Here is a 144,179-nt window from a genome sequence, read left to right on the forward strand (position 1 = left end):
TTCCGTCCTCACTTTGTGTGGCACATAGATGGACCCTTTCCAAAACTCTGGGAGTAAGCTGCTCTACAAATAAAAGCACTTCACGACGCCAGCCCGAACGGTTCTGGGGGCATGGATCGCTTGCACCGCAATAGACGTCAATAGTAACGATAATGCCGTGCGCCTTCCCTGCCCGCTTGTGCCGTTTGCTGCTGTAGCGGTAAAAGGATTAAACGAAGCTCTGCGAAGTCAATGCAGTATAGGAATCGCGAAGGAATTGGTGAAACGCAACTGTGCCAAGTAGCAAGGTCAGTTGTTGGGCGAGTTGGTGACGATGTTCCATATCTACAGTGCGATAAACGGGACAAGAGAACACAATAACGACAAACACAGCGCTGTGTTTGTCGTTATTGTGTTCTCTTGTCCCGTTTATCACGCTGTAGATATGGGCCAAGTAGCAGCAGCTCGCACGTTTGGAACACAATTCATGAGCGTCCCCTAACTTGTCCCTCTAGGATGGGCTGCAACGATATGGTAATTTGTTATTTCTTGTGCAGGTTTCGGGCTTTTCAAGGGATAGAAGTTTCGATAGGTCACGTTTCGATGTCGCGTCAGAAAACGATATAACACCCGCGTAAAGATACCTGAAACGATCAAGCATGAGACGGCAAAAGGAAGATTTTGAGAGAAGATTTTATAATTTCTATATAGGATGAAAAATATAGTAAATTGGTTCCGAAATAACCGTGTCGAAATTTTTAAAGCAGTTTGAGTGAAGTTAGCGAGGGAATCCGCAAAGTGCAAAGATTTAGCGCCGAGCACTGGTTTAAGAGTCACTATCCTACGTTGGCCGATAAGGAGAGAGGAACCTCGGTACAGAAAGAGTGAGCACTAATCGTACGAAGGAAACCTCTATACAAATCATCCCCCCCTCCTTGCCCGTACTTAGGATTCGACCGGCGGAAAAGTATACGTCACGTAAAGTGAAGTATACGTACGGAAGCAACTTGCTAGCAGAGCTCCCTGTAGATTGATGGTGCGAACCCAGACCTGAGCAGATGCAGATTTAAGCGTGAAATTCTGCATGGTATGAGCGTCATCGACCGGTTTCATTAACTTGAACTGCGTGAACGAACATGAGATCGCTCCCCGCTATAACTTCGTTCTCACCTGCGGATTCGTCTTTAGCTGTGTCGACACCCTCGTCTTGCGGAACGATGACACTGGGGTTGCACATCTTGTCACGTTTACCACCCCAGTTTCTTGTGCGCGCATTATAAATCTAGCGCACCCATTTTCTGAGGCAGTTTTGTTGCAGTTATAAAATAGTGGATACACGCTGTAGAAGTTTTTCTCCTCATTTCCGACGCCCTTTAACTATAGTCCTCAATATGTCCTGTGACGATACGTTGCCGTCGTCACGGCGCCTGTGTGCACCAATCGAAGCGACTAATGAACGATCTATAGCGCTTTGTGCTGCCGGAAAATCATGAGATAAGATTTCACGGGGAGAAAATTTCTCTTTTTTCCCCGAATTTCTCTGCCAAGTAAATTTAAGGCTCCGCGAGACAGAAAAAAAAAAAAAGAAAAAAAAAGCTTCGGTAGGTTTTGTGGCGCATTAGGAGCTTCTTAGAGAGAAAGCCCCACAGGAGCATTTCACATCTGATAAGAGACGCAAGTCGCCTGGAACGGCGTTTCGCATACATGGTCCCCCGGGTTACGACCAGATTTAAGCGCAGTCCTGTAATTTTTTTTTTTTTTTCATATATTGTACTGAACTTCAGGCCGACATAAAGCTGAAGACATCCATGCGCTTAAATATTATGTTCGCGGTGAAGAATGGTTGCAAGAACTTGAGAAACAGCCAGTGGGTGTTATAGCCCCGTTTGATAGCAGCCCGTTTATATTTCTTTCACGAAGTTAAATGAAATGTTTCGAACCAAAATTGGCTGTTGTGGATTTGTATCTCGTTTTCGTCTCAGCCAGCACCGGGATGCGGACGTTCCATCGCACGCAGCAGACTGAATATCGATAGCGCAGGGCCATTCACTTAGGCCAATGTGCCAGTGAGTTTGAGACCTCTCGTAGAGATTATAGATACGAAACGATGCCCCGTGTGTATTTAAGAACGAACCAGCCAGCGACTGCATCCCTATTACCTCCTCATCCAAGTGAAGTCAACAACTTTTAATTTCGCTATAATACTCTGTAGTTGGAGACGCTTTTTCCATGAAAGGAAACTGGCGCCGCTTTCTCCTTGCCTGCATTCTTCCTGTGGCGAATTAAAAATCGATCGACTCAACCGATTAACAATGCTGGGGCTGTGCGTGCGTGTCTGGTCTGCTCTCGCGCACGAATATCGTCGCCTTGCTCCCACTACATATCGCAGGTTTAATGCGCGACAAGGCTTAACACGTGTTCACGGGGCGTTAGGCGCGTTTTGTGGCTCGTACATTACCGCGGCATCCGACCACGGTACCGCCACGCAGCAATATCCGCAAACCGAACCGGGGGTCAGGGCTCGTCGCGCGCTTCGTTTTATTGGTAGGCGTGAAAATGGAGCCACGCGCTGCGGTGAGCTGCTGGCCTAATGAACGTGCGCCGGTCGTTTCCGACTAGAGGCGCAGAATGCGCCGGAGACTGCGCGGTCGTTAGCGTGTGATGAGCTGACAGCCGATTTGCGCGAACCGATAATCACGGGGAGCAAAACTCGCTCACGGAGCACTCTTGCTCCTCCGGCCGCGCGAGATGAGGAAGAGGGAAGTGGGGAAAAAAGAGGCAGATCGGAAGAGTAGACGTACAGGACTCGGTATGAGAAGGAGCGGCGTTAATGCGCACTTTGTACGTGGCGGTGCCTAATGACGCCGATAACATCCCACCGAGCAATCTGGCGCGCTCGATGACTTTCTGGTGATGTGTGCGGCGAGATTTTGAGTGAGCGTTCCGTGTGCGTCCGCGGGCGAGCACCTCTGCGTAACGCGGCCGGAGCGGAAGCGCCCCGGATGACCGCGTCGCGACGTCGCCTAATCAGAGACGCCGCCTGAGTGGAGCTCGGCTCTCCGGACTCACTTCCGTGCGAGCGATAAAAATAAGAGGATGGATAAATAACAACGCAGCAGCTGACGTCACCCGAGCAGCTCGCAACCTGCGTTATACGTCCGAATAACGAGAAAGAGATAAAGAGAGAGAAAAAAAAAGATGATGCTGCTTTTAATAAAGCCGGGATATCGGGAACACAATGTTGAACGGCTGCATATCAGTGCAGACTTGGCATAAATGTATAGCTGTGAACGCAATAAGACTGCGCATATTTTCGTCTGCGCCCATTGAAATGCGCATTTTGATCGTATATATATTGCCGCAATATGAATGGAAAGGAAACGACGTGTCTCGTTATTGTTTTTCTAGATTAGTCTTTTAGTGGATGAACAATCCATTGCTAATAATAAATCGCGGCGTGCGGTGTAATCTACCGAGCAGTAGGCAACAGTTCTTGATGAAAAATGCGAGGCGATCTGTCGTGGTGCTTCTGTCTGACAAGCAAAAAAGTAAAGACAATAGAAAAGCCGTAAGAATCATCAGCGGTAAAATGACGAGGACGGATACATATTGTCGCCGTTTTAACCTTACTAGAGAATTGCAACCGTAATTAAGCCGCCCCATTGTGACTTCAACATGCCAGTTTTTGTTTTTATCTCCCGACTAATTAATTACTACGGCCCTAAGGTAGAGTACCACACAGTAAGGAAATGCTGGACAGCATCTGCAAGCGTTCCCACAGCTCAGCGTGCTCCATTTATATAGATTCGCACAGACCTGAGCCGCCCAACAAAGGTTAATGTTTTTTCTTTATTTTTATTTTTTTTTTTAATAGGCACGCGGTTCTGTTCGTATTGAGCCGAATGCAAATTTAGAGTTTCCGAATCCTTCAATTCACGTCTTGTATCCCCGTCTGGGCTTCTTGAAGAACAGCGTCGCATAATTTTAATCTTCGACGTCAGAATCAGCCTCATCCTACTCGTAAAACGTTTTAGATATATTCTGACTGCTCTATCTTTTTTTTTTTTCTGGCAGTATCGTTTCAGTGCTGGTTTATCTTCTGCACATATAGATGTGTAAGAACATTTTCCACTCTCAGGTTGACTTCCGCCTATAGGGTGCCATTTATGCAGGTAACAAGGGAAGGCATACTGTTCTTTCTTCACCTGTTATGTGTCCTGCATTTCACAGGCACTGTCTGTCAAAAAGCTTTACAAAAGCTAGTGGATGATAGCGGCAGCAGAATTGAGGAAGTCTATTGTTTTGTGCTACGAATAGACAACAAGCTTTAAGTAAATTCGCAATGACCTTTCTTCTGATCTCACAACGTATGGCGGACGTGAACAGACTTATACCGGGTGATGTTCTATCACCGTTTACAGATATTTATTTCGAAAATCGGCGGAAAGGTACGTCAGTTTGGTCTGTGCATGTGTGTTGCACAACGAGGAGGACATCATGTGTGCGATAAAAGATTAATTATTACGAGAATAAATAACCAGAATGAACAAATCGACTGTTTTAGTATGACGCACTTTGATGCTGTACAGCTGAAGGTCGTCGACGCAAAAAGTGAGTCCGCTCTTAAAATTTTCTAATCGGCAACGTGGTGGGATACCAAACGTCCAAAATGCACACTTTGAAAGCTTGTTGAGTGGGCTTCCTGCAATGCATATGCATAAAATGTCTTTGTTGGTATTTCTTATGCATATAATACACATTATGTTAGTGTGTTTGATGTTGTAGAAAAAGTTATGATTCTGACGACATTATTACGTGCAGTAAAGCAATTTTAAGGAAATAAAATGTGGGAAAGCTAATTAAATAAGCTTTCAAACTCCCGTCTATAACGTTCGATTTTGAACTACACTGCTGACTAAGAAAAATTTCAAAACTGTGCTCACCTTCGATGTTTACGACTGTCAATTTTGCAATATAATATTGTTCATGAAAATAAAAATAAAAGTGGGTTATTTAATTAATTTAATTAACAGCCTAATCATCATCATCATCAGCCTGACTATACCCACTGCAGGGCGAAGGCCTCTCCCATATTTCCACAATTAACCCGGTTCGGTGCTAACTGCATCCACTTGACCCCTGCGAACTTCTTAACCTCATCCGACCACCTAATTTTCTGCTGCCCCCTGCTACGCTTTCCTTCCCTTGGAATCCAGTTTGTAACTCTAAGCGACCATCGGTTATTCTTTCCTCAAACTACATGTTCTGCCCATGCCCATTTCGTCTTCTTGATTTCCACTAGAATTTCAGTAACTTGAGTTATTTCTCTGACCCACTCTGCACGCTTCCTATCTCCTAATGTTACCCCTACCATTTTTCGTTCCATAGCCCTCTGCGTTATCGTAGAACCCTCTTGGTTATCCTCCCAGTTTAAACCCCATAGGTGAGTACAGGTAAGATGCAACCGTTGTATACTTTCCTCTTGAGCGATACCGGTAAGCTGGTAGTCATAATCTGCGAGTGCTTGAGTGCTTGCCAAATACGCTCCATCCCAATCTTATTCTTCTTGTTATTTCCTTTTCATGGTCCGGATCTCCGGTTACTATACTTGTCCTAAATAGACATATTCGCCTACTACTTACACTGCTTCGCTACTTAACGTAAACTGCTGCTCCTTCCCAAGGCTCTTGATCATTACCTTAGTCTCCTGCATATTGATTTTCAAGCCTACCTTTCTACTTTTCCTGTCTAGGCCACCAATCATTCTTTGCAGTTCATCTCCTGAGTTACTTAGCAAGGCAATGTCATCAGCAAATCGCAGATTACTGAGGTATTCTCAATCTACCCTTATCCTTAACTGCTCCCATTCCAAGTCTCTGAATACTTCCTCTAAGCAAGCTGTGAATAGTACTGGGGAGATCGTGTCTCCTTGCCTAACACCTTTCTTTATGGGAATTTTGTTACTTTCTTTATGCAGAACTATGGTTGCTGTGCAGCCACTATATATATCTTCCAGCAATTTCACGTACGGCTCGTCTGCCCCCTGATTTCGCAATGCCTGCATCACTGCCGAGGTTTCTACTCAGTCAAATGCTTTTTCGTAATCAATGAATGCTATGTATAAGGGCTGGTTATATTCCGAGCATTTTTCTATCACCTGGTTGATGGTATGGATATGATCGATAGAGTACCGTTTCCGAAAACCTGCTTGATCCTTTGCTTGATTGCAGTCTAAGGTTGTCCTGATTCTATTAGCGATTACATTAGTAAATACCTTATACGTAATAGACAGTAAGCTAGTTGGTCTGTAATATTTAAGGTCCTTAGCGTCCCTTTTGTTATGAATGAGGATAATTTTTGCGTTCTTCTATGATTCCAGTACCGTCGATAACACCCAGGCACTGCGTATACAGGGTGGCCAGCGTTTTTGGAACGACATCCCCTCCGTCCTTCATCAAATCTATAGTTATCTGATCCTCTCCAGCTGCTTTCCCTCTTTTCATAGTTTCTATTGCTTTCTTAACCTCGTCATTCGTCAATGCTGGAATGTCTGACTGTTTTTCCCTACCGCCAATCTCATTGCGGTCCTGACTACTTTGGCTACTGTAGAGATCAGTATAGAACTCCTCAGCTACTTTGACTATCTTGTCCATATTCGTGATGACGTTGCTCGCCTTGTCCCTTAGCGCATATATCTGATTTTTGCCTATGCCCAATTTCTTCTTCACAGTTTTAAGGCTTCCCTCGTTCTTTACAGCATGCTCAGTTTTCTCCATGTTATACATCTTTATATCGGCCACTTTGCGCTTATTGATTAACTTTGATATCTCTGCCAATTCTATCTGGTCTGTTCGATTGGAAGCTTTCACACTCTGACGTTTCTTAATATAATCTTTCGTCTCTTTAGACAGCTTACCGGTATCCTCTCCAACTATACTATCCGACCGCCTACTTCTACAGCACACTCAGTAATGACATCTCTGAAATTATTATTTATTTATTCTAGGGTAATGCCGCCATCCTCAGTTAGAGCTGAATATCTATTCCGTAGCGAGATCATGAACTCTTCTACCCTCCCCCTCACCGCTAATTCGTTGATGTACTTCTTTCTTACTAATCTGTTGCGTTCCTTCTTCAGATTTAGACTAATTCGAGACCTCACCATCCTATGGTCACTGCATCGCACTTTCCCGGTTACCTCTACATCTTGCATAATGGCGGGTATTGAACACAGTATGAAATGAATTTCATTTTTAGTCTCCCGTTAGGACTTTTTCATGTCCATTTCCGGTTCTTCCGTTTGCTAAAGAAAGTATTCATTATTCATAAGTTATTGCGTTCTGAAAACTCAACTAGTAACTCCCCCCCGCCCCCCCCCCCCCCCCTGCTTTTCCTAGAACCAATGCCATAGTCACCTACTACCAGGTCTCCTGGTTGCTTTTTCCCTACCAGAGCGTTATGCGTCCAGGATTTAACCACGAGTATATTTCCGAAATCATTATATTGTATAACACTGACGGTAAGACGTGATGTTGGGCTAGTCGGTTAATGGTTATAACAAAACAGAACTGAGCGAAGGCACCGGGACAAGAAGGCACGAATACACACACACAAAGCGCAGACTCTTGACTGGCATGTTGACAGAGCAACAAGGGACAAACGGCAACCACCTATGTCAACCTCATTGCTCTGTCAACATGCCAGTAAAGATTCTGCGCTTTGTGTGTGTGTATTCGTGCCTCCTTGTCCCGTTGCCTTTGCGCAGTTCTGTTTTGTTATAACCATGAACCGACTAGCCCAACATCACGTCTTACTGGATTACATTTCTTCTACTCTGGGCCTACCACTACCACTCCTCCTATCCACAAGGTACAAACGGCAACCACCTATTTCAACCTCATTGCTCTGTCAACATGCCAGTAAAGATTCTGCGCTTTGTGTGTGTGTATTCGTGCCTTCTTGTCCCGTTGCCTTCGCGCAGTTCTGTTTTGTTATAACCATGAACCGACTAGCCCAACATCACGTCTTACTGGATTACATTTCTTCTACTCTGGGCTCTACCACTACCACTCCTATCAACAAGGTACAAACGGCAACCACCTATGTCAACCTCATTGCTCTGTCAACATGCCAGTCAAGAGTCTGCGCTTTGTGGGTGTGTATTCGTGCCTTCTTGTCCCGTTGCCTTCGCGCAGTTCTGTTTTGTTATAACACTGACGGCCCTTCGGGCCGGTACAAAACTCTCCTTCATGAATTTAGTCATCCATTTTAAGTGACATAAAAGCGTAACGTTTGCCTTGCGCGAAGGAAGCGAGCAATCGAGAGCGCCTATCCTGAGTATTTGTTTCTACTTCAGCTCACTTGACCAGCTCCGCTTTTTGACAACGCACATCATTTTCTATCAAGTGCCTCTCGAATCAGCGTTTAAATGATCCTTGTTTTGTCGAACCGCATGCTTTCATCTCACGAACAAAAAGAAGAAAGGAAAAATGAGGATAAATAAAGGAATAACGTCGACGCGGTATATTTTAGTTAACTGGCGGCGAATGAGGGAAGAGAGAAAATGGGGGAAATTAATAAAAGCCATGCACATGCCTCAAGGAGAGCGAAACACGAAGTAGAGACGGCCGTGAAATGGTTTATTTACTAGGCGATAATGAGCAAAGTGAACAAGCAACAAGCAGCCTGCCGACGCCGACAGCAGCGCTTCTCGGTACAGTTACACAGTCCAAAAAGGTCGCTCCACGCGCGTAACGCACCCTCGGCGGTCCCTGCCGCCCCAGATGTGGGAAGCACGCGGCACAAAAAGGAACACGCCGCCGGCAGAGCCACGAGGCGGACCCGACCATTACATTCGCAGCGGGGCATCAGCCCGGGGCCCCGGCGCCCCATTGCACGGCAGGCGGCACAAAGACGCCCGACGAAGACGCTGCACCGCTGGAGCTTCCGACGGCGTGGCCCTTCGCGAAGGCAGCACAGGAACGCACGCCCGTGTGATCGCGACGTTCTCGCGGCGCCGGAAGGCTTCCGCGCTGTGGCCCCGTGTTCGCCATCACCGCGCCGACATTTCCATCCAGACCTCCTGCTGCTGCCTCGGCATGATTCTCACCTTGGCCTCTGCCTGCCGCTGCTCGTCTTTTATTTCGCTCTTCCCCTATGCCGCGCTGCTCCTTCTCATCTCTTTCTCTATTTGGCTACTTCGGCAGAAAGGTATTTGCAGCATGCGGAGCTTGCAGAGCACACTTTACAACCTGCATACATTTGTGGCTGTATATGTCGTTTGGAAAAGATGTCTTTTTTTTTATTTTTACTACTTAACGTTTGAAAGGAACTGAAATTTTGCAGTGTGTCGTGCGCATGGTTGATGCAGAAGCTACATGTTTCTTGGTATTTGTTAACTTGTGCGCAGAGTTTGCAACCAGCCGCGTTCTGGGTCTGACACCGGGAACAAGGTCACATCCATCGCTTAGTGACGCAATTATTTTTTTTGCCAATTCCTTTTGTCGCTTCACTCGGACATGTTACTTGACGTGCTAGCGTCAAGTAGTGCTGACAAGTAGCATTGCCACATGCATTAAAAAGCTGCAACCTATAAATGATTAAACCGTAGGAATTATTTTGCCTCTCGTCCCTCCTGGAAAACAACTGACATAATATAGACCGGTGTCCGCTGATGTTGGAATTCCGAAGTCGTCATCTTGGCATCAGTTTAGCAGAGGGCGAATAATGGCGGAAAGAGAACTTAGAATGATGTCTGGGTGACATCCGCCTCCCAACCAAGGAGGCTCTTATCCATGATATCATAACTGATGCGTATGCACTTGCTGCTGTGTACTGTGGAGCGGCGCTGTGCGCGCCATCCTCGGTTAAGGCCTGTTTTCATTGACCTCGTCGAACCGTTTTCAAGGAACGTCCATTTGTCAGATTACTGCCAATTACACTGTACCTGAGCCTCTCGCAGGACGAGGTATCCGGTAATTAGGAGGCATAGCGTCTCAGTGTAGTTACGCAAGTCGATTTACTCTCACCAAACTCTCCTTTGTAATCACCCCGCCGCAATAGCGCAGTGGTTAAGACGATCGACTGTTGTGTCCAAGGATGCGGGATCGAACCCTGGCCGCGGCTGCAGCTTTTCGATGGATGCGGAAAGAAAGGCGCACACGTGCTGTGAAATGTCAGAGCATGTTAAAGAGCCGCATGTTGTCGAGATTTCTGAAGCCCTCCACTACGGCGTCTCTCATAATCTGAGTAGCTTTGGGACGTTAAAACTCCATAAACCAAACCATCTCTGTAAATCAGGCAAACTCACCACGGCCAGGCGCTTATTTCTCAGTGCACGTGTGTGGGTGTGGTCTGCTCATGTCCTTTATCTCCTATTTCATGATTCTGTCTCTTCTCCGACCTATAGCAAACGAAATTCTGTGTTATATTTCAACATCTCTTAAATTTAAGAGCTGTTTCTATCACGGTAGCTCTCCTTCATTTCTACTTTCACTGCAGAAGAACTTGCGTTATATTTCATTCTTTCTATTTCCAGGTTTGGTATTTTGCTTTGATGCGGGATAACGCCACTGCAACGAATACGTAGAAAATCGTGGTATTGCAAAAAAAAAAAAAAAAAAGAAAGAAAAGAAACCTTAGCGCAGTCGAAAATTTGCCATATTTGCAGTTTTTCGGACAAACAAGATTATTAACGCGGAATACGCGTAGGCGTTCAAACAACACTGCAGTTATAAAAGAGCTCTAAAATGCACCTTATATGTTTACCAAAATATATAGTTTAACAAAAGCAAAAAAAAGAAAAAAAAAGGCCTCTCGTAAGCTACGGCGTCTGTTATAAATCTTCATTGGCCCCATCATTACAAACGTATTGCAGTACATGATGTTATATATAACCGAAATACTAAACCGCTTTAAAACAGAACCAATTGATACTGCCCTAATATCACACAGAAACATTACTGAACTGTTCAAGTGTAGATTGTCTGCCACTATCACTAGACAAAGTAAGGGTGTAATATAATTTTGGAGATCCACTTCTCGCATTTCTGACGAGGTACACTTAATTTCTTCCCGACATTTTTTCTCTGTATGTAGTTCTTAGTACAATTAATAAAGATTCTTTTTGTATTAATATTGACCCATGCGATAGGAGATGACCGAGAAGTGAGTTGTGCACGTGCTCGCTTGACGGGTCATTGTAGTTCTAGGTCCCCGATTACGTCTCGTGTAACGGCTCGATGCTCAATTTTCCGACCAACCTCTCTGCCTTTCCATCCAATCCATCTTTTCGTAACAATATTGAAATTTTTCGTACGTGAGAGCTAATTGGTTACTGGAGTTCATCAAGCCGAAAAGACGCGGCTTGTTCTCCAGAGTTGCCCCTTAAACTGTACTGTGCATACGAAAAGAATTTTGATTGATTGATTGATTGATTGATTGATTGATTGATTCAATGGCTGATCTGTAAAAAATGCTCGCTAACGAAAATTTTAAACCCGATAATCTGCAGGAAGCACTCACGGCCCTCAGTTTGCTACATAAGTTGACCAAAAATCACTGTTGAGTTCACTAGGAAATAATATATAAACGTTCGAAACGCTTCATCTCTTCTAAAAACTTCTTAGTTTAACAGTTTTGGAACTATTAGCTATAACTGAACCGGTTAGTACTGCATGAAATACTGAAAATCCGCATCCCTTCAATTTATCTTTTATAAAAGCCCAGACACCCGTCAGAACTAATACGTCACCAGTGCGAGGCTTTTGTAGTGATGATAAATTTGCATTGTCCATATAGAATTCCTTATTAGCATGTGTATACCCTGAACATTTAGATAGCGTTTAAGGTACCTTTTCAGGTGCTCGTTTCAATATACGATTTGCATGCGCTGCATAAACAGATGGCATTGCTGGTTAAAAATAGCTTACGACATCACGAACACAGACCTTATTTGACCGATCAGTTCATTCTATTTCAGAACTGAGCTTAAGAAATGCTTTCAGTCATCTACCAAGCACGCACACGCTGCTCAGTATGTAGATAAAAATTTATAATTATCCGAGGAAAGAATTAGGCCCTGAACGTCTTCACGTTTATGCGCTTTCATTAGGACCCGAAGACGTCGCGATGTCGTCGCTTCTCCCAGTCTTCCGCGCCATTTCGATGAGAAGGTAAAAAAAAAAAAAATTATTCATTTGTAGTAGACAAAACTTTCATTTTTAAGGTCATAAAGGACCGACATAATCAAGCGGCTCCGGAATCTATATAAGGATTCCGTTATCGTGAAGAGTTTCTTTATCGCAACAAACTAGTCGCGCTAAACGTCAAAGCAACCAGAGACTAAAACTTTGCCTGCTACTGAGCGTTATAAAGGAAAAAACTGATTGCGCTCGCCGTGGGTAATTATAACGAGTGCCGCCTGGGGGCAAACATTTTAACTGCGTATGTTTTCTTTACGCAGCATGCGGAGAAATCAATGTCCACGAGAAATCGTTTGTTTCAGAAAAATGCGGTATTAAACTTGCGCTTCGAAATTTCACGGTGCAGCCTTGTCCCGAGTGCTTAATAAGTTCGCTAATTAATCTTACTCAATCTATTGATTAATCGACACGCAGAGTGATGAATGCGAAAGGCGCACCAATGCGCCAGAATGATTTTGCAAAAATAGAAACTAGCTTAAGCTGACTTCTACTTTTTGTCCTGCTTTTGCTGCGGATTTCCCCTGTCTGTTGTGTGGTACGTCGTCTACCTGTCCCACCTTGAACCCAATTCAGGGCGCTTTTCCCATAAACGAGTATTACAGAAGCATTTTCGGTTTTGGCGTTCTCTCTGCAAGTAGATGGGCACACTTTTTTTTTTCTTAAAATATGTTCGTCTTACTTTCTCTATGCACTAAGCGCAGACTGTGCTTAAAGTGTCACAATTGATTATTGCAGTGTATTTTGTAATAAACTGAACTTTTTCTAATTTTAACGCGATGATTATCTTGGATAAAGCGTTATGTTCTCGGTAATTTAATTATTTCTTTTAAAGTAATGGATGACTTGTAATCTGCTGCATTATTGTTTTTTTTTCCTAGAAATGGAGCTGTGACCAATAGTACAACTTAAAGAATATGGACTAAGCGCGGAGTGTTTTGGCGTTAGAGAAACAACAGTCGAGCTGCGCTAAATCCGGAACTATAAAAAATGTCCGCACATCTGCCAAGCTCCGTGTTGCGCACTACGCGATTAGCATTTAACCTAATTTAACCCCGACGGCACAGCGAAACACCTTGCTTAGTGAGTGCAGGCTTGGTCTTCCACATAAAACGAAAAACGCCGAGCTTTGCATAATTTAGAAGTGGTGCGCAACTTCGTATGGTGGAGCAACTTACTGCCCCCTGCGCGTGCATCGATATACTTTTCCGTGCCACACTCATGTGTCCGCAAGAAAATGTGTAAAAAAATGCCAAAGAAAACTCGGAAAGACAACCGCAGGTGAAATTCTCAACACGTGTTTTGCTCGAGAGACTGCTTCAAGAAGTTACTAGTATCATTCAATAGACAGTTTTAGAATGGTGGCGCCACCTGGAAGCAGCGAATAAAACCAACAAAAGCTAGTGCCTATTGTCGCTATGATCTTGTAAAAAGCGTTGTTTCTTCTTCTCCCACCTCTAAATTTTTTTGTTGGGCTGTCACACCCAAGAATTTTCGATGCTGGATTTTTTCAACCAATTTTGTTACCAGATGATTGAAGGTTTATCAACAATTTTAAAGTTTGCAACTGGGACATAGTTATTCAGTGACCGTGGGCATCGCCACAATCAGTTAACACCAGATTTTTAGCCAACTTGGACAGCCTTTCTTCGATAAATGGACAATATGGGAGTTGAATGACTGGAAATATTAAAAAGTTGTGATGTGCTGCAACACACTATAGATAAAGCAGACCGCACCAATGCATTCTCGCCCATGTGTACTAGCGCAACAATAATAAAAACTATATAGAAATAAAGTGAAAAATAATCAATTACTTTTGCAATGTTTAAAGCTATTATATATTACTTGTAAATGACCCCTGAAGAGAGATATATTCAATAAAATTTTGATCATTTATTTGCTTTTGTAATGTGTAACAATTCGCAATTTCGTTGAGATGCCTTCTCTGCATCAATGGTCATAATGCAGTGAAGAAACCTTTAAGTGCAAAAAGAGCAAAAAAAAGTATGAATTATTTTTCAAAATTCTGCGCTGTGTACGCTGTGCGGCGTAAATCGCCAACCCCGCGAAAGCTGCGAGCTATATTCTGTGCGTGAAAATTATTCGCGGTTGTTTGAGGCTGCGCTTGTTATTTTACTACCCGTTATAAGCTGCACACGCAGCACGTGGAGCACAGGTATCGTTGATTTTCGCGGTTTACGCAGCATAATTTAACCTGACGTTTTTGCTGTGCTCACAACATACCGCTATGTGCAACGCGAAGCGTGCCGCAGTTATACACCCTTCTTAATTGCGAATTTTCCATATGGGATATTCAATGCGTCGTGTTTTCTTTTATCACTGTGTTGTTTTCGCAGTAGCCCGAATAGTAAATCCCTTCCGCGTCCGCTTTGCGTGCTGCGAATCCTACTGCTTGCAACAGCTGCTATAACGCCTCTCTCACCTCTACCTTGCTCCGAGCACCGACTCGTCGCCGACATATATTCTCATCGCAGGCGGAGGTGTACATGAAGACGGTTACGTAGCTCGCCCATCGGTACGCGTCGTCATCTGTCCGTGAGCAGTGCCAGCGCCATCCATCGGACCATGTATAAAATGGGGCGAAGTCAGGAGCCAATCTTTTCTGAGGGACGATGAAGATACAGCTCCCGTGATACTGACCTGCGCAATAGTTGTTATCCTTAAGAGTCCTTCAAAAATAGCTACAGGGTAGATTGGCGAGCTGTCAGCTGTTCCACGGCTGCAAAACCCACGCCATTGTGGCGCAGTGGTTAGGGCACTCTTATTACTGTGCCCAAGAATGCGGGTTCGAATCCCAGCCATGGTGACCACTTTAATATAGAGGTGAAAAGCAAGGTGTCCTTGTGCTGCGCGATGTAATTGCACGTTAAAGAACCCCAGGTGGCCGAAATTTCCGGAGTCCTCCACAACGGTGTCTCTCATAGCCTGAGTCACTTTGGGACGTTAAACCCTACAAACCAAGCCGAAACCACAGCTGCAAAATTGCAGTAAGCTATTGTTCATGTGAACGGTGACGAGCATCTTATTAACTGATTCGAACAACGGCATTCTAGTTTAGAGAATCAGAAAGACATATCTGCGTTGAGCTCGCCCATGAAAAAAAAACAAAAAAAAAAACTAACAAATACACGCAATTTTACTGGCAAATGGGCGCCTCATTAGGAACTTGATGAAAGGAGAAGCAGAACTAAGGCTTCATTAAACTGCTTGCCAAAAGTCATTTGGCGCAGCGAATTTTACACGCGGAAGTTATAAGATTAGCACCGGAAAACAATTGGACGAATAATCCACTAGAATTATCGCAGAAGAGGCAGATTCGACCAGCGCTATTCTCAGCGAAGGTCGAGAAGGTCCTTGTAATAATTCGGAAATATGTTTAGGCTTCTTCTGGTGCTCATAGTGAAACTAAACGTGCATACGGCACGCGGGAACGGCGAAAAAAAAAATAATAACAGCAGTTGAAATTGCCAACGTCACGAAATGCCCTAGGAACAAAACCTGGTCGACATGAAATTAATGTGCCCAAGGCTAAGGTCGCGCATATTCGTATGGAGGGCTGTAATCGTGATGGTCGCGACTATTCTTATTTTCGCGCACTTATTGAGTTAAAGGGACACTAAAGACAGCCAAAGATGGTATGAAAATCTAATAAACTACATTTGGTGACACTGTCGCCGCATATCCGGCAGCAAAAAATCGAATAATTGCTGAGATATTGCGATAAGAAGTTGAGGTTTTTTCTTGTTCCCGCCGGTCGAATTCAAACTGTGGCCTCCAACTACGTAGTTAGAGTTGAGTGACGCACACTATGACGTAAGCGGAGACTCCGTGATGGCTAGCCAGCCGGCGCGGCCCGCGGCGTCGCATCCCTCAAGGGCCAACTTGGCAACAGCGTACTCGCAATGACGGCCTCAGCCGAAATAAATAAAACGATGAAGAGAGTAATTTACCGAGCGATGGGCCCATAAAGGAAGAAAAAAGACATAGAGGGCTTGTAATGCACAATACTGTACATGTTTCTCAAGCTTTTGCGCTCCTTCTTGCACTGTGTATAAACAAACCGAGCCCTCGGTCATCGCAACGCTTCCTGACATGTTTACATACAAATAAGATTTAGTTACCAGCAAAATAGTGTCCTCGCTGCTGCGCTTGTCAGTTTTGAAGCTTCGTCGCACTTTTTTCCTTCAAGGTTTGTGCTACAGCTCCGTGTTCAGCGAAAATTACGTCCACGGTAGCAGAACATGACCGAAGTGCCGCGCCACTACATTTGCCAGCGCTGTGAAATTCCACAAGTTAAAATGGATCCATTGCACAATATAGTGCGCATAGGCATCCAGAGCATTAGCTGCAAGACGTGAGAGCAGGCAGCATGCGCCGATGATGAAGAAGTAGTATTTTTAGACCGGCAGCAGAAACACTTTATTGTAAATGGGGCAGTGACATAAAAACTAAAAATATTTCCGAGGGTCTTATGCCGCGGCATAGCCGAGCGGTTAGCGCCGAACGTAACGGCGCAAGCAGTAGCGAGTTCGAGTCTTACCGCTACTTGCGGTTTTTTTTTTTTTTTTACAAATCAATTTTTTTTTAACCCTTTGTAATGTATTTCTGGTGCTTCGTTATTTTTAGTTTTTACTTTCTACCCGAGGCCCTTTTTTTCGCCGGGCGACGAGCGCAATATATCGACGCTCTCCTTGGTATGAGCGGCAAGTATGCCCCTTTTGTTTACGACGCCTGCAAATAGCACGTTGAAGGTCTTGTTGACGCAGTATATGTTGGTTAGATGTGCCATGATTTAGTGAACAATTGAATGATAATGCGTTTTTCCTTCGGTACTTAGCATATGTATGCTTTTCGTGGCGTACGTAGCTGCAGTCAAACGGTCAGGCCGCAGTCGAAGCGGCAACGGCGGCGATATGTTGGCGCAGAAGTCTGAACGAAGGAGTGTGTCGGCGGTAGCGGATTTCGCTCGTTCGTGCCTCCGAATGCTCAAATGGGAACCATCAAGGCGCATCTACTTCTCCAAGCTCGTAATCAGGCGCTGCAGGTTCAAACAAACTATCCGAGTGCGCACGAAATGCCTGAGCCGAAACATAACCAAAACTGAAGTGGGCGCCTGTGGCGCCTCCAAGTATATTTTTGTATTTGCCTTGCAACGTTTACGTTGTCTTTTCGCCGTCGTTTACGTATGATAAAAGCGTGTTATCGTGTTTGAGAAAAAATGTACTACCGCATTCAAACATTCAACGTAATTCGAATTTGTCAGCCTCCGGGATCCCTAGCGCGTCACGTGATTTGTAGTTGCGAGCCTCGGCCGTTTGGCTGTGGGGGCGATACCTGTATTTCTGTTATTCTTCTTTACTACCTTATAACAGCTCTGTTTTCAGTAAGAGTGGTCTTTTTTTAATCAGGAACTGGCATTCTGTCGATGCAAACCCACTTCCTTTCTCTCTTTAGTGTCCCTTTAATACTTCCAAGAATTCATTGCACGCGCTCAGAAAGCACTTTGCGTCATCTCTTAGCATCTACTAGCCTGAACGTATCTGTGGACGCCAAGGCCAGATGTAAGCATGAAGCGTGTACCACAAATCGGCTAACGCTTATCTTCGGCGCCGTGCTGGTCGAATTAATCTAATCAAGATCATAAACGATAAAAGCGCGAAACTTGATTGATTTATGTAATTTTACGTTGAAATATTTTGGTGTGCAAAGCGAAACCAGTTTCGGATAGCACAAGTAGTAACTAATAGTTCTCTTCGTTCTATGAGACGCGTGAAACCAGATAAATCTCTTGGTGTTGGCACAGTAGTAGGAGTTTATGTGGCACGGAGTCATGCTTCTGGACATACCTTGGGATGTCAAAAAAAACATTTGAATTTCAAGCCCGTGAAACGGGTCGTGCCACAAGAGCTTGCACCAGTCGTCTACTGACGCAATAGGAAAAAAAAAAAAGAAACGAAAAGTAAAATAAGACCTACTGAAGCCCCAGCTTATCCAGCAAACCGGGTCAAGCGGTAAAACCTGGAGAAAACGAGATGACAATGTGTTGCGGCACCGAAAAAAAAAAAAAAAAAAAAAGAAAACAAGGAAATGTGGGAAAGAAAAAAAATAAAAGGTCAACACTGTTTCGGAGCACCCGACTGTGGGAGCGTCTGCTGCGCTCGATGGACCATTAGGGAAGGCGGAGGCGGAGTGCGCTTGGGAGGAAGGGAGGAGATGAGCACTGTCCCTGCGCTGCCGGACTGCACAACGTGCAGTGGTGCACGCTCGTTGCGGGACGAACAAAGGCGGCGCCACGTACAGCGCCGACAGAAAAAACGCGTGGGGAGAGAAATCCCCCGAAGCAAAAGCACGCAGGGCCTCCCCCCCACACACACACTACTGGCGGTGCAAGATCGGCAGTAGGTAGCGTGGGAAGAGAAAACAAGGCGAACACGTCAGGGGGCCATTCGGGGGCCAGATGGAGGGAAGACGGGAAAGCACGCGACGAGCTTCCGCGCAACCCCCGGCAAGCCAGAAGGCAGGCAAGAAAACAATAGTAATAAAAAGGAACGAAGGGGCCACAAGTAGTAGAAAGGAGGAAAAGTGAGAAAGAAATACTAAAGGAATTGAAGTAGCGGAAACGCCGCGGTGCGGCGTCAAGGTAGAAGGGCGCGAGCTACGAACGAAAACCAGTGGGGGATCAGAGCCGGGGTTTGAGCCCCGAATATTCGAAACTCGGGATGGGTAGATCGAAGTGTCGGGACGAGGGATATCGGGAGCTTCGGCGAGATGAATGGAGGCCCAGATACAATGGGACACAAGCTCGGTGGAGAGAGAAAGACCGTGGCCCTCTTTCGCGCCCGCTCGAGTCTTCTTCCGTGGCACGTCTTTTCTGATTTCTCCTCCGTCGTTGGTCGATGTTCTATTTCTCTGCAGCTGCTATCTCAGACCGTGGTCGGTCTTTCCGCAATCCGGCGTCGTGCCACCGGTTTTGTTTTTCGTTTTTTTCTTGTTTGTTTGTTTGTTTTTTTCTTCAGACAGACAGCGGAGACTAGTGAAGGAAGCCGCTTCCGCGTGCATTACGCGAGCCAGTCGCCTCCTTCAGTGGGCGCTGCCAGGAGAAGCCCAGATTTCACCTAGGACGCCACGTGCTGCCGTTCACCGCACGCCGTCGAGAACGCACGCAAGAGACGGAAGGTGACGGGCAGAGAGCTTGTTGAGAAAGACCACGTGAAAGGAAGGGGAAGCCCGCGATACAGCGGCAGGTGGTAAATTGGGCACGAAAAGCGATGCATCTCTTTTTGCTGCTTGTGCGCGACTTTATATCTTTCCATGAAGACGTCGTGACTCGCGTGGTCTCATTCCTAAACACACGGGGCAGTTCACACCAACCGGAGGCAGTTTGCCCTGTTTCAGCATGGTTCGAGCGAGTATGGCAATGCTAGCGAGAGCCTCTTTCTGCCGCTCGCTCCGCAGGAGGTGTACCTCAGCAGCAAAGAGGGCGACGCGTTGGGTCCCGCTATCTCGGCACGAGGCAGCCTCGGGATGAATGCTGCCGGCGCACCGCCGCCGGCACGTCTAGCGCTGAGCCCGGGATCGGGCGGCGGGGTGGCGCACGAGAAATGGGGCGGAGGGCGCGCGATTGAAGCGGCGCGAGATTGGCCGCGATTTGTCTTTCGTCCGGGAAATCCGCGCGGAATGAAGGCGCGGGCACCGCGAATGCCGTTGAAGCGCCTGCGACCCTGCCGGCTTACCGGCGGTGCCCAGATGCGCCTATACCGAGGTGCTCTTGGGGACAACGACGGGGTGAAATGGTGACACCTTGCGATGCCACCCTCACGTGCTGCTTCGCTGTTTGCAGTGAGGTGCGCTGCAATTCTCTCTTCCCTTCAACGAAATATGCGTTTGCACATTTTAGCACAGGATGGTGCTACTACTCTCGCTATGAGTACTATCGTGATTGCAATACTGGAGCAGTCGCAGCAACTGCAATAGTAACGTTGTTATAATTATTATTTATTTGCTTATCTATTTCCACCAAAAAATACCTTACAACCAAAGCAGGCCGGTCTAAGTCCATAGTTAGCTTGCATGACCGATCGTGCCTTAGCTACCTAACACAAAGAGTGATGAAGTACACAAGTAATACATGAGCAATAAAAAAACCATCGACGAACAAAAAAAAAAAATTAAAAGAAATGTGAAAGAACATGATAAAATGCGTAGGCCCAGTCAAAACATGACAAATATTGACGCTAAAATTTTCTCATGTGCAAGCGGTAATTTCACATTTTGTAGTAATTCTTTCAGAGTGCCTTTAGATGCAGAAAAAAATCTCCACTGATTTTCTGAAAACACCTCAGACATAAGCACAGCGCATGGTCTCACCATATCGAGTGGCCGAACGTGGCAAACACAACGAACATGTTTTTTCAGGTGGCGTGTGACGGTGTTTTCTTGTTTAGGTGCAAAATTAATATATATATATATATATTTCACGATAAGTTTTAATGAGAAGAGTTTTAATATTGGGCAGGCCAATTTTGCGAAAGACATTTCCAGATGCTAACCCTTGGAAATTGTAGGTAATACTTTTAAGAATATGTTTCACAATGGTATCGCTTCAGCATCTCCAACCATGCGAACAGTAGCCAACCATAGTAATACCATACCTCAAAACACTGTTAGCGAATGCGTGCCCAATTATTTTCTACAGAGAGAGGGGTATAAATATTGTAGTATATTCAACGACTACCATGCAACTGAGCTCAATTTCCAGCTGACATAAGTGATGTTGCTAGCGTAAGTTGGTGCTCCAAGAAAGGTGCTCCAAGATACATAATCGACGAATTCAATAGGCGAACATTTACAAGAAAAGCACTTTAACTTACCAAAGTAAATGGGCAATAATAATAATAATAATAATAATAATAATAATAATAATAATAATAATAATAATAATAATAATAATAATAATAATAATAATAATAATAATAATAATAATAATAATAATAATAATAATAATAATAATAATAATAGGTAATCAGTGTGAGACAAGCGATCCATGTGGGCTTTTTTACGACATTGCAATCTTCAGTAGCTTAAAAGTGTACGCCGCCTAAAGGTTAAAAAAACTGTCAAAAAAGAGGCAACATCCCACGAGCATGAGGCCGAGTACTCTTAGCACTTGCGCAGTGTGCCCAGTGTTTTTTCTTTTTCTTTTTTTTTCATTCTGGTTCAAAGGTGGCTTTTGGTTCAATATGGGAGGCGGGAGGGGGCTGGGATTGACATACAGTAGTTCTATGTCTTTTTTTCCTTAAAAACAATTAAGCTCAGTATAGATTTTCTGTGTAAAATGTCTCGCCCGAGTTGGAGCAGTTGTCCATTCCTCTATAATTCCACCCCCTGCTCTCGTTTATTTATCAATAAATTAAGACAAATTCGCTACTTCTGAACATCGCGGCTCCTGAAAACAAGTCTAGATCGCATTAAAGAGATATAGACCGTTTACAGCGAGTAGTTCAACTCTTCCCTAACAGGTGGCGCCACTAGGACGGCCGTCATTGCTGGCCTTCGGAACGCATCGGCGCGCAGTGCTAAACTGCTGCTGTGTATCTTGTGTAAGAATACCAGCTGACTTTTAAACAGCGCTGCTTTGATGCAGGTGTCATCTGTATTATCGAAGTATTCTGCGAGGAAGTAGAGCTAATGGCCCTATTGTTTATTGGCGGAATAACAGAAGACGATAAGGTGCACATTATGGCCTAGGCAACCGTTTTTCTGGGAGATGTATCACGAGTTAATGTTCCTTTCTGGGACAAGAAAGCGCCTGTGAATTGAAGAGAATGGCTATACCTCACGCCCCAGCTCGTTCTAGCACCGGCAGTAGCCATGGCAATGCGAGAACGACCCTGACGTGCGTTTTCTCAGGAATTGGATATTGAGTCTTTGCACTGCTGCCGAGTTTTTTTCGCAGGGAGAGGTACCTTGACGTTGCTATTAATGTCTATGCAGTTATACGAATTGATTGCGCAGAGAAGGAAAGTTAGTGTGGGCATGTAAGTGAATCTGTTTACTTTAATTAGGTACTATTTCCTAGGATATGCGGGATCGAATCTCGGCCTCGGCGGCTGCTTTTCGCTGGAGCCAAAAATCCAGGCGCCCGTGTTTTGTGCGATATCAGTGCACATTAAAGAACCCCAAGGGGATGGAAATTTCCGCAGTCCTCCACTCATAGCCTGAGTCGCTTTGGGACGGAACACCGCACAAACAAAACCAAACTTTAATTAGACATGTACTGCTGAAATACATGTAATAACTGCTGCTTTTATGAAACTAATGCACGGGCCAATGATGAAATTTACCATAAGATTTTTTTATATCCCCGCTTGCTTGGGCTGCGTACCGTGCGTTCTGAATTCCGGTGCAGTTTCCAGTCGCCTTCGCCCGAGCGCAGGTAAACGCCGCTGAGCGCCTGATGCGGCCTTCAAGCAGCGTAATAGCTTTTTGAAGCCAGGACGTTTACAGGAGATAAAATTATATCTTATCAATTGTCGGGGATTACACGCGCGTCCATATCGAGCAGTAAGTATTGTGCACAATGTTAAATGAACATTCATAATGCGTCTCAGCCAGCACAGTCTGAGCATGCGTTCGCCCTTTGCGCAAGAAAATTAAAAAAAAAATAAAGTTTGAGGGAATAATCAGTTTTTAATCTATTCAGTTTTACAGAAAGTCACGTTTTCCACAAAGGGCACTAGAGAGGGAATTGATAAAAAAAAAAAAAAAAAAAAAAAAAAGAAAGAGTCGACGGCTGATGGGTTTGTCGAAACGTTCTAGCCAATGCAGACATTTAGGAGGACGCAATAAATGAACTACGTGGTTAAATTAAACATCTTTTAGCACCTACACATACTATAGCCATTCACATGAAGTTTATTGCCTGTCTACCAGCTCGTTGTCCCCAGCGATAGCGGGTACGCCGCACCGTGCAGCCGAGTACTATCGCGCCGAAAGCCGTCAAACCAGAAGGCCCGAAGGCCAGCGATGGCGGAAGGGTCACATGATCAAATATGGCAGCGCCCATGCGCTCGCGCTGTAAAGGGTCTATACTACGTGGCGGTGATGGTGGTGGTGACTATGGTTTATTTTTTGGGGTGGGGATACTGGTCACGTCTTATGTTAGCCATCTTTGTGGCATCACTCTTGGTGACCAGGGGGAAGGGGAAGTTGGAATTAGGGGAAGGTAGGGGAGGGGGTAACTACGTGCCGGTATCACTACACTGAGCGCTTCCAGTGTCACTACACTGAGCGCTTCCACACGTTTTCTACAGAATAAAGTTCTTTTCTCTCTCTGGCAGGCCTTTACAAAGCAGCAGCAGACGCGCTAGCAACTCCTAATGTATGCCCTATTATGCCCCCATTCTTATTACAGATTTGCCTTCAATGAAATTAACAAGGATACAAAAAAAAAAAAAAAAAACATGGTCCGCGCAAATGTTTCAGGGGTACAATTCTCATGTTCTTCTGCACGTTCGCGAGCACAACTTATTGCCTTCAAGAGCGGTGCACAATCGCTTTGCACAAAGCTAGCGAACATTTCGTGTCCACAACAAACGCTAAGCCCTGTCGGGGGTAGTCTTGCTAGAATGAAAAAAAAAAAAAAAAACCGTTCCTTGTTGTCAACATTCTTGCCGGCTGTTTTTATAGGTGTGTAGTTTTTCTATTTACCTGAGAAGTTTCAAACTTTGCTAAGCAGTAACAAGGCAGTGTGCCAACAAGTATTGGAGACTACGCCTACTGACTCCCAACAGCGGTTAGCTAAATCTTAAGAAAATTTAGTTGGGGCTCCCTACGACTAGCTGAAGCGTTACAAATAAAAAGTCACGACCATAAAGAAAGGCATGGTAAATGCCATTATTTTACCCGTATAAGCTGAGAACTTTAATTTTGGGTATCCTGCAATTAGCTGAAGCATGAGAAAATAAGAAAAAATGAAGACCACAGAAACAAACCGAAAATAGATAACTTTGGCTTATGTCGAGGTGGCAGTTGTAGATATAGACGGACTCAGCGTTTTATTCACGGCAGAGTCGCGTTGTCACATCGCAAGCAGTTCCAATAAAACAAACCCAGGGAGCACTCAAACTTACCAATAATCCCCGGGCAATGCGCAGGGCATAATGGTTCAGGAAAGGGCCCAGTGGTAACCATATAACCTCTCACAAGATTTAAAGCTTCCAAGATTTTAAGCACAAAATCTGCGCCCGAACCACGGCAGAGACCTAGTGAAAAGCTGTGGACTAACTTGCAGTCTCTCGTTCACCTTGAACTGTTCCAATTTCTTGACTTGAGAGAACCGGAGCTTGCATGCCAAGGATGGCCTGTTGCTCCGCAATGCGACGCGTTGACCTGGAGTCCGGCGATTCACGCCGAGCCTCTAGTTAACAGCAGAATCAGCTGAACCCCTCTGTAATTGTGCCTGTCGCCTTATAACTGCGTGTTGAAATGCAAAGAACTACTTACCTGGGTGCTTCCGTTGGCAGGCTCCTTGTAGAACAGTCGACGACCTGCACATGAAATTGAACACGTTAGGACAGCACTATTTCACAGAAGGCAATCTTTAGCGCGCCTCTCTAAACACGTTGTGCACATTCTTTTGATGTTTTAAACCTGACAACAGTCACTCCGGCATACAGCCAACGAGCACTTGTATATTTACATTTCCGGAGTAACAATCTTCGTGTGTCCTAGCTGCGACATAGACCGGCCACAAAATGTGACGAACTCACCACTGACTTCGGCTGGAAGATTCGTCGTGCTTACCACCCCCTTCACAGCAGCAGTTATTATATATATATATATATATATATATATATATATATATATATATATATATATATATATATATATATATATATATATATATATATATATATTGAAATGATGAGGATATTATAAAACGCCTCTTTGTCCCCACTCACTTCCCTGCTATCAGCACGAGCTCTGTGCGAAAGCGGGGCCCTTCACCCACGATGCCTCAAAGGCGCGCACCTATACGTCTGAGGCGCCTGGCGAGTGGAGGCAAAGGGTAGTCGAGGGAGGACGGCTCATTCCCCTTTTTTGTTTGCCCGCCTATCTTGCCGGCGTACGCAAGGAAGCATGGTGGGATATAAATTGTGGCGCCCCGCGAGTCAACAGCCCAGGCGTTCTCACCCATTGTTTGCCCGTTCTTTGCGACGCCGCACCAGCGCGGCGGCGCTGGAGGCGTCGTCGTTTACCCAACCCTGGCAGCCGCCGCACTAAAAGCTTCGCCTGCGCCAACCATCCGTCACGGCGCGCCATGCCCGTGGTCTCGTTACATAGTATACGAAGCCGCATATACTGGACTCCCACCATTATGGCGAGTAGCTATAAGGAGAGAGGCATGGCTGTAAACGGGGAGGTCGGACGACGGGCACTGCAGTCAGCTGAGTGGAGTCGCATATGCACGGCGCAATGTGGCCGCAACTCTAAGGTAAGCCCTTCGATGACACCGGAGACGAGCAGTACAAACCACGACAGTGTTCCCATACTCTCGTTACGATGTTGGCTCCTCTACACGCTTGCTCGGTTTCACAAGGAATGAACAGTGAAATATCAAAGTAATTTTAAAGAAGAAAAAAAAAAGGAAGAAACAGAACATTCAGTTCAGTTCAGGCGTTCAGTCGCGTCCGACTCTTCGTGACCCTATGGACCATGTCACGCCACGCTTTCCGGTCTCTCACTGTCTTCTTAACATCACATAGCTTCATCTGCAATGCCTCGAGAATGCCATCTAACCATCGCGTTCGCTGCCTACCCCTTCTCCGGCGACCCTCAACCTTTCCCAACATCAAATCTTTCTCCAGCGACTCCTCTCTTCTCATCAGATGACCAAAGTAGCTGAGCTTTAACTTTATAATTTGACCCTCCAATGAGCAGTCAGGGTTTATGGTCGACAATATCGACTGATTTGATCTTCTGGCAGTCCAAGGAACTCTTAAGAGTCTTCGCCAGCACCACAATTCAAACGCGTCAATTCTTCGGCGGTCGGCCTTTTTCACAGTCCAACTCTCGCATCCATACATCACAACTGGAAAGACCATAGCACGGGTTATACGGATCTTGGTTGGTAGACTAATGCCTCTGCTCTTTACTAGGCGGTCAAGGCTAACCATTGCTCTCTTTCCCAGAAGCAGGCGTCTCTTAATTTCATGGCTGCAGTCTCCTTCCGAGGTAATCTTGGCGCGCAGCGGGGTTTACGGAGCTTCTCCCAAACGCACACCCCTGAAAGAGCCGGGCGCCGGGCCGGGGGACGCTTGTACCCAATTTTACCGGTGGGTGTCCGGCGGCGGGTTTCGAACTGACCACCTCCCGCAGCCGAGACGGGCGCCCAAACCACTCGGCCACGACTGCGGTAGAACATTAGTAGAAGGATAAGCAGAACAGGTGGGTTATGACCGTGATGTCCAGCCTCCCATATCTTCCGTCGAAAACAATAATCGGCCGCTTATTATATGCAGCTATGGTGACATTATTATTAAAACGAAAAGAAAAAAAACTTCTGGAGAAACTTACAGACTTATGTTTCAGCGCTGGGCTTGAAAAACCTTTATTCCGAACAGTTAAAAGCAATTCAAGTACACTTTCATAGCTAGATTCTTCCGGCAAATTGGTGCGTGCTTGGTAAGAATAGTTAGCGCAAAAAACGTACAGACAACAGAAAGTAGTGAATGCAGCAATACTAACACCTCGTGCTTTTATTAAGAGATCACATACTTCTTTTACAGGACAACTTCCTAACAACAGCATTAATGTGCTGTGTCCCCTACGCCATGGTGCCGTATGTTTTTTTTTTCTCCCTCTCTAACCATCTTAGCTAAACAACCATGAAGGCGTACCAACTTTAGACACACAAAAGGCACGCTCTTTCATAACAGACGCAATGCACTCGATAGGGTGAGCTCTAAGTAAATACTATCGTGGACAATCTCGTAAGCAGTAGTGACTTTAAATGTGTCATTGCCTGACGACGACATGCTTGGTAGTGGACGATGCAGGCAGGTTCAAGCGGTCTCAACCTGATAAACGGGTTGAGGACTACGGTTGATTCGAAAAAGCCTTCGGCCGGCTGAGACTCACGGAAGGCGTAATTAGTAGTTTCACGCCTGAATGCTGGCGGTCCGTGGTGGCGGAAGATGCTCCATTCTGAGCAACCCAGTCTGCTCTGGACATGTCGCGTTATTCAGTATATACCGAAAAAAATCCCCCTCCCTCTTTATTTTTTTTTTTTTTTAGCAGCAGTAGGTCCATTTTTAAACTTTCACAAAAAACCTATACGCAGAAAGCAATCGCGGAAAGCAGGAAGCTCAAAGTTAGGTGCACGTGTCGCACTGACCCAGTCCACAAACGGCGTTTCCGGGATTTCACGACATCGGCACTTGACCTCGTAGGCACAAGCAACAGCTTTGCGCGAAAAGATGGCTTCAATCCATCACTGCTCCATTCAGGCCGAACCATCGACAGGTGCCAATCTGTAGTGGTGTTTTCCGATGGTGCGAAGGCTTTTCGGACCTTTCTGGAGATACTGGACAAGTTTTATTAATTCCGCGTGACCTACAGTGCATCGGACACAGTTTTCTATAAGATGGTCCGAGATCAGCTTTGGCAGTGCACTGCGGAGTAGCCTAGTCCTGTGAGAGCGCGCAATTGAATGCTTTCTTCTTTCTGTCTTTTCTTTTTTTTTTTTTTTTTTTTTTGCACACCGGAAAGTGTATTAAGACGGTTTCTGCGGTGTTGAGTACTAGTCGCAAATACAACTGCCACGGCAGGTACATTATAAATTAGTTTCTTATATTTTCGGCTGGGTATATGAGACATCTTTGTGAACGTTTATGCGAGTCACTAAAATTTTGCAATTGAAAACATTTTCCCCCTTTCAAGCAATATATATCCCGTTTTCTTCTTTGTGTCTATATACGAACTAAATTGTATTAGGTACACTATAATGCGCCGCAATAAACAAAAATATTTATATTTATGGTTGAAAACTATATTTACGCCCACCACCCTGGAATTCCCAGTTTTTCCGCCGTAAGGAAAACGTTAACGAGGTTGTTTACGTTATCATGTGTTTATAGAATGGTGAGACACAGAAGAGGGTTCATGCTACCAAAATGTGACATTTCACCAAATAACTTTTTTTTTTATTTTTTTTTTCTCGATAAGTGCTCTAATTGTCACTAAGCCGCCACAGAATGTTTTCGTCTACTTCGATTCGTAGAGACCGATGCGTCCGTTCGCTCGATGTGATTCCTTGTTTCTAAGTATCCCATGCAGAGATGGGGATTCGCTACGAAATAAGAGCCTTATAAACGCTGCCGCTTCCCGGCTGTTCAGGACGGCATATACGCGGACATTCCGTACCATGCACAGCGTCCGCGTGGAGCTGCATCCCCGCTCTCTTCCTCGCCGGGCGGGAAAGCCAGCTTTGGCGGAGAAGGGCGGGCCGCCGCTTTTATGACCGCGGCACGCGAGGCGACGACGGCGTCGTCCTTCGGGGAGGCACGCGCGACCGCAGTTTCCCGCCGGCATGCCTCGGGGGTGTGATCAGCAGGCCGCTATCAAGGACCGCCGAGCGGACACCAACAACCCACGCGGACGCGTGAGTCCCCGGTTATATGCAGCTCACACAAAGCTGCAACCACCACAACAGCCGAGGAAAAGGAGAGAGAGAGAGAGAGAGAGAGAGAGAGAGAGAGAGAGAGAGAGAGAGAGAGAGAGAGAGAGAGAGAGAGAGAGAGAGAAAGAGAGAGAGAAACGGCCGAATAGATTTTGTTCTCTAAATCCCCGTAAACGTTGTGAGCGTTGGCAGTGGTTGCTAACTTCCAACGAGGTTAAAAATTTGCGAGAAAGAAAAGTAAACGAAAGTGCCATGTACGCGCACGTCCTAGGTACTAAGAGAGAGAGAGAGAAGTCCTTTGAGGCCATCGAGCGTAAAACTGGTCGTGCCTGTCTCGGTCATTACAAGCTGAGTGCTGCTCAAGCAAGGCAAGTGTCCGCAGGGAGAGTCAGAACGCTTAACATCTTCTAACATTCCCTGTTAATACTGCCAACTCCAGGTGGCTGATCTTATTACGGAGCCTTCCACTCCTGCGCCTCTTTCACTCGTCGTTCTTGCGCGCTCCTTCATACCTGCCCTCACAGCACAAATCAGGTGTCAGCCGATAGTGTGACAGTTATTGTGCCTTTACTTCCCTCACGATTCGCTCGCATACCTTGCATTGTAGGTGCGCTGTGAATCGCATTGTTGGTCAGAATGCTGTAGCTGAGCTGTGTTGTGGGCTATGTTTCCAGTTCATTGCGACTTTCATTTCACGTTATTACCCTGAAGGAACAAATGGCGATCACAAAGAAGTTAAAGGGGGGTGGGGGGCGGTAATAGTCATTATGAAAACATTGTCAAAGCGTCAACATACCACTAGAGGAAGTTAACAATTGTAGTTATTTAAAACCAATAAAAAAGAGTGATCCCCAACGCGAAAAGGATTAGGCCAATTAAAGCAATAACAGCAATGCGCAAGACTTTAGCCATGCAATGATGAGGCACTTTGCAGGTGTGTTTGTAGCCGCGATTGTGGAAGTAATGCTCACTGTAGCTTTCTCAAACCAATGGTTGCACACACAACCTTGCATTGCCAAGACGATAGCTCGGCTTTCAGCTCAGACTGACGACCACGCTGATTAAAAGGTGGGTACAGCCTTTTGCTTTTCGAAGGACAAATAAAATTTAAATACGTGAAGCGTTCGCACCCGGCACTTAAGGTATGCGGTACATCATGCATTTAAAATACAAACCGTCATGAAGACCTGGCTAACAAGACGAACCTCAGCCACCCCTTCGTAATACATGTATTTAATGGAGTCCTCGTTAAACGGCCTCATTATATCCGGTAGATAACCCGTTCCAATGGCTCGTGCAATATGAACTGGTGTAGTTTCGATATTCGAATAGTATGCATATCAGGCGGCTAGCTGCGTTTTCAAACTTCCAACTTGGGCCCAATAGGATAAATATATAATGGTAGCCGTTAAAGATAGTGTTAATGAACCCACATTCGTTTTGAGTAGACCTAGCTGCTGTTAGGTAACATGGCGTTCCAGATAGCCGGTGCGGCAGACTATCCTTGGACCTCATCTTTGTGTGGTTTGTGAGTAGATGGCGATATCAGAAGCCGTAATGGGAAGGCTGACTGAAATTAAGAACGGCTCCCGAGTAGTTGGTGAATGGCTGTCGTATTTTTGCCTACCATCTAAGGTGTAATTTTTACTGGTAGGCAGGCTTCTACCACCGAACGCGGCTTTCCCAGCTCTGCACGGTTCTGCAGTGGTACCGAGTGAGACGCTAGAAGAATGCGTGAGGCGTCACGCATAGCTTTGCTGCGTCGAGTATTGAAAGGTTTGTGCTTCTCCCAATAATGGAGCTCTTTCGGCGAGCTCAGAGCGGACACCGAGGCGGCACCCGACCACCGGTCGTGTGTCTGATCGCTTTGCACCGGCACGGAAATGGCTGGCCCGTGCGTCACGCTATTACCGCGCACAGGTCACTGTTTATACACGGCGGACAGCCTGTATACAGGAACTCGCGTTCAGCAAAGCGATATATTTTACCGTGCCTATGTTCGACGTAAACGGGCGACCCGTGCTCCGACAGCTGACCGAGGCTGCATGTGTAACTGATGACTCAGGGGCAATAATGCGAAGAGACATTACTGGCGCCAGCTACTCTGTTTACAGAGTCCCACAGCGAGCTGATGAAGTCTGCTTTCAGTCCAAACGTGCGGTTTTCGGGGACGAGCAGAAATTGCGGAAGTAGACGAAATGGTGCCTCGGCAGAGTTCACAAACTCTTCGAGGTCAGGGATCCTTGTGATTGGACCGAAAGGTCTGGTGTTTGTGTTTGTTTTATTTATCTAGTAATATGCTCCGCTATCCGTAATTATGCGCGATAAAAAAAAAATATTCACCTGCAGGGGCTTAGCTTGGCTGAGCGCGGATGCACCCACAAGAGGGTTATTTCACGCTCTTTTAGTTATGTTTCGCTTCGTTTAGCTTTGATTTGGTACGTCCTGCTATCTTTAGCTAGGTATTTAACGGGCGCTTTAGGCTCTTTTTAGGATGAAGGAGGCCTAATTAAGTACTTTGGTTCAACTCTGTCCAAGGAGGTGGGGACGGTGAAGACAACGTCATCTGAAGCGCAGTGTGAAAGAAGCTTAGCGAGTGAAGAAGTCTGTTACCTAGCTGGCGCAGTAGAATAAAGAAAATGCAGAAAAAAAAAAAAGATGGCACAGTGGCCAAGAACCTCGTCTCTTTCGCTCGGTTCTAAATCCACTGGGGACGAGGCCTTTTTGAGCGGCTGCTCAAAGGAGGCTTCAAAGCCACCTCGAAGAAATCTAAGAAATTTGTGCCATGTTCAAATTAACAACGCCCTAGGATAACATCGGTCGCCTTGTCAGTACGACGCGTAATTGTGATGAAGCGAGCTAGAATCGGCGGTCAGATGACGTTCATCTATGCGAATGGACAAATCGTTTGAGGTACTCGCTTTGTCGAGCGTTTAGCAATTGCATCTGCACTGTCGTTTTTCAGACTTTGACCATCGATTTTTGCACGAACTCTCTACAGCGTGGGAATATTTTTTCCCAAGCTTTGTAAACTGTTCTCATCCTAATCCGAAAATAGGACTCCGTTGGTAGCTGGCCACCATGATAAAACCATGATTTAAGATGATAAAAACACCTCTGGGCGCGAAATATTTATCCCACATACATATGAAAGCGCTTCGTGTTTCGTTTCACAACACAAACCCACACAAAAGCAATTAGGTTTCCTAGATTTAAAAGTAGCAAATTAAGTAACCACTAAGGATGCCTGCACATGAAAATGTAAAAAATAAAATTAGGTTTCAAAATGCGGAACAGAGATTAGCTTATTGCCCCCTCTTCGCCCCCCTTACGCATTCGAATAATTTCATCACATGCCGATCCAAAGACAGTGGCAGTGGAATACGCAGTGTGATTGAATGTGGCGACAGCTGTGAAGTTCCGCGCTCGCTTCCCTCAGCAAATTCCCCTTTATAATCCACTCCGACCGATGCATTTTTTTTTTTTTTTTTTGATGGCCAAACGTTGAGGATTGCACATACCTCCTGGTTTTCCAATTTATCCTGTGAACTAGTGCTCTCGCAGCAAAAAACATCCATGCTTCTAATGCTCACTTAGCCTGCCTTTAGCGCTATTTATTATTATTAATTTTTTACGAACGGACAATCGTACTGACAACGTGCGAACTGGAGTTAAGTTCCTGTAAACCGTAGCGACTAATTTTCCTATTCTAAGTCGATGTGGACGCCCTGCCTTCATTATAACTTGGAAATTTTCTCCAGCCCTGAAAGGTCCGGCGCTTACCCGGGAAAGAAATACACATATCAGCCTATCGCGTGCAGCAATGCGCGCGTCAAAAATAAAGAAGAACAACAAAGGAGGAATCAGAGCGCAAATCTTCCCTTTCAGTGGTCTTGAGCCAGCCGCTCGCGTAACAGCTGGCGGTAGCAATGAACTGCCCGGCGGCGGCGGCGTGTTTCTGCGGTTTCCAGGGAAACACGGGGCGTTCCTAGGCGTCCCCCTCCTCGCTAGCGCCCGTTTCTTCATTCCTTTCTGCCCATGCCACAAGGCAAGCGATTTCTTTGTTCGCGCAGTTTTCCGTCCGGGGTCCTGAGCGTTGCCCAAAGCCTTCGTCATTCGGCTCCGCTCGCTCGGTGGTAGCAGCAGCAGCAGCAGCACATTTCCTTGGCGTGCGTTCGTGCGTTTATTGACGCGGTGTCACTCCTAGGAAAGGACGCGGCCTGTTCCTTTCTTCGACGGAAACTGTGCCGCGCACGGAATGCCCCCCACACCGCTCCTTCCGCCACTTCCACCTTCCGAAAGCTCTCCGTTCGCCTGGCTGCCTCGGACGCGTTCGCGCTCTTCTCCGTTTCCTTTCTTGTTTTGCTCCAGTAGTTGAGTGACGTGTCTCTATTACGGGCTAATGGATCTCCTCCGCAACCAAGCGGCGTTCGTGCACGCCGAGCCGCTCGCTCCTCAGCGTATGCCGCCGCTCTGCTCTCTCGGCGCTCCTATTATTCTTTTTTACCCTCCCCCCTCTCATCTCTTGCTCTTCTTTTTTTTCCCCGTCGGCTCTCCGTAAAGTTTTCACAAAAGCCACTCATTCACGTCCGGCCACGAGTCGCCCTTTTCGCCGATCTCTAGCGCGCCTCGTGGCTCACTTTTATGAAAAAGAGATTCCATTAAGGGCGCCGCCGGAGCCGCCCTCGAGAATCGCGACGCCTTGGCAATCAAAATAAGGGAAGCGGCGCGAGAACCTGTCTTATTATGAACTCCCGGAACGACGCAGGAGCCGCGCTCTGCTGCTCGCCAGCGATTTCGTGCGAGCGCGCGCGGGCCTCAGTAGCTTTGGAAGTTTTGTGTATCTCTCCGCCTTGCGCTTGCTGTCTGCGTGTCATTTCCTTCTTGATGCAGTTTTCTTTCTGTCCCCGCTGCGTATGCCCACGATTGCTCGCGCGCCAACGGAGGTGCGCTCTTGAAAGCAAAAATGTTTGCCGAAGCAAAAGTCTGGAGCGACCGAGTCTGCGCACAAATCGAGGACGCCGGTATAAAGCGTTCTTAGACTATTAACCTTGTTCGGATGACTTGACTTTTAAGTTGCTCGGGCCGTGAGTTTATTTTGGCATCACGGCTCGAGTTTATCTCATACCAGCGGACGTGCCCCGTGACAGCGGATCCTACGACGCCACCGGACGCCATTCTTTGTGTGTTCCGCGTCGCTTTCTGCCTCTCAAGTTAGACAGGTCGTGGAGCTTAGTATGAAGTTTGTTTGACAGACGACACAGACGCGGTTACAGTTGGTGTCCTACTGCTCCATTGTCTTAAAAATCCTTTATGCCGGCATGATGCACTTCCTCTTGTGTCTGCAGTTCACGTTTCAGAAATTGATATTGTAAGAAACCTGCTAACAATGACGACGAGGACACGAGTGAGCACGCAGACGACATCACTGTCTAGACAGAAAGCAGTAGTCGCGCGTGATTTATTGTAAAACAAGCCAAACAAAATGTGATACGCACGTACGCGCACTTTCTTACCTTGACAAGAAAACAAAGGGCCACCGGGGGGGGGGGGGGGGGGGGGGGTGCACTTTCGCACTTTATTAATGGTCTAACATGCGCCCACTATACAGCGCTAATGGCGTTTGAATGCGCGGAATGTCAACCATGGCTTTACAGATATATCCCTGTGGTAATGCACGGTACTGCACTGACTCAATGCAGGACAGATAACGTTGGGTTTTGTAATTATGCTAATGAAGCGCAATAAAGACAGCGGCCGGACAGAACAGTACAAGTTCGCCAACCAATGCAAACATACGAATGATATAATAAAGCTGGAGCTAATGCACAAAATAAAATAAAAAAAAAAAGTGAACGACAGTATATCGACGTGCTGCGTCTTTTTTTTTTTTTTTTGTATTGCGGTAGTGATTATGCTTGGTTTGTCGTTCGATACCACTGAAAAGCGAAAATCTCGTTTTGTGCATTTACGCTGACTGAAAAAAAAAAAAAAAGTGCAGCTTTTACCAACAAAAACGACACTAGCCGTATAATATCCGAGCAATTTTACTATTTTTCATCTGCATCGTTGGTCTGTATACACCTGTAAGAATAAAGCCTGTCACTTGTATTCTTAGCGCATAGCAGCACTGGCGGCAAAAGGCGGAAGCGGCTAATGCTAGAGGGGAAAGGAATGAGTCAGAGGAAACGATTGTTTCAGGGCAGGTCTCGAGATTCCATAACGAAAGCACTAAAAGAAGACAGAATGATGGACATGACAGGTATTTAGAAATTAAAGGTATGTACACATGCGTCTAGGGGATCTGCGCTTGCGCCATTCAAGTGTTGACCAATAAATAAAGAACAGCAGACGAATCGGCGTTTGTCCAGATATGCTCAAAACAACACGCAGTCCATACACATGTGTGAACTAGCAGAGTTAGCATTGCACCGCCAGAAACGAATACGTTAATACGTACTGGACGCTGAATATGCGATCGCAGCCATTACGGTTCCTCCTCATCGACTTCGTGATGCCCGATTTCACAGGTGATTGATTGATTAGATTGACTGAAACACGCCCTTTATTGAGGCCTCGCATTTTCACAACGCTGCAAGAAAAGCGGAATAGGAAGAAGGTGACTGCGCTCATTGCTAAGCAGATCGCCGCCAAATGAGGGCCGCAACGATCCTTCTTGAGCAAAGAGAGATGGAGATGCTCCGATGCCCCCGTTCCCTGGACTCCGTGCACGCTTCCAGCGCAAGAATCGTCACAGGGACGGCCACCTGCGAGGCCGATCACGCTCGACGTGGTCCGCCCACCCAGTACGTGCCGGCGGGAGAGAGAGACGAGAGAGCCGTGGCGTACCGCGTATGCGCATAGAGCGCGAACGCATACGCGCGCCACCCGTGTCCGCCGCGCGCGTGGGTGCACGCACAGACGCACAAGTGCGTTCGCATGCATGCTTTCGGCAGGGTGCACGACCCGGTAACACACGGAGATTTTGATGGAGCGCCCGATGGCCGCAGCCGGCCCTGCTAAGATCAATAACTCGACCGGCCCGTATCGATTTCAAGCGGGCGTGACATTTCCGAAGGGTTCATTTCGTGGCGGCACCGCGTCGTTCGGGCGGGACCGTATGTATAGGTAGGTGTGCTTCTCGTCTGGTCCCCGCCACCGCGGCTGTTCTTAAAGTCCGCGTGAGAAAGGACACGTAATATCGACGCGAACATGCACTGCTTCTATCATCTGTCGGCCCTTTTTGGCTCTCGCGCTACTCTGTTCCCGAAGGACAGCTCGTGACGCGAGTGGCATGCCGCCGCCCCTATCCAGGACGCTATGCGCTTATTGCACGGCGCCCTGTCTGTCGGTGCTGCGGTGCACGTGTCAGCTCTAGTCGGCCTCTCCTGCGCTGGTCGCGTATACGCCTCGGTAACCTGGACTTGCTCTGCGTCTGTTTTGGAAAAGAAACTATGGTACGTACAGCTCTCTAAGCAATATACCTCCACTGCCCTTTCTTTTTTCTCTCCGCCACTGTTTTGACGGGAAAGAGGCAGGGCTCTTTCTTTCCTTCTTTCGTTTTTGGACTTTGCTTCTGTATTAGTTTTCCCGCTTGAGAGTTTTTCGCTGCTCGGGCTCTGTTGTGGAACACGTCCAACGAAACAGACAAGCGAACGGAAAGCCTATTTCTCGTCTCCTTTAGTTTTCACACTGAGCATGCGGCTGAGGCGAAACTGTATATATCGGATCTAATATTTCTAAACGGTTAAACAATTCCATTACATTGCGAAAAAAAAAAAAAAAGAGGTAAAATATCATTCTCCGCTCGCTTCTTTCCTTTCCCCCCTTCGCTGAAATGGAGGCCGCGGGCGGGATTATAACTACGCTTGATGCTCAGAATGTGCCTTTGTTTCACATCAGGCAGCAAACCATTTGTGAGAAGCTTCTTCAGGGGCTCTTCTTCATCGGTATGTCATGGCGTTGGTATGCACGTCTTCTTTTGTTCATTATGCAACCGCAAGAATTCCACAGCCTTTTTGAATGCACTGAGTAACGCCTAAAGGTGAGATGCTTCTCTGCGGCGGTCTGTAACGTGGAGCGGAGAGGCGGCAATGTTCTAGGCTCCTGCGTGAATGTTTATGTGCGACTCAGCATGCAACATACTTGCCATCTGCGAGGTTGTTTCCCAAGCACAAATTATTTTCATTTTCTCGGCGTACTTGCATTCAAAAAAGGTTGCAGCGAATCCTACTCGGCGTCTCGAATGCTTTGCACTCGGGTATATCCCAGGAGGCCAGAATTCAGGAGCCTTCGATTGGGAAGCACAGAAAACACCGGCCCACGATTAGCCTTTGGTATTTTATAACGCAGGATGATCGCTAAACTCACGTCTACAGAGTTCTTGAACAACAAAAGCTAGGGTACGTGTCCAGACCCCACCGATGCCGACCGCATCCCCGAGTCTTGGTGTGTACAGCTATCGGTAATAAAGTCTTCTACTCAATAAAATCTTCTACTACTATACTACAGCTACAGCATAGTTTTGCGAGCGTCGACAGTTAAGAAGAACATGCAGTTCATATTGGTCGACGCTGAATGCCTGAAAATCAATGGATAGAGTTGACGAGGCAATTATTCATTGCCGAGGGACTTTCTACTGTTCGCTCTGGAGTCTAAGATAAGGTGCCTTCAACAAACACTGTCATGTTAATGCGCTTTTGAGTAACACGTATAACAACTGTGACGGTATGTTGGTTGTGCGATTGTGCGAAGAATTTATCGACAGGGTCGGATTCGTGAAATCACTCAACACTGCCGACTTCCCCTCAAAAAGCGCAGCGGGGAAACTCGCATTCATCGGACGCCTTAGATTCACGTCACCAAATAGGGCTAGTTCTCTACCCACGACCTGACTGAAATCCTCATGAGGGATAACTTGCCAAATTTCTGCGACACCATGAAAAGTAGAAGCCTAAGATATGAAATATACTGTACAACCGGCGCGTGCACTCTGCAGGTCGCGCAAACTGGATCGCCACGTCATCAAAACTGTTTCCATCGTGATCCTTGCCGTCGTTTTCATTGTCCTAGATATATTTGTTTTCTGAGTACGGGCGTCTTTCTCCCAGCCCCTGAGAGCTCCCCCATGTCGCGATACCGTAGTGGCATCTACGTTCAGTTTGATTTTTAATATTTTATATCGATTGGACGCATCCTCACCAGACCAGTATACTTTGTCGAGCTTGTTCTCTAGTTCTCCTCTGATTTTAGCGCATCCGGGAAAAGCATTGAGAAAACACTTCCTTCATTTGAGCATAACTGCCGACGATTTCATCACACATCACGTTCAGTTTGGATGCCGTATTAGCAATGCAATAGATATCCAACGAACAGGGGATGGAGCAACCGACAGCCTCTGGTTGACCTTGACTGACAGCCAAAGTGCGTGTCCTTGAGTCAGGCAGCCCGAGATGCAGCGCCAGAAACAACTTCACCTAGCGCATGCATGCATACGTAATGGCGATTACCCCTCACAAACGCAGAACAGGAAGATGCATGAAAAACAATAATACTAGGAAAGAAACTCCGATATATTGCGCTCACAATACGCGCGCCTCCACAACTGGCAATAGTCAATGCGCTCCCCGCGAGTTTCAGCTGGAACTTGCCGCACATGTCCCTTCCCTATCGTGCGCTGCAGCCCCCTCCCCCGTGGTGCAGCGCTGATCGATAATGCCCGAAGACGTTTCGGATGGGTAGGCACGTTCAGGGCCTCGATCGCAGCTCCTCGCGGGACCTGGGGCCGTCGGCAGCGGCGTGGAGGCGGCGGAGCACGGGAGGTTCCTTGGCCTCGCCGCCTCCTTTGCCCGTCTGTGCGTGCGTACGCGTGCGAGCGGGCCAGCCGCAGCACTCGTCTTTGAATTCTGCTTGTTTGGGCCTTGTTTTTCCAGACTCTTCTACGCTCGCCCCCATTGTTCCGCCTCCTTCCCCACAGCGGAACCTCTTCAGCTGCGCCTCGCGCATGCAACTCACGGTTCGTTTCTGCCGTGCTCCAGGCGCCGCTGCCGGCGCAGCCTCTGTTGCCCTGCGTGTTCCCTGTTCGTGCGTTAAAGATAAGAGTTTGCTCTTTGTTTACGCCAGGAGGATCAGGACACAAGAGCGACTCGAGGGCCGCCCCACTCCTCCTCCTGGCGCTTGCTGTCAGCTTCGTTTCTTTACATCGTCCCTATCACTTCTTTTTCTCTTTTTGCCTGGTTCTGACTTGCATTCAGTGCAGTCTTTTCCACTTCTTATTTGTAAATATTTTCTTTCCTTTTCCTTCTGCTCCGAAAGCAAGAGGAGGCGGTGGTGCGAGACGGGACGGCGGCCTTTGTCGCGTTGTCGAGGTTGCATCGGGCCCCGCGCTGGGTTCGTGCGTGCCAGGGGCTCTCCTACGCTCTCTTTATTATACATCGTTGTATTTTTTTTAGACGAAAACATGTTTGCTCTGGCGCTGGACTGGGAAATAAAGGCGTTCCAGTGTATATACTGCGCAGCGTCGCCGACGAGCGGGTTTAATCGACCGTAATGCGAATCCGAGCGCTTTTCTGACTATTTTGTTCTTTGCCGTTTTTTTTTTTTTTCTCCTTCGAGTATTCTGGCGTCAGAAGGCGGGGCCTTTACCCAATGCTTATACTTTCGCGGTGCGTCAGCGATCGAAGTCACTCGCCCTGCCGGGCGCAAAGACACGATGTCGTCTTCAACCTTGACAGCGGCAATGGTGGTATACTTCGGCTGCAGTGCCCAAACGTGTTTTCTTCTTTTTGTTCTTTGCTGTACACAACATCTAAGGCGGTAAGTAAAAATTCGCCTTTCTAAGATTCAGTGCGTTGCAAAAGCCAGCTAGTTAATCTGAAGTGATAATAAAGTCTGGGGAAAAAAAAAAAAAAGGTCCCTGAGGACTGTGTAACCTCATTTTCATCATTATGTTTCTTGAAGGTCACGACAAGGAAATACCACTGCGCTGACGACACTCTCTTCATGCGACGAACTTAAGCAAACGTCTATAGCAGCAGGACTGTGCTTCGATTCCGTTGAAGCTCGCGTTTTTGCGACATCTTCAACTGTAGCGTGAGTATTTTTCGTTCGCTATCGACATATTTTAATATGCAGCTCACAGTCGCAGCAAGTAATTAAACCAATGCAGTCGCAGATGGGAGAAGGCGCGATACCATATGAGAGGGCACGACTAGCTCGGCTATAACCAGTCAGTGTCGTTCGTGCACACAGCTACCCTGTAGCCCCGCACTCTTATTACGCTTGAGCACGAAATCTTATAAAACGCCTATCGCTGCCCTCTGGCGTAGCTGCCAGTACAGCATTATAGCCCGGTCGCAGCGGGAAGGCACACCGGTGGAGCGCATCGTTGCCAGCGCGAATGTACTTTAACTGTTCGCCGTCGCGTATGGATATATGCATATAAGTGCGCCGTGTTTTCATTTCGCAAGCCCCGCGTGCAAGCTGCGCCGCGAACGGCGCAATGAGCCACCGCCGCTGCAATCGAGCCATGAAACGTCGCTCGCGGAAGAACGCCGGCGATATTGCCGAGATATTGCTAACCGAAGACGTCGTCGCGCTCATTGGATGAGTGCCGGGAAGCGCGCAAAATGCGGTGACCGTCCGCGCGCGTCGGAACGCGGTGCGTATTTCACGAATCAGGGGGCATTTGACGTGATACGTATATGAGCATGCTCGTGCAGGACGGGCGCGTCGCGCGGCAGCCGACGACGAGCAGCTGCCGGCGCGTTTACTCAATTCGTTTTGCCACGAATGCGGCCTCGACGTCGCTCGCATCGTTTTAATATCGCGCGAGAGCATAAGCCGAAAAGAGCGAATAAAGAAGAAAAAGCCGGGAACGGAAGAAAAAAAAATTTTTTTTTGGAGGGGGGGGGGGGAGGGGGGGGGGGGGGGAGCTTATCGCGGGCGTCCTTACGATTTGTGCGCGGCTCGCTTTCGTCCTCCTCCTACTTGCAGTGTACGTATATATGCGAGTATAGATATATCCGCTCGACGGCATTTCATTTACCCTTTCTTTCTACTCCGGCCGTTCGTTCGTCTTCAGCCTCCCTAAACCCTTCCCGCATCCGTTTGCGCTCGATTACTCGGATTTCATTGTGTTTCGTCGCAGTTCCGGAGAAAATCATTTTATGCAACAGCTGTTCGCAGTTGCTAAGGCCCTCAAATGGCGCAGGACGAACTCCAAAATGAGGCGTGGCACGCTGTGGTGGAAAAGGAAAGACACGGAAATGCGAAGAGACACGTAGAAACAAACAAGCAAAAACTAAGAGAAGAAAGTATACGTACGCAGTGGAAGTTCGTTTCCTTCAGAGTTGAAGCGAGCAGCGGGCTCAGATGATAGGACGGCATGGATGGTGCGTCGTGCAACGCGCGCCGAAACCGGGAACGCGGGCACTAATGCAGAGGCACATGCTCATTCAGCGCCGTTATTCCTCGTCAGAGCATAATAATAAAATGTGAATGGCGCAGCCCACTTCGATCCGTCGCGGTAAATTGATTTCGAGATTTTATGCATGGTGAAGGCAAGTGTAGTACACGACATTCGTTTCGTCAAACGAGAAATACAATTAAGTTCCGAAGACTTCAGTATACGAAGCGGTTTCGCAAGAAAAATTTTCGCGTCTATGTACACTCGTAACGAGTTCCTCGTCGAATTACTCAGCCTAGATCCGGCTTGCATTCGAATATCAGGTTGTGTAGGTCGGACATAGTCGCTCGAAGGGCGTGAGTGCTTCGACAAGGAAACATTGTTGCTGCCAAAGTTTACTTGCATTAAAGAGAGCAACGCATCTGTGTGCGAAGTGCGACTCACCGAACGTCTTCATCGAACGCGCACAGAGTTAATCATAGTAGCTCAGCTCACAATGTCACGACGCACTCAGCTCGCTCTATACTATAGTGCTGCTCGACGCTACGCACTGTAACACACAAGGTTCACTTGCGCGTTTGACCATGAGCCGCCGGAGTGGGCCTAGCACGAGCGCTCCTGCCCACATCACTGCCCGCTTCTTCGTCTTCATCGTCCGTAGCACAACCTGCGGACACCGAGCGATCCTCCTGATCGTGGAGACACGGCATGACCGGCTTTCGTGGGTGTTTGTTTCCTTTAGATTGCGTTCAGAGACACTTCCGAGTCGAAGTTGCACTCGCTAACAGAAAGTAGTGAAAGGAAAGAAGTTGGGGGACCTTACCGTTAAGAGATCGGAATGACCCGAACACGAAGACTCTCCGCTGTGATACCACGTGGCAAGGCGGGAAGTTTAACAACTGCTTCGCCGGCGCTAGGTTGCTCAGTTTCGCCATGGATGAGGTTCGTGCCGATCCGAGAGCGTCAAGGCTTCGGCGCAGACGTCACGGCCAGTCTGATCACCCCTCGCCGATATAGCTCGCCCAAAAGCAGCAGCGAAGAGAAAGCGTGATCGCATCGAGGCCAAGACAAAGAGCGACAAGCTCGCATACAGAAGAAACGCCGGTATGACCGTAAACGACGATAGAAGAAACTGGCAGCGAACGCTGCTGCTGCCTCGTCTACGACGATGGTTTCGCCTGCTGGAGACCGAGCCAATGGACACTGAGTCTAACCAACGGTTGGCCGACAGCAACGTTTGCTTGGCTGGCCTGCGACAATCAGGCTCCTCTGAGGCATTACAAGCAATCCATTCGGCTATGCATGCCGTAAAGACGACTACGCAGTGGAACTCTGCTTTAGGCTTGGTCTTCTAAAGAGCAGCACCGAGTCAAACGACGGTTGAACAATAAATATTTAACAAAAGTCATATAAATGTGTAGCCATGCTTAACAGAGGTTACGCTAGGATAATTAGGTTTAACCGGGATAAGCCTCCGCAATCCTTTTATTGTCGCGACCGTGTCCTTTGAAATAAAAACTGTGGTTTAATCCGCCTGAACATTTTCTGCTAAAATCAAAGACCATTCACGCTGCTTGCATGCCCCGCCGCGGTGGCTCAGAGGCTAAAGGGTGCTCAACTTCTGAACCCAATGACGCCAGAATAAACACCGACCAGGGCGGCGACCGCTTTTCGATGGAGGGGAAAGGCAAGAAGCCCTTGTATTGTGCGATGTCAGTACACGTTAAAGAAGCTCAGGTGATCCAAATTTCCGTACCTCATAGAGTCGATTTAGGACGTCAAGCCCTATACACCATCCAAATAAAACGTTCACTACTACATGACTCAATCGGCGCTTATCTTCGTTGCCTCTGGCGTTCTACATAGAAAATAAGTGCAGGAGGCCTCGGCCCAAAACCCCCTGTCTCAGTCTACGGGGTGCAGGAAATGCCCCTTTTAACGCCGAATATTGCGTGCAGAGACGTTCTTCGCTCAAAGAATTCTCCCCGTGACGAACTTCTGCGTTGAAGGGCTTTCTTCTGTCCCAGATGTTTCAAGTGGAAAAGAACGCGGAGGGCCAGGCTTTCGTAATTTCTTCTATCTCCTTCTCTCTCTCTCTCTTTTGACGTTTATTTGGTGCCAGTAGCTCGCTTCCCCGATTGCGCACCCTTTCCTTTTTCCAAAGTGCTCCCACGTCTGAGGTCCCAAGCTATAGCGCCGATTGCAAGATCCTTTGAGTGAACAAGACCTAACAAGATTTGCATGTTCCCCGGCACTGATCTCATCTATTATTGGAAGAAGCTAGATTCCGTCTCTGTTCTGAACGGATTCACTGCCTGTCCTCGCAGTCTCAATCAGTGTCTGTCTCTCGTCTGAAACGACGCCGCACAGGTTTTCTTTTCTTTCTTTGCCAGCTGCTATCGGCAGCAGTTCACCGATGTGCCGGTGTGTTGCTTTTGCCCATTACTTTGGTCATTTTGCGACAATTCGAGCGATAGGCTTCACCGACGGCAACAGTGATGCATTCCTAAAATTTAAAGCGGAAGCATCTCTCGGCGCTGCGCTTCTGCAAGACGAAAAGGCCATCCGTTTTTGCTTTTTACCCCCCCCCCCCTTTTTTTTTTTTGCTGCTGTTCAAAGGCGAACGTTCACCAGCTGTGAAACGTGGCTACATAATTGTTATGAGAGAATAGGCGCCTCACTAGCCAGGCAGCGAACCCCCATCGTCACGAGCATCATCTTCAAAACGGATTAAATCGAGGTGACAGTCAGCTCGACGTCCTCATCATGATTGAGGAGGTAAGGTTTTCTAACGATTGAGCAAACTCGCTACCTACCGGCAATAATAATAAAAAAACAACAACCTGTACACCCTGCGATGAAATATGCATCCAGCCTTATTTTCCGGACATCTTTCGAGAAAAGATTCTAGCGTCACAGAGCTGGTTACTACGCGCACTCTGTTTTTAGTTGTCATTAGGTATTTTTTCGCTGCAAACTATATAAAAAGCGCATCAGATCGCCCAACTGAAAGTGTACCATGCATCAAACAAAACAGACTGTTTTTCTCTTTTCAGGAATGCTGCAGTTCAATATTAGCAGGACGCTTTAAGCTCCGCTTCAAGAGTAGACGGGATGGATTCTTTAACACCACCTTCTTATTCGATGCCCCCTTTTCTTATTTATGTCAAAATTATTTATATTCCTTAATTCTTATTATTAGTGAAACATTAGTACGCATACTCAACACATGTTAGCAAGTCATAAGAACCACAACGCTTTCATTAGGTGTCTAACGCGTTTGGTACCAACGACCATTCATGGCTAATACAATAAAGAAAAACAAGACCGTTCGTGGCTGATGCGTTGCACACTCGCCTAGCATACAGAGATCCTGGGTTCTAATCCTAATTTCAACAAAATTACTTTAATTACTTCTCCTTAGATATCCCCATTAGAGAAACTTCACCAATTTTTGCTTCCCTTGAACCCACCCCCAATTCGTTAGATTAATTTAATTGAAACTTTTGGGATTTTTTTCTGAGCGACGCAGGACGATGGGTACAACGATGGCGACTCCTGGTTTTCAGCAGAACGAGCTCCTCAGGCTATCACGTAAAACTCCCGAAGAGTATTGCTGAGGTGCATGCTTTAATGAGGAAGCGGAGCGGAATCGAGCATCACATAGCACATAGCCGTTGCCCACTGAGCGCACACGTCCTTCCGGTCTCCTGTGCGCAACTGTTGGAGCTTACAGCGAGTAGACCCGTTGGCTGCTTAGAGCGCGTGACGAAACCCGCCGTGTGTGCATGCAGTAGAGAGCAAGAGAGAGACTGCGTGCGTGCGTGCGTGCGTGCTGAGATACCGAGAGAACCTGAAAAAAAAAAAACGAAAAATGTATTCGCAATTTCGCATTAAGAGCAAATCTTTCTAAACGGCTGTTCTCTTTTAACGTTCGCAGAAAAATTCGCTGCCATTAAAATGTGTTCCAGAAGGCTTCCGCTGACAATCGCTTGAAAGTGAGTGTACGTTTCAGCGGAAGTTTAAACACGACACAGTCGTTGTGAGGGCGGTGTGCACGCAGAGGTCCGCTTTCGCCGTTTTGTAGTTGTTGTCCCTCTGATGAATATATTTGGAAGGTCACTCTAAATTACATTTCAGGCAAAGTAGAAACTGAGATGTGCGGTCGGGTTTTGTTGTTTAGCCTCAGGTATACATACTAAGAGGGAGTGAAAGAAGGGTCTTTAATGAAAAACATTTAAAGTATAGAATACATGCTGATAATTCATACTCAAAGGAAACTGGAGTTTAATGGAATCCCAGATGTTTTTGCCAATGTGTTTAAAATCACTGACGGGGAGGAAGGAAGGAAGGAAGCAAAAAGAGCGAAGGAAAAAAATTAAAGAGAACAAAAAATGCCCAAAAAGATAAATTCTGGCAAGTAAATGAGGCAAGACAGACTTACACTTTTATATTCCCGTTGTCTTTGTAAATTCACAACCCGAAATCCAATTCACTGGGCTGAAACAGAATGCACAATTCATACACAACATAGCACGTCTAGTACGCAAAGAAGAAAAATTAAATCCTACGCAAAACTACAATAATTTAAGTGTAGACTCGAGACTTTACAACTTTAAAATATCTATTTGCGTAAATAGCGAGAAAAGCAAAATAATTTCAAGCGGGTGCGAAGTTTAGTTACGCGATGGTCATCTGCGGGGTCTAGTTTAGTAAGTGGCACGCAAGGAATTAAAGGTCGTCGAAGGTAACCGTGCTGGTCTACTTATTTTACACTTTCCGCTGTTCCCACTGCGACAGTGAAGTTCCAACCTTTGTTTCCCCACTTCTTAAGCTTACGATTGGAAAGAAACAAAAACGAAATAATTCTATCAAACTGTCGTCCGATTTCCCGCTCAAGTTTGTCCGCCACTGTTGCAATTTTTTTTTTCTTACTTTGCGTCATGAGGAAAAAAAGAATAGAGGAGAGAAGGGGGTGTAGGGTGCGGCCGCGAAAAGCTCTTTAGAAGACCCCCCAGGAACCACCGCTTCACAATTCTAATTAAGCGTGTCACAGCGCTCCAGAAGAGCAAGCTACAGAACCGTGGCAGCAGGCCCCCGAAATGCGAGGCTCCGAGTAACTCGCATCACGGGATCCAAACAAGCACAAGAACTGGCGGGGGCAGTAAGCAGGAAGGAGCTCGGGAAGTGTATGGCGACTGCACTCGAAACACCTTCGGTACCAAATGAATCCCGGAGCCACGACGAACTTCGTCTGTACGTGTCCAGTGCGCAAGCATGTGTGCCCGCTGCCGGCTGAGCTGTGTGCCGAAGCTCTCGATGGGAGAGAAGGAGACGACTGACTTGGCAGGCAGGCAAGCAGAGGGGGAGGAGCGCTACAGTGAGAGGGAGAAAGCGATGCTGTGTTTTGCGCTTACAGCTTTCCGGCGCGGCTCGCTCGATATCCGGTGAAGCCATCCAATTAAGCTGGCGCCAGAGCAGGAGACATAGGCTGGGCTTTTCCGCACAGCACGCCGTCCGTGCGGTGAAAAAGCCGGCTGTTCGCCCGGCCGCCTGTGTTTTTTGGTTGGGAGAAGACGCGCCCTGAGAGCGCCCAGCAGAGCAGCGGCCGCACTGCCGTTCAGGTCACGTACGCTCGCCGAGGACTCAGGGAAAAGGCGCATTATGTGATCCCTGCTCGGGATGACGGCTGGCTCTCGCTCGTGCGCCCAAGAGGTGGGCGGGCGGGGGCAGCAAGGAGGGGCGAAAATGATTAGTTAGCGCAGCCGTCCGGTGGCGGCCGACTTGTTCGCTTGTCGAAAGTAGATTAGCGCCACCCCCGTGGACACGCGCTGAGCTCCTCCAGGAGGAAGAAGCGAGACCAAGACATCGCCTATCGATGTCGGCGCCCGACACGCGCCTTGCCTGCTAGCTCTGGTGGACAGTAAGCCTGCTCGGTGGAACACTTCTTCTCTTCCGCTTTTTACCGTGTGTCTAGTTGTGAGCATGTTGGCGCGACTGGGGAGTTTATCCTGCAGTGTGCGAAAGACCATAAGCGACAAGCGGAACAGTTTGTTCACGTGAAATGGCGGGCTTTGCGGCCGCTCATTCAGGGTTTCAAAGCGAAGCAAAAGCCGATTTCGACCTTCACAGAGTGTTCCTTCTTCTTTCAGCTGCGCACTAATAACGATTCTCATGTAGAGACACGAACCTTTACGCGATGAGTTGTGGGTCAGGATGGGGTTTTCCGGAGAGGAGGTGTAACTGCTGAATTAAAAGCACTGCAGGACATGCTGTCTACCGTTCTTTTACGACAGAAAGCACCGCTTCAAAAAGAAAGCCTTAGGTCAGTGCCCAGAAAAAGCTTCATGTGATTGCAAGTGGAGTGCGCATACTTGATTGACAATGGCTGCACCGACTGTGAACTAGTGTAATACACAGAGTTAAGTAGCATATAAAAGTTACGAACTGTGTGGCCAGCCTTCTCATATGGGAAAACCTACATATTTGCAACAAAGTATTCCCTTCTTCAGGCGTGGCCAGTTATCACATAGTGTAGCTGTGATTCTGCTTAATAAAACAGGTCTAATGACGGCTACTTTATAGTGCTTAGGAAGCTGCAGTTACTCCTCTAGTTTTTCAGCCTGTCCTCTTGTTCTGCAGTGGCGTTACTATCGTTCGCGAATAGCAGAAAAATCTAACATAAGTAGCTGTCTAATTTCATTCCTCCTTTGCCTATAAATCTCTAATACAAAAATAATACCCCGCGATAACGAGTGGCTGGTAGGGAAAGCGACAGGAGACATTCATCGCTGTTGGCAGCCCAAAGAACCGTGAGTGGTTGGCTGCCTGCCTCTTGTATGTCCTCGTTGCCTGGTGAGAGTGCCCGCTTCACGCCGGCGGCCAGCTCGCCAGCGGCAGCTCACCAGCGGTACGCCAGTGCAGCAGAGGAAAGCCCATTTGTTGAACAGCCTGCCAGTGGTGCACATTAAGGAGCGGCAGGTTGGAGGAAAAAACGGGCTCGCCTGTTCCTCGGGGCTATCCAGCTCACGTATTTCTACATGCACGCAAAAAAAAAGCACCAGGTTGGAAGGGAGGGGGGGATAAAGAGGGGAGAAAACACCATCAAGGGGTCATTACCACCGCTCGGATGGTCATTCCGGGCGTTAGTCCAAATACGGCGAACGTGGTATCCTCCCTGCTCTTGCGCGTGGCCGATAGAGCCATTAAATTTTTTCGCAATACCAAGGGCACTGGGCGTTCTGATGATGCACATTTAAGGCCCAACGTTCAGAAATACAGAAGTGATGTTTAGTAGCCCAGTTTCTTCTTGCTTTCAACAACGATCTCCCGTTAGCTCTAGGCTTGGCGAGGAAATAAGTTTTATTCGATAATGCCGTATACTGAAACCGTACAGGCACGCACCCACATATACACTAAAGGGACAGTCAGTGATACTGTATATACGGTCGTCATGTCCACAGGCTTGAAGGAAGTTATGTCACAAACGGCAGCTAGCAGTAACGATAATATTGCATTTCGCAGTATGTAGAAAGTAACCTAAGATGCCCGAACCGAAACCTTAGAATCAACCATTTCTAACACCATCACACCTACCGCACACATTGTTGGCAAAACCACTGCGTGAAAAACCCTTAGAGGCGACGTTCTTCAAAAGCAATCTGCCGAGAAAAACCAAGATGTATTTATACCTTGCAGACACAAAACGATTTTCCCACCAAGCTCAAAGTCCTAGAATAAGTTTATGGTAACGAGGCTGGAACCAGCGAAATGTCACTTTCTATTCCATTGTATCCTCCTCCCATGACAATGCAACAACACGCATGTAGAAGACCCACAACAAGACCTGAATACGGGGAAACAAGTACGCAAGAAGAGCTTTGGAACGGGATACCAACAGCTCTCTTCTGGCCAGGGGAGCTTTTCTAGTCTTGTGCAGCCGTGGCAGGGAGGTCGCCCCTCCTAAATGGTCCGAAAAGTGCCCCAAGCCAGGGCACTCCCTAGGCGGAGAGACCAGCGCTCCTGCCTCCATGCCCACCCATCTACTACGCGAGCGGCGCGGGGTTCGGGCGCAGGGTCACGGCCGCACCCCCCCCCCCCCTCCCTCTAAGCGAGCTCTTTCGAAGGGGAGGCTGATTGAGAAGAGGGGGGAGGGTTATCTCACGGGGAGTTCGCATAAGCCGAGGGGAATCGCTTGAGGTGGGGGCAGCAGAGGCGTAGGAGAGGACAGGAGGGGAACGTCAAAGGTTCGGGCTTGGCCGAAGCAGCCAGAACTACCCCGGGTATTTTCGTTACGTGCGCGGCGTTGCGTGTCCGGTCAATACGTTATCTCCCCGGGGCTGAGAAGTCGCCGCGGACTAATTTGCTGCCGCGGGGCCGTCCGAGTGGCAGGGAGCACACCGATGCTGACCGGCACTCGGAAGCGCTGCGGAGACGCCGGGCTTTGCGCACTGGCCGGGGGCGTGTCTGGCGAAGTGAGCACCGCAGTCTTGGAAAGCTGCTACTGCTGCAACACCACTAAACCAGTCACATCACCCCCCCCCCCCCCCCCATCCCGACCCCCCAGGGAAGCGGGGCACAGGAGCCGACATCCGTTACTAGTCCACGTCGGAATGTTTCTCCACAGGGCAGCAGTGTTTCCCAGCGAAGCGTGCTTTTCCTAAATGGGGCTTCCTGGCGATTAGGCTAAAAACAAGAAGACGTGTCAGATACAAGACCTTGGAAGGCATGGGCATCAGCCAGCCTTAGAAAAAGCTTTTCTTGTTTTTATTTTTGCTTTTTGAAATAATTTCATGTGAAAATTTGTGTTGATTTAGTTTTCAGTTTCAGCATTCAATACTGCCTTCATTTGTCTAGCTTTTTCGCCATTCCATGCTTTAAACACCCCCTAGTGGTGAAGCGAGCACCCCGTGTGCCCGAATACTCTGTGTGCAAAGCCCTTGTCGGCATGGCCCTTATCTTGTCGGTAACACCGTGTCTTTCGTGTTCCTGTCTATCTGTCATCTCGCACACGTTAGTCAACCACATTGATCTCTGGTTAAGCTCTTTTTTGTTGTGTGCTACTTTATGCTATTATCTCGTATTATCGCCCGGCTTGTGAACATATTTTCAACTTCTTAATAAGATGGATGTCCCTATAATTATTGATAGCTCGTGGTCGAAGAAACAGGGCAGCAAATGCTTTTTTTTTTTTTTTGCAATTCATTTTATGCCGCAATTTCTTGCGTCATCCTGCATTTTAAGGAGAAGAAAGTTGCAAGCATTTTTTTCTATGCGTAATTTGCGAAGACCCCCTAAGTTCGCTTAACAAAACGCGTTGCTAGGCTAGCTGGTGTACAAATGTGGGATGAATCTGTTTCAATAAAATTAGTTGGAGTCAGCGCCCGTCCTGTGTTTTCTTCCAGTGTCCGTGTCTTTGTGTAGCGCTGAAGATCTTTTTATGAAAACCCACTAAGTCTTTGAAGCATTGATTGTTATCATGCTGGACATATGCACCAGCAACCTGCACCAGCAACCTGCACCAGCAACCTGCGAAGTAGACAAGACAAAATGCATATGTTTAATATTTAGCTCATGCAAACTTGTCGTGAGACCGTCATGTAGATAGCGTAACCCCGAATGCTGGGCAGTGTTTAAATTTTATAAAAAGAAACTTCGACACGCTTAACAAGCTGTCAATGAATTGTTGCGTAAAACCAATGTCCACCCTGTCATAGAATGTGCATACGTAGTATGAAATCCGCACGTGAAATATCTTGTGAACAAACTGGAATCCATCCAAAGCTGAGCAGGCAGATTTTTTTTTTCTCTCAAACTGTTCGTTTCAATCCAGTGTCATGAGTATTAAACGTAGTATGAAGTCCGCACGTGAAATATCTTGTGAACAAACTGGAATCCATCCAAAGCTGAGCAGCCAGATTTTTTTTTTCTCTCAAACTGTTCGTTTCAATCCAGTGTCATGAGTATTAAACGTAGTATGAAATCCGCACGTGAAATATCTTGTGAACAAACTGGAATCCATCCAAAGCTGAGCAGCCAGATTTTTTTTTTTCTCTCAAACTGTTCGTTTCAATCCAGTGTCATGAGTATTAAACCTAGCTTAGGTGGTCTCTTCTTTCCTCACGACGAGAATTTCTTCGACGTTTCACGGGATACATTTTACAATCGTACGAAACTCTATAAGGATGCCTATCTTCTCCAGCCTATCCCGCCTACGTAGTACATGCCGCAGCGGCGAGATCTCCCGAATAAGATTAAGGAAGTATGAGCCCGTACTTCAGTTTTTTCGGTCATTTTTTCCACGCACAATCAGCTCATGGAACGAACTCCCCCGGGACCGACGCATCTGTGGCTGTATCAGTTTCAGAATTCAACGCAGCGTTAAAAACTGCCTTAGTTGCTTAGGGCTGTTATTGCCGGCTTGTACATGTGCTGTTGTTCGAATCATCCCTGACCATATTTTAGATTTGGTGCTTAGAGCGCTGCAATACGTGTGCGCCGCAACTTTTCCACGCTGTTATTCTATCCATGCCTTTTTTTTTTTTTATTATTTCACGTGTTCATTTACGAATCTTTGCGCATTTGCGGCTGTTATATTTTTGCCGGAATGTTTAATTATTACTTCCTCTCTTTTGTATACTTTTTTCCTCGGAGCAAAGCAATAAAAATTTTGAATGACGCCCTCCTACTGTATGCCCCTGCGGCGAATGTAGGTATATGTATAAATAAATATAAAGAAAGATCCATCTTTACCATTTCATCATTTTACACTCTGTTCTAAAAAGACCTCGAACATTTAGTTTGCTCACTGCAGCCGAACCTCGCCATTTTGAACCTTGCCATGAAGATGCAGGCAATGCAGGTCCCCGGCCCTTTACGTCTTTCACTCAAGCGTTGGCTTATTTTCTTCATATGCAAAAAGAGCCTGTAGGCAGAGATCGGTGAGAGAGAGAAAAAAACGTGGGAAAAGAACAAGCGTGAAAAGTATTTCGCAAGCTTTTACTCTTTTTTCCCGTTGATCTCCCTCCTTCACGCTCCGCTCGTCACGTGATGTAATCGTTTTCTAATTTCCGGCGGCGGCAGGCTCCTGGCAGAAAAAGCCTAGCTGTGGAAGTGTCTGAAGGTTGGGCAAAGAGTCGAAGGCACGTGGAGAACACGTCCGTGCGGCGGTAGGCAATCGAGGGAAGAAGAAGCGGCGAGGGACAAACACGGCTCATGGCGCGCGCGCCGGGAAGCAGCCACTGCGGCAGCGGCCGAGGAAGGGGCACAGCAGTGAATGCGATGAGGAGGCGTCGAGGAAGAAGAGGCACGGTGCGAAGAAAGCGACAAGTCATTTCGACTAGCAGCCATGCGACAAAGATTGAGGAGGGCCGACGGGGGCCAATCCTCCTCCTTCTCCACGTGGAAGCGAGGCGAGAACCCAAAGCCTACATTGGCAGCTTTCTCGCACATCTTCCTTTTCAGACTAGTCATCCGCTTATTTCTTTCCTTTATACTTTCTATTTCTTTGCTTGCGGCGTGCTTCCCTCCTGCCTCCATGTTCTAGATAGACTGATGCTCCCCCCCCCCTCCTCCTCCCTCCCCTCTCTCCTCCAATAACTGCTTCTCGTCCCTCGCTTCGCTGCCGTTTTGCTGCCATGCGCTCGCCTTTGGTTTGGATCGGAGCTCCGCTATTTGTTTGTGCACAGGTGCACGTGGGCGTTGTGACGCGCACACGAGAGATTTCGCTGCACCGAAGCGTGAGACGTTCTATGCCGGTAGGGTGGAACCGAATGGCGAAGCTCTTTGGGTTAAGCAAACATTCGTTTTATTTTCGTTTCATCGACATACTTCTGTCTCATATGTTTGCGGCTCTTGAAATTTACAGTGATTGCACATGCTGTGCCTGACCAGCTTTGCTGCTACAGGAATCGAATCCCTGCGCGGCTGCAGCATTTCGCCGTAGCGCGAAACGTGACCTTTTGCTGGTCAAATGCCATTGTAAGTTAAAGAAGTACGGACGATTGAAAATAATTCTAAGCCGTTCAGTGGAGTCTCTTTTATAAATCAGGTGCTGATAAGGTACTACTTCACGTCAATCATGTGCACCGTACTCTGCCGTAGTGTTCCACATAACCCCGCACCGCACCGTATACATGCCATATACACACCATCCCATCCCATCCCATCCCATCCCATCCCATACCATACCATACCATACCATACCATACCATACCATACCATACCATACCATACCATACCATACCATACCATACCATACCATACCATACCATGCAATACCATACCATACCATACCATACCATACCATCCCATCCCATCCCATACCATACCGGATACCATACCATAACGTACCGTACCAGATACCATACCATACCATACCATACCATACCATACCATACCATACCATACCATACCATACCATACCATACCATGTGACAGGATACCGCGGCGCATCACGTTACATCACACCATACCACGTTAAGCTTTTGCAGGGCTACAGGCGATCAACAAATGACGCGCTCTAACAATCACGTTTCCCACAGGTATGCCTATTTTGATTTACCATGGTATCTTGATCCCTTGATGTTTGAAGTTATGCGCAAGAAACGAGAACCCCTCAAGGACGAAAAACCAGCATTCGCAATCAAGTAGAGCGTGTGGCTATTTTATTACAGGATCGTACCTCTGCGTCTTGCCTTCACTGAGACGCTGTAGCCTTGACTAGCAAAATCAAACGAGACTGAAAGATTTAAAGATTCATGGCAACGCGTATTTTTTTCGGTCATGATAATGCTGAACGCTTGTAAATGGTCTGAATCTGGCTCACTGAGTTACTAGCATCGCAAGTCGCGTTTGTGTTTCGTTTTCTTTTTTTTTTTTTTTGTTACACAAAAAAATAAGTTACAAATTTTCTCGCAGCGAAAAGCAAAGCTCACACGTAAGCGAGGCCTTCACTATGCTCCCAGAAAAAAAAAAAAAAATGCTGGGAGCAAGTGAGACCGAAGGAGTAAGGACAGGGTGAAGGGCAAATGGCGCGATACTGTAGCCGGCTGTTGGCGATCAGCGTAGATAGATAGTAAGAGGCGACAGGTCAAGATCTCTAAGAAGCGAAGTACCCGAAAACGCAGCGGGGGCGCCGCAAAGAAATCCCTGTCCGAGGGTTCACTTGGGGCAGCCGAGCGGCAAAGCGGCGCGACTAGGGGCGTGCCAGCTGCCTCGTTTGTCTCCTTAATTAGCCCCTTCATTAGAGCAGCCAAAGCTCCTCCGCAAACACACCTTTTTACTGAGCTCCTCCTCGGCAATAAGCGAGACGCGATCGGCTCTCAGCGCGCTCCCTCTCCTCCGACTGTGGTGCGAGCGAGAGACTCCGGCGCAGCGGCGTTAGGCTCCGCCGGAGACGACGTCTTTTGCTGTGTTGTCATGGGACCTCGCTCGCCCACTGGCTCTACGGCACCATGCGTGCGTGTGTGTGTGTGTGAGTGTGGTGTGTGCACTCTGATTCCTCTCTTTCGGTCTACTCGATCCCAATAACTCTTCCGCGGCTATCCTTGCCGCCGCACTGCTCTCTTTTCAAGACGCTCCTAATGCCCCCGGCGACTCGAAGGCGAGCTTTTCTTTTCTTTCTTCTCGCCCGGGCAGGAATTAAGCGGCGGGTGCAGGATTCTGACCAGGAGCAGGAGGCAGGCTTTCGAGAATTCGCTGAGGTGTGGTATAGCGCGAGGATTATACAGTTTTGAAGCCCTCTGCGCCCCGTAACGACGGTTCCGTTCCGACTTATTTCGCTATTTCCTTCCACCCAGTTTTTTTTTTTTTTTTAATCATGTTTCTTCTTTACGCGGACTCCGCTATTGCTTCGGTGTCTCTTCTTGGGTCTGTTATGCCCAGGTTTGTTTAAATTTTTCTAGGCAGACTCGGGCGACTTTATTTGGCCATAGGAAGCTAAGCGTCGGAACTGGTTACAGGGAACAAGAAAAATGAATGGCATTTGTCACCTTCGCACAGGAGAAAGCAAGTTGAAAAGGACCGAGTGAGCACCACCATCTGTATCCGACATTAACAATCTCGTCGACAAGGACGCTAGAAAATAGATTAAAACAGAAAAAGGCTTATTCATGCCAGGAAATTCTCGACAAGAGCATTTCTTTCAATGGAAAGAAATGTATGCGAGTAGATTTTCTCGCATTTCGTAAGATTTAACCACAGCAATTCGCAGGTCATCCCGCCGGGACTCTTACAATACTTCGGTATTGTAAAAACGCGCCCGTTCTGCTTCCTACGTCGGTCTTAACTACATTGCGCGAGCGCTGGAGAAACTCTCGGAGCGAGATTTTGCTATTCATCGGAGGGTGAGCCCAACACCGCTAATAACTTCATATAAGTATCTTCACAAATGCGTCGTAACTATTCTCAAAGATATACTTCCTGGACAGAGCTTAGTACTCGGTTTGAGCGCAGGTTAAAATTTAAAGAAAGTGTTTTGTTACGCAGAGAAAGGCAATACCCTTCTCATCAATATGTTGATTTAAATTGAGTTTATTTTATATATGTTCCTTGGAAAGGGCCGTGAATAAAGCTGCAGCATGACAAGTCCAACGACGTCTACAGTGCGGGGCAGCAGACATCAATGCAAGAAAAAAAAAAAAAACTCTGACAAAATACCTTTGTGCAGCGTTCCAAGACTGAAAAGGAGTCAATTACCATCTGTAATGTGAGGCAGCAAGCAATAGTGGAGAAAAATGAAGAAACGAAGAAACGCATGTGCACGAAAAAAAAAAAAAAAAAAGAAACAAACATAAGTTACAAGGGTGCGATTAGCCTGAAGAGTGATTCGCGCAGTCTCAGCACTGTTAACTTTAACAGCGTTGAGTTTTTCAATACAATTTGTACTATACGTATGTAGTACGATATTATTCAACGTATTTGAGTCCAAGGTGCCTGCTGTGAAATGGGCTAGTGTTTGTATATATGTTAGTTAAGCGGCGGAGGGGGTCCGCACTTTAACTGTTAGTTCTATATTTGTCAGTCTTAAGGAGTAAAGGTCATATTTAATCATACTATACCTGTGTATTTTTCGAAAAGCTGGGCTGTGCTGACGGAGAAACTCATATTGCATGTAAATCATTTTTCTGAAGCAGGTAAATTTATCGGATAATTGATTGCAATGATTGTTTCCCACCCAAGCTGGCAGTAATTCAATGTCGAAAAGAATATATAGCCTGGTACAGCAGACGCTACATGACAGTAGACGGCTTTGCCGGTTTATTGTGCACCTGTTATACGAGAAAGCTTATTATGACAGCTGTTGCATGATCATCCTATCTCACATGATTTGTGAACGCACGATTGCTTTCCACAACATCAATTAATTTTGAAGCGGAAAGAAGAAGAGGGTCAAAGGTAAGAACTTTATTTCATTTTTTTTTTTTTTACCAAAAAAGAACAGCTTTTGTTTTAGACACATTAATCGTTAGGTCATTCGTAAGTGACCAGGGCCCGCTTGCACAAAACAATCTTAGGACTGTCTTAGCTAAGTCCAGACTTAACAGGAGTCTAAAGAATAGGCCACTAGCATGGACGCTTAAGACTGGAGTCAAGACTGGGCTTCAGTCCTGACTTGAATAAGTCGCTTGTATGATTACGACTCTAGTGCTGTCTTGGTTAAGACACAAGGACGCCAGGTGTCTAAGTAAAGAAATTAGGGAAATACAGGGATGCGCTGGCACTGTCCCTGCTGTAAGATGTACACATTCCGTCAATTTTGCGTTGTGTAAAATTCGTGCCATTGCTTTTTGCGGCTTAAGATTGTGTTACGAGGAAAAATGCCCCAAGTGGTTGCTGAGGCCGTTCTGGGAAGCCACTCTGATGAACATGAACCCGAAGCGTTCGACGTTCGGAACACGAGCCGAGACACCATTTAAGTCTGGACTTAGCTCGGACTTTATCGTGCAAGCAGTTCTTCAAGTCGCTTAAAAACATTTGCATTTTTATTTCCAGAACGCGCTTACACGAAAATAGCACAATTATATCATCTGTAAACAAAAATCCACTCAACACTTCCACACATGGAAACAATAAAGATTAAAAAAGGCCGCCAAGCGGGAACGCCCGCTTTAAGTGGTCTGAATGACGACTGACTGGTATTTATGCTAACATACTGTGAGCGATATTGGAGGCAGGATATTAGGATTCAGTACTATGCCCGGGGAGCCGTATCTCCCAGCTTTAAACAAAAACCGTATATGGTCAATATAGTCAAATGCTTGAGAGAAACGAAAAAAAAAAATTCCTAAGGCTGGCTCCTTTCGTCGAAAGCTTGTATAGTATACCCTCTTAAAAGGACCCCAGGTGGTTGGAATTAATCGGAACCCTCCGCTATGGTACCTCTAATAATCTGCGTGTCTATAGTATTTGCAGCGCGTAGCCGGACAAGGACAAATACGGAGGAACATGTAAGGCGCACAGCGCCTGTGCGTCTTACATGTTCCTCCGTCTTTGTCCTTGTCCGGCTACGCGCTGCAAATACTATGGAAAACCAACTAGCCCGACAGCTTGTCATCTGAGTGTCTTTGGGACGCTAAGACCTGTAGACCATAAACCATCTTTTAAATCGAGTAACACAGTCTCAGGTGACTTATTCATCGATGTTCCATGCTCATGGCATTATCTAAGAATATTCCACTTTACCTCATAACTACAAGTGATGCCCAAGAAAGCTGGACCCGTGACGTACTTTTCACCGTGCTAAACAAATATTACGCTTTAAGCTCCCATGCTGCATTAAAGTGATCACCAGGTGTGCATTCGTCAGAGGAGTCTCAGTAAATGTCACAAATGGTGTGAGCGGCTTCCTCTACTTAAGAAATTTATGATACTTCAGTTTCCAGAGCCAACTAGGTTTTCTAACCCACCCTTCAAGCACTGCCTGTAATAATGTGTGTAATGATGTTTCCTTTTATTTGTTACATTCATCGCTTAAAAGTGTTCAAACTCTAAGTTGACTGCTGTGACTGCTGTGTTCATTCTTCTTTTATCTTTGATTCTTTTCTTCGATGGTGATTAATTGTGCCTCATACTGCTGATGCCATCTCTTTTCTTCGTTTTTCATACCCTCCCCCGCGTCAGTGTCTGCTGGCGCTGTGTAAAACTAAGTAAATAAATAAACACTGTTTTCAGGCGCTAAAGACTGGAAGTCGAGGTAAGAATTGGGCCTCCCCACCCTTCGTATACATAGCTTCAAAGCTGTGCACGTTTGCTCTCGCAAAGGCGTCTACGCCGAGAGACCACGAAGTCATGTGTGTAGCTCTTCGGCCACGAAACTGCATAGTCTACTTATGTTCGCCAGCACCGTGCAATGGAGGCGTTCCATATGTGAACAGGAGGCAACGCGCGTGTGGCGCTGCCGAGATAGGGTATAGCGCAGCAGCCTAGGCTGCGGAGGCATTATCTCCGCTGCAAAGGGCAGGACACCGTGGTAACGGTGCCTGCGCGCCTGGTCTGTGTATCGCACGATGGAAAATGCTTGGCAGCGCGCTTTCGCCCTCGAAACGTCGAGGAAGCACGATAAAAGCTTGACATGTAGTGCACCCGAAGATCGCTCGCAGGAGGAGTACATAAAGGTTTTTGTCAAATGAAAAAAGTAGCTACGTCTGACGGGCACTTCCATCGTCTTGGAGACGACAAGCTGCCACGTCGGAGCAGATCTGAAAAGGTTAATCTACACGCGGTACACTGACGGGAGGCATGTGCCTAAGTCGATATGCCTATAGAACAACTACAGGGGTTCTTCACTTTTGCCTGCGGCCAGAAGTGGAATGTAAGCGTTTCAGCTGGCGTGGCACTAAACTAATTTGTCGCTAAATAGGTCGGCACACTTCCCAGAAAAATAGCGTCGCGCTGTGTTCCCGTATTTGAGTGTTTACAGTGCATGGTCATATAAGGTTGTCGCAAATGTGACATGACTTTTGGACATGGATTTCCTAAGAAACTCGTGCGCTGCACAAGGCTCTGTTTTGGGCTCTCTGTTGTTCTTAATGTTCATAAATGATGATGTACATGAACATAACGAGAAAATAAGGATTTACGCCGATGATTACATATTGCAATTGGTGATGTACTTCATATCGGATCTGTTTAAACTCAATATGAACTGGATCACTTAACCCAATGGTGGAAAAGATGGAGGATGACAAGTGTTGTAATGAATGTGACACACAAAAATAACACCTCATGTATGGCTATACCTCGAACGAAATTTTATTGAAAGGTGTTTCAGAATATAAGTATTTTAATCAGCAAATATTTGAAGACCTTAGCTGGGACAGTCATGCGTCCATAATTACTAAAGCGATTGCAAAATACACTACCTCAATATACGCTTCAGGATTTGCCTAGTAGCACGAATCTGCTGGCATTTAAATATCTCATTCAGCCCGTCCGCATTAATGCCAATGTCCTCTAAGACCTATTTACGGGTGTAAACCTTCACAAAGTGGAAAGGGTGGAGAGTAAGGTAGGTAGGTTTATTATTAATAAACCTGGAATACCATCCGTTACCAAGCTCGTTTCCAAATCAGGACTACAGCGTATTTTTGAACGTAATATAATTAGTGCTTAAGCATCATGTTTAAAATTATCAGGGCATCAGGGCATTTAAAATCTGGGAGCTCGCAGTATGCGAATGTTTCATCCAGGTATGTCACAAGAGGTTGCCATGCCTCCATCATTCTCCCTTTCATGCCAGAAACAACGTGTCGAAACACGCTTTCTTCGCTCGCGCAGGAGTGGAATAGAGCAAATCAGACACTCATATAGTTAAAAAAAACAAAACAATATGAGCAAGTTCTTATCTTTGACTGAGGTATGAGCGTTTTCAAACCGTTTTCCCAATGCCATTAATGTCACGCTCCTTGACCTGTACTCATGGTGTCAGTATATGGCTGGTTTGCATATTCTATATAGCTTGCGTATTATAGCTGTTATTGTTTGATTTGTTTTTTTGGCACGAATTATTTCCCGCATGGCTGTCTCAATGGTCTAACTTTTCTATTTTCTATTTTTTCCCAATCTGGGCATTCCGATTGTAGGTACTTTTTCCACCCTGCAATAGCCTCTTTGTTGGGATCAACCCTGTTCCCAAGAACTGCGAGTGGTGATGGTTTGGTTTGTGGGGTTTAACGTCCAAAAGCGACTCAAGCTATGAGAGACGCCTTAGTGGAGGACTCCGGAAATTTCGACCACCTGGGGTTCTTTAACGTGCACTGACATCGCACAGCACACGGGCGCCTTGCTTTTCGCCGCCATCGAAAAGCGGCCGCCGAGGCCGGGATTCGATCCCGCATTCTTGGGAACAGTAGTCGAGCGCCGTAACCACTGCGCCGGGTCTACGAGTGGTGAATCTTCAGTACTGTGCCAAGTGTTCAACTTAACTTAGGTACATAGGGTAGGCAAAATGTAAAGTCCGAATTTTTTTAGAAATATCAACTCTTAGCATGAATTTTCCTCCAGTACCTAACAAACCAAAAAAATATATATATATTTTAACGAGCTAAAATTATGGGTAAAACTAATGCAGAAAGTTTTCTTCTCCAAGGCGCTTTTTAGCTTTGTTGGCCTGAAACTTTGAAGGCTCTATAGTAAAAAAAAAAAAAAAAAATCAAGTGATAATTACAAGCTGCTACTTAAACCATAAGCTGCAGCTCAGCGAAGTAGGCGTAGAGAGCTGATTGCAGTGATACCAGTGTGACGACTTTACATCAAGCAGGTCCTGAGAAAAATGGTGACATATGCCCGCTGAATATATCGCACCTACCTACTCTGTGCCCTTAAGGTTACCAACGATGAACAGCAAAAAGGAAAGCTTGACAGGGCTCTGGAGAGAAATTAAGAAATGAATGGTGTACTACATGCACGAAAGCAAAGCATATCTACGAAGCCTCATCGTTAGAGCAACCATGAACTTAATGCATCTATCTATGTAACAATTTTTATTAGGTCTCAGAGTGCGGTGACGTCAACATGAGCCCAACCCTCTCTCAACTGCTTGAGGGGTGAGTGCACCATTAAAACAAGAGAGCGGCTGTCAGCGGCGGTGTTGGAAATAGATTACATTTTACAATGACTTTACATAATTTTACGAACCATGGAAATGAACAGCGTTAAACCAAGTGTAATGTAATACGTTGGGCAATATATTGAATACTACACTGATTGTTTGTCAGCCACTTAAAAATTCTGATGATTATACATTGCTCTTGTGCAGAACGGTTTTGTCTACGGCTTTAGATGATCTGTTCATATCCTGTTTTTAATGCGGCTGTAATGTCTTGTTACAGTTTGAAATAACTAGTTGAAGAGACAGCCTTTGTAGGTCTTTCCCTGTGGTGGCAACAGCAAGGGCGGAACTCGCAGTTTTGACAGGAATTTGTATTGTAAATTGGGGGAGGTGTCTGTTCAGAGCCGATGGATGCGCCGTGCTGTGTTCAAACGCCGCGGCCTTCCAAGTAGTGCAACGTCGCCCGGAGTTGATACCTACTGCACGCAATTAATATGACACAGCGCTATATAGAGCGTTACTTCTGTTCTCCTTGAAAGAAGCCTTCCCGCGCCTTAATTTTGCTTTTTGCGACTAGTCATCGTTTGGGCAACTGTTTAAGCGTGCTTTCATATTCTCTCTTCTGATGTTCTCTGGAACGCAGACCGACACCGGCAGCACTGATGACGACAAATGAGTCGAGAGATCTGTCCTCTTGCACATGCCGGTAAGGTGACGGGAAGTGGCGCCTTACACAATGCTTCGCATCGTGTTTTAGACTGGGAGAAACACACGGGAAATGATTACGCCCAAAGGACCCCCACTGTGTTTGTGCTGTGCGCATGCTCATGTTTTCAATCCTTTGTTACGAGAATAGAGGTGACGCATTGGGGTAAATATAACTCTAAGTGGCTCTCAAGCTAATCAGCATCTTCTACGCGCAAGCACACATCGCTGCTTACCGCAGTGTAATGGAAATTGACATGTGGAGAAGATGCGCTAAGTCCAGCTGCTGAAGAACAGGCGCGGCGATCGCATTTCGAGGCAGGACGGTGCCGCCTGGAAGGATGGCGTTGACGTCCCGACATGCCAGCGGAGAAGCGCTCGATTTTCGCGGAAGTGCGGCGGTCTTGGACGAGAAATAGTGGCAGAGCCTCCACAGGGTCCCCCATGCGCTTTGCGAACTAATGACTCGTGATGACTGGTCCACCCGCGATGCTCCAGCGAGGCCCTCCTCAGCGGAGAAGGAAGGCGGCTCGCTCTCACCCCCGTTAACCGCATCGACCACGGGGCTTCGTCAAACCGACGAGCAGCCGCCGGAGCTCCCCCCTCCCCACCCACTCTTCGCTTCAGCGGCCACATCACGACTTGGGCCGACCAGCGTCAAGCAGGGCGGTGGGAGGAGATGGGGACACACAGCGAAGCGCGAACAGCGGCAGACAGTTGCTTTGCTGCGTTTATGCCGCAATGCCTTTTCACTTGAGGCGGGCGTTTTTTCGCGAAAAAGAAACCCCTTTCCGGCGTGCTAGCCATTGTTCTGCGCTGATCTTTCCAGTCTCTGGACTACACTATTTTATTTTGCTTTGCCTTTTTCGCCTGGGCATGGTCTTTGCTCGACAATCTTCGTTTCTTGCAGCCACTGTAACGCCCGATACAGCTAGCGTGTGTTTACTTTATTCGTGCACCCTCCCCCTTCCTTCCCCCTCACTGACACTCCACTCTCTCTGCCTCAATCTTCCTTCGTGCCCTTGGTGTGCAAGTACGCGTACCCTTTCTTGGTGCTGATCTGAGTGGCGCCGCCACGGCGAGCACCCTCGACGTCTTATTCGGTTTGCTTCGATCTATTTTTGCTGTCCATGCAATCTTCTTCACTCTCGCCTCCACAACCGTCCTTTCGATTCCCTCCATCCCCAAACTCCCCAAACTCGCCCAGCCTTTTTTTCCTGCGCTTCTTTTTTACCGCCGTTCTAATAGGCAGTCTCCGCGTCTATGTCGCCTTATTTGCGGCTTTGCGTTTTATTTCGCCTCGCTCAGCCCTTGCCTTCCGGTGAGTTTCATCTTCTCCCACAAGAAGGAAAAGTCAGTGGAAAGAATCCAAAAGGCGTGGGCAAACAGGCCTTCCGTTCGGTTGGCCGAGCTTTTCTCAAGATTACACAAGCTCGCGCGTTTTCTGATTGTTTCGACGCGGAGAGCAAGAACAATAAAAGCCGTTTGAGGACACCCATCTACTGTTCCTTTCGTGTACAAGGCGCGGGTGACGTGTTCGTCGTTCCGCGTCCATTTTTTCTTCTCGGTGTTGAAGCCGTTGCCTCTACTGTTAGGGGCATTCGCGTCCTCTGAGCGACGCGAAAATAAACGATATACGAGGATCGGCCAGCAGCGCCGGCCGTTGAAGCAACTCTCGTTGTTGTTTTGTTTTTGTTTGTTTGTTTGTTTTTGTTTCCTTACGCGCTCATCCCGTAATGCGGTCGGCGGAGTCAGAATAGCACCAGGATTATTCCCACAAGGTTCGATCTCTGTCCACGATGCGAGGCACACTGGTAGAACTATTATTATTTCGCGCTTACGGTACTAAAGCCTCAAGAGATTTGTGAGAAGCGTCCTTTAGCTATCATTTATTGCGATGGCGCCTTTTTCTCAATCTGGGAAAAGCGAAGCAAGGGGTCGGAGCGAAATACAGGCTATTATACAGAATATTGTCCCGTGATAATTGGGATTAGCTTCGGCTGGGGTTGCTGTTTATCGCCTCGCTCAAAACTCGCAGAGCAGAGTGGCGCAATACCCACGTAGAACGGAAGCCGCTGCTAGGTGCCGGAAGCGGCGATACTGTGACTAGGTTCGAGAGGATGTGGGTACATTGGTTCGATCCGTGACAACAAATAATTTGGACGATTGAATTGTTGTCTGTTCTTCCTCTGCCCCTTCAAATGAGTACCAGTCATCACGTTACACAACTCAGTACGCTCCACTTTCGCACATCAGCACCGGTAAAGAAGACGCCCTGACCAACTACAAAGAGCACGTTGGGTGACCGAACAATGTCGGTGATATTACCAATGCACATATGTGACAATTTTCTCGCTATTACGCACTGATTTGGACGCATATGATGTCTATGTTTCATTCCCTGGCTGTGACCATTCAAAGCGGTCATACTAAGGCTATTATATTAATCGTATGACTTCAGCTGCACAATTTCCATTTGCGTAAAGAAGACTCTATTCACCTGCTGGGTATGCCAACGTCTAAATATCATAGCATGCTAATATGAATCGGTTTCACTAATTACGAGCAGCTCATAGTACAGCAGGAAGTTTTGTTCTCTGTCATTTCCTCATACAGCATTCATGTTTGATAGCTCGCCGGACGGCTAGTATAAATGAGTCTATTCGCATCCGAGCTAAGCCTTGCAAGGGCCACAGCAGGCGCTAGGTGGTAGCCGACCCAAAGCATACGAAATACGAAACACACTGAGTTCCATCAATGGCAGGCATTTTCGCGATTTGAAACATCCTTTTCGATAATCGTGGAGCTGAATTGAGATTCTTGCATGCCAGTATTATCTGCACTGTGCAGTGTCGATTATAAGCACACTGCAACCTCGTCTCAAGTCTGCGCAGTGAACACTGGTGTAACGACTGGGGAAAAGTCTCTCTGCCACTCATAACAGCATATGCGCGTAGCAAGACGAAAGCAAAAGAGCGAGAAAAAAATTGTAGTCCCACAAATGTGGCCAAATATTTTTTTTTTTCTCGTGATGCAAGCGTTCCCCCCCATCGTGCCGAAAATTAAAACACTCGCGCGTGCTATTATACTTTTTCTTCTTCTTCTTTCTTCTCCCAGCCGCTTTGTTCGCCGAAAGCGGCATTACCAGCACATTCGTGCCCCTGTCCAGTGTATGCCTCACTCCACGCGCGCCTTTCACCTTCTGGCAGAGTCACTCGCAACTGCTGCAACCCGGCTTTCTATAGGGCCGGTAATAGCCTTCGCACGCTTCGGCGTACTTTCGCTTACTGCCACGTCGATTTTTGCGAGGACACGGCCAAGCCCGACCCTCCTCCTTTCGCCGCGTCGCGCCAGGATGAGCGAACGCTGCCGGCGTCATTGGCACCGTTATTCACCTGAGTCGGGAGCCGGCACGCGGTGCGTTTGGGCTTTGGGGAACAACCAGAAGACAGAAGGGGCCGAGAGAGAAAGACTCCGCGGCGGGGGCTCCGGTCCGCTCGGAGCCAAAGGGCGAACACGCGTCGTTTATCATCGCTCCTTCCCATCGGCTCGCGGTGTCATTACGGGCGCGAACCGCACGAGGCAACCCTTCTATTGAGTGCTCCCACTTCTTCGGCCGACCTCCCCGCATCGACCCGTGGAGCAGACCGCGCTTCTTCGCGCCTCACTTGGCGGCGGCCCCTCCTTGTCCCCGAGTCCTTGCGGGACGCTCTCGTCTTCGCGCCCAGGAGGCGTCCGCCTCTAATCAGTGGGTCCGACTGTCACGTGGCCTACGCCATGCCGCGGCCTCCTTTCAGCCGCCTTGCCTTCCGTCTGTCTTTTTGTCCTCCTACTCATTTTCTTGCGCGCTGCTGCGACGCTACAAGAACGAAGATGATCAAACCATGGCGTGCACCATGCAATCTAAAGACTTCAATCACACCCCTCAGCCCTTCAGTGTCTTTCGGTGTGGCCATTACTTTTTTTTTTTTTTTTATCTGATGTTCTCACTTATAGAACTGTCGAGGACAAACTGGACACGAACGCGCGGAGCCCTGCTTATTGCCGAGTCTAAGTTGCCTAGAATCAAAGGAGCTGTACTCGAAACACGAGAACGCTTTTCGGCCATGATCCTCTTGTGATGTGTCCGCAGTGCTTGCGGACACATGCTGCTAGCATTGCAAGGTGAACAGAGATGTTTGGGGAACGTTCCCGGCATGCTGAAGCCTTCCGCAGTGCACATGACAGCGTTTTTTTGCTCCATGCAAAAAGAAAATACTGTACTGCGCCAACCATCGCCATCAACTCCACGACTTAGCGCCAGCCTTATGACAGCGTCAATGACGGGAAAGTTGTCCGGCTGTGTGAATTGACACCGCCTGAAAGACAAAGGCTGACACCCACTTCAATCACGACGTGTTAGCGGGGAGTCACGTTGGACGCATGGCTACAATAAAACGTTCTTTTTTTTTTCTTTTTCTTTTTCTTTTTTTTGTCGACTGAAGCGAGGTTCTTCTATTCTTTAGCTGCACATATTTGAGCGCACGCTGCGCAGCTGCGGTTCCCTCTGGCCGCAACGTTTTCTAACTTGCTCAAGTTATAGTGCCCGCACTGGGCTTCCCCGACCAGGGCCGTGCGTGCCAGGAAGATAGCCAACCGTCCTTCTGAAAAACTAGCAACAAAGCTAGGTCACGTCACATTACAAGTCTCATAAGGCAGTTTTGTGACGGACTGACGCATAAGGGGTCCCTTTTTTTTTTTTGTTGTTTACATACAAGCCTCTAGTAATCATTTCTTGTTTTCTCAAAAGCAAGCAATTCATTTGAGCCTGTTATGTGTCCTACCGCCATCACTATATGCATCCTCTCTGAACAACGTCCAATCGTTCAATGCCGATATCTTCGTAACGCATATTCGGTTATAGCGCTTGGTATACGAGGACTTTCAGCTTTTAGGGATACAACGCACGTGATGCAAATCTGATTTTTGCGCCGCACAGCCTACCTTGGCAGGAAGTTCGTTATGGATGTTCGGGGAAACAGCGACCATTCCACGAATGGGTGGCCACGTGTCGCAGCAAACGGAAAGGGACACGCAAAGGAGCGCGTCCCGAGCGGACTAGAAAAAAAGAACTGAAAATGTTTTGGGAACATAATTGCTATCGTAAGGCGATCAGTCCACACATGTGGCCATTATTTTCGCGTATATTTTGCCGGTAGTCGTAAAATTTGTGCGGAACTGTTCGTTTTTATGGACCATAAACATGCCGAAAACACCGGCGCCTCCACAGCCGATAGAGTGGGGGGACGGCAAGCTTTTATCGTTGCGGAGCCGCTCGTCTCCCCGTGAAATGCCTCGCGGACAAACGCTTTCTTTGTGCGCCTGTAAACATAAATAATCTCGCACAAGGAACCCGTGTTGGCTCGTTTCGCTCAGAGGAATTTCTTGCTGTCAGACTTTATGCTCCCTCCTTACTCCAAGGGGGAGCTGCGCTGAGCCGTGCGTCCGTCCCCCAAATATATCTCGCTAGTGTTGCGATGACATCGCTGAGCGCTTGTACAATTGTGAGACGACTCCGTTCTGAGTCGGGATCCGCGAGGCTTAAGCCGTAAAGAACACAGGCGTGGAGGGAATGCGTGCCGCTCGAGGAGGCTCTAAGAGGAAGAGGCCGGAAATATCGGAACCGAATGGGATAACACCATGGCATATATACGTATAGCTCGGAAAGAAGCGGAAGCCATGCACAGATATCAGAAGAATGGTAAACCTGTGGATTCGACGAGAGAAAAAAAAATAAAATAAATGAAAACCAAAAGCTGTAGCTCAAAGCGCAGACCACATTCGACCGCAGGCTGGTACATGCTTCCATTTATAACGTCACATTCGCTGTAACCAGCCTCATTTGCGCTTGTAGTCAGCGAATGTGCTAAACGAGCACCTCGCTAAGCCTAAGTAATGGCCGAACTCTGTTGTGCTGATGGGTGATAAGCTGCTGCCAACGCTCCACCCTCCGTCCGCTCCTATACAACTACCGTCGCCCCGTACACCAGTTGGTCTACGCCGGAGCCGAAATGAGTGTCGCGTGCTTTGCCGTTGCGTTAAATGCAGCACACCTCTCGAATGCTTATTTGAGGCGCACTTTCTTCCCAGCCAAAAATGTAAAACTCGATCGCGGCTGAAAAGGCTTCTCTACCAAGAAATTTACCGAATAAATTAACGCCTTTCGTCGTTCTCGATGAGACGCGGGAAAAGGTTCATCAAATTACGCAGGCAACTTCGCCCAACCCCGAGCACTCAGCAAAGGAGCTAATAAGCGTGGCGCACCTCAGTCCTGTCAGGCCGGCGGCCGTTCGGGAGGGGGTCAGCGGAGCTGCGCTCGGCGCGGGCCAGGCTAGCGGCTTGTCCACCTTTGACGGAGGAAGCGCCGTTCCGCACGGAGGAAGAAGAGGTGGCTGGGGAGGAGTGCGAAAGGGCGAGAGCCCAGGCCGCGGGTGGCCGAAATAGCCGACGCAGCTTTCAGGGCCGCTCGCGTGCGCGCGCCACTCGCTCGGAACCATCGGCGACGGTGAGTCAACACTTGTAAGTGCACAAGCAAACACGGCCGAGAACAACTCCGAGCGACGACCGGCTCGTGCAGGCGGCGGGCACTCCAGCGCGCCCGTCGCCCGACTGGCACCCCTGTCTGGGTCGGCAGCCGATGGCGCTTGTACACAACGCGCCGCCCCTACCGCCTTTTCCATTGAGCGGACGCTACTCTGCTGCGGTTGCTGCAGCTGCCATTTATAGACGACGGCCATAACCCGCCGCCGTCATTGGCGTCGTCGGCAGAGGCGCCCGCTCAGACAGAGAATCCGGGGAATGTTAAAAGTGTCATCGTTCTCAGGAGAATGCCACGGCGACTGGCAAAGGAACGACTCGCGGCCTCTTATGCTGCCGGTCGCTGGAAACGCAACGGGACACGAGACTCGGAAGACAGGACACTTCGTTTTTAAGTACCGGAGAGGATTTCCAAACTGGACATCGCACTCAACAAAATATACTGCAACATGCGGTGGAGACGTTCGAAATAAATTAAGCATTGTTTCTTCTTTAGCGTCGGTCTGCAAATGTGACGTTTGTAAAAATTAAAGCTTAGGTTTTTCCAAGTTGCACGAAGGCTTTCTTCGTCGGTGATTATTTACTGTCTAAACTGCGCACATTGTGTGTCGCGCAGCTGAATAACAGTAATAGAAATAAGTTAACTAGTAACTAAAATACCGCACTCAGTACAGTGGGCAGAGAAACGTAGGCTTCATAGAGAGTGGCGGGCATAGCTGACAGACAGCAAACCGGCACAGTTGTGGGCTAAACCATTAATAAATCCAAAAGAAGTAATGCATTACTGTTCATAATACTTCTCTGATCGGGAATGCCGCTTTTGTGGCAAAAACTTCAATTTTAATATATGTCACACAGTCTGGCCCTGTCAGGCCAATCCCAAATCAGAGCCATTTGTAAGCCAAAGACCGATTATGAGAGGAAGGCAACTTCTGACCCGCTCGCAGCTCGATGACCAGGTCCGGCTGCAACAGCAAACGAAATTTTGTAATTCTGTACGCCAGTCCCTTTAGTCCTAAATATGCCAATAAAACATTTCCAGGATCAAAGTATATGCCCCCTCTTGTCAAAGGCAGCTTCAGGAAAAATATAAATTAGCTTGACAGCTACCAAGTATCACCTGTTGATACTCATTTTCGAAAGCAGCTCATAGAAATCAGAACAATGAACTTCGCCCCTTTCAACCTTAGGAGACTCCGGAGAGTTGCACAACGTCAAAAAACACACAAAAATTACTGGCCCTCCCGTAATTGAGAGTATATGTAGGCATTAAATTGTCACGGGCATAGCAAGTTGTCGGCAGGAACGAGCAGTCTTCTGCTGAAGCTCCTAACTCGCAAAGCGATCGCATTCCGCAAGACGCTTGCTACCTTCTGGCCCTCCCGTAATTGAGAGTATATGTAGGCATTAAATTGTCACGGGCATAGCAAGTTGTCGGCAGGAACGAGCAGTCTTCTGCTGAAGCTCCTAACTCGCAAAGCGATCGCATTCCGCAAGACGCTTGCTACCTTGTCAGGCTCCATGGCTTATAAGCAGCTGTGACGGCACTGAAATGCAGAACGACGCTCAACAGTACGCGGCCACGACGCAGGCCTGACTAGAACGTATAGAAGCAGTGGGTTAGAGAGCTCCGCGAGCGTGTATACATCCGCCGTGCCAGAGTGGGGAAACTCCATGAACGGACGCTGCAGCACAGTGATAGTATGGTCCCTGGAACCACTTGCGCAAGTTTTTCCATAGACCATAGTTAGGGACTGAGTGTGCGGGACCGCAGCGCAATTGGCTGGAGCACCGCAGTTTCTGGAGCGCCGGACAATTTGTCTCGTTAAATCTTGTTCGGCGCCCACATGATCCCGTTTCGGCGCCAGGAGGAAAGAAATTTAGTGCCTGGATGACGGGATAACGGTGCCCAGATGTTGGCTCTCGACTCTGGCTCGGCGACCCTTCAAGGCCATTAAAAACGGGAGCTAAAAGCATTTCATGCTTGATATATATATATATATATATATATATATATATATATATATATATATATATATATATATATATATATATATGGTATGCACTGGCGCTTTCGTGGTGCCCAACTACGCCTCCGGCCGCCATACTTGTGGTGCACGTAGTCGACGAACGCCTCCACTAGCATGCTTTCTTCACACGGCACATTCAGAATGCCTTTTGGGACTCTCAAATTGGGGAGAATAGGCCGACCGCCGCCGCGCGCGACAGCAGCTAGGAACTAAGTTACAAATAAACGCTTTTTCGGGTGGGCGGCTGCGCTGCTTAGTGCTGCTCGAGCCGAGGTCGAGAAACAGCTCCAACGACGCCGTGGACTGACTCGGAAATGATAATGGTCAGGGGCAGCAGTGTTTCCGTGAAATCAGAGAGTCAGAATTAGGAAGTGTTATTGTTAGCACACTAGATAAATGTTTTAGAGCGCAGCTCTCTGGCGCCTGTTCCTGCGTTTCGCGTCGTCGTCGCCGTTGGCGTCGGCGTTCGGCGTCGGCGCTGATGTCATCCCTGTAACCAGCTCCGCAGCTAGGCTGCCGGTGGCATAGTTGGGCGCCATGTTGGCTCAGTGCATACCACCTATATATACACATATATATCCTAAAGTAAGCCAAAAAGAAGCAAAAATATAAGCGTAACCGCATAACAAATGAAAAGCAACACATATCAGAGGAGCATGCATACACTTTAAAGAATGTGTGTAAAATTACAGGCATTTTTAAAGAACATTTTTGTACCAGTACAGAGAATATCTGTTCTACTTCAGTGACCGAAATACGTTCACGAAAAAAAAAAAACTTTTTTTGTTTTCCAGCCGAAACCTTGATTGGAAAACAAACAATTTGATATATTTTTGCCGTCTGTACTATTTTCTACCTCAAACAACTACTTTTCTACCAGTATCTGTGACGCATTTTTCCACTTACCTCTTTTCGGTGGCTAGACAACGGCTCTTGCGAGGCCAACTTTATGGGTGCTGAGTAATGCTAGCGCTGGAGATATTCGTGACATGTAGTTGACAAGGCTTTTGCCTTACAATAGTGTTACTTGAAGAAATTGTCGCTTAACGCAATTTTATAATTGTTGTTACAAGCAGAAAACGTGAAATGAAAGACAAGTAAAATATATATATATATATATATATATATATATATATATATATATATATATATATATATCTGCGTCATTATTTCTTACTGCGACTGAAAAAAAAAACAGAAATAAAAAACAAAAAACTCAGCATAACAGAAAATTTTTGACAATTTACAAAACTTTTCTATCAGTTGTAAACAGAAAAAACTAAAATCACAGAAATATTAAAAACAGAAAACATAGCCGAACAGAAAATTTCTGGCAGTACAGCTGCCAGAAAATTTCTGTATTTTTCAACAAACATTTTTTACAGTGTAGATCTACCACACGTTGTTGCCATCCATTCAATCTTCGTAGAGCCTTCAGAAACATTTTCACAGCAGGAAATTAGTTATAATTTATAAGTATCCGAAGCAGGGCTCTAAAAGACGCGGCCTGCGGAGCTGTATGGTACAGCCCGGCAGCTTCAAAAATTTCAGCATTTCATTTGAAAGCACGCACCAGCTTCACAAGTTGGTGTTACCATCAGCCTCATTTTCAAACTGAAATAATACTAAAAGGCCTCGAGGCCAGACGGTACAAGGTTTCTGTGGAGCTGAAAAGAGGCATGGCTCCAGAAATCTGAGCTCTGGACGGACGTCAGCTGCCTTCAACCCGCCCTTTCGTTCATCTCTAAGTTTGTTTGTTTTATATAAGTGACTGCAGTGCTTATTAACCGTTGCACCATTTTACTAGTGGCTTCCTAGCCGTCGCCGTCCTGATGTCGCACCGTCAGGCGGTTGGGAAAATCGAGCAGGCGCAGCTTTTCGTTCCCAAGGATGAGAGGGTGTGATCAGGGAGCGGGACGTTTCGGCCGATGCTTATTTATTTTATTGATTTTATTTAGTTAAATTCCGCTATAGCTATTATTTGTTGTTTCTGCTTTTGTTTTGTTCCAGTGCTTGGCTTGCGGTGGGACGTTTCCTCATTGCTGCCCGCAGAGCAATACGAGTTTGAGCACCCTCATCCAGAAGGATTGTATACAGCGATGAGGCTTAGCATTCCTTCTTCATATGTGTACAGTCTCTGCGCGCACTCACGCACGCACGCACGCACGTACACACACACGCACGCACGCACACGCACACGCGCGCACACACACACACGCACACACACACACACACACACACACACACACACACACACACACACACACACACACACACACACACACACACACACACACACACACACACACACACACACACACACACACACACACACACACACACACACACACACACACACACACACACACACACACACACACACACACACACACACACACACACACACACACACACACACACACACACACACACACACACACACACACACACACACACACACACACACACACACACACACACACACACACACACACACACACACACACACACACACACACACACACACACACACACACACACACACACAAATGGTCGACGTTTACTAAAGCAGGAAGGATGGCAATGCTCTTATGTATATATCGCTGTCGACAGCCCCCAGACTCCACCATCAGTTATAGCATGCAAAGCTGTTCAAGTATGCAATAGAAATGCGGTTTTGAGGTTTAGGTATCTGCGGTACAGGCGAATCACGCGAAGCGCCCGCTCTTTCAACTCACATTCGAGCCGCGCGCAACGCATGACTGCCGCCACCCGACGCGTGCTAGGGACATTGCAAAGTCCGCGACTCGTTCACGGGGACGCGGGACGGTATCAGGGTGCCTGGCAAGTAGGGAAGGCCACGCACAAATGTGAAAATAACCCTGAGTGGTCGTAAACCCTGGTGCATCCGTGATGCTCAAGCGCGACCGTGCCTTTCAGCGTGATCGATTCCGCGCGGCGACACGGCGAGTAGCCTTTCGTGCCGAGCCGCTCGGCTGGTCGGTTACACGAGCAGCCATCTCGCGAGATGGCCGCCCAGACTGGTTGTGGCCCGCGGTTCGCTATGCACGAAGCCGCCGAGCAGGAGCGGCAGCCTCAGTTCGCTGAGGGGCCACACGTGTGCCTATAGCGCAATAGTCCGCACGTGCGCCGCGGCAATCTCTCTCAGCGCAAATTAGACAGCTGTTGCGTGACACAGTGCCTCTACTCTTCGAAGTTCCGGTTAAGCTTCCAGCGACGCGCGGCACGGCAAGGGTAGCAACTCCCGTCCCATCTGATGGATGCGCCAAAGGTCTCGCCTGCCGCTCCCGCGGCGGTGCAGAGAAGTAGCCTCCTATGGAAGGCGCCCGAGATGAAGAATGCTCGCCAATTCCGTTTCGAGAGCGATGCAGCGTTGGTGGTTTGCCGGCGTGCACGCCAGACACGTTCACCAATGAGTTCCATGTTTGGAAAAAGGGAGAAGCAAATAGGCGGTGCCCGAGAAAGAGCGCCTTACGTCGTTTATAATATTTGAATGGTCGCGTTCGAGTCAGTTTTACATCTTTCATCTGTTGCAAAATGTCGTTTAGGTAGGCCGAGGCGACGCCTGGTAACGCAAGTGAGTTTGACTGATGTGCACCCTAGAAATGAACGTTGCCTCTGGAAGGTCGCCGTATTAGGTCGTATCAGCTCCGGTGGTGGCGCCATGCGGCCTCTTTCTAAAGCAGCACGAATATAGTCGACGCGGCGAGGGCTTTCACAGTGCTTCAGAGTGTGAAGGTGCACGTCAGAAATTGGAATATCTTTTTGCTATTTTCTAATGTACGATTCAATGAACGCGCAAAAATAGAAACAAACATTGTTCTCGCTGCCAAGAAAAGCTGGAAAAAAAAAAAAAACAGCGATCAAGGAGGTTGGGGCGGTTGGTAAGGCCCCCGCTTCAGCTCCGCTCCCGTGTGTTCGTCTGTTTCTCAGCGACATACCATATTGCTCAGGTCACAAGTCGCATCATCAATGCATTCCTGTGTATAACTGCCTATACATCCACTTAGATATTCACAATTATTTGGGTTACATTCAGATGAGGGCACTGTATACGAATAAACTGTAACTGCGAAATATATCGGTAAATATTTCGTGCCCCCCCCCCCCCCCCCCAACACGTCTCTAGAAAAAAATAATATGCATGCGCGTGTGTGTCTGTGTGTGTGCTGTGTCAGTTCGTGTGCGTTATTTATGTGGGTTTTATGGCGCATAAACAACTGCGGTTATCACGCGCCCAACGCAAGGGAGAGAGTGTGTGTGTCTGTGTGTGTGTGTGCGTGTGCGTGCGTGCGTGCATGTGTGTGTGTGCGCGCGCGTGTGCGTGCGTGTGCGTGCGTGTGTGTGTGTGCGTGTGTGTGTGTGTGTGTGTGTGTGTGTGTGTGTGTGTGTGTGTGTGTGTGTGTGTGTGTGTGTGTGTGTGTGTGTGTGTGTGTGTGTGTGTGTGTGTGTGTGTGTGTGTGTGTGTGTGTGTGTGTGTGTGTGTGTGTGTGCGCGTGCGCGTGCGCGCATGCGACTGCAAAATTGTGATAAGACTGGCACAATTTTCACAATTAACTTTTCGTTTTCGGCGTTCAGTTGGCAAATAGGTGAATAACCGGAAACATTAATTGCTTGAGATCTGGCGACGCCCAACTCAATTACAGCGCTTTTCGTATCTACCACGGGTCGAAAATTCATTTCGTTCTCTAATTTCGGCTGCTCCATCAAGCTCGAATGACCTCTTGGCGGCTGCTTTAACGAATAATTTATTCAGTTGCAATAACAAAGACATTCATTCACTGCTTCTATGCACAGTATTTCGTATGCGGCGGGCAAGCGAATGGTATTACAGTAGCATGCAAACAAAATTCGGCCCCGGCACTTCGCGAATAAAGAAAACAGGTAAAAAAAAATGATCTGCTAAATTTCGGCGCGTGTACCAGCGTCGAAGTTTAGCGCCGGTGGCGTGCTAGTGATACGGTGGTCATATATTATTATTTTATTTCGAGTTGTAATGCTGCCTAATAATATCTGGTAATGACTCACTAATTCTTGTCTGTGCGTTAAATCTCAGATGGAGGGTGCCACAGCTTCAAAAGCCGCTTTGCTTATAAAGACACATATGCTTCAGCAAAGGCGAAATCACCGGCTTGTCCGCCATGTTGCAGTGTCGCCACGCCCTCTAAACACTTGTGACGTAAGCAACATGCGGAGGTGCTGCTTTCATCAGACAGAACCAATTGGGGGTGAAAAGAAGGATTATCGCCCATAGGAATACATGGAACCAAAACTTCTGAAACAGTTTTCTTATTTCACCGATGCACAACAAAATATGAACACCCTAGAACAGGTTGAAAAAGCATGACATCTCGTTACAAAAAAGCGGGATATATTTAAAACACCGTGATAATAGGGTACGACCCGGGAGCGCTGCCCATAGCGACGCATTAAATAATAATAATAATAATAATAATAATAATAATAATAATAATAATAATAATAATAATAATAATAATAATAATAATAATAATAATAAATTACTTACCGAAATATTTTTCCGGTTTCACAGAAAACAATAAAGGCGGCTGACAGTTCAAAGTTAGCGAGTGCTTTGAAGAAACGTGAGACAAGGTAATCTTCGCCATTTAGAAGTCAATCTATTTTTGGAACCCCTAGATAAAGCTGTGTTGAGAACCTTGACGTATACCCCTGAAAACACATTATCCCCTCGGTGCTTCGCTCAAACACGCAATCCTTTCGTATTGTCGGGCTTGCGGCGGAACAGGCTAAATTCCTCCGTAAATGCCGCTGCTCCAACGACACAAACGTTCACATTTGAAGGCTGTCCTCACACAGCACAACAAACGAACCGCGCCCGGCAGCAGCCGACCAAAGCCTTCAACACGTAACGCTCGCGAACGCCGGAGCCGTCTAGGCTCGATTGGAGCGTCATCTGAGCAGCGGTCTGCTACAATTCGCTGTTCTCTTTCGTTCCTTTGCCATGACGCTTAAAAAGTGCTTTAGAATGCAGTTTTGTCGAGGCCGCAAAGTCTGAACAGCAGTACTAATAAGCAAATTTAATGCATGCGGCAGCTTGTCAGGTTACACGAGAAGCTTGTGCGATAAACACTCAGCATATGTATAGTGAGCCCGTCGCCGGTTTGTCTGGCTTCCCAATACCCGTTTATAGCAGCATTTTTAAAATACATTATATTCGGAATGACGCAGCATAGCTTTGTCACGCATTTCTGCGAAGCACTCATCGACTTTCAACTGCCCGCCATGTATCCCTTTGTACTCTGAGAAGTTACGCTTTCGTGTATTTCTATGGGTAGCGCTCTCGGCTCGAACCCTCATACATGTAGCAGCGTTTAAAAATACCCCGCCTTTGAAATCACATTTCATACCTTCTCAATCTGGTCTAGGATGTTTGTGGTTGCTTTGCGCCAAAAGGATACCATAGGTTCCCTGTTTGAAAAACTTCGATTCTATGTAATTCTACGAATGCTAAGCGTATACGCTTCATTCATAGTCTAATGCGGCGTTCGCGAGCGCCCCCCCCCCCCCCCCCCCCCCCCCCTTGGTTTTGTACAGCTGTTACTTCTTCGTCCAGAGAAGGACAGCCAGAAAGCGAAAGATCTGGGAGGGCTTTTCTTTTCCTTTTTTTTTTTCCGCGAAAGCCGAGCTTCTCGCTCATAATGGGACACTTCCCTCAAGAAATATTCTATCAAGCCTGTAGGCTCCGAGGACAAGCATTCAGTAGAGCAAAATCCTCAAAGCAATCATGAGGGGCAAATCCAGCTCCCTACAATATCTGATTGCTCATCCTTCTGCATTTTTGTTTTCATCTCCATTGCGTTAATACAGCGGAGCGCGATATACATAAATCTCCTCAGTGGCTCGGGTATTCGAGGTACAGTCACGAATGTGGTTGTGGAAAAGGAAAGTTTCCCACCTCTCTTCTGGCGACGGCACAACGCTGGTTAGGGAGCTGGCGGCGGACAGGGTCGTATACTGTAGCTACCATCACTAACGTACAATCATCGTGCAGAGTGGCCTGTATTGCTTTTATTTTGTCCCTGCATTTAAGCGCCGCTGAAATGTCGAGGTAGCTTCGTACCTGGAGAGTCCTGCTGGTCGCCCGTTTCCTTCGTTGTTTTTTGTATACAAAACAAAGAACAAAACAAAAACAGCCATGATTTACTGGAGCGCAATGTCAAGGCTGTAATGTCTATATAGCGAGACTTACTGACAAGATTCCGTCGGAGCCGTATCCCATAGGTTTTGCGCTCCGCCAGACAAAGAAGGCGCGAAGTTCTGTCTGACTCAGCAGGCTCGTAGCAGGAAAGAGCAAAGAGGTTTAGCGGCATGTCTTTTCGGAAAGTGCCTAAGCTCACCACTTTCTCTGGCTCCTTCCAACCCCTCTTTTACGCCGCCTTATATAAGCTACAAGTGAAAACAAACAAATAAGAGACTGACTCGAGATTACTGTAGCGCATCTCTCGAGTCACCTTTCGACAGCGAGTACTCAGCGGTGAACAAATCTTGTATCGATATCCTCCCCTCCTTACATGTCAGGGCAGAGACGCGAAGACGATCTGTGTGACAACGACGGCACCTCATCTCTGTGCCGGGAGCGCCTCCCTCCACCACCGCGACTGTCCCGCAGTAGTTCTTATACAATGCCAAGGGAGCGGCGCTTAGGAGGGGCGATGGATCTGGCAGCGGCTTCGGTGTGCACTCGCGTCCCGGCCAGAGGCCCGAGTCAGTTCCGTGATCTGCTTTAATAGACGCGGATGCTATCGGCCCACGGCGGGTGTATATAGGAGCTCACCCACGGTGCAAACGGCTCACCACCCCGTCTCTCCAGCCGCGGACTCGCCTTTCTTATCTCCCCACTGTAAATATGCCTTCCGAGTGGCGGCGGCTGTGGTTGCAGGTCCTTCAGAGGCGAAGGACTCGAGACAGACATTTGTCTCCGCGCTTGTACGTCGCCAACTAGCCCCCTCCTAAGCACTGCCATGGCTTTGAGAAGCGAAACGTATAAATCTGTGTGTGCGTATCTATACGTATGTCTTCCTCCACCTCCCTCCTTCTCTCTCTCTCCATATATATATATATATATATATATATATATATATATATATATATAGCTTAGCGCTCTTTTTTCTCCCCTGGACTTGTGAGCGCGATAATAGACGCCGTGTTTGGACGGATACGTTCTCACCAGGGTCTGCTCGATACCGATAAGCCCCTTTGTATTGACACGTCCACGCAGGTCTACTCTCTTCTTTACGAGGCGCTGCGTGGGAACACAGTATGTCCTTCTTTGTATTTATTTAGTTAGTCTTTGTTTGCTAAGGTAGTCACTCGAACAATAGTAACTACATCGAAGCAATGAAAATAACAAGGGTCCGGAAAGAGTTCCATCATTCCAACGCTTTTTATTTTCCCTTGCCACCAGCCACTGTGATCAGCGAAAAGAAACACGCCAACCTGCTTTGATATTCAACTAGAATTTTTCTTTTTCTTAATGCAGATGCGCCCTTTTTCTTTTTCCTGTCAGCATACCTGCCAACCAAGTGAGGTCGAAAATAGGGACAGCAGAGTGGAAAGTTGGGCTAGTTGAAGGCAGTTCATGATGAATAAGTGGGCGCAAACGGAACGTAGACACACACACAAAAAAAAAAAAAGAGACAACAGGACAGGGTGAAACGGCGCCTGTCCTGTTGTCTCCTTTTCTGTGTCTACGTTCTATGTGCGCCCACTTATTCATCATCAAAAATAGGGAGAATTTTTATTCGGGACAACGGGATGGGGGGTCACCGAAAAGACAGCGTTCAATGAGTCCTGTGTACGCTGACGTTGGCGTTGCAGACATTGCTAGTTTCAAAAATTTGTCGGATTAGCCCTGCTCAAAGCATGGTACTTCCACACTTTGGAGAGTCGCGTTGCACACTTATGAGTGAAATTCAGTTTCTAGTTTAGTTTCAAATCAATTTTGCCTCCGTAAGAGACGCTGGCGTAGCATCTCCACATTGGGAAAAATGCAAAATGTTCGCTTTTTGTCAATCCTACGAAGCACGCAAATTCATAACATTGCAAAAACGTCGGAAAATATCTCTCTTCTTGCGCTTTGATAGCGGCATGACTTCAAGCACACGAGAATTCTAACTTTACACTATGCACCGCACACAGGCGGCCTACACTATCCCTAAACGTATACACAAGCTGGTGCTACACCACAGATGGAATGCGACCAGCCAGAAACCTGGCACTTTGGTTCTGGCTAGATTTGGCTTTGATCGGCTCCTTAGTCGTCGCTGCCGATAGTGCAGTGAGGCCTTTAATGGGTGATGCTGGGGAATAAGATGCAGTTGCAGATTCCACGGTTTCGCTAAACCAATCTTGCGCGGGCAGAGGCGACGCATTTGTACGCAGTGGTCGTACAAATGCAAAATTGAGTGAGAACTCTGGAGTCTCCAGGGCGAATCGGGAGTGTTGGCAGTTATGTTTCAGTGCTCCCGTCTTCAGTGCGTGTACGGGGGTAGCGTGCGTATGTGCGTGTAAATGTGTTTGTCAGAGAGAGACGGTTCTGTTCGCTGTCTAGTCGCTACTTTTTCCTTCCTTTCTTTTTTGCCTGACATCTTCCTTCGGAAGTAGAGCCTATGTGGACTTCGCAGTGCTAGCCACCATAGCAGTGCTGACCGAGCGGCCCAGACCAAGAAAAGTCTACTTGTCGAACAGTTGTCTAGCGGACTGAAGGCTCCTCCTGTAACCTTGTTCGGTTCTCTTTGGCTCTGTTTAGCCATCTTTTGCACTTCGTTCTATCCTCAAGTCGAATGAGTATTCCTCAGATGTACAGCATTTTAGCTGGGGCGAAGAACCTGTTCCGTACTTCAGATTTATTCAGAACATGCGGACTCATGCAACAGCTGCGAGCAACGTAAATGAGTGGTTATGAATTAGAATGACTCCGTTTAAGTTTAGGCTGGTTCACAGGTCAGCTTCCTGAAGCACTTCGTGAAACAGAGAAAAAAACGATGCTCTAGATGCGGAATTGCCTGGCAGTTGGTGAACTCGCACATTATCCGCAGTGTACGCGTTGTCTAACCCGATGAAGATTATCACTAGCTTCCCGATACACGTCGCGTGATCTCATTTGCAAAAGGTGGCGCTGCGCGAGCCTTTTCTGGCGCCTTGTTCACGCTCAAGAGAAAGCCGTCCGCATTGCATCCGGGGTAAACTTTTGCTTTTCGCTTCGTTTTCCGGAAGCGTAGCACAGACCTACCGGAGCGCCCCTAATAGAAAATCAGCCTGCTTGCTCACAGCGTATGGCTTAGCCACGGGAGAGCGATGTCCTCGGGCGCAGTAAATGATCAACAAAAATCAGCTAATCCCGTCACAGTAATTGATTCTATTGTGTTTTCCGCTCGGCACTTACGTCAGCGCGCGTCACGCGCGCGTGCCCGGGATTAGCCGGTGGCTCGCCCCCCGGCGGCACATGTAGACAGGGTCAGCGCTCGTCCCGGGCCAAATCCGGCGTCTCTAATTCGTACGGGATCATCTGCGGAGTCCGGTTTCAAAGTTTCCACGGCCCCAGTGGGGCACGCTTCGGCGCAGCGCGTGCGAGACTATCCCTCGCTCCCTCCTCCCTTCCAAACTCACGCTCCCGACAGCTCTGCTGAGGGAGCAGGAGAAGCGCTGGAGGCAGATAGGGAGGCTAAGGGATTTGTCGTTGGCTTATGCTAATGGCCAGAGACGAAAGATATATGAGCGTGTAGGGAAGACCATATTGCAACCGAGGCCGCAGCACCACCTATAGCCTCCTCCTCAACATCCTCTTCGCCGCACAAAGTCCCATCCCCGATGCGAGGGAGGTTTTCCTTTTTATCCCATGCGAAATTGTGCGAGGCTCTTTGCAGTCTTTTTTATTTTATTTTCAATCACGGACGCCGGCTACGCAAGTCGCATGGCCGCCGTAGCATAGCGCGCGCGTCGCACCGTCCACGACCCGGACGTGCGCCCACAGCTCACTGGCATACACGCTTCGTCCCATCCCTCCCCGAAGAGTTACGGTTGCGGAAATTGGTGTAACACGGGGCTCTTACACGTCTTCGTGGAGCATTATGCTAGTCCTGAAATGACTGCCCACTTGCCCACTTGTCGGGATCAAGTGGCCCCATAGAGCGCCGCTCTCTAATTGTGACACTCCGGCCACAGATGCTAGCCCGTGCGCGAATATCTTTGCATCTTATTTCAGAGTAACCGGCACGACGCAAGTTAGGCGACCGACCCCCTTCGGGACGTGCTGAACACACGACTGGAACCAGTCGCAAAGCTCTCTGCTGCCGTCAGGTTCTGGAGAGAAAAGTATAGAATGCAAAAACGATGCCTTTTTTGGTTTGGAACGGTTTGAAACAACCTGCCAAGGCGAGAATTTGAAAGCGTCTTAATTATGTGGCGGAGTGTGCAATACGATGCAGTGTCCAAGTGAAAAACGGAAATTACTGTTGGTTGCGGCTTTCCGCACGCAATATATTAGTCCGCTTCAGCACATCAGCAGACCGTTAAAGATTAAGTGAGACAAATTATTGAGCGTCATTGGTAGTTCATACAACGTTGAAGAACAACTTTCGTTAAGAAAATAATGGTTTCATGCAACCAGTATTTCAGAAAACGTCTCCAACAACAAGAAGCAACCGGAAACCTAGCAGGTCCTCCCTCGTTCTCATACTATTTTGTTTTCGATATAAACGCAAAGTTAATAATAACAAAGGTATAGGTTTTTGCGGACTGAGATATAGGTTTTTGCGGGACACGCTGGCCCATATTTGAGTGGGAGGACGTTCCTGATTAAGGATTAAGAATGGCATTCGGACTGAACGGCTTTCTGTTCTATTCATTCGTAAAGTTTCGTTTTTCAAATGATACCATCTGTATGCTTTCCACGAAAGTACACGTCCTCATCTTTCGAAGCGTAACCTCTTCGCGTTGATCCGGGAATGACGCTTCAACCGAACACCCTCGTTTAGAAGAACAAGACCGGATAGTTCTGCCAAGTGAAATTCTAATCGAACGCATTTTAAATGCCCGCGTACAGCGTAAGTATAAAGACGCGTTCACACTTGCGACTCGCGGAGGTCGCGCGACCGTTTTGGTCGAAAAGTGACTGTCGCAAGTGGTCGCATCGGACGAAAAGCGACAGTCGCAGGCCGTTCGACCACTGCTCGATTTTCCAGCTTTACGACTGCTGGTCGCAAACTGGTAACCAATCAGCGGCTCAGCTGACGTGAACGTAAATTAGCTTTACTCTGTGCGGTGAACAGTCAAGATAGACAAGATCTAGAAAGCAACCCGCAAGTCGCATTTGCAAATGTGAACATCGGTCGCGCTGCGCGACCCTATGGTAGCATGCGACCGCCGGTCGCACGTCCTTCGCGACTCGCAAGTGTGGATAAACCTTAAGACTGGATGCAGGAGCTCGGTATAGGAACATATACAAGAGCGTGCGCAGGTGTTGGCTTTCCATTATGGAGACAAATCATGTGGGAAATCGGGCGCAGAGAGCACGTACACTTGAGAAGAAAGTGGTATACAACACTTAGCCGGTGACCTTGGGAAAACTGCAACGAAGTACCACCTAGCGACAGGAACAGCGACAGCGATGCGTTCATGTCGATAAAATAGAACACTGCCACGATTGTCTCAATGCAAGACAGATGTTGCTAAATGCCCTTTCTATGCAGTTATCCCGAGCTACGTCTGCGTGTTGTATACCACTTTTTCGCACGACTGTACATATATGTTTTTCACACATCTTATTTCACTCCATATTCTTAGACGCGCCTTGTTTCACTCGATATTCTTAGACGCGCCTATCCCATTTTTTTCCTTTGTTTTTACTGTTATAATGTTTTACTTGGAGCTCTCGTTCGCAATGTAACATTAAAAGCACTACGTCCTGCTCCCCTTCTTTCTGTTGAGTAAATGTGACACTCGAAATTTTGCGACGCTTATATATAGTCATACGGACTCCTTTCAAGAAGCAAATAAGGGAAACGAAAGAAGGAATTTCGCCTCAAACCATCCTGCGCCCCGTTTTCTAAACCTACCTGCCCTCATTTTACACTACGCTTCAAAGAAACGCGGCAACTCTCAAACGCCCGTGCTTGAGGTGGCCGTATGTGCGTGACCTTGCTCTCACACTGATTTTACCTCGTATACCGGGCCTTTTTCCCGGCGATGAGCACACAGGGCGTCAACCTTTATGTACTGCTGACAGCACGGCTTCGCAAATAGTGCGCCGTTTCTAGCTGTTTCTGTCCCTCTCCTCAAGGTAGTGCTACCGGGGCTTCGCGAGGGGAAGGGCGAGCAAGAAGACCAACAGGCGCCGTGCATGGAGCCACCTCGATCCCACTGCTCTGGCCACGCTTCCCTTCTCTCCTCTTCTGCACTCGGCGCCTGGATGGCAGCGGCCGCCCGGCGGTTCCTGGCTGATTAATTCAACCGCCAGAGTTCCTTGCGCGGATGATCCTTCTTCCTTGCGCAGGATTGGACTCGTCTCTGGCGCTTCCATGAATGCGCATAGCGGGCGCGCTGCGGCGGCTTTTCCATCCGGCGGCGCTCACACGCCGCCTCTAATGAAAGCTTGCATGTATAATCGGACACAGGAGGAAATCTATTTTCTAATGAGGATTAAATTAGCGAGTTTTCGACCGCAATTTGTTTTTTTTTCTCCTCTCTCTCTCTGGCGTCCTCGCGCACCTTTTCTTCTCGCCCATCGCCTTTTTCTTCTTTTTCCTTTCCGGCTTCCCGACCACAGACAGGCCCCTTCAGTTAAAGAAGCGCTGGGTGTGCCGGTAATTAAATGGAGGGGAGGCTGGGGGTGAGATAAGGAAAGAAATCGATTCGGATGTTTCCAGCTCCAGAGCAGGGGGCACACGCATCGGCCACGGGGCTCGGTTGCGGCTGCTGCAGCGCCCCCCGGCAGTGTTGAGAGCGGGGTTCTTTGCTCGAAAATGGTGAACCAGCTGTAAAGCGATCTAATGACCGCAAGGCCGCGTTGTTTTATTTCACTACTCGAAAGTACTGCGCATGCGTGTTGAGGAAGTATACTGTTCAGGAAACCTCGTTTATGCAATATCGCTCATGCTGTTCTCAGCCTCCGCATTTCTGCTCCCGCTTCATTTTTCCTCGACATATGCGTTTATTCTACCTGCAGGAGAGCATCTGAAATTGAACTTTAGCAATTATTGCTATCCCTTCAATGCTTGCGCTTTTTTAGTTGGTTCGATCTAGCATGTGCGGCAAGAAATTTACTGCGAAGTGAGACTGGAGCGAGGGCAACCCTGCTGAACGCAGAACGAGCGCGAGTCGCAAGAGTGGTGAAATAGTCGTGACGCAATCCACGTCCGAAGCAAATATCTAATGTATACTGCTGTTCACTGCACGCAAAGCCCTTCTTGTTTTACTAAAATAAAATAAAGTATCGGCATTTACAGGGTCGTCTACTCCTGGTTCGAACACGGTCGCTGGCTTCAAATCGCCATTACGTCCTTAGCGCTCGTACATGGAAACAAAGTGACGCCAGCACAGGAAAGCCGGAGGCGGTGCTTCGTATGAGCTACCACTTTGCTTCATTGCGAAGCCAGGTCGGACGGAGTGGCGCTTTGAAGAGAGTGATCATGTTCAGATTAAGACGACCCTGTGCACCCTGCCAATTCTTTAACAATGCCGCGCGAGCGTCGACTGCCCGAGTCAGCGGCGCCGAGCAGAAACAAGGCCAAAATCGGGAGAGGGAACGAGCAGGGGGGAGTAATCATGCAGCTTGAGCGAGTGTCGTCTGCTTGGCTGTTCTGCTCCGTTGGAAGCAAGCCCTTCAATCAAGTTTCATGTCCGATTTCCACGAGCGCTTGTTCTATCTGCTGTGTGCTTGTGGCTTCGATTGGTACAAAGTTGTAACGTTCCAAATATTTCACCTGTCCCAGGTTCAATTTGCGGGTACTGTATAAAGAAGAGCGTTTTTTTTTTGTTTTTTTTTTTTTAAGTAATCAATGTGCAGATATTTAATTTTCCCGACAATAACTTTTTCAAATGTAACGATAGCAAAGTGTTTTTGGGCATGTTACGAGTTTTTATCGCAAATATGTGTACTTTGAAGATATTATTCGCACTATATATGCAGATATTGCGGATAAAAACAAGCAGTGACAGTCTCTTCGGGCACCAACATCAGCCGATTGTGTCAGGGGTTGCTTCGCAGTAATCAACACAGCCTAGCAGACGAGGCTCACTGCAGTAGCAGGAATTGTGGGCATGCCCTCGCATGGCTTGCAAAAAAATAATAAATAACGGATCCAAACACTTCGAAAAGCCGCTCGAGATAACACCCTGAAATGACCACACGACACGGCACCCTGTGCAGTGGCAGCCGGCCACAGCAACGTGGAGCATCAGTCCTATTGCGGGAGGGGCATTGGTTGAACAGTTTGTATCAACAGCATTGCATTAGGAAAGCTGAACGCATGCGTGAGACAAAAGTGGGGTGAGGGAGGGTGCAGGGTTAGCACTTATTACGAATACTCATGGTACGCCGCCATTGCAAACTCGCTGCTTGATATGTACTCAAAATAAGGCCAACACATTTTTTTCAATACCAAAATATAATCGCCATGCATGAGTGCAGCAGCAGCATTTTAAGTAGATGCAGCACTTGCAAAAGCCCGAGTTAAGTAATCTAGCGCTCATCACCCACATTACCACGATGCTTTCTCCATTACACGTTACTGCACTGTCATAGAACGTCTCCGCTCACACCCTGATGCACAGCGTAATTTAATGATATATCGTTCATTTGGCTAAAACTAACCCGTATGTTTCATGGAGTGAGGCTAGCTTAGTATGCGATAAAAAATGACGGCGCAATACAGAGAAACCTTTCCGCAAGCTATAGCTAAGCTCATGTGTTTCTTTTTTTAACCTTCTCACTGAAACAAATCGCATTAGGAGCAGTTTAATCCGAGCTGGTTAGGCCTAGGATGATCGCCTTCAATGCCTATCAGGCTATGCTGCTTAGCATCTCCGCATGCGGGCGTCTATTAAACGCTGAAGATCGGCTTTTCCTACGTATCTTGCAGTGGCCCGAAGATCTTCGCTAATCTACGCTTTTTGTCGAATCACCGAAATTGCTCCTGATGAAGATCGTTTCAGGCCAGGACTACCTCTCTAAGACATGCGCTTAAGGTAAAAAGGAGCAAGGATGACAGTCGGGCAAGTTGGTATTGATTCATATTGGAAGGTACAGAAGGAAACAAGACGCAATACTATGCAGCAAGAAAGCAACACAACTCTCGACTGTGTTGTCTTTTTCATGTTCGCCATCAGCCTCTTTTTGCGCTGTACTTTACAGTATGAATGAAAAGAAACAAGTTATCCGCGAGGAAATCTTGCCTTGCGCTGTTGCGGAGAAAGAAAACAAGAAAGAAGGGAAATGCAGTACGGCGGTCCCCCTATACGATATCAGGCTCCATGCGACATCTTGCGGGAGAACACAATGGCTCAATCGAGGACGACAGCACCTGCTTGCGCATGCCACGGAACCGCCTCGTAAGGGATCTCCCTCTCCGGGCGGAAAGCATAGCGGGGCAGAGAAGCCGCGGCCCGCGAATGAGCCGGCGCTGAGTGCGAGAAGGGGGCGGAGGGAGAGAGAGAAATATGCACGGCCCGGAGTGTGCGGCCGCCGATGAGGTAGGCGGCCCCATCTATCTACGCTAATCGAAAAATCGACGAAACCTCTCTCCAGCCGAGTTCGCGATATCGAAAAAATTGCTTGTTTTGCCTCCCACTTGACAGATGCAGTCCGAGCCAGGGGTCGACTCGTTCACGTCGATACGCAGCCGGCGGAGCGGACCGCCGCCCATTACAGCCGCGCCGATGGCGCCAAAGTGTGCGCGCGCTCTCTTTCTTTCGCCGCGTGCATGTCTGCCTGCCCGGCCGAGTGGGCCACTACTAGTCCATCGGGTATCGTTAGCGAAAGGACTCTGGCTCACGCCGGCGCCCTTCCGATAAAGAAGAGCCGCTCCGGACAGGAGCGGGCCGAGTCTCTAAAGGCAGCGCCGTTGGCGTACAGAGTGTTTCCCGGACTACACTGGCCCCTGTTTCGGATTTGTACGAGGCGAAACAGCATCGGTTTCCTGCACATACTCGCGCTTCGACTACGGCGGATTTGTATGCTGTGGTTCAGGGTCAAGGAGGAATTGCTTGGGAAGTTGGGAGTGAAAGGGGAATGCTATTCAACGGACACGATATTTATTGGTTACGAGAGTAAGAGCGTGATCTTTTTCTGCTGCCTCAAAATGGCCCGCATTCGCAAACATGGTAGCCTCCCTCGACCACTATATCCCCCTTTGTGACTTTCCTAACGTCATGCACAATAATCTGCTAGGTTTAAATGATGAAATCAAATACTGATCTCCCCTCGTTGTCGGCAAGCGGAAAAAAGTTTCAGCTCACTGCGAAGAGTCGATGGTAATGTTATAAAGCGGTCGGTTCAGAACTATAAGACGACCATGAAAATACGGAGGAACCACAACCCAAAAGGGTTGTTCCGGAATTGGACGCGAAACTCTTGCGCGGCTGCGTTGATTTCCGCTTGCCCCCGACGCCTCTATGCTTCGCCTAGCGCGTCACGCGCATGAGGTTGAAGCCGCCTTGCGGCAAGTGCTCCTGTCTTTTTGCGGTGTCTTGGCGCCGAAGCCTTTTGGCCACATATTAAGAACCGCCCGTTGCGCGGGGCGTTAACGATCTTGGGCGCATCGTAAAGCTTGCTTGCTTGTTCAGCACCATGCTTTTCTATCGCCCACAACCGCCCGACCGCGAGCGTGGCGCGTTACGCGAAGTAGTGGCGAAGAGAGAGAACACGGCGACTTACCCATCATTTCAGTCAATCTTCACAGTTAAAGCGGGCTTTCAGTGAAGCTATATTTCCGACTTACACCCACTCGAATGCTTTCACATAGCTGGGAAGAAAAGCTGCGAATTCTCAAGCATTCGTTTTTGAAAAAAAAAAAAAAAAAATGACCTAGTTGGGAAATTTAAACTAAGACAACTGTCTGTCTGAGACAGCTGCCTGCGAGACTCAAGTAATCACACGAAGTCACTAAGTTAATCAACTCAAAATGGAAGTAACACTATTTATGCCAATCACCCGAGGCACAACTGTACAGCTTTAGTTGCTAGACGCGCATGGCCGTGCTCATGTGAGCGATCATAATATTTGCTCTCTCGTTATATAACTGAGTTTACTAGAGCGTACTTCTTATGCTGGCATTCGACGCCATTTATTCTAGCTGTGAAATTCATTTTTGCTCATTTTACACCTTTCTCAGCGTTGATTAAACTGATTTGAGTAAGCCCGAATGCACAAAAACCGGCAGCAGGAATCCGGCCGCGATCATGCACTGGGCCCAGAATACGAAGCAGCTCAGAGTAAAGCGGCCTAACGCGCTGTGATCTCAGATGAAGTCAAGTCTGCGATAAATCTGCTTTCAGAAGATCGCACCCAACATGCGGAGGTGATGTTTTCATTCTCTTTTATTACAGCACTACTACAGCGCGAGCTCCTAACGTGAAGGTTCCTTGAGCCAAGCGCATCTGCCGCCGTCAGTGTCGACGTCTTAGTTGTAGTAGTAGTAGAAGTAGTGAAAAAAAAAAAAGAAGAGTTCGTGCAGCCAGGCGTGATCGAAGGCAGGGAGACAGGGAGCAAGCAGTGTGACTCCTCAAGGAGGCGCGATATATAGTACGATATATAGTTGCTTATATAGAACGCATTTTGCACTAACTTTTCCGAAGCGCAAATAGAAACACAGTTTGGAAAAATGACACTGTGCCAACTCAAAGAACATCCTTCCGCGCGAGCAGCAACCACGTTTGACAGCTGCGCGCGACGACCTTCAGACGAGCACGAGCAACGGATGAGCCTCGCTCTAACTTGCTCCAAAGTTCGAGGGAGCGTGAAAGTTTGGCTCGCTGCGCGCGTCATCTGTGCGCGGCGACCTGTGCGGAGAACAGCGCGAGAAGGGCGACGGTGGATGACGCCGGCGGGCGGCGCTGTTGAGGCTGCTCGTTGAGCCGATTGCGCCCGCTGCCTGGACCTGTGAGAAGCGGCTTTACGCCACCTTGAAAAGCGTAGGTTTGCGCTTCATCATAATTTTGCATCCTTCAATCCCGGAGATTAAAGCGGTGATGTGGTGGAACGCATCTGTGACGAAAATTCTTCACTGCGAAGGCTGGCTGAACAGAGAAGCGACTGCATACATGACAATAACTGAGTTACAGCAAGTAAATTACTGTAATTTAATTACTTTCCAGGTAATTTGTGATGTAATTAACTATTTTTCTAGTCTGGTAATTTAGTAACATAATGAAATACTTTTTGGCAGTAATTTCGCAGCGAAAGTAATTAATTTCTTTCGCAATAGAGGCTTTACAAAAGTTAGCGCCATCTAGTGAAAAAAACAGAAACTGTGCGCGGCGGCCATGTTTTGCTCAGTCCGCCCGCGCCTCCCATCGAGTACGCTGTCAACGTGCGCCTTCGTAGAACCCGTGCATGCACCGCAAAGTGCTTTGGAATGCTCACAGACGATTGTTTCATCTTTTAACATTACAGCAGTCGCTGTTAGCTCCAAGCTCTATTCGGAATGACGCCAGCATGTTGTTGCGTGCCATTCTGCAGCCAGCGTACCGTTGTAGAGGCGCACGGAATCAAGGTATAGACCGTTTACAGAGAGTAGTTCCACTCTCCCTAACAGGTGGCGCCACTAGTACGGCCGTCATTGCTGGCCTTCGGAACGCATCGGCGTGCGGTGCGGACTGCTGCTGTGCATCGTGTGTAAGAACGCCGGCTGACTTTTAAACACCGCTGCTTTGATGCAGGTGTCATCTGCATTGTCGAAGTATTCTGCAAGGAAGTAGAGCTATTGACCCTGTTGTTTATTGGCGGAAGAACAGACGATGCTTTCTACATAAAGGGCACATCAAGGCCTAGGCCGCTGTTTTTCTCGGAGGTGTATCGCGAGTTCATGTTCCTTTCTGGAACAAGAACGCGCCTGTGAATTGTAGAGAAAGACTATATACCTCACGCACCAGCTCATGTTAGCACCGGCAGTGCCCGTGAGAATGCGAGAAAGACCCTGACGTTTTCTGAGTAGTTGTATATTGCGTCTTTGCACTGCTGCCGCGCTATTTTCGCAGGGCGTTAAGAAGTACCTTGACGTGGCTATTAATGTATATGCATTTATTAGAATTGATTATGCAGAGAAGAAAATTCAGTGTGGGCATGCCATTGAATCTGCTTACTTTAATTAGGTAGTTTCCAAAGATATGCGGGTTCGAATTCCGGCCTCGGCGGCTGCTTTTCCGTGGAGCTGAAAACCCAGGCGCCCGTGTGCTGTGCGATATCAGTGCACGTTAAAGAACCCCAGGGGGCGGGAATTTCTGCAGCCCTCCAGTCATAGCCTGAGTCGCTTTGGGACGTTAAACTCCACAAACCAAACCAAACTTTAATTAGACAAGCACTGCTGCAATACATGTAATAACAGCTACTTCTATAAAACTAATGCCGGGGCAAATGATGCAATTTACCATGATAAGATTTGTAATATCCCCGCTTGCTTGGGCTGCCTACTGTGGGCTCTGAATTCCGGTGCAGTTTCGAGTCGCCTTTGGCCGAGCGCAGGTGAACGCTGCTGAGCACCTTACGCGGCCTTCAAGCAGCATAATAGTCTTTTGAAGCCAGGACTTTTACAGGAGATAAAATTATATCTTATCAATTGTCGGGAATTACACGCGCGTCCATGTTGAGCAGTAAATATTGTGCACAATGTCAAATGGTGAACAATTATATTGCGTCTCAGCCAGCACGGTCTGAACATGCGTTCGCCCTTTGCGCAACTAAATAAAAAAAAGTACGTTTGAGAGAATAATCAGTTTGTAATCTATTCAGTTTTACAGAAAATTATGTTTTCCACAAAAAGCGCCAGAGAGGGAATTGATAAAGAAAAAAACGCGTCGGCGGCGGACGGGTTTATCGAAACGTTCTATCCGATGCAGAAAGTCATAAGGACAAAATGAAAGAGATATACATGGTTAAATAAACATTTCTTAGCACCTACACATACTATGGCCATTGGCATGAAGCTTTTTGGCTATCTACAAGCTCGTTGTCCCCAGCGATAGCGGGTACGCCGCACCGTACAGCCAAGTACCAGCGCGCCGGAAGCCGTCAAACCAGAAGGCCCGAAGGCCAGCGATGGCGGAAGGGTCACATGATCAAATATGGCAGCGCCCATGCGCTCGCGCTGTAAAGGGTCTGTGTATGCGACCGTTCGTTTGCAGTCCTAATCGGCTTCACAAGGGTCACTTGCATCATGTAAAGCATTACTGCACGTCCCTCTGACTGGGAGCTAGCTCACAGAATGTCATCATCATCCTCAGCCTGATTATACCCACTGCAGGGCGAAGGCCTCTCCCATATTTCTCCACTTAACCCGGTTCTGTGCTAGCTGCATCCACTTGACCCCTGCGAACTTCTTAATCTCATCCGCCCACCTAACTTTCTGCCGCCCTCTGCTACGCTTTCCTTCCCTTGGAATCCAGTTTGTTACCCTCAGCGACCATCGGTTATCCTCTCTTCGCACTACATGTCCTGCCCATGTCCATTTCTTCTTCTTAATTTCTACTAGAATGTCGGCAACTTGAGTTATTTCTCTGACCCACTCTGCACGCTTTCTATCTCTTAATGTTACCCTACCATTTTTCGTTCCATAGCCCTCTGGGTTGTCCTCAACTTAAGTAGAACTTTCTTGGTTAGCCTCCACGTTTCAGCCCCATAGGTGAGTACAGGCAAGATGCAACTGTTGTATACTTTCCTCTTGAGCGATACCGGTAAGCTGCTAGTCATAATCTGCGACTGCTTGCCAAATGCGCTCCATCACAATCGTATTCTTCTTGTTATTTCCTTTTCGTGGTCCGGGTCTGCGGTTACTACCTGTCCTAAGTAGACATATTCGCCTACTACTTCCAGTATTTCGCTACCTAATGTTAACTGCTGTTCCTTCCCGAGGCTGTTGAACATTACCTTAGTCTTCTGCATATTGATTTTCAAGCCTACCTTTCTACTTTTCCTGTCTAGGTCATCAATCATTATTTGCAGTTCATCCCCCGAGTTGCTTAGCAAGGCAATGTCATTAGCAAATCGCAGATTACTGAGGTATTCTCCATCTACCCTTATCCCTAACTGCTCCCATTCCAAGTCTTTGAATACTTCCTCTAAACAAGCTGTGAATAGTACTGGGGAGATTGTGTCTCCTTGCCTAACACCTCTCTTTATGGGAATTTTGTTACTTTCTTTATGCAGAACTATTGTTGCTGTGCAGCCGCTATATATATCTTCCAGCACTATCACCTAAAACAGCAAGGTTGTTTTGCGCGCTATGGAGCCTTGTGAACTTGAAGGATAAGCTTATGCTGCGATGGAGGACAGGGGAGAAGGAGCAATGCATGTATAACGAACGCTATTGTGCAAATACGTTCTTTGAAACATTTTGTACGTAGGTTGCATTTACCATTGTGTATTGGATTTAAGACACGGGCATGATTACCGAAACTACATTTCACAGCCGTACGAAATGGTAGTGCTTGGTGCAGAGAGCAATACTTTTGTCTAGTGTGCCCTAGGTGCGTGTTTCACGCTGCAAAAACAAGCGGCTGCTAAACCCGCGGCGTCTAGAAAAGCAGGAAAAGATGACATCCCACTAGTGTGTTGCAACATGCTCACGTGCAGCCCGTTTCGACCGGTCCACGTCCAGAGCGCGCAGCTCAGGTTTTTTACCTACCAGCGCGGCCGATACAATAACGAAGCGTGCGCTTCACTTTTGTGTTTGTTCGAGTCGCCCGATAGTTCCCTAATTCACAGCTACCTGAAATTCACTGGAATTTTTAAATATGTCGATTTCTTGTTAATTCCCGTTGTCAGAAAGTAAACATTTGAAGCCGTAATCTCATATTAAAGCGCTGACATTGGAAGCTTCGAGGAACTCAGAGGAGGAGGAACTCGGCTGAAACGAAAAGAAATTTGAAAAGTCAACTCACATCACTGCGAAGTGTTTGTGCTTTGTGCAACTGGCTATGTTCATAAAATCAGATTTATATTATATCATATCGTTATAGAAAAATTAGGGGGTCACTTGAGCTCCGCCGTTAAAGGTATAACGCGATAGTGTCTCTTTCATACACACAAACGCACGATGTTTTCTTTCTTCACGTGTTATATTTTAGCTCTTTTATTTATTTGTTTATTTTACTTACCAAATACTGCAGGCCCTAACTGGGCCCTAGCAGGAGGGGCGAAAAGAATACAATGCAGTGAAAAATGAATTCATGAAAAGTAACATACTACACACAAGTGTAGTATGTTATATATATTATATTTCTATGTTATGTATGTTATGTTATATTTCTATCATTTCTTTATTTATTTTTATTTTATTTGACGTTTTATATTTTTATGCACCAATACGCATGCGTCAGCAACAATCGGCTTTTGAACACATTCCTCAATTATTTCAATTAATCAATTACACATTCTAAATTTTCTTCCTTAACATCACCAAGTACTGGTTTTTCATTCTGACACCTTTAAACCCTTTCTAATTTTTCCTTTTTCGTTTCTTTATTTCGTCAATTGATCAATTAATTGCAAATATTTAATTAACTTGTCATCGCCTATCGCGCACCAATCAATATTCAATCACTGGAAGCACAAATTACCATGGCACTTTTTTTTTTTTTCACGCAGCCCCCGATTATTTCCGAGACTAATGCCAACTACTGCGTCGACAGCATGGGAAGGAAAGTGCTAAGCGCCAGTCCAACTTACGTCAAATTATGCACGATCCTTTTATCATAAAATAAATGCATCCTCGCTCATTTCACCAACCAAGTACCTTCCAGGGGGATGAGCGACGGTGATTGCGCAAACCAAGCAAACAAACTCGCGATGATCTCTCATAGGCGTTTAAATAAACAGCAAAGGCGCACAGACAAAAAGAAAATCCACATTACAGAACTCTGGATACTGTACCTGGATAGGGATCGAGGGGCCCATGCACGAGAGCAATTTGTAATTGCGCTCGGCAGCGCTACCGGTGGGCCCCGCCACGTCTCGGCTGTCAAAATACGCTTCTAGGCATCGCTAACAGGAACCGCCAGGGACCGAAGATAGGTCCAAGCACAGCACACTAGGTTAAAACGTGAAAAGCGCGAACAGAACGGCGAGCGCTGACGGACGGACACGAAGCGAACGGATGGAGCGAACAAAATATGGCGGCCAGAGCGGAATCAGCGTGCCGCTCACGGTTGCCAGACGGACTTTTGTAAACCCGCTATTACTTTTACTAAAGGGCACCACTTCTCTTTCAATAGACAACAAGTAGAGTGGCGCGAAAGCAGGAACGACGTGCGGTAAGCCTGGATTAGCTAACGGATCGACAAAAGGAGACTTAACAGAGAAAGGAGATGCAGAACTCTGCGTCTGAGACCTCCTGTGCAGCCGGGCCACTTAGTGCGGTTATCCTGTGAGTAGTTGTAAACATTCCCAAAGCAGCAGCAGGAGGTAAGGCGTCAAAGAGCTGCCGAAGGGACAGATGGTGCAAGACGGTCGGAGTTCAAAACTAGTTGGGAGCGCACAGTGGCCCTCCCTTGTTGCGTTGGCTAGACCTCAGTGGTGCCTCACCACGGAACGATAGGGTGGTGGGAGAGGGGGGGCGGGGGGGATGATGCAAGCGGAAGGGCCCATGGCGTGAGCATTACTGAGCGCAAGGTGCTGAGGTCGGTACTTGGGACCACAGAAGCAGTAAATAACTTGGCTTCTTCGGGGACTTCAAACAGCAGAGACAGTTCTGGGCTAGCGATGTTCGACTATGCTTCTGTTCTTGTTGTTTTGCTGCCGTTCTCTTGCTTTTGTAATGACATGTGCTATAGAAAAGAGGGAGGGAATAGTTGTCTAAAGCAGAATTTGGCGCCAATATGAAAGAATGTGTGTGCACGTCACGAGAGAAGTTGTTTTGCAGCTTGCTTTATTTCGCTTTTTCCACAGATGAAAATTAGAAATTAATTTAAAAGTAATTGAATTAATCGACAAAAGTAATTCTAATGTAATTTAATTCCTTTTTCGCAAAAGTAATTAGCAATGTAATTTAATTACATTTTGTTATTTTCAGCAAAGCAATTAGCAATGCAATTTAATTCCTTTTCAGAGGTAATTCTGCAATGTATGGAAGCGAGGGTTGCTACTTGGCCACAGAGCTGTACATGAAAGCATGACACTGGCTTCGCCATATCTTAGCGCAACTTCACTCGCGAAATCTAAAAGCAATGAATAGGCGTAGTTAACAATGAAACCGCCAGGTTAACAAGGATCGACTCAAGCCTGAAAATAAAGGAATTGCTCGAAGTCTGTTCGATTGAATTTTATAGAAACCACTCCAAATGTCGGGTCGAATAAGCAGTACATTGATAAGAAAAAATGGCCGGGCTTTTAAGTACTTGAATCGAGTAGCATGAGCGAAAACTTTTGCGCACAAATTAAAGTCGATGCAGATGACGGCGTCCAACACACGGCGCGAGAATGTGTTCCAGTCTGGACGTGGAGCGGTTGGCTACGGCGATAGCTACACGAATAAAGTCGCCAAATCAGTTTTTTAAAAGCTGGTCCAGGTATACGGTGTTCCTTACTCTCGCCCGACGAGACATTCCGGAGTTTGCTCCGCTCTGACATTTGTGTGTGTGTGTGTGCGGAGAAGGGGGGGGGGTTAAAAGCACTACACGCGTACATAAAAGTGTTAGACGATTTTACTATGCTCTGTCCGGGGTGGGCTTAAACCTGGTTATACTGATGATACCGCGTGAAAGTACTGTTTGTTGGATGACCCACGCCTAGGTACTCGGACTGTGACGTCACAATCTGGTGGGCCAATCAGGAGTCAGACACAAGTAAGATCGTTGGTCGGCTCTGATGACCATATGAGTGCTTTCGCACCAAAAAAAAAATTCTAAATGGCACTTTGAACCACTAAAGTGCGATGAGGTGAAAGCCATTATAGCGCGATGGATCATAGCCATCCACTACGGTAGCTCTATCTCTCACCTTCCTCCCTTCCTTTACGGCGTGGTACATGTGTCTGCGGAGAATTGTGACAGATACAGCACCCTTTCTATCCTGTAATTCAATTTCGAACGCCGCTGATGTCTGTTGTACTAACGCCTCCTAGACATCTTGGTCTGCTTCTGTTTGCTGTGTGCTGCGGCGTTCGAGGAAGCATCACATAAAAGGTGCCACACGGACGCCTGGACCGAATGCCCGGCGGGGTCAGCTTCGTATACTGTACGCTTGAATCGCCTGGTGACGTCATGAGAAGTCGTGACGGTACATCGCGCGCCCCTTGTCGAACACAACCAGCATTTCATTGAACGCATCAAAGTTCACCGGCGTTCTATAATTTGTTTACAGAAAAGGATAGGCGCAGTATCTGCCACTCACGGAATCCCGCTATCATCCTCACGGTACACAAGATGAATTATGAACAGCGTTTCACCATCCAGGGCGTGGCGCAATTGATGAAGCGCTGGGCTGGGGATCCAAGGGATGGAGGTTCGATTCCAGGTGGAGACAAGGTTTATTAACTTATTTTTAACTCTCGCTCTCGAAAGCGTGACACCTCTGCTGACAACCTTCTGTCGACAACGATGAGGCATTAAAGGTGTTCGCCTTAAAAATATTCCTTGCGAGGACAGTTTAGCTGCCTTAAGTGTACGACTCCGCAGCTTTACTGGCTCCCTCGTTTCTGTTCACACAGGTTTAACACCACACACACACACACTCACACCACGCCCTTCGTACCGCATCACGCATCGCTCCCTTCGAATCACGACTTATACATAAAATTTATTCAATACTTAAATTCATTCACTTTGCAAAGTTCCGTTGTTTTACTTCACATTATGAGTCCTCTTTTTAATTCATTTAATCTCAATCAGTCACCTCACCAGTGACGTGGGTTTCTAGAAGCGCTGAGTCGCTGACGGGACGACGCCGGGCTTTCCGCTGAACGGATGCCCTAGCGTTGCCGTGTTAAAATACAGGAAACAAAAGCTGACAAGACAAAAAAAAAAAAAAAAAAAGGAAAGGACCTTTTCCAGTCTGAATTCGGCTCCCCGCTGGTGGTCCCACGTTCTCCGTTCTCGACAGAATTTGCTCAGAACTGGAGAGCGCGACCTCTGACCTCATCTCAGCGCCGTCATCTTCCTTGTGGCGCTTGACGCGCGTGTAGACAGAGGCGGCCGCCGTTGCCACCGGGCGCGAGTGGTATTCCGTGAACGGGAGCCCCTGGACGCGCGCGCATCCATGTAGGACGGTGGCAGTTGGCAGCGCTCAGAGTTTGCACAGCTCGTAATGGGTGCTGCCTCCGGCGCTCTTGCGAGCTTACCGGCAGCACCGACCCGTCTGTGTGCGTTCGCCTGAGGCGCGCTGGTGCTGGGGATGTGCTTGCCCGCCGCGTGGGAAGACTCCGAACATTGGACGGCACGGTCTACAGTATGTATTACCCCCCCCCCCCCCCCCACACGCACACAGAGGAAGTGGGACAGATCAGCTTAGTGGCAACTTTTCATTTCATTTATTTCCCATAACTTACAAGGGAAGGGGCTTGGAAAAAGCTGCACACTACAGCTTCAGATACCCACCACAACGGGTGTCTACGTGCGTAAGAACATGGCAAAAATACTTGTAGTATTTTACCTGAAGAATGTGCGCATTTCTTTTCCTTTAAGAGCACCATGACAAAGCACCATTTGTCAAGCGGAGAGAGAGAGAGGGAAGGAAACGGCTTTTTTTCCGTAATTGTTATTCGCAGCATATGCTTGCTGTGATCAAGAAACCGAGCACATTAGCCGGCAGTGAGTACTCTGTTGCTAACATCAAAATATTTTCACTTTTATAATGAGTTTCGTCGTCATCAGCCGGACTATACCCACTGCAGGGCGAAGGCTTCTCCCATATTCCTCTAACCGGTACTGAGCTAGCTGCATCCACTTGACCCCTGCGAATTTCTTAATATCATCCACCCATCTAATTTTCTGCCGCCCCCTGCTACGTTTACCTTCCCTTGAAATCCAATTAGTTACTCTTAGAGACACTCGGTTATCCTCTCTTCGTACTACATGCCCTGCTGATGCCTGTTTCTTCTTGATATCCACTAGAATGTCATTAACTCGAGTTATTTCTCTGACTCACACTGCGCACTTCCTATCTCTTAACGTTACACCTATCATTCTTCGTTCCATACCCCTCTGCGTTGTCCTCAACTTAAGTAGAACCCTTTTCGTTAGCCTCCACGTTTCAGCCCCATATGTTAGTACAGGTAAGATTCAAGTGCTTTATACTTTCCTCTTGAGCGATAATAGTAGGCTGCAAGTCATAATCTGTGAGTACTTGCCAAATGCACTCCATCCCAATTTTATTCTTGTTATTTCGTTTTCATGGTCCGGATCTGCGGTTACTATACCTGTGCTAAGTAGCCATATGCGCCTACTCTTTTCAATGCTTCGCGACCTATTGTTAGCTACTCTTCCTTCCCGAGGTTGTTGAACATCGCCTTAGTCTTCTGCATATTGATTTTCAAGCCTACCTTTCTGCTATTCCTGTCTGGGTCATCAATCATTATTTGCAGTTCATAAGTTACTTAGCAAGGCAATGTCATGAGCGCATCGCCGATTACCGAGGTATTCTCCATCGACCCTTTTCTCTGTTTCCATTAAGTCTCTGAATACTTCCTCTGAGCAAACTGAGAATATATATAGTACTGGTGAGATCGTGTCTCCTTGCCTAACAGCTTTCTTTATGCGAATTTTGTTACTTTCTTTATGCAGAACTATGGTTGCTCTGCAGTCACTATAGATATCTTCCAGTACTTTCACATACATCTCGCCTACACCCTGATTTCTCAATGCCTGTATAACTGTTGAGGTTTCTACTGAGTCAGATGCTTCAAATGAGATTATTGCAATATATTTTGAGAGTAATGTGACCTGCGCACATTTTGAAAGGCACTTTGGATTGTATCCGAATCAGGGTCCTCAAAACTGAATCAATGTGCATTTACCGCTGCCACAAGACCGAATCAAAAGCGACCGAGCACGGCCCTGATCATGATTACTGAATCACGATTGGCATTTTCAAATCGCACTTTTGGATCTCAAAGAAGACTTGTCCTTCGTCTACACGCTGCTATTCCCTAAACATGTACCAACTAGCTCAACTCTGCGTTTTATTGAAGAAGACTTTAAGGCTTTCATATCCATCGTACTCTCGGATGAAAATCAATTTAATAAATTAAATACATGAAACCAACCGCGTAATTTAAAACACGGAATAAACAAATTGTAATTCCATATGACTGTTTTTAAAAGGGCAGAAGTGCAAGTTACCTCAAAAGAATCGACTAACGCCGCTTAAGAAAAGATGGCGTCTCGCTCTCCTCGAATAAGTGACATTGCTGCGGTGGTCAAAAAAAGCGGGCTATCTCGCGCCTCCTTTCCAGAATTACAGTCGCCAACGCCGCAGATACTGAGCCGAAGGATGATTTCAAAGCCTGCAAATACGGCAATGACCGCACTGCAAACGCAACTGCTACACATGGCCGCGGATTCGGCTGAGAGTGGTATAGCTGCACATTACTGCTTGTCGCCGCAATCACGTGGGCATTTCGTACAATAGAACTGACTGAACAGGAGTATTCTGGGTGAGTACCACGGTGAGTACTAAAGTTTCATGTACTAAACATTGCAATAACCAAGGGACAAGAGTAAGGGACACATGACAGCTCTGCGCTGTTTACATTATGAATCAATACCAACTAGCCCAACTCAACGTTTTGCTGGAGTACTGAAGGGCACAGTTACACCGCAGTCGAATAGTTCAATATGGCCGAAGTTTACGGCTTCGCTGCCCTTGTGGCTCGACTTCATGGCTGTATACCGCATGTCGTTTACTGTTTCTGTCCTGTTCCGAGCTTAGATTAAGCAGCATAGCTGATACCTCAGAGTTTCCACTTACATCTGACACCACTTAGCGCAGTGTTTAGTGTAATTGCGAGGCCTTCATCTGGTTTCCCAGGCGGAAAACCATAGATACTATGCAGCCAATTCACTCTTGAAAGAAATGTACTGGTGCAGTCGTACTTTAATCGACACTGTGCATAGCGCAAAATTATTGTATACTGAACATCACCAGAACACTTGTGGGGCCAAAGGCTCTTGCCTCCCAAGTTTAAAGAAGAAAGCTGCGCTAGTTTTTGCTTTTGAGGAAATGGCGGTGACGTAACTAGCGCGGGGAAAAGACAAAGGACAAAGAAAAAATAAAGACAATCGACCAGACAGAACGCCAGGCTTGAGCTTAAACCAGTTGATGTCTACAGCGTTCAGCGTCATCAGTTCTAGTTTTTTTTAAATTTTTTTTTACGCTATTCGTTGTCATTTTGCCATGCTTGTTAAAATGTTGCCGCCATTTACTGTCTCACAAGGTGTTCCCTCTGTCTTCGAGCACGGAATGCCAAAAAAGGAAAAAAAAAAACTGATATTTCAATAATATATTCCCCCCCCCCCCCCCCACACACACACACATCCATCACCGCGATTTAATACCACCTGGTGCTTTGAAAGATTGTCACGTATGACTACAAAAGTACATGAATCAAAACTACCATTGCACTATATATATATTGAAGTGGTGAAACTTGAGTACCGAATAATTCCTTTAAGAACTCTAGACGACCTATCACTTGGATCTGAAAACGGGCTGTGAAAAAAATGACTAGTTCTGCTAGATTAACATACTTTTTTTTCTTTACAAAAAACAATTCTGGGCATTGAGTTCAAGTTTGTTTTCCTTCAGTGTGCACTTACATTTTCACCAACGTCACAAATCTCAGTTCCATCGCAGTTCCGCTTTCCGCTCCCCGTACAAATGCAGCGCCGAAGTACCTAGCTCATCCGAAAATGTTTTACACTTATTTTACCCGAAATTATTTATGCTTGCACCAAAAGTGCATCAGTGTAGGCGCTCAAGCGTAAATTGTAGGTATGCTTCACAGGTTTTTGCTCGTTCAACCAATGTGCGGTGCTGCGCATATGTTTGTATTTTTCGTAAAGATCAGAGCCCGTGCACACGCAGCACAACGGTACATGCAACAGCAAAATACGCGGATTCGATAAAGCATGAGCCATCCTTCGGTTCCAGCACTTAATGTTTTTATTAGTTTCAACAAGTCTCTCTATAGCACGCTTCGCACATAAGTTAGCGCTGTGCTTCGAAGTACAAAAATTAAAATAAAACAACATTGCCTTTCGATTTTCAATCTTTTCTACCTGCTTGGTTGGTTCAAATTAGGAGGATGCGCATCTTGTAATATATAAAAAAAAAAGAGAGACCTCTTTTTCATACTTGCCATGAGCATACGCCGCGGGCAAGCGACTTTAAATGAAGCAAGCAAGACTGATGATTGTGCCATTACTTTTATTCTTATCTGAATCTCTGGTCTGCACGCACAATATGGCTTTCCCTCCCTCCTCCCCCCCCCCCCTCTCCTCCTCCACATCTTCTTCATGACGCCCAAGGCTCTGCGCCAATAGAACTTGATTTTTAATTCTTCTCCCCTTCTTGTAGGCTTCTTTCGTTACCCTCTCTCATCTTTCTCTAGTCCACCTTCCTTCCATCCTCTTTTTTCCCTGGTTCTCTCGTCTTGGCTGGGCGTAATGACCGAGCCTCGAATGCAAGGCAGTCTCCACCTTTTCTTTGCCGGAAGCCTTCGCATAATATTCTAGGCTCATTTACATGTTATTAATACGCTCTCAGCCGCAGCCATAAATAATTGGAACTGCCGCGCAAAAAGACGCCGTCCATATACTTTTTGCCGAGCTGCTTGGTGGTTTGAATTCGGGTCTGCGAATTTATCTGTGGGGGGTTACGTGAGATGCGATAATTATAACAGCGGCGCGGAAAAGACACGCACGTGGAAACATGCGCATGACAAGGGACGACGATTTTGTCTGCAGGTGTCCGCTCGACAGGCTGCTGCAGCGACCGATGAGAATTCATTTCAAAGTTTCTTTCATGATCTTGCACCGCGAACTGAGGGGAAGTGGTGCATTCAGTACTGCTGTACTAGTGACGCATTGCTTCGAGCAAAGCCGCACGTAGGAGTATACGGTTGTACTCGCAGGCCACAATAATAGTCCCGGTATCAAACCCCCCTGTGGTCTTTTAGAGTGCAGCTCATTGGCGCGCGTTCCTGAGTTTCGCGTCGGCATCGGCGTCTACCGCGTCGGCCTCGTAACAAGCTCCCCCCCCCCCCCCTTTCATTCCCCAAGTTCGAGCCGGCGCTTCGGCAACCGGAGCCTCGCAGGAAGAGGTGAGGGGGGTACACTCAGCGGCGAACGATGGGGGCAGGAGCGCGCGCAGCAACCGGAGAACACGAGGAAAGGAAGGGGGAGGGGAGGGGGCTGCGCTACCAGCAACTGACTGATGCCGCCGCTAGCGAGTCAAGACAACGTGACTGCGTAGAACACCGTTGCCGCCATGCAGAAAGAGGAGGAGGGGGTCCCCCCTCTTCCTGCGTGGCGGCGAGGGTGCTCTCCGGTTGCCGAAACGCCGGCTCGCTATCAGCGGATCACGGTGCGTGCATCCCGTTCTCACTCGCTAGCGGCGTCAGCGGCATCAGATCTGTTCGTCGCGCAACGTTCCTATGGCCCCACGCGCTGCTTCCCGCAACCTTCTGATAACTCAATTACTCTATTCTTTTCTCTGACCACAAAGCTTCTTTCATGACAGCCAAGAACTGTTAATGGAGTATTTCTTGATGGAATACGTGTGAAACCTTCTGATAACTCAATTACTCTCTTCTTTTCTCCGATCACAAAGCTTCTTTCATGACAGCCAAGAACTGTTAATGGAGTATTTCTTGATGGAATACGTGTGAAAAATAAAAAAAAAACGTTGTCTGTAATTGTAAATACATGTCTTGCTCGAAATCTTTGCCTCAATATATCGAAAAGGTGAAACAGCTGATAAGCTGCGCTCAACTTTCGCATTAGGAAGTAACGTAATCGTGGGCAAATTTTTATTTTTTTTTTCATTTCATACAAGTTCAGTAAGAGGATATGGTGCTTATTTGCATGGAGTCATTCGGTCCAGAGCAGTGTTGGTTACTGATTACATAATAAGAGTGGCCTGTAAAGCAATGGAGAAAGACGTAATTTGCCTTTCTTTTCGGACTGTAATTATCAAGCATGAAATGACATTACAGAGGAGTGAGATGGCAGAAAGAAAGGCGGTGAGGTTAAACAGGGGAAATTACCTGTGAATAACCCTGCCACAAAGCTACGGGGCTAAAGTCAGGGGAACGAGAAAGGATAGCTTTAACCTTTAGGCCCCAAAACATCGCATAAATGTTAAAAACTCCCCGGATTTCATTATTAATTCGCTTAGTTGCACCTTTTTAGAAACATTCTGATATTTACTAGCAATTAAATGACTACTGCCTTAATAAAGTTAGCTAATTTAGATGATTTCTGAGTTTTTAGGGAAAATGAAACTTCGCGGGCGCATACAGTAAATCAAGAGAGAAATTCAAGATTCCTTCATCATCTGCTGCTGCACAATTACGACTGCAGAAATTTTAGAAGGTTTTCCTGTTTGGGGTTGCTTTTCAATCTCTTTTTTTTTTTTTTTTCTAAAAAGGCGCTTTACATCTGTGGCCGCTGCTCGCTTTGGTAAATATGCTTGAAAAGGCCATTTCTTGAAGTATGGTACAGCCATTTATGCATATGTGCGCGCACACATGAAAATGTTTCGCCACTCACTCTTTGTGAAACACGCGATAGGCGGAGCATTACAGGGTTGAGAAGGAATAGTGTGAAGTAAGCAAAGAATAATCCATTTTTGGTGCGGCCACAATGCCCTAAGAAAACGAAAGAGTCCCTGGCAATTCTTCGGAGCGGACGACCACGGAAGGGACAAAGAGTGTGCAATAGTCAAGCGATCGGTCGTTGTTGTTTCCCATTGGTGTGCGCCAAAAGATGGTAGTGGATGACAACCGAGTATTATGGGTGATTATCATTTTTCCGTCCATGATATGCACACTAACGTGTGTGTCTATGCATGGCCTTTACGTGATAGCGTAAGATGCGGGAGCTCTCCAAGTGGGCGAGCGCAAAAAAGTGACAGAAGTTCGATAGGCAACAATTAAGTTATCACCGTTTAAATGCAAATCGAGAGTACGCCGCAGTACTATCTGGAGCACCCAACCACTGCGACGTTCACATTGCCACGACATTCCGCAGAAGTCACTCTGACCTCTATTTTCGTAGGAGCCTAGGTCCGAGGGAGCCATTTTCGGACCACGGGCCTGTGCAACGCTTCCTCAGTGCAGGAGGGCCTGTTGGGCTCTGCAAGAAAAAATACCTCTCAGCTGGCGCGTAGAGATGAATCTTCACGTTCATCACCTCAATCTTAATCTATGTATTTCGTCTCCACTTCTGCAGGCCTTTCTTTTCATGGGAGGGCCAACGTCTTTTGAACAATAGCGTCTTTTGAACATAGCGTCTTTTGAACCAACAACCTGTTGATTGTCAATCTGTATTAAGCTAATGAGCGAAACGCTCCTTGTGTTCACATGAGTATTCCTGGTACACAGGTCTGATAATTCCTGATAATTCCGTGTGCCCGTGTTTCGCAGCGGGGAGAGGATCCTAGGAATAACAAGTGTCGCCGCTAGTCTCATGGTTGAGAAGCAGTAATAATAAGAGACTCCCCCCCCCCCCCCCCCCCCCCATACAACGCAAGGAATACACTGGCATTTTATTACTGCAAAACCCGGTCGCATTTTTATATAGTAAAAAAACAGGCGCGGATAGAGAATTCTTCAGCTTCTGTCAGAAGAGTAGATGGAAGAACTGGAGAATCCGTAGAATCAGTGCGCTTGTGAAAATTAAAGCCGTTTCGCAGAGCCATTTGATACAGATCATACTCATGGCAAAAGAAAAAGCAAATGCAGAAAATTCTGCGCTGCGCGCCACAGGCGTGTGCGAGTCATACTTCCAGAGCGACCTCGGTCACTACACGAGGGCTTGACCATTTGCTGTACGCAAGCGGCTGCCCGCGACTCCCCTTCTCCGCGCACAGTCGACGCCCCCCCCCGCCGCTCCTTTCACCGGCGGCAATTGAAGGACGTGGCCGAATCACGACCTTCTTTTGTGGGAGCGATGCCTTTCGCTGGTTCCGTCGCGTTTAATGCAACGTTTTCTCGGCGGCGCTCACAGAGAGGAATACGCCACGAAAAGAAGTTAGAGAAATGAGCGAGAGCTAAAGGGGAAGGTGGAGGCGGAAAGGTGCACATAGGAAGGGCTGAAGGAGGTGGATAGCAAAATAAATTGACAAACGCCACAATGAAAACGGGTGCCGCCGAGTGCCGACAGCGATCGTCGTAGTCACGACGAGCGCGCATTAAAAAGAGAACAAACTTGTGCTGTTTTGCGCTGCTCCCCCTCGCCTCATCGCATCTCATGCGGTAGAGGCTGAAAAGACCTGAGGCAAACGCGGCCGCCGTCGCCGCTGGTGCAGCAGCATAAAAGTGAAAACGGCCGGAAAACGCGCATCAGGCAACACACGGGGAGGGCGAATCAGTTGCAACCGTGCGCGGCAGCGCTCCTTTCGCGGTTCGCGCGGAAGTATCACTCTTTGTGCACAGCCTGGCGCATGGTGTATTCGATTTGAACATGTTTTCTGCTCCATTCATTCACTGCGCCGTTTCTTTTTCTTTATCAGCACCTGATCGTTTGCCATGGGTTCCTTCACCTTTGTGTCCCGAGGTGGTTTTTAGTCTCTTTTCTTTTTCTTTTTTTTTTTGCCACTTGAAATAGTCGAGCGCGCGTCCAAAGCCTTTGAAGTATCCCGATTCAAACATAGTTTATATTTGAAACCACATAAAATATTGAGAGCCGCAGCTGGCAGCTTGCCTTGATAACCTCAAAGTTTGAAGGTACACGTCGGTTTTGCAGAACTAAGAGCAGATGTGGCTGATCTGTTTCTTTGTGTAACAAAATGCCCAGAGCCAACAGCACATTTACGAAAAACAAAACGTAAATGGACGCAATAATTTTAGTGTACATTTGAACAGTTTCTTCGCAGGCAGTGCTGAATGTTTATTGGCAGGAATGAGAAGAATAATGTACACAATAAATATGCTGCTTTTTTTCTGCTTTTGCTTGCTTTCACACTTCATTACGTACATCATGAAGGGATAGCTGCCAAATCTAAGCTCCATTGGCTACCAGGTTCTTCGAACGAGACGCAGATCCCACCAAATTCTACTCATTGGGTAAAAAATAAAAAAAAAATAAATGAAAAGGTGGAGAACAGATGGCAAATATCATAACTGTGGAGGTTAATGAATGGTTGGCGTACGTAGCTACTATACCAGTACGATGCGTCTTCGCGGCTCCTGACAGTACAATGTGCCCACTCGCAGACCCCCGGGTTAATGAGTGGTGCCGCTTATCCTCTGGGTAACGTGGCAGCTCGAGCACCGCAAACAGGAGGAAAGAAGCACGGAATGACCGGCGGCCCCGTCGGCTGATAAACGCAGTCTGCACCGGCGGAGAGCGGTGCGTCCGTTATTGCATATCAGTGTCAGCGTTCCTCCGGTGCGGCACGTGAGACTCAACAGGCCACCGCGATAGTCGTCCGGTGGCCCTCTTCTCCTTCTGTTGGCGATCATTGACGGAGGAATAATCAGATTGCTCATCTCTGTGCTGGCGCGGGCTCCAGTGACCGCTGATCGGACCGCGCTGCGCCTCTCCTCTGGCGGCTGGAACCAGGGTTCGCACCCTCATCGCAGCAGAAGCGTCAGCAGCCGTCGCAGTTATGAATGCGTCCTCCTCCCGCGCGCGCAAGTGGACCCTGAATGGGACCAAAGATCCGCGCCGGAACGACGGGGTCGGTAGGGGCCAATAAAAAGAAAACACTCGCGCCAGAGAAAAGGAGAGAGGAAGAAAAGAAAGAAGAAAATAATAGGGACAAGAGGGGAGACTCCCGAGTGTACGTGGAAAGCTCCGGGAACCTGGAAACAATGGACGCTCATATCTTCTCGCTTTCCCGAGGTGGCGGGCTTCTCCCCTACGCCTCTGAGTAGTGCCGAGCAACGCGCTTGCCGGTTTCCTCTCATCTCATTTTTACTCCTTTTCTGCGGGGTGTCGCTCTCTTGTTGCTCTTTTTTCTTCCCTCTCACCACACTCTTCTGCGAGTGCGTTGATTGTTTATTTCCGCTAAGGGGACCGAGAAAGAGCCCAATCGCAAGTCAGGCACGCCTGCCGTTTGGAGCGAGTTAATAGGGTAAGGCAGATATACCGGAACGCCGCTTTTGCGCCGGGTGCTGGAGGACCGCATGGCCCCGTGGCCGAGCCTGGTAGCGCGCCCATTTCTAAGCGCGCGCTCCCCAGGATTCCGGAAATAGATGGAAACCGGGCGCCGGAACAGCGGTATCCGGCACGCGCGCGATATGGCAAATAATTATAATAATCATCCTCGGCAGCAGAGGTATGGGACGTGCTCTTCTCTTTGCTTTCGCCGCAGCTCTGATTGAAATGAAACGAAATGACAGCCGCATTCTGACGGCCTTCGAGTTAGCTGCAACGTATCTTGCGAGCAATGCGACGGTGCGTCCGGCTCTCCACGGTTTCGTGAAAGCAGGTTTGGTAGCTCTTTAGGCGGCTTCCTGTTTGCTTTCGTGAGACAGTGCGGCTGGCGGCGCCAACAACTGAAGAAAAATAAACGACGAGTAATGACGCCTCTCGATATGCACTTATACGATAGCCCAGAAGAGACGACATTCATCCCGACACTATAGTCGAAGAGAAGTCACCAGTGGTGAGCTGCAATGTTTCATGCGCCATGGAGAAAAATAATTCCAGCACTATTCTTGGTCGTACAGCCATAATTAAATTATGGTTACTTTTTTTTTAATTATTACCATGTTTCCTCTGCCCCCCGATCCTTCAGAGGCGACCGATGAGGCGTCGCTTTATCTCGAGTTGCGGGAATATGCTAACACAGCAGCCGCAAAAGGCGTGGAACTAAGAAAAAACTTCCGGGGATATTTCAAACTACAATTCATTAAGCACACTGAAAAATTGTCGTACCTTCATTCTGATATTTTAAGCAGCAGTCTTTAAATATCTTGGTGATAAAAACAGCGATCCATTGCTGCCATGCTTAATTTACCCAAAACGCAGAGTAATAACTCACTTTACATCCGCGGAAGATGTTTCGGTCACTTTTCTTTTTACTTTCTTTTTTGCTTCTGAGGAGAAGAAAGTCATTTTTTTTTTTGTGCGCTCCATTCATTCTATCTGCTGCTCCAAGACTTGGAGTTATTTCTTTCGCTTTTTATTTTATTTTGCCTGTGTCTCCTATGCCGTCCCACAACCGCCCTATGTTAGATTACATTCACCCGAACCGACGCACAGACGTCCCGTCTCATCGCAAAATCAGGTCTTCCCCTGAAAGCTTTATTAGGGCGGACGTGTAATTTGAGGGCGGCGCTAAAACCGCACTCGCGCCATGCCGCGCATTTTAGCCGCATACAGTGCGCTCCCGCTGGTAATAAGAACTAAGAAAAAAAAAGAAAGTTGCTGCAGTGCGCCGGGAGTTGGTTGGAAGGGGAAGAAAAAAGAGCAAAAGGGGACGTGAATAGTAGAAACAATGTTTTCCTTTTATGTCCGTTTTATGAAAACTGCCAAGCCATTTTCTCTTTCTTGTGTCTTCAAGGTATTCTTCACGCTCAGTATAAAAGGAAGCAAGTCAAAGAAGCACAAGGAAGTACATTTTTGTAGGAATAATAAAGTGGGCGGCGCAGGAGCTCTTTATGGCATTTCGAAAATTGGGGACTTTCTCCTCCTAAGGCAAACGCGGGGACTGAGATGAATAATAGAGGCGCCCGCGACTCTGGAAGTCAGCATTCAAGCGTGACCTGAGCGCGAGCATTAAGTGCTCCGACACATGAACAATGAAGACTCGAGCTCTCTCGCGCGGGGAAAGGCGCGCTGTACTTTCAAGGGAAGCGTGTTGCGCGTTTCAAGATACCGCCATGCCCGTATGTGTGGACCAAAGAGCATGCCGCACAAAGCTTGCCCATTTGTTGGCGCTGTGAGAGCCAACTGCGTATGGGTTTAAGGTCAAGATGAAACTGTAGCCGCGGTGTCTGAGTGAGGAGTATCCGGCAGGAATAAAGTGTCATGGACCAGCGAGATCCAACGCCTCTCAGAGAAAAAGGCATCGGCGTTGGTATGGCGACATCACGGAGTCGGGACAGCGGAATACGCAACCGCGACGAGCATGCAGCGAGTACGCTGCATCGATCAATGTTTTTTACAAGCGTCTGTTTTCACTGGTTGCCTTTCTATGCAGTATGAACCAACTAGCCTAGCAGTTTACTCTCCTCATTAAAATATATATCTCTCTCTCTCTCCTCAACGTTTTTTAAGAGCGTTAGCTCTCACTACCTACACTTGCCGGTTTCTTGTCCGTTTCTCCACCCCTCTCAGATTCAAGATGACGGCCAAGTCACGTGACTATGGCTACAGCATTGCATATAATTTCTTAGCTACCACGTGACCACCCATACATCAAGTCCACCACCTAATCCATCATGTATGACATCATGATTTCTCAAAGCCACGTGACCGAGGCAGGAGCCTGCATTGACTGCTATTCAATCGACCGGCCTTTTATACTTCAGCTGGAAATGGGCGTGTGTGTCGCCATCTACAATAAGCACTGGTGGCAGAATTGTGGTCCATCCGTTTGAGATATAGGATTCGCGCAGAGTCAAACAAATCGGAATCATATGGCGCGCAGGATTCTTTCCCAAGCTAAATTCTAAAATGTGCGAGGGATTCGCACACACGACCCTTTTTTCTCGTAACCGTGATGGGGTGCGACATTCGGGCTGGCGAATCAGTGGTCGTAGGGAGGTGCGAATGGTGCCAAACGAATCGATGCTTCGTGATGTACACGTTGGTATCAAAATTTAGGAGCTAGAATTAAATTCTGTAAAACTCATGTTAACGTTCTTAATTGCACGCCTGCGGCAGTCGAGCTCTTTTGTTTTTTTCGTCCTCAAGCATGATCCGCCATCCTCGTGGTTGTGATCGACAAATGAGCATCCCATGCACGTCTTGGTGTCATCTGTTCCATTTTGGACAGGCAAGGGAAAGGAGCGAACTGCTTCTGTTCGGCTCAAAATTTTGAAAACGTTATTACCCTTCGCGCTGTGGTTCGACCAATTTTCCTTTGTCCCTGCCCACCCCGCTGCTGGAACTGCGAGGGGCTGAGAGCAGTGGCCAGGACCGCTGCATGGGCGGTACAGAGAAGGTCACTGTGCACATCGCCAGTCGCGTTTTATGAACGTCGCGATTTGCGAAATGTGCGAGAAATGAAAATTGGTTCACCATAGCGTGAAGGGTGAAAGCGTTTTCAATTCTAAACACTAGCTGCAAATCTCTGATCGCAACTAGGCTAGTATCTGAAATACTTAAAAAGATAACTATCAGAAATCAGTTACCTCTCTACTTCAGTAACATTATTTGTATGCTTACTGATGTCTGCCAGCGCTGGTATTGCTATACTCCAAAAGTCATCACCGAAAGAGGCGGGCTTCCCTGATACACCTGGTATATCGGTGAGGACAGAAGTAACAAAAAAAAAAAAAAAAAAAAAACCTTTTTTTACTGATATTACCGAATGCTTGTTTCAGTAAAAAGAAAAAAAGGCTATAATTAAGTGCGAAGATGAACCAGCTCTTTCTTGAACTGATATGGTTTAGTGTCCTTCATTTTCCTGATTCGGCGTGCAGAAATGGGACTACCACTTTTTATGACGTCCGCAGCTTGACTCGTTTACTTACCGTGGTTGTTCTATAGACAAATGTTTTCCCCTGTCTTCAAAAGAATATCCTACTTACGTGCCTTGTTCATTGAAGGAATTCCACATAAACATTTTTGATGGTTAACGATGACGCACTTTCTAACACGTTAGGAACATCTGCAGCTTTTCAGTCGAGCGCGGTTTTTTACGGGAAATGGATTATGGATGTGATGGAAACAATTTCTGCGCAGTGACGTAAGCCAATCGCCATTGATTTCTAATATTTCTTTGTGTTTTTTTTTCTTTCTTTTTTGAGGATGAACATGCCCCATGCATGTTATATAATTATAGACGATTGCTCAATAATTTTATTAGGAAACATTGTGATTATGCTGTGCTCATGTATTATTTACGTTATCTTACTGTTCTCACGAATGGGGTACACTTTCCTTCCTTTTAGTGTCTCATTATGAAAGTGACATTCAAATACTAATACTTTCGTTATTTCATTTTTGGTTCTAAATCTTGAAACATTTCTAGCGCTACTGAAATAAACACAGAAAGTATATGAAATTCTGATCGTGTTTCTTTTTTTTTTTTTTTTTTACGCAGGTTTTTTTAGAAATTCGTCATCTGAAAGGTGCGACCAGGCTAGGGCCGCGGTTATCAGCTGCGGCGCTGGGGCTTGAATCCAGAGACCCCACCCAACTTGCGACATTAGCGAGTGGTGAGTAGGACGCGCTCATGCCTCGGGATCTGTGTGTTTGCATATGAGATCATTCGGCGCTTCGGACCACGAAATGCCCGCGCTTTGAAGAGGGTACATCTTGGACGTCGTTCATTCTTGACGAAATTACAAGTTGCTAGGTTCAAGCTTCATTTTGGCAGTGTCTAACAGTTGCGACATGCCGTTCCTTGTTTGCTTCTCATTATCAGAGGTAGCCTTTTGTTTCACTAAACGTAGAGAAAAGCAACTGGTATGACCCGTGACGAACTAAACTGGGCTTCGCATAAATTTGGCGCCAGAGACAACGTTCCCAGGGAACGCGGTTTTCCTGTTTCTGTAGAAGACGGTGAAATAGAGCGATTAAGAGGAAACGCGACATATAGCGCCACCGCACGACTAATTAAGCAACAAAGGTAAGCATAATGCAGTAGCCTTTCACTGTGCGCGGAACGCTAACCAAGCTGTGCGCGGGAACATCGGTTAATAAACCATCTGCACTACGTGTCGCGCACATGCTTACGCGCTGCCACTCTTGTCCTAGACGCGCCTGGGGAGTAGTAAAATATGTAGTCAGTATAACGCGGTCTACCCAAGCGCTGGCTTCGTGCACACAGTCAGGACCGGTGTGCCGCATCCTGTCCGAGTGTAGTACCCCCCTTCATAATTCTCGCCCAATTAACTTCCATGCACCGAAGCTTGTGCTGAGCGCACAAAGAGGATCGCCTATCTTACTGTTTCAGGGAAACTATCGTAAATTCTTCTCATACCACCTTTCTATTTATTAGAAGAGACCACTCGCAATGCCGACTTTTACATACGAAGAGCGACGACAGTGTGGCTGTATGCCGTCAGAGTGGTGACACAGATGTTACATTGATACCTTTGATTGCGCTCATCTTTATTTTTCAATTCGCGAGAACTCGGACAATAAAAGTTCAAGAAGAAAACGTGATGCTCCCTTCCCGATTTCTTGCATTAAGTGATATTTTAAAAGCGCATTATATGTATTACTCATTTTCGCGTTGTGAAAGAAGTAGGTAACGCCTTAATTCCTGCACACTGATCAGGATTCCCACATCAAATCATGAATAACGTCTGCACTGTGTTGTGTTCCCATAACATATATTGTTCGCCTTTGAATTCGTACGAGTAAGTGTAATAGTACGTGAATTTTTCATCTATATTTCTGTGTCGTTATATATATCATGAACAATTTTTTATAGAGTGAGAATAATGACGTCACATGCCACGAACCCCTTCGACCATGTCCTGAATTTTGCAGCAGGTTTTCTAGCGCATCATGGAACGCTCGAGAGGCTGTGGCCCTTCGCATGGGAAAAGCAAACAGGCAGCGGCCGCACAAAGGGTGGTGGTTGGGCGTGACCGGCCTGGGATGCTGCTCGCAGGTGTCCGCTCTGCTAATTGAACGAGCGGCGGTTACCGCTTCCCAATGCCCTGCACCAAACTGCGGCGAGACGCGGAGCATGGTAGACGCGCTGTTATTTTGAACCGGGGCGGAATAGAAACGTCAGCGCCGCAGCATCCCTCCCCGGTCCGGCTTGGAAGCAGCTCCGCGCCGTCGTCATTAGCCGCTCGCGTTTATTTTTGCTGGCCGCCGGCCGGGCCGCGCGGCTTAGCCGGCAACTTTCGGCCCGGCTATACGACCCGTTCTCGCACCGGAGTGGAAGGCGCGCTCTGTTTCATTGGAAGAAGCCAGACAGACATCGTGAGATGTCAGCGGCAGGGCGTTGACTTCTGGTCAGATGGGTGCGTAGAAGAACGTTGTGCCCCTTTCGAGTGAGCGCATTTCTGGCAGGCTGACATCCGGTGTATAGAACTAGTGGGACAGCTCTCGTAACCAGCCCCTTAGCAGCGTAACATTTCTGGTTTGGTTTGGTCTGTGGGGTTTAACGTCCCAAAGCAACTCAGGCTGTGAGAGACGCCGTAGTGGAGGACTCCGGAAATTTCGACCACCTGGGGTTCTTTAACGCGCACTGACATCGCACAGCACACGGGCGCCTTGCTTTTCGCCTCCATCGAAAAGCGGCCGCCGAGGCCAGTATTCGATCCCGCGTCCTTGGGAACAGTAGTCGAGCGACGTAACCACTGCGCCTCCCCGGCGGGGATAACATTTCTATTACAACAGTTCAGTATACTAGAACACTAAAAGGCCCGGTTGCTACCAATGGAGCCAGCATGGACCTTTTCGCCCCCCCCCCCCTCCCCCCTCCTGATTCATCGAAGTAAAACTAGTTATGCCAGCTGGTGCCGCTCCGTTCTTCACAAAATAGTGCACAAAATGATTTCCGGGAAAAGAAAGGCGCACAACTGCCGCTGAATCTCTTCTCTATCAATTGACACAATTGCGCTAAAAAGCAACAATTAGTTTTGTTTTGTTTCTAAACCATCACTGTTTGCAGTTTTCTACGCCCCGTGGATCTCCCAAGTAAGTGGGTCGTTTTCCCAACACTTACACTAGAAGTGATTACCGCATATTTGAGGCGGAGACGCCCGATGGTCGAGTCGGCAGCCCCACAGGCAGTTTCGGGTCCCGGCTCTTTTTGATAATCTCAATAAGCTTGCCAGTGCTTGAATCTGCAGCAGGAAAATCGTTCATAAGACTCGTAACCGCAGGCAGGTGGGCGGCGATTCGCAGAAGGCCCAGCCGGATGTGAACTGCGCGCACCACCGCTCCATTGCAAGGAGGCAGGCCAGTGCCAGGAGCGGAGCGGTTCCTCACCACGTGGGCGGGGACGAGTGACTCTGGCCGAGGTGAGCCGAGCAGGTTAATTAGAAAACGGCGCCATCAAAAGCGCTCTCGGGCCTCATCACGCTGATTATTCGTCGCGTTGGCGATAGCGCCGCCGAGGCGAGAGAGGGCGGCGCAGTGCATCGCCGCGAGACACGCAGAGTCGGCCAGTGAGGGGACTGCTGCGATGAGTCGCCGCGCGGAAACGTGAGGCTCGGCCAGCGACAAACGGACGACGGGGATTATTAATGAGGCCGCAGCTTCTGCCAGAGACAACTAATCTTTCTTCCTCGCTGTCAAACGTGCGCTGGTCGGCGGGCCGCGTAGGCTAAAACTAGAAGAAAAGCGGGTAATATACTCAGTGGCCTCGCTTTCTTTCGCGCTGGCTGAACTATAATATGAGCTGTAAAGTGAAATTGAGAGCACATACGCCACCGAAGACAAAATAAAGGCGCGGAGAGTATACAAAGCATGGTACGGTTGCAGCGATGAGCGCCTCAGAGGGAAAAAATAAAGCCAGAGAAATTGCGTGAAAATTATTTTTTATACCTGCTAGCGGAATTTCGTTGGCAGTCTACACCACGATATGAAGAACAAGGTGTATATATAAAAAAAAAAAACAGCTTTTTCATATCAACGCTACAATTTTTTTTTCCATTTTATTAGGCGTACAGTGTTCAAAACACGCGCAGTGACTGCCTGGGTCGGCCCACGAAGGCGGTCTATAATCGGTTTTATTGTAGAACACCATTCAAAAGGGAGAAACATAGAGCACTTTTTAAAAGGCCCGCAGAAAACGCCACATGACTCCACCTACATTAAGGTGCCATACAAACGATCAACTATGAAAATACACAGAAACTCGGAAGTTGAAATAAGTATCATATGACACAGTAATGCACATCTTTTGCCCAACAAATAACGTAATATATCGAAATAATTTAAACAGGGGCACCTAAAGGTAAAACAAAAGCCTTTTAATGGGAACCTATATTTGCTCCATATTTTGGCGTTAAGGAACACAGTTATAGATCTTCGAACCATCATTCATTGAAATGAAGATGAAGTGTAATGGCATGGGGAAACTAAAGCTATAGAGATGCTGCAGCCGCGGTAGGACGCACGCTCGTGAGAGAGAATAGAATAGAAAGGCAGGGAGGTTAACTAGGCGATGCCCAGTAGGCTATACCCTACGCGTGGGGAGGAAACGCAGGGAGAAAAAGGAAAGAAAGAGTGCCAAGGAAAGGAGTATGTCACGTATCCAAAGATCTATAGTAAAGGAGGGGTATAGAGTGTACACTAAACGCCTTAAACTCAGCCCCGAGTACTTTAAACATAAGGAGCGCCTTCACTGCTTTCCTGTCTAATGGAGATGTCGTCGAAGGGCACATAATCTTAGCTTGTGTAAGAGGGCGAGAGTCTAAGCGGCGGAGTGTAGCAGCCAAGAAGGCACGCTCACGCCCAAATTGAAGGCCGTCACAATGTATGTGCGCAATCGTTTCAACACACCCGCACTGCTCACACGTTGCAAAGTCTGCCTTTCTCATGAGATGGGAATAGGCGTTTGTAAACGCCTCGTAGCCACAGGCGACGCAACACTGTAGCATCCCAACGGGGGAGGCCGAGTGGTATCTGCAATTGAAGTAACTGGTCAAAGTGGTTCGAGCGGGACGTCCAGCCTCCAGGCGTAGACCACGACTGTCTAGTCACGTTTCGGGCGATCAGTGGAAGATGCCTTGCTGCGTCGGCTCTTGTGAATGGTATCTCGCTAATGTTGGTTGTATCGTGAGCCGATCGAGTAGCATCGTCAGCTAAGTTGTTGCCAGCAATTCCACTATAGCCTAGTATCCAATTCGTGACCCTCATGTGATGCCTGGCGGTGCAGATGTCGAACCTCCGCTACAAGTTGCTCATAGTCGCCATCGTTCAAACCCGATTGAAGAAATTGTAGGGCAGGTTTAGAATCACCGAACAAAGCCCATTTTTTAGGAGCTTGTTCATGAGTATACTTTACAGCAGCACGAACTGCGGTCAGTTCCGCTCCAGCAGAGGTAGTCTTATGCCAAATTGGATGGTAAATGTTTGATTGTCTGGCAGAAACGACGACGACGCAGGCAGAACTAGTAAGGGCCACCGAGTACGGTCCCAATAGTCGTTGCATGAACAGTGTCCGTTGCTGAAGGACATGAAGAGTAGAAGTTATAACATGTGTGAGTAAATTTGGAAGCATATGCACTTTCTAGTAATCTTTACTATGTAAGCGGTATTCAAAGGTATCACGCTCATATGAATGAATGCTCAGCTCAATGACTGATTACAAGAAATATAGTAGGGCTAAGTCACCAGTATACTATAACTCAAAATAAAGAGTATGCAAAATACACCGAGACATTCCGATGCTCGTAGTAATGCGTAACACCTGCAGACGAAATCTGACCGCATACCGCGCACATTATATTGTACAGCATACATTAGGCATTTGTAATGTCTCCACACTTCTGGAAGCTTATTTACTTTAAGTGGGACAACAAATCGGCCCAAGGCGGACTCCTGCGGTACATCGATTAGAAGTTGCTTACCGACAGAGATGGGATTGGTTTCCTGTCACTTATATTTCGCATGTGAAACTGGCTTCTTCACGATGTCAGATCCCCGGGTGGTCTAAGTTGATTCGGAGGCCACACTATACGACCTCCCTGATTGCCTGACTCGCTTTGGGACGCTAACACCCATAAACCATAAGGCGCAACGTGCAAACTTACAATAAAATCAAAGTTATAAATGCTATTGAGCACAATTTTATGACTAATATCTGTTGAAAGCTTCACGCATAATCACCCTATCATACTCTGTAAAGTTGAGTCAAGAAAGGTCGCTGTACAAGTGAACCTCTTGGTTTTAAAGAGGCAGTAAATAGAATTTATTCTCCTTGAAGACAAAATCAAGGTTTCAAGGAGTAGATAATTTTCTCGTTTGAAACATATGTCTGGACAAAACCGCCAAGTATTTGGAATAAACAGCGCGAATGACGAGGACGAAGATGAGGACACGAACACTGCGCTGACTGTCAACTTTGACAGTCAGCGCAGTGTTTGTGTCCTTCTCATCTTCGTCCTAGTACTTCGCGCTGTTTACTCCAAATAACCAACCAACTAGCCTGCACTTCAACGCTTGTTAACCGCCAAGTATATTTGGCTTACTTCGTTAAATACGTAGTACCCACTATATGTTTTTCTTACATTATTCATATAATCAGGTGCGTTTTCGGAGGACTTATAAAATGTTTCCCATCATCCAGGGACACAGCTGCGTTTTACAGTTCTTCTTGTTCATGCATAAGATGTTCTTTATCGTCGTGGATATTATCTTGCTAGTGAAGTTATTGCGATTAGTATGAACTTCAAGGTCGACGGTAGCGCAAGAAAACTCTGTTAGTCCTAATGTACTGGGAAGCACAGTGTAATCTATAGCCTTACGTACGATGAAGGACGAAGATGTTTGAATATTCCATATATTACATTTTTCAACAAAAAAATTACCATAAAAACAGCTGTGGATCAAGATCGTGTATTGCTGTATGCGATGACGCTCAAAGGAAGGCACACAGCAAAGAAAACGAAGGGGCATCATCGACACATACATGCATGTGACCCCCTATAGAATCACTGCAATATACCAGCGCTCAGACAGAATCAATATTTGCGTGTATAGATAATTATTGCGTATGGATAAAGCAATATTAAATACGTTAACAACTTACAACAAGGCAGCAATCCGCTTAACCCATCGGAACTTCAAGATATATAAGAAAAAAAAAAGTTTAAAATGCATTGATATGCAACGTCAGTTACATTTGAGAGTTTATAATCATGCTTTTAATGTTCGAAATATTCTGCTAGCTACTTCATCTTACACAAGTTAGAGCGATCCACCACAGTCTCCGCGTGCTCGCTAGTTCTTTCGAAAGGTTCACAACCGACTCATTTGGTTAAGTCGCGGCGGTCTAAATCATGCTTCAATAAATTCAGGCAGCAAGTAGACACACAGCTTTACATATTCACCACGGAAAAAAAGATATAACTTGAGATATCCTGACACCAGAGCCTTGTATACCAACACTCTAACAGCGAGGCCGGTCTGCTGTAGCGCTATACGTTCGAGCGGCGCATGCATTCGAGATTATTTCAATGTCAGTTTAACATTAGTAACAGCCTCCAGGGCGCCACCGTCGCTGACGGCGGAGGAACAGTTGAAAGCATGCTTGTAATGTTTTTTTTTTTTTTTTTTTTTTTTTGGGGGGGGGGGTTTAACGTCCCAAAGCGACTAAGGCTATGAGAGACGCCGTAGTGGAGGACTCCGGAAATTTCGACCACCTGGGGTTCTTTAACGTGCACTGACATAGCACAGCACACGAGCGCCTTGCTTTTCACCTCCATCGAAAAGCGGCCGCCGAAACCGGGATTCGATCCCGCTTCCTTGGGAACAGCAGTCGAGCGCCGTAACCACTGCTCCACCCCGGCGGGGCATGCTTGTAATGTAACTTAGCTGAAAGCCTCTACTTAACGAAAACAGGTTATTCACAAGTGATAAAAAATATCACCTTAATGAAAAGAAAAAAAAATGTTTCGGTTATTACAGGACGGAACAGCCTCCTTATTTTTTCATTTGACATCGTTTTTAGTTATTCATGAGTTAAGAATGACAGTTCACATACTCCTTTGCTCTTTCTGATAATATAGACATTGCATACCACGGCAATTAAATATCAATTACAGTAATGCTTTGGAGGTAATTTGGCATCTTTGCCCACGCTCTTCTTGAAACAGAAAGCATATTTATACGTCAGTTTATGCTGCGAGAGCGAAGAACAGTACAGAATAAGAAAGATGCAACACCAGCGGCACATTACATGAAAAGTTAAGATTCATTCCTAATGGGAGCATAATCGATGCAAGCGCAGTGGGCTTTCTAAACAATACTCCCTCCGTATACTGGCCAGCAACTTTTTTATTCCGCTAATGCGCCTCAAAAATTAAGAATTCTCTCAAACGTATACTTAAGTTTAAACATTTTAAGGACTGCCGCGTACGTCTTTAAGCTCTCCCTAATATGTGCAGGTGGGCCATGATCGCAACTTCTACCGCTCTTAGCTAATCATGCAAAATGTATTGGTTGTCTTGTGGTAAAAAAAAAAATAAAAATAAATGAAGCGTTTATTTCTTGTTTTCTAGCATTTTTTTCCATCGGCTATTAACGCTTTTCCTTCGCAGCGTCCTGTTTATTAAGCCACTTATTTAATGTTTGACAGAATGAAGCGTAGAAGCTTTCGGAATTTAAAATTCATTGCGAAGCTTCTGAATCTAGTTTCTGGAAAGTGCAGCGGCCATGGGCTGCTTTAGAAATGAAGGGTTTAGAATGAGCGCGCGCGCAAAAGTAACAAATGTTCCGTTCCCTCTTCACGTTTTTTTTTTTTTTCGCCCACTTGCTCGAACACGAGCAGAAAGGCACAAAAAGACGAAAAAACAACAACGGGGGCACTGTTTTGAAAATTCTTACCCTCCATACACACAAAATAGCGGGGAGAGAGAGAGAGACAGAGAGGAGGGGGGGGGGGGGGGGGGGGTCCGGAATTGTCACAGCGTCGGCCTGCTCCGGAAAATAAAAGGGAGAGGAAGAGTAGAAGATAAGCAAACGAAGGAAGAGCAAGATAGGAGGGAGGCTTTCAAAGTGACGCTTAACATTGACAGTCTATTTCGTCAATGAGAGTATATCTAGTTGCACAGCGGTACGTGGGACAAAGCTGCGCGTTATCCACGAAGAGAGCCGCAGCGGAGATATCCAGATTACTTTTGACCGCCCGGAGTTTTTTACGATGCACTGATGTCATCGCACAGAGCAAAGCCGGTTTCGTATCTCGGCGCCGAGATTAGATTGATTCGACTCCTTGTGCTCAGTCGCCGTACGCCAAAACCACCGCGACGAAATTTCATGTGCACGGAGCATGTTCATCTTATTGACTACAGAGTACACCCTGGTAGGAGAATTTTAGCTCTCGTAAGTAAGCATACGTACCGGTGCGGACAGAAGCAAACGGAGCACTCGATTTGCTTCTGAAGTTTTTCCCGCGATGCATAATTGAAGCTGGCAGTCGTGGTATCTGCGAACAGGTAGTAGACGCCAGTGCCCTTTCATTTGGACAATTATTGTTTTCTTATCTCCAGTGCAGGAAGCGTGATTTTAATTTGAAGGAAAAAGCGTGCTGCGTTTACTTATGTCCGCACCTGTACATCCTGGACCGGCCCGCATAAAACGTGGCAATGTTATTCTAATTTAATTCCCTTTTGACCCTGTCCTTACGCACGCAGCCCTTATCGTCGGGATCAGAACGCCGGCGCGACTTGAATTTCTATATTATACCTGACTTGAGGTCGTGTTTTCTTACATCTTTTTGTCGTTCAACTTTCTTTTTCGCCTCTTTGCCATTGGTCAGTTTCGCATTTGATTAAAGGCTGTCTCCTGACGTCAGTGGGCGCATAGAGCGATGTATTGTCGCAGAAGTATGGATAAGGTCATTGTCGCCATACCATTTAGGTAAGATCCACATGATGTGGCCATGATTTTTTTTTAATTAATTCGATTGTCCATTACAATTGGTAGCTACCGTCTTTATTGTCGACCTAACAGCTAGCAGATAGCGTGAATGGCCGGTATTGAAGAAGCAGCTGGCTGATGGTACAGACGCAAAAAACAAAAAAAAAAAATGTTTCTCACAAAATCCGAAGGCTATTCATGTTTCATCCCTGCAACATTTATTCGTTTCTTCACGACGAAGGTGGGCATCCACGTTAGCTTACCAAAAAGAATTCAAGTCAAGTTCTTTTCATACGGCACTAGAGCAAGTAAAATGATTACGAGGGCTCTGAAGTCTGCTTCAGTGGAGAAATGCGAAACCGTTAGCGTTTGTTGCTGCTGATTATCCTGGACTACGCGACACCTTATCATGCGGCTCCGGTTTGACGTCATCCCTTTTTATGACATCCTGAATCAAATGATCCGATGTGACGTCATCACATTTCTGGAGGTCATCCTGAATCACGCGGCACTTCTTTATTATGACTTAGTCATGACGGGGCATGGTTAGTATGAAGTTACGAATAACGCACATGACGATACATAAGCCATTTCGTCCTCGCCGCGGTGGCGCAGTGGTTAGAACGCTCGAGTGCTGAGGACGCGGGATGGAATCCCGGCCGTGGCGGCAGCTTTTGTACTGTGAAAAACTGCGCCGAAATTAACACACCACAAGAAAGAAGACCGGACAAAGGCGCTAGCCCAAGAAACGGTATTAATGCGGCAGCTTTTCTATGGATTCGAAATGCAAGGCGCCCGTATACTATGCAATGTCAGTACACGTTAAAGAACACGAAGTTGTCGAAATTTCCGGAGCCCTCCACTACGGCGTCTCTCATAGCCTGAGTCGCCTTGGGACATTAATCCAATCCAATGAACTTCTTATACTATATCATGACACCACATGACTATAGTCATGATTATCTGATTGTTACAACCTCATATGACTATTAGGCTATATGACTTAGCAAAAGTTAGCATAGCGCTACTGCGTACGATTATATATAACTGATGACGCGACATACAGCTTCGTATGACATTATGTGACTTTTTTGAACCACGACTTCAGGCAACACAAGCTGCGAGCACCTCCGGCGACGGCTTTACCTTCTCGGCGTTTCCTTTATATAATAACGTCCTACATCACCAAAGAGCGCTACATCAGATTAAATACTACTAATTTAGGTTCGCCTTCCTTTCGCATTATGATAGATGAATTTCATTTCTCCAGAAGTAAAAGAGCAAATTCATCTAACTATTATTGCATGCTGAACTGTGAGGCAGGCGAAACGAGCTTTCTTACTTTTTTCTGAAGTCTCTTAGGTCGGGTTGCCTATTTTTACCTTGTGCGTGTCATATCGCCTCTAGAAGTTGTGACACCACTGCCACCCCCCCCCCTCCCCCCTTCGAAAAAAAAAAAGTAACATTTCTAGCGCTGGAGTATAGAGAAATACGTGTAGAAGTCTTATCGATGAAAAACAAGAAGACTCGTAGCCATGTTGTTTACCATGAATAGCTTTGCAACTTCCGATGATGCATCTGAAGAGGTGTCAAGGCATGATGCACGAATATATTCGCTGGCTTATATATTTTTTTTTCATCGCTTTTTTTTTTACAACCCTCACTTTCTCGGTGACTGCCATTTCCTTGTTGACAGAAGCGAACTACAGAAAAGAAGGACATAAAGAAAGCTGAACGATCGCGTACGGTTTGCAATTCCCAGGATTCGGGAAGCGTGCTGGAAGCGTGGTGTCGATGCGTCTTGGCGGAAAAGACGAGGCCATTCATCATGTCGTCACCTGGGCGTCCTGCTCGAGCGCGTCCGCTCCTTCTCCGACGCCCCTCTCCCGCTGCTGCGGGCGCAGCCGCACGCCCACGGGCCGGGCCGGGCGCGCTTGGAGAGTCGCCGTCGCATCCGGTGGAGACCGACAAGGGGCTGCCCGGGCCAGTTTTTCGAGCCGTGGCGAAATGCATGCATTGGATGGCCCATTTGCAATTACCACACCCCGATCATTAGTGCCATGATTTATTCCTTCGGGGCTCGCGCCACCGCCGCCGTACAACTGCGCGACGTGCGTATCGAGCAGGGAGACCCAGGCGAGCGCTGGGGACCAGCCATTGGCACCAGCCGCGCCACCGGCGGTGAAGTCAGTTCTACGCGCACTCCCTCGCGGCTCTGCCCTTTTCCCCTGACCTCTGGCCCCGTCTGTCGCAGTTAGATTTAACCGTATCTCCCCCTCCATTTTCGTTTTTCAACTCTATAGCGCCGCTTATTATTAAGTTCGTTTGACAGGGGACGCAAAGCTTCGGTTTTCCTACTGCCTTTGGCAATCACTTAAGACGTGTTTCGATGGCTTGGAATGTTTCTGCAATGGAATACCACTGCGCCCTTAGTATTTAGAACAATGAAGTTATTTCCTGGTTTCCCTTGATCACTACTAAAATAGTAGCTAGAGATTAAGCTTAAGGCAGGCAGTGAGGGTGTAGCATGTCACTTGTTAACTGAAAGACGACGAGAGACTGAAGAAGGATGCGTCCACTCCGAATAGCTGTGTTGTTTTCCACGGGTTAACAACAGAAACAGAATGGAAGTACATGACTTAACGTACAAGTTTGTTTTTTTCTCACTATGTTTTACTTCTTGGCAGAGGTCCTTGAAGAGTCAGTTAAAACATATATCCGATGCGAATGGTTGGCTCTGGGAGAAGTTTTAAAAGAAAATAAAGAATCCACATAAATGTTTAATCCAATAATTCAATACCTCTCTATAGATGCCATTCTGTGCCTTCATGCTGTGAGAGATGCTCTGAAAATTTGCTAACTTCTCAACAAGCGAATCATTCTCACCGGTTATCTTGGTCCTAAAGTTTGAAGGTGAGCGCCCCAGAGAAGTGAGGTAAAACGTTATGAAAGGACAATGAGTGATGGGACATGGGCAGGTTGGTAGGATCCCATAGTTCAGAGCTGCGCTGGCGTTTGCTGTTTCAAGGATCAGGTGGACGATCGTTAGTTGGACGACCAAGGCTTCGCTGGATAGCGCCGCCTCCCACTGCTCGCACGTGTGCTCTGCATAAGGCAATGAGTGCGTGGTTTTGCTATGCACCCATGCGGAAAAGAGTGGGGCAGGCTCCACACCAGTGGCCAACAGAGCTGTAGTGGGCGGGGTGTATCTTACTCCTGACATGTAAGCTAGGATAAGTGTTAGTTTGGATGAGGCGCTAGTCACTATAACCTCGGCTGTTGTCACTTTCTTTTGTGGCGGAAGTGATGCGGTTTTTGAGGAGCGCATTCTTCTCGCCTACTGAATTAACAAGCTGGGTACATTTAAACAGATTCAACTCTTGGATTTGTTCCGAGAGAAAAAAAAATACCAACTTCTATTTGATGCATTCTTCTATTATTTACTTGTTTATTAATTTTTTGTAGGGGAGGGGGTTCGGAATGCGAGAGCTGAATAAATGAGCAGAATATTACATCGTAGCGTTGTCCGGAGTTCTTGGGAACAACGACCTGAAATCCTTCGTTCTCTTTCTAGGTACTTTTTCTCCCTTAATCCTGGCTTCAGCTGCGTCCCAGCTGTTCATGTACTGCTTAGGCAGTCGCTATGTTGGCGAAGCGTTTTCAGGCGGGCTTCTGTGGCGGTCGCCCAGCTCTTCGTACCGAGACAAGCGTGGGAACACGAAGAGAGCAAGGAGGCAAAGAAAACAAAAACGCGCCTTCGAAGCTGTATACACTTGGATGTTTCCCTGTGGGCGAAAGTCTCCATCTAATTGGATTACGCCCAGATACAGATTGCCGTGGGAGCCGAGTCGGCGGCGGCGGCTCGGGATGACCCAATACCGCGCTCCTAATCCCTTCCTGGATTAGACTGGATTAGGGCCCGGCCGGAGGAAGACGTTCCTTTCGTCGTCGCCGTCGGCGCTGCCTCTCCTCTCCGCCGGTACTTCGGCAAGAGAGAGAGAGGATGGTTCCGTTCTGCGGTTTCTCTCCGCAGAGGCCGTGCGCTCCGGGGCTCTCTTCCTGTCCGCGGCCCTCTTTCATTCCCTGCCGCGCAGGGCACTACTGCTGCCGAGTGCGTTTTGTCTGTTCGCGCGTGCCGAGTCAGCTCCGAAGGAGCGGCCGCCGGCTTGAGCCTCAGCAACATCGGAAAGACGGGCTTCGTCGCTGCTGAGTGGGGCGCGAGAACAGCCGCCGAAAAAAGGGGAAAAAAATATAGTAAAGACGGCGAGCCTCTCTGCAAGCTCGGGCGCACAAAGTGGTCCGGCCCCTTTCAGCTGGCTTCTGCGGCCAAGATTTGTTCTTGCAGGTGCACTTTGTTGCTGGACACTCCGTGGCGCGGAACGCGCACAAATGCAGTTCTACCTCGACGATTTCGAACTCGGTGAGAGCTTCATAGCGCGGTTTCTCTTCTCTCGTTTTGTTTTGTTGCGCTTCTTTATTTCTTTTTAATTGATGAGTGTCTTCGTCTCTTCTTGAAGAGCCAGCTGAAAATGATTTGGTGTTACGACCAAGCATCCGCAATTGCGCGCTCTATTGTTCGCCTGTGGGCATGGATAAGTTTTGTGAATATGTGGTGATGGTCCAATGGCTCTAAGTGAGCCTGTTTCCAGGAATCCTGTTTTGTAAGCATGTTTTGCTTTGTGGACAACCTGCAAATGCCAAATTGACCTTGTCAAGAGAACGTCTGGAAAAACACAAAGAAACGTCCCCCTGCGGGAAATAGCAGGAAGTGCTTTCTTTCTTTTGTTCACCCTTCCAGTCGAGAAGTGCTATCCTCCAGTGATGAATGCCTCCTATCCAAAGGAGACGACAGAGTGACATGTCCGCTGACGAGCAGGACAAGAAAGGAGCATGACTCATACGGCCATTAAGTGATTTCCCGGGAATGCAGGAAAGATTTGCAATTGTCGAAAAGGGACCATGTTGGGAGCCCTATGCGGCGCCACGTGCACTCGGGTTTCTGAGAAGTAAAACCCCTTGTCAGAACCAGCCTGTGGTTTCTTTGCTGAAGAATAGAAATGTACCTCCTCTCCTCGCCGTTCCCAAGCTTTTCCCGCCAACAAGTGATCACGCCCAACGAATGAATGCCGGACCAGTCAGTGCTTCAGACCATCAGTGCAGTGATGTGTTCGATTGGATGCCGATACCTGAGGGGCGTGCCCTGGATTTGGTAGGTCAGCATCTTCAGAGAGGGGCTGGACATAGGGGGTTTTAAGGACGCTGCAGAGCACGAAATGTCGCTCTGGGCCCTGGGTAAACGGCTCATCCAGTCGCTTCTCGCTATGAACTCTTATCGCTTGCCATTTTGCTGATGTACCCTTCTTTTTCGTGTAAATAATCTTGTAAATAAGTTTCTCAAAGTGCCATTAAACCTGCTTGTACATATTTCACCAACTTCGAAGATTCAATCCTGCTTCAACCCCGAGTCTCTGCACGCTACCAAGTGAAGGCCGGGTCGACGTAGCCCCAGCGTCACGACAACTGGTGATCAGCGGTGGGATCTGAATCTACAAGCCACAACAACTGGTGCCCAGCGTTGGGATCTGAATCTACAAGCCACAACATCTGGTGATTGGAGGTGGATCTGAAGCTACAAGCCACAACATCTTGTGATCGGAGGTGGCATCTCAAGCAACAAGCAGGAGCAACAATCGGCCAACAAGAGAGCAGCTCGGAACATCGATCGCATGTGTGGGTGAGTGCTTGGCTTTTCTTCTGATGTGGACCAGGTTCTAGAACAGGGTTAGATTTTAGAACTGGTAAAAAGAGTGTGGAAACGCCTTTAGGTTTGGTAGTTTGCACAGTTGTTTTGGAAGTAGCCGACACTCGGAGCGATCATGGACCTACAAAAGCTGCAGAAACCGGAACTGTTGCAATTGTGTGAGGAATTGGGAATTGATACAAGTGGTTTGGCACGAAAACCTTTGATTATAAAGGCAATCACAGATTTGGGAACCGATGATGAGGAGCTCAGTGAAGCATGGAACCTCATCGGTCAAAAAAAGGAGCAGCTCAGACAGCAGAAAGAGCGGGAAAAAGAGGAAAAGGAGCGGGAAAAAGAGGAAAAGGAGCGCGAACGTGAGAGGGAAAGAGAGGCAAAGAAGCTAGACATTGAGCTCCGGAAATTAGAACTAGAGTTGAGCAAGAGGTCGGGCGATTGTCCCCAGCTAGCGGTACCTCTTCTCAACAAGGAGACAGATTTCAAGATGTCAAAGTACATGCAGCCATATGTGATATCAGGGGATATCGGTCTGTATCTGGCTAACTTTGAGCGAACTTGCGAAAAACTGTCCTTCCAGCGAGACACTTGGTCTCAGAGATTATTGACGGTTCTGCCCTGCGAGGCAGCGGAGGTTGTCGCGCGGCTAAGCAAGGAGGACGCGGACAACTACGAGAAGGTCAAAGCTTGCCTTCTGAGAAAGTATAGGCTTAGCGCCGAGGCGTTCAGACAACGTTTTCGGAACGCTACTAAGTCCAGGGACGAGAGTTACCCTGAATTCCTGTACAATTTAAGAGTAAATTTGGGCGAGTGGCTAAAGAGCACTGATTCCTACAGTGATAGGGACGCTGTAGTCGAGCGAATTCTTTTGGAGCAGTTTTATAACTGCCTCCCAGAAAAAGAAAGAAATTGGTTACAGGACCGAGGCGAAATTAAGTCGGCAACTGAAGCTGCCGAACTCATTGAGGAGTATGCTTCGCGCCGACAATTCAGCAACCCAGCAGTGGATAGGCCCCGCGATCCCAAGTTGAGGGTGAATAACCGTCAGGAAAGGCACTTTGCTAGAGTTGGAAACGAAGAAATGAAGGTTTCTTCAGGCAAATTCCCTAGAAAGGACGGCAGTGAGAAAAGTGGGGAAGTGACCAACGCACAGAACACAAAGAATAAGCTTGAGGCTAGGAAGCCGCTCACATGCTTTAGGTGTAATGAGCAGGGTCACATTGCCGTCAACTGCCGGAAAGAAAAGATTGCTTTCTCGTATGTCAGTGACTGCGATGAAAATATGCAGCTTTTAGAACCCTACCTGCATGACCTAGTAGTCAACGGGAAGCCTTGCAAGGTACTGCGCGATTCGGCCGCAACGATGGATGTTGTCCATCCGGCGTATGTGTCGCCTTCCGACTATACAGGACAGTGTGCGTGGATCCGCCAGGTAGTGGAGGAACAGAGTGTGTGCTTGCCGATCGCGAACGTGGTCATCGAGGGCCCTTTCGGCGAATTAACAACCGAGGCTGCCGTTTCAGGAAAGCTTCCTAAGTGCTATCCGTATTTGTTCTCCAACAAATCGGACATGCTGCTGCGAAAGAGGGGCATCCTTTTCGGAGACAGAGTTGTGCAAGCCTTAACACGTTCAAAGGCGCGAGAACTAGCTACACTGCTCATTCCAGAAAAATCCACAGCGGAGGAAACGGCAGTTAAAACAGTGGTAAATGCGGAAGATAGCAGGTCAGAAAACTTTGAGAGCGAGGCATCTCAGATATGTCAACTTGAAAGTGAGCTTGATGAGACGCGGAATGAGGACGTTCTTGAGAGTAACCTCTTGCCGCCAGTGTCTAGTAATCTCACGAGACTTTTAAGTGGAACCCGAGAGGACTTAGCTATAGAACAAGCCAATGATCCCAAGATACAGGAGATCAGGGAGCGCCACCGCGCCACTAAGACAGCAAACAATATTTCTTTCGAGATGAGAAAGGGAGTGCTGTATCGCTTATTCAAGGATAAGCGCGGAGTAGAGCGGGACCAATTAGTCATTCCCCAAAAGTACCGCGGAGACTTACTGCGACTTTCCCATGGCAGCTCGTGGTCATGTCACCTTGGAATAAGGAAAACAAAGCAGAGGCTGTTGCGAGAATACTATTGGCCTGGATGTTTTAAGGACACGGAAAATTTTGTACGATCATGCGACACGTGCCAGCGGGTTGGAAAGGCGCAAGATAAGTGGAAAGCTCCGATGGTGTTAGTACCAATCATTACCGAGCCGTTTCACCGGTTAGTAATAGATGTAGTTGGGCCACTTCCTGTGACAGAGTCAGGGTACCGTTATATCCTCACTATGTTATGCCCAGCCACAAAGTTTCCAGAGGCTGTTCCGCTGCGCGAGGTGACGTCCGAGAGTGTAGTGGATTCGCTGCTGTCAGTGTTTGCACGAGTTGGATTCCCTTCCGAGGTCCAAAGTGATCAGGGTAGCGTTTTCACGAGTGTCCTCACCACCTCATTTCTCGAGCGATGCGGCATTAAGGTAGTGCATAGCTCGATCCATCATCCGCAGAGCAACAGCGTAGAAAGATGGCACTCTGTTCTCAAACGAGTCCTGAGGGGACTGTGCTATGAAAACAAGCGCGAATGGGATACCTGCCTGCCTGCAGCGCTTTTCGCTTTGCGGTCAGTGCCGCACGAATCCACTGGATTTAGCCCAGCCGAGTTGGTGTACGGAAGGTCACTGCGCTCACCTTTGCGAATGGTGCGCGAAGCCTGGGAGGGGCGCGGAGAAGACCCAACAGTAGTAGAATTTATTCTGAACCTCTTGAATCGCTTACATAACACTAAGGAACTCGTTGAGGCCAGCATGAAGTCAGCCCAGGCTCGTTCCAAGGTGTACTATGATAAGACAGCCCGTCAAAGGACGTTTTGTATCGGGGACCAGGTGATGTTGCTGAGAAGTTCAAGGCAGAATAAGCTCGAAGTACAGTGGGAAGGACCGGCTGAAGTCGTTGCAAAGCTTTCTAACACTAACTACGCAGTGAAAATTCCCGGTAGGCGTAAAGAAGTGCGCATTTATCATTGCAATCTTATGAAGCCTTATGTGCAGAGGGAAGCCGTGGTAAATCTAACGTTAAACCTTCCCGAGGAGATGGGGGACAACTTGATTTGCCTCAGCGGAAAGGGAAGCAACGCTCAGGAGCTTCTCAAAAAGACGGAGCAGAGAGGAGAACTAAAGAAATCCCAGCTGTCCGATCTGGGCGAGATAATAACAGAGTTTGAGGCCTGCTTCGTGGACAGGCCAGGCAGAACTGATTTGACTGAGCACGATATTGAGCTGACTTCAGACGTGCCAGTGCGACCAAGGTGCTACCGATTTTCTCCAAGGCAAAGAGAAATTCTGGATAGGGAAGTAACTCGCATGCTGGAATTAGGAGTAATAAAACCCTCGGAAAGCGATTATGCTTCGCCTATGATCTTAGTAGAAGCTCCAGGTAAAGACCCTAGGCCTGTGGTAGACTACCGAAAGCTAAATTCTCTCACCAGGGATCAAGTGTATCCTATTCCGAATATTGAGGAGAGAGTAGAACAGGTCAGTAGAGCGGCATATGTGACTACGCTGGACCTTACTCGAGGATACTGGCAAGTACCGCTCACTGAACGCGCCAGCAGATACGCGGCTTTCGTCACTCCGACGGGCAGCTACCAGCCAACAATGATGAGTTTCGGGCTCAAAAATGCTCCATTTTGTTTTTCCCGACTCATGGATAGGGTTTTAAAGGGGTGTGAAACATTCGCGGTGCCTTATTTAGACGACATTGCGGTTTTTTCCGACTCATGGGCGGACCATATGGTACATCTAAGAGCTGTACTGAGCCTTTTGCGTCAAGCTGGACTAACCGTAAAGGCCGAGAAATGTTGCCTGGCAAGGGCGACCGTGGACTACTTGGGTCACAATGTAGGTCAAGGTTTCAGGAAACCCAGCGAGATTAAGATTTCTGCGGTAGCAGACTACCCGCGGCCGAGCACGAAGACGGAAATTCGAGCATTCCTGGGTCTGACGGGATACTACAATCACTACATCCCTAACTATTTATCTTTGGCTAGCCCTCTGACCGACGCTCTCCGCAAGACAGAACCGACAAATGTAGTCTGGGACGAACAAAAGGAAGCCTCCTTCGTAAACCTGAAGGCTGTGCTGATTAGCCGTCCGGTATTGCGAGCTCCAGACTATGACCGAGAATTCACGGTCCAGTGTGATGCCAGTGATCGAGGGTTAGGTGCTGTTCTCTGCCAGAGAGATGACGACGGTAATGAGCACCCCGTGCTCTACTTGAGCAGAAAACTGAGTTCTAGAGAGAGGGCTTATTGCGCGTCAGAGAAAGAGTGCGCTTGCATTGTATGGGCCATTCAAAAATTGCAGTGCTATCTTGGAGGGGCCAAATTCACCGTAGAGACGGACCATTGTCCCCTGGCTTGGCTGCAAACTGCGACATCGAAGAACAGTCGCCTTCTCAGGTGGAGCTTGATTTTACAGCAGTACAATTTTGAAATAAGATACAAAAAGGGGAAGTTAAATGGGAATGCGGACGCGCTTAGCCGCTCTTTCTAAGCGGTCCGAGATGTTCCTCACCATGTATCGAAATTGATAATCAGGTTTTTTTTTTTTTTCCGTGCGCTTGTATATGTGTGACTATGTAAAGCAGCACGTTTGGTTTTCTAGGAATACGTGGGTCCTGAACGTCTTGAGTGTGGGCTTTTCTCGAACAACAATGGCAGTTTTCTTTTGACCTGGTCTCTTCAGACGGGAGTCGAGTGCTTGCTTCGACATGTGGTTGAGTTTCAGACAGCTCGAGCAATTTGGCCTACAACAATCAAGACAACGCGACAAGCAACAGCGAGCTTCAAGCGTTCACGTGCAGGCCATTAAGTCGTCTCTTCATGCAGCAGCTGGGACTGCTGCCCTCCGAGACTCTTCTGGCGGGGGAGGAGGCTGTTACGACCAAGCATCCGCAATTGCGCGCTCTATTGTTCGCCTGTGGGCATGGATAAGTTTTGTGAATATGTGGTGATTGTCCAATGGCTCTAAGTGAGCCTGTTTCCAGGAATCCTGTTTTGTAAGCATGTTTTGCTTTGTGGACAACCTGCAAATGCCAAATTGACCTTGTCAAGAGAACGTCTGGAAAAACACAAAGAAACGTCCCCCTGCGGGAAATAGCAGGAAGTGCTTTCTTTCTTTTGTTCACCCTTCCAGTCGAGAAGTGCTATCCTCCAGTGATGAATGCCTCCTATCCAAAGGAGACGACAGAGTGACATGTCCGCTGACGAGCAGGACAAGAAAGGAGCATGACTCATACGGCCATTAAGTGATTTCCCGGGAATGCAGGAAAGATTTGCAATTGTCGAAAAGGGACCATGTTGGGAGCCCTATGCGGCGCCACGTGCACTCGGGTTTCTGAGAAGTAAAACCCCTTGTCAGAACCAGCCTGTGGTTTCTTTGCTGAAGAATAGAAATGTACCTCCTCTCCTCGCCGTTCCCAAGCTTTTCCCGCCAACAAGTGATCACGCCCAACGAATGAATGCCGGACCAGTCAGTGCTTCAGACCATCAGTGCAGTGATGTGTTCGATTGGATGCCGATACCTGAGGGGCGTGCCCTGGATTTGGTAGGTCAGCATCTTCAGAGAGGGGCTGGACATAGGGGGTTTTAAGGACGCTGCAGAGCACGAAATGTCGCTCTGGGCCCTGGGTAAACGGCTCATCCAGTCGCTTCTCGCTATGAACTCTTATCGCTTGCCATTTTGCTGATGTACCCTTCTTTTTCGTGTAAATAATCTTGTAAATAAGTTTCTCAAAGTGCCATTAAACCTGCTTGTACATATTTCACCAACTTCGAAGATTCAATCCTGCTTCAACCCCGAGTCTCTGCACGCTACCAAGTGAAGGCCGGGTCGACGTAGCCCCAGCGTCACGACATTGGCCTCTTCAGTAAATCCCAAAACTCTGAGCTTACCTGTACTCATTTCTTTCAGGTTGCACTTTTGGATGCCTAGAGAAATTATTTCAGTTGTGGTGAATCCATTCGTTTTCTCAAGAGATGTAACGCGCATTACCCATTTTGAAAGTATCTGTGCGTACATGTCGGTGACCACACCGATCGCCAGCCCTGTAGGCTTTCCGGGCGTTGCTGCACTTTGTGAGGCCACGAAGAATCCTCTCTGAATGGTCCATGCGTCTTCCCTCTCGTTTCACCGGAAAATCCCACAGTTAATGGCAAAACGCTGAAGGCCTTGCCTTCAAAGAATGGGTCCGCGAGCCATGGTCTCGCCTGATGAGTGACAAATCCAGTCTCTTTTAAAAACGCCGGTTTATTCCATATAAACAAAACAAAATCAATAAAAAGAAACAACACCAGGCGCTACTGCGCTGGAAACATGCTCTCAAGGCGCGCGTCAATAGAACGCCAAGGATAGAGCAGAGAAATGAGGGTCAGGGCTTTATCGCGGCCACCGTGACCGCGGCGAGACAAGACACACTGCGGCGCGAGCGATAGGGCCAAAGCGCTAACGACGACACAAGAAACATTGCTCCTCGCGTGGCAGCAACTCACGCAAATACGCAGGCACTGCGCTCCCGTCTTCTCGCAGGTCTTCGCACTGTCGTCCGTGCACATTCCGCTGGCCCTTGACGCTTGCTGGCCGCCGCACGCTCGCCTCCCGCCGGGCAAAAAGCCCCGAGTCTTGCTTTCGATGCGCTTATCTACCTTCGTTTCCCCGCTGATAATATTCCGCCTCCACAATTGTCAGCTCGTTCATGCGCACTCGCACTGCCCGGTAAACACTAACAGGAAAAAGCGCGAGCGGTTTGAAACAATAAAAAGGGCCGCAGGACCCCACAACGTGAAGCCTTACTTGTGCTTCAGAAGTGTCAGTGTGCTTCTGCGCTAAAATACGGCAACAATTCAGAGGCAAAGTTGTTTCCATTCATGCTGTGCGCCAACATCAGTTACTGCTCGCTCACGTCGAATTGTGTAATGATAATACCTCCGTATTATCATTACATCAGCACTGGTTTGAGACAAGTCCGATCTCAGCACGCGCAAACTTTTATTTTCTAGCCTTGCAGATGCACTGCCTAATGTACTCTGACAATGAGAATCAGGTCGACATTTTGACAGCCTTCGTCCAAACCCGCATGTCAAAATATGGCCGTTGAGTTAGTCCTCGGCGCCCGCCAAGTCGTCTCAATCGGCTGGCTTCGATGGTTTCAGCTCTCACAGGTGTCATTGAGGGACGGGAGAGCAGGAGATTAGGTAGGGTTTGAGATTCTGAAATCATATCAGATATGTGCCTATCGTTTCATTCCGTTATCCCATCAGTTCGTTGGTTTGTACCCGATGCATCATAACTCCCCATAGCCACATCAGATGCATGATAAGAAGCGAGAGAAATGCATGCCTTGTGATTCACAAGAGCGATGAATGCTGCGATCATTTCCATGCTCTGTTTTCACGTTCTACAACACGGCCTAGTGCTCATGCGCGTGCGCTAAATCGTGACCCAAAAGAAAGAGGAGACAAATGAAAAACAACAGATGGAAAACTGGGGACAAGGTACTGTTCCCGTGGCGTGCTCTCGGGAAATCGTGCCACCTAATCCCTCATAGCTATCCTTCGACGCTCTCTCATCTGTTTTTTTTCTCTTCTCTCGGGTTTTGCAGCTGCCCTCTCCTTGTCTGTGGCGCGCTCCCCCCGCACTGGCTGACAGTCGGGGATGGGGGGTGTGGTCGCGATGGCCGTGTCGTCCATCGCTCGCTGCGCGGATCGCCGTCCCCGCTCGTTGCTCGCGGCGTTGATGTTTTCTGGAGACTCAAGGCCGGTGCTTCATTCCGGCCGAACCCATTTCGCGTGCGAATCAGGTTACACGTCCTTCACTTACCTAGTACACCTTCTACACCCTCACCACCCCCCTGCACGTCCTCAAATATGTGTCACTCATTTTCTCCGCAAATTTTTCTATCCCCCCCCCCCCCTCGCCCCCTCGGTATACTTTTGTTTTTTCTTCCTTGTAAAATACTGGACTGGGTAGATGATGAGTTTGCTTCTCGGCGGCGGGCAATTTATGCAGCAAACCTTCTCTGCCGGCCGCGATGGACGAGCTTCGTTGCGACACTCGCTTCTCTGGCGCGCTGGAAACAGAAATATGGGCGCGATGACTTGAACCTCCATTTCGCTTCTTAACAGTTTGGTTTCACTCTCTCAAATATTCGAAAACAAGCGATGGCGAAAAAGTTACAAGAGTTCAACGCTGCTGAACCAAATATTGAGCGAAAGCATTAGCTGCGGGTGACCGAGCGTTCTTCTTCTCTTTTTCTTCTTCCTCAGCCCACATATAAAGGCCCGCTTTAACCAAGCCGTATGAACGTGTCTTAGTGGCCTATATGGGTAACGTGAATGCCAGGATCCTAGCAGGCTGATTCTGACATAACCATTCCATGTGAAACGAGAGACCCAAGTTGGCAGCTCCTGCCAACCAGTGTGTGACGTAGGGTGTGACGTCACAGCGTCACGTGGGTAAGACGTACGTGGCTACCGCCGCGCTACGCTGAAGGCTCGAAACCTAGAGTAGTATTGTTTTCGTAATAAAACCATTTTATGCTTTCTTTATTCTACGGCGCGTTGCCTTACATATGACCTCAACTGCGGAGAACTATCTGCCATGAATTAAAACATAGCGCTGCGTCCATAATATTAAGTAAACGAATAAATTGTATCGAAATTTTTTTGTGCATAACTTTACACTCGGTTGCCTGCTTTATGGGGGAGATATTCGGCTTCGCATTTGTCGCAGTCACGGTGCGCTCGAGGATAGCAAAGAAAATGGCAGGATTAACCGTTACGAAGACAATTACGAAGACGGAATTGTTATGGAAACCGCAAACTTTCAACCTTAATGCTGCTATAAATGCCCTCGTTGCAAAAGCCTCAGGCCTGCTTGTCCAGGAGCTTATTCCGGCATCTATAGACTCGCTTATTCAATGCGCTTGTCTGAAGCACTTCAGAGGCCGAATTAGCTTCTATCACTTCACAAAAACTCAGAAACCTGTCAATCAGCCTCCACGCCTAATGGCCGAGAGGTCCGCTGGTTAGGATCAGCCAATAGAAGCGCGGCTAGCCGATCGGTTTGTTACAGGTTTGTGACAGCTTTGGTAGCGCGACTAGAGCGTAATGCGTCCCCAGGCTCCCTAACGTAAAATTTATTCAGCAAGAAAAGAAGCTTTAATTAGCAGTGCGGCAGGGCTAAAACTTCGCTTTTGTGGTTTGCTGGTAATCTGTTTTATCGAATTTGTCTTAGTTAAATGCTCCGGTCAACTCCTGTGTAGGTGGCGAATATGTCTGCCACCTGATACATTTTTTTTTTCTTGTATTTCCTCATTCCTTATTTCGGGGGCTGTCTTCATTTTCACAGTTCTCTCTACATATTTCCAACACAGCTGCAGATATTTCTTGAACGCCTCAATTAGGCGTCATGGATTATGGTCGTTTCTACTGAATCATTTGAGTTTTGCAATTTTCTGCCTGATGTAGTCTGCACACTTCTATACAATCTAATTGATGACATTGTGATCTACTGCATCTTCTGAAAAACAGCCTTTCTTCCAAATTTGCGCAAGTTGAACGTTGTCTTAGTAGTATTTGCAGTTTCCTTAATAGACGAAGCTCAACATTGGGCCGTAAGCAAACCTATGAAAACATTTGGAGATTTTCACATCTTTCTCTTTATAAGTTTCCAATATTTTAGCTTTCTTTCACGCCTCTCATACACTGCAGGAGGCTGCAGCTACCTTACCGCAATATTTCAGCCGCCCTCCAATGAGTGAGACACTTGTCCTTTGCCACTTTTTGCTGCTTGTTCAAATTTTCTTGGCCCTTTAGGAGCAAACGTAATTTACATACGCGCTTCCCACAAGCAGCTCCCGGACAGATTTAGTTATTTATAAATTGATAAAAACAAATTATTTTTACATAAGCGACTTTGGTCGTAACTGGTAACGAAATCGCTGTGTTTGTACATTACTGCATAAATGTGGTACCTGTAGATATACTTCAGATGAGCGAAAAGCACACGCATAGAATTCACGGACTAACACGTATGTACAACCTTCAAGTGTCGCATAATTGCCAGCGTCAGTGATCTACCTGCCCTGAGAAATTGAATTGTTCTTAGCAAAACATGAATAGATAATCCGACACCGGACCAGAACAATCGCTCGTCCTGGTCCAGTCTCATACGTATTAACTATGGGCCAGCAACACGTTCCTCTGTCGTCCCCAGCTTTATGTGGAATGGCAGGGCATAAATGCGTGCCTTGAAGGCCATTCTTCCTCCTTTCTTTTCTAGCTTAAAGCTCCTCTATCGAAACTTCTCTCTCTAAATGCCGTTTTTTTTCTTTCTTCATGCTTTAGGGCCTCTTATGTAGAACGGAGTGAAGCAGATGTCTACAAGCAACCGCTCTGTCCAGACAAAGGCAAGCCCCCTTCCATCGAAACGTTGGCTTGAGGCTCCTCTGCTGGATATTCTTTGACTGCTTTGGTGCCTCTTGGAAATTCTCCGTGCTACACTTACAGATGTCGCTTGCTCCGCGCTAATTGGCAACAATCAGGCAGTGCTCATATTAGTGCTTCCTCTCCTGCTTTCAAGACTCCAGCGCAGTGCTGCCTCTTAATAAGGCGTTCTGGTTTCTGGGACAGCCTGCCAATGTTCTTGTGTTGAGTTTAATGGCGCATAAGAAAACTGAGGCTATCACGCGCCAAACACGAGCTGTAACCACAGTAATTTGTTTGAGCGCGTTAGCGCTAAAACCCCCACTTCCGGTTTCCATCGATGGTTATTCGTTCTGGCCTCCTCACGAGCATTCTCTGGTATAGCTGGCAGGTTGCATGGACGAGAAATGATTGGTCGACGGTTTGTGTGACGTTACGAGTCGAAGCCATGACAAAGCCGAAATGGCAGGCGCTGAGGTGAAAAACGAAGCGCTAGCGCATGATAAATCGAGCGCCTTTATTATTTTCCTTTTCGCTTGACAGCTACCGTAGTGATGTGCTTTTGCACGATTGGTTTTCTTCGGTCGGTAATGAAATTTAATCTAGTGCGATTTGTCGGTGCGGAAATAGTGCCGCCAGGACACGGGGACTGCTCACACGGGGAAAGGAGAAGCCGAGGCTGCAACATGCTTGTCATACGATATACCACGACGACCATGGCGTCCTCTTTGCCGCTTTAAGTAAAACACACAGCTTCAGAGGCAAAACTGCAGAGAGAAAGGCGAGGAAAAAGTCGAGCGTTCCTCTTAACTCTCTATAATATAAGTGAGCTGGCGCTTTCCGGCTTCCCCGAAAACTAACCTAAAGAGTTTCTCTCCCCCCTGGTGGCCAGCGCCTTATAATTAGAGCGCATCAAACAAGCAGCAAGGAGCGTAAAAGGGGCGTGGCTTTTCCTTTCCCATCTGCACACAGCTCATTCAACGAGATTTAGCCGTTGGTAGTGGTGCGCTCAATAATTACCATGTATTTTAATGAGCGCTATACAGCGGCCCTACGGAAGGCCATGACGATGGAAAGCACAGGACTAAGCGGGCGATAACATCAGCAACAAAAAAAAAAAAAAAAAAAAAAAAAAAAGGTGGGAGGGGAAGAAAAAAAAAAGCGAAAGAGCAGCTGGGGGGAACTTTTATTGTGTCTCGCGAACTTAGCGCGGGCGGCGCACCAATGATGCGGCGCGCTACGAATGGCCCATATCCGGGCCCACCTCGGGCGGCTCCATCCGCGTTAACGAAGCAGCACGGATCTCCAGGAATTAAACGAGTTGCGTGGGCGACGGCGGCGGCGCAGCCAGCAACACAGAGGTGGATATGGTGCTGAGCGTGGACGTGACTCCTAACGCCAAGCTGTGCGTTGCAGCACCCGCCAAGCACCTATACGGCGAGCAGAGTCCTTCGTGGCGGTGTTCATATATATAACTCACGGTGGGGATTTGAGAGTCTCCCGGCCGTTTCCTTCTGCGGCGTCCGGGCGCCACGGCGTTGTGATTTGCAAGGCGCTGCTGCGTTCATTCGCTGTCCGTTTCCTTCGTAACTCTTTCCTTTTCTTATTTTTTTTACTTGTGAGGAGATTAAGATTTAACCCCTCCTCCTACGGTCTCACTACTTGAATGAAACGAAGGAGGTTTCAATTACAAATAAAATACGAGTAAAGCGTAAAGCGCGGCTGATGTAGTTATGCGATGCCTAATAATGCACGAAGATGATTGATTGCACACTGCACGCATAAAAAAAAAAATGTGTGCGTGTGTGTGTGTGTGTGGGGGGGGGGGGGGGTATGGGGCGGAAGTCGCGCGTGCTCGGGGCTGTCAAACTAAGCTGGCAAGTATAGGAAGGGAAATTATTACACAATGCAGTTCATGCGGCAAGTGAAAGTACACGAAACGAGATCGAAGATAAAAATGTCGCAAAATAATGGTTTCGGTGTAGCATTTGCATACGAATCACAGGAGATTGGGGTGGATTAGGTAAACTTGCACACCTGTCCCGGCGATGACATGGAATATACTTCTTATTTTGCCCGCTTTAATCGCCCCGAAGTGCTAGGCAACTCCTCTCTGCCATCACCCACTCGTTTCAAACTGAACTCCCAGTCTTTCGATCGCCCCTGCGGGTGTGGAAGCACCCGCAGCGCAGTACTACATCGAACAATCCTTTCCCTATACTTTATTACCCCGCGCACCAGTTTTTAAGTTTTTCGTACAGCAATGTGATCGGAAAGTGCGCTCTGATATTGATTTGTACATCTTGTGTGATTTGTATATTCGCCATTTTTCCACTTAAGTGCCTCGTCCAGAAAACACGCGATCGCCGCACTGAAGCGAAGTATTCACGCCATGAACGATGCAGAAAGTGGAAGTCATGAAGGTAAAACAGTTTGAGACGATGGAAACGAATAAATGCAACAGAAAAGTACTTAGGGCGATCGGAGAGGGCAGTAAATGAACTACCAGAGAAAGCCATTTCTGAAAATTTCATGAGCGCGATGTGTGCAAATCTTATTTTTGAATACGGATTCAGTACGTCGTCCGGAAAACAAAATTATCTCATATGTTCGCACTGCGTTAAAATAGGAGGGGGGGATAAAGACTAAAGCGGAATATGTTTATCTTTTATCGCTTTTGCATATTGGCATCTTGAACAGAGGTCGCATGTCTTACAGAATAAACAAATATAGAAAACGCATAGTGCTCACTCACTATGAGGGAGCGTCAACAGCTCGGAAAATGATAGGGCTAGAATACAAGCCAGCACTACGACGAACTCTTGCAGACTGGCGCACTTTAAGGTCGGCAATATGCCAAGTTGCGGCCGGGGATACTTTCCGCAAGGCAAGGAAGAGAGGCTCATGTAAGCCAGCGAAAGAGCGCCGCGACACGACCCTAAGGTCTCCGACCTATCAACGGGTCCTGACGTGTCACTCGTTGGCGGCGACACCGCTTTACGAAACAATACGGCTCGAGACACACGCGACAGGCACAAAAGAGCAGCGGCAGGAGGGGAACGCTGCAGAAGGGGCAGGCCGCGCTCTCCTCCGGCCGCTGGAGGCGCAGAAGACCTAGGCAAGGGCCGTGCTGGGCCGACACAGCGGGAAGGGGAGCGCGGGTAGGCCCGGCGTCTCCTGTCTCCAGTGTCAGCAGATCCGGAGGCATCACTTTCCATTACCGCGCGGCCAGCTAGGGGCAGCGGGCGCAATAGGAACGGCGCCGGGCGGCCGCCGTCGCCCCGTTGGACGCCCCTCCTCGCGCTTAGAGGGCCATCCGCGCCAAGGCTCAAGAAAGAAGTGGGACGCCGCCACCCCATCGTCGTCGTTGTCGCCCGCATCGGTTTCCGCCTCCTCCCCGTGGGATCCCTCCATCGTCGATTTGCTCGTCGAACCAGGCGTGTAACGACGCCAGCCCCGACGGCTATCAAATACAGATTGGAAACCTCACTGCTGCTAACTGACCTTGCGTGCATCGGCGGCTCGCCACTGCAGGCAGACTCCTGCCCTCCCGCTCCCTGTCGTCCGAGGGGTGGATGATTCGAGGTGAGAGTGAACCAGGGGAAGGGAGGAGAGGCGGTAAATGGCAGCAGGGGGAGTTCTTGCTCTAAAGCGTGAGTCAAGCGCTTACGAGACGCGCATTAAGGTTTCAGCCAGCTCAGCGGACGGACAGTGACCACGATGGAAACCATAATGCTGGAAGTGCTCCTTGGACGGGTCGTTCGGCACTCCGCGCGTGGCTCTCGGGGTACAGTTAAGAGGAGAATGCTGGGACAAGCTGGCCATCGTGCCCCGCCGTTGCTTAACACGCCGGACAAATTGCTTTAGGGTCGTGGTAGCACGTATAGCCGAAAGCAAGGAGGCAGTTTGCGAGCTTCGTAGCTCGTTGAACTTTCTGACCGACAGCATTAACCCTTTTCCCCCAAAGCTGTTGAAAGGGAACCACAAGGGAATGTAAAGGCAGCCGTCCAAAAAGAAAGAGCGACGGGGCAGGGAGAGCGTCTTCATTCGAGTTAGTTTACTTTTGTGTACAGTCATTAACCACGCATTCCGATGTCGCCGTTGTGAGCGAAAAATCGCAAGTATGCCTCTGGCAGGTGGTAGTTGGCAGGTGACACGGCGGTGCACCGATTGGTCGGCGGGTTGTGTGACGTCATGACACTAGATGAAATGAGGCAGGAGCTACCAACTCGGACATCTCCCTTGAGATGAGCGGGGAGCGTAAGGTGGGAATCGGGGCCCTTAGATCCCCAGTCGGAAGGCGACACACGCACGTTTGTAAGGCCCGGTGCTAATGAGCATGCGGTTGGTAATAGAGACACCAATTAAGGGATTAGTGATCAAGTGAGTGGCGGAGCGCATGCATGTCCGCAAACGAGGATCTGCAGACGGGGGGCCTTCGATGCTGTAGTAGTGTAATACCCTTAACGGAGGACCTAAAAATTGTAGTGTTATCTCTACTGCGTTCATTTGCGAGCTTCGCGTTATTTCTGTATCGCCCACGTGACCACGCATATAACCAATAGGTACGCATACCCCGGGTCCTCGGATATAACGAACGCAGTAAAAAACGTTCGTGAAAAAAAAAAAAAAAAAAACGCCGCTGCTGGGTTTCGAACACGAGCCAGAACGAAGATTTCGCCGCAGTTTTTTTCTTGTCTTTATGGCATGGAAAATGTTTCAAAACGAGAACTCGAACCGCTCATGCCAGAAATCACCGGGCTGCATTAAGCGAGACCGACTCATCCCAGCAATTCCCAATCATAACAAATGTCGAAATTCCGGGAGGCACACACAAGCACCCAGATACGGTAGCTATATGCAAGGTGGGCGACTCTTACAGGACAGCATATACTCCCTGCACCAACGCACGCTGCTCTCGGAATAACGACTTCGATGATCGTGGAGACTCGGCATGGAGGTTGCATCATAAGGCTCCCACAAACCATGAATAAATGTGAAGGCGCAGCACAGCTTTTTTCAACAGGCAGAAAATGAATACTAAAGGGCGTGATTTCAATGTCCTCCTTCAGCGTTCTCTGTAATTTGTCAGGAAAGACACTGCATCACGGCACATGATAAAACAATGATCAGTACTCCCTGGCGTATTACACAGAGAGCAATTCACCGACCATATGGCACAAACATATGGCTTCTAGCTAAGCATTGCCCATTCATATGTGAAATTTAAAGAAGACAATTTTGGCAGCAGATTGAATGTGCATGCGCTTAACGTGTTTTAAAAAGCTAGTGCCTAAAAACTCCAAATAAGGCTGCCGATAAAACAGTACAGGGAACAGAGACTCAGTAAGAACCTGGGCCATCTGCCTTCTGGAGAGGCTCTAGAGGTAATCTAAAGAAAAACGAGCATTGAGGAAATTGAAGGTCTCCGCAACATCCTTAACGAATCCTCATAGAGTTCCTTCACGAGACTGTCCAGTCGGAGCGAATAGACAATGAGCACAGCTACAAAAAAAAAAAAAAGGGGGGGGGGGTGCCAATTAAAAAAAAAAAAAAAGAGCGAGACATGTTGAGCTATCGCCGCAGCCGATCACGCTGATCACACATGATCGTCTTCATGAAGTCCCATCTGCGTCCCTTCATCATACACGGCTGTGGCTCCTCAGCCACAGCCGTGGAACAAGATCGCCTCGTTCCTAAATCAGTTTACATCTACATGCAAACCATCGTGCCATAAGCGGTAAAGTACACTGACCACGTATTGATAATTCCATTTCCGTGCTGCACCTATACATGATTGTTGCAGGTGGGCGTGGCAGGAAGTATTCTTATTCGACGTTCTCTTGCCGCGTGGTATACAGCGAGTGTTTAAATACGGTATATGGTCTCGTGTGGTTCAAGAAGACCCAATAGCGAACGCTGTGAAAGTATCGCATATTTATGTGAACAATAGTAAAGTGACAAAAAAAAAAAGATGTAGCGATTGTAGCATACCCATAAGCAGCTACCGAAGGCGGTATGCGTGTTTTTTGCTTGCTGAAAATTGATTCCTTGCGCAAAGCACACTTGATGCGTGTCAGATCAAACTGCTAGTACTGCATGATAGGTACGTGTTATCTGTGACGCCGCACATGTCCAATAACG

The sequence above is a fragment of the Amblyomma maculatum genome, chromosome 1 (assembly GCF_055883805.1).
Source record: "Amblyomma maculatum isolate TAMU_Amacu chromosome 1, ASM5588380v1, whole genome shotgun sequence".
Classification (NCBI taxonomy): domain Eukaryota; kingdom Metazoa; phylum Arthropoda; class Arachnida; order Ixodida; family Ixodidae; genus Amblyomma; species Amblyomma maculatum.